At 38.4% G+C, this 144,179-nt stretch overlaps 1 protein-coding gene across 3 annotated transcripts; it reads right to left on the bottom strand.

The window, feature by feature from the left end:
- Positions 1-35,682: 35,682 nt before the first annotated feature.
- Positions 35,683-136,945, bottom strand: ST18 (ST18 C2H2C-type zinc finger transcription factor). Of its 3 annotated transcripts, none has more exons than XM_056333042.1 (22): positions 136,632-136,940; positions 111,222-111,328; positions 104,571-104,625; positions 102,632-102,662; positions 86,643-86,833; positions 81,436-82,233; positions 78,520-78,654; positions 76,642-76,732; positions 75,032-75,136; positions 73,473-73,678; positions 70,228-70,439; positions 61,512-61,757; positions 55,401-55,516; positions 52,448-52,510; positions 51,587-51,655; positions 46,613-46,675; positions 46,437-46,517; positions 45,179-45,400; positions 43,035-43,123; positions 41,401-41,504; positions 39,023-39,166; positions 35,683-38,225 (listed from the first exon to the last, which is right to left on the bottom strand). In XM_056333042.1, exons 3-22 carry the CDS (start codon positions 104,623-104,625, stop codon positions 38,085-38,087), a joined length of 3,162 nt encoding a protein of 1,053 aa, XP_056189017.1. In that variant the 5' UTR covers positions 111,222-111,328; positions 136,632-136,940; the 3' UTR covers positions 35,683-38,084. The 3 variants fall into 3 exon arrangements, 2 of the variants coding, with proteins under 2 accessions (XP_056189017.1, XP_056189018.1); XM_056333043.1 differs by lacking the exon at positions 136,632-136,940 and adding an exon at positions 131,652-131,773; XR_008820971.1 differs by lacking the exons at positions 35,683-38,225; positions 39,023-39,166 and having other exon boundaries at positions 41,490-41,504; positions 43,840-45,400; positions 136,632-136,945.
- Positions 136,946-144,179: the final 7,234 nt, after the last annotated feature.

The raw sequence follows: 144,179 nt of genomic DNA, 5'->3' as shown, positions 1-144,179 counted from the left end.
CTGGCAGCATTTTTCACCATGTGTGCAGGCTGGCTGATCAGTCTGGAAATTCCCTTTCAGTGCCTAAGTCCTGCACAAGCTGCCCCTGGCACCCCAGCAGTCCCAACAGTCCCGTCTTGCGTTGGCTTGGAAGTTGTGCTCTGTTACCCTTCTGCTCTGACTGCATCACAGGCAAGGCATCAGCAAGCACTGTTACTGAGGCCCTGACAAAAAGACAAAAAGCACACTGATAGTTTTTCACCCAGATCAGCACATCAGAGACATTAGCTTCATGACAAGACCACTAGATGGCAATTTAGCAGCCCTGTTTTTAATATATTCAATTTCTTTATTGCATTAGACACAAAGTTGATGAATGGAAAACTGAACAAAGTTCAGGAAAATATATTGAAGTGTTTCTGCTTATTGCACCCCTCCCATATGCTCATTAAATTCTGTGAGTGCCTCTGAACACCTCAGTGAACACTTCTGATCAGATGGCAGGACAGGGAATTATTGATTATTGTGGAACAATAAGAGTCCTTCTAACTCCTTAATGTATTCTTGGTGTTGCAGGCTGTGTAAGAGTTGTAGCTGTATGTGCTGTGAGGAGACTGACCCTGTCCACGGCCATAGCTGTATGATTATGAGATAGCTATTTGCATGCACTGAAGATGAATTCGTGTGGTCGCACACCAAAGGCAGCAGGGGAGCTACCGTGGCCTTTGCATCTGCCAAATGTGTCCGTGGTGACTCCACATCCCCCTCTCCCTGCTAACCAAAGAGCAGAAAGATAGTATGAATTATTTTCCTAGAAATTAAAAGCTGTTTTCCTTACAAACAACTATTGTGTAGTTGTTCAAGAGGACTGGATTGCTGCAGAAAGTATTTCAGGTCTGGAAGATCTAAGACTGGCATCTACACAGAGAGAGAGAGGAAGTCAGCAACTCACCTATATGTGTATGTGAATGTGTACAGTTATTTTTGTTACAAATACTGTATGATTGTGTGTGTGTGTGTGTGTGTGTAAGCATAAGCTATATAAAAAAACACATACAAAAGCTACAGACAAGAGCAATGTTTTGATTGCATACCCCTTCACCTTTGCGATAATGTTCATTTTTAGTCCCCTTCTTCAGTGTTGAGAGTTTTTGTGGATTTTACTTATCAGCGAAGTGGTGCTCAAATGACTGATCCCAGAACATTTGTGAAAAGTATTTATAGTAACACCCACAGTTTATGATTCAACAAGGAGACTTACAAAGTACTTTTTTTTTCCCCGGGTGATCTCAAGTGACACACACTAAAAGCAGTGAGCTTTTGATGTGCTGACATTTGTTTCGGGGGGGGGGGGGGGGGAGCAATAGCATATTGTAAAATTTCAGCCTTCAGATGCTAAAAATAGGAGGAAATGGAAGAAAAATTGCTTGAAGTCAGAAATCAACAAGACAATATGTAGTGCTTTGGCAGCTTCAAAGCAGGCTGACTCAGAAGCTAATGTTTTGGTAGAAAAGGTCAAGAAGAAAATGATTCTCAGTGATCTTTATGTTAAGTGACTCTTAGGTCTCCAATTGCAGAGCTGCTACTTGATGCAAAAAAATTCAACCAGTCTGTTAATAACAGAAAATATTGCAAGTGAATACAGCCTACTTGTGTAGTGTGGGGAGGGGGAAGAGAAGAAATAAAATGGATGAAAAGTAATGAAGGGTTTTGTGAAGAGTGCCTCAATCCAGAAAAAAATAAGCAAAGGGTGCTGCCACATAACACAGTAAGAGAAACCAGATCTGCCAATTGATGCCAAAATGGCACGGAGTAACTGCCCAGAGACGAATTTTGTCTTTAAGCAGCAAAGGTATTTATTTCGCGCAGCGTTGGGGAGCTAGCCGATTCGCACCGGACAAACTAGCTCCAAAGTTTTCAGTGAAAAGTTAGGTAATTTATATAGTTTTCGTGAGAGGTTACAACAACAATCTTCACATACATTTTCATTTGATTTTGACACCTAATCATTCTATTCATAATAGGTGGGATCTAGGTGGAGTAAACCTTTCAACTTTCTTTGTTCAACGATTCCTGCTCATCGTCTCCTTCAGGGACCTTATATTTTCTAATTATTCAGAGTACATTCCTTAACTTTAACATCGTCAGTGGTACATTCCTTTAACATCGTCAGTGGAACCTTTTCTTGTTATTCAGAGTACGTTCCTTTAACACAAACAGAGCATCACCCAGAGCATTGTACCAAACTCATCCTGACCTTGCTCTGTTTCACAGTAAGTAACTAAGAGTATCAGAGGCATTGATACTACCTTAGCATTTCTTTTTTCTGGGTTCCCTTTCAGACGTGCCTTTCATCTTTAAAGAAGCTGAGCGGGGATTCTCCCTTGAGGTAAGAGCAGCGAGGCGGCGAGGGGGGTTCGCTGCAGGGGCAGGGCGGGGAGGGGGAGGGGGCCGTGTCCGAAGAGCTGGGGGGAGGGACGGTCCCTGCCGCTGCCCTCTGCGATCGGCAATGAACGTGAGGGAATCAACAGGAGAAAACAGGGCTGACTAATAATAAGAGGGTTCGAATAGATCTAAAACTGAACAAGAGATGAAGCTCCCCGAGTTGCGGGTTTTTGTCGGGGCAGCTCAAGAGGTTGCAAGTAAGAGGAGGGCGCAGTCGCTTTTCACCCTCTGGCTGATGAACAGCTGCTGTTTTCACAGCTGCGTACAGCTGTTGAGCAGCGCTCCCTGTTAGAAATCCCAGTGCCATCCACAGGAGAAGTGAGTTTACGGAAAGGCACCAAAAGCCACCGTGTGCGGTTGTTCTAACGTGCCTTTTCTCAGCCCGCGGCAGCCAGGGGCCCCGCCCGCGCCGCCCCGTCCCAGCGCTGGGCGCAGCCGCGGGCCGGCGCAGCGCGCCCTCTGCTGGCCACAGAGGCCGCTGCAAGCGCCCGCGCTGCCGCTGCGGCCTCCCGGGGCTCTCCCGGGAAGCCGCTGCCCGCCCTCCTTTAAAAAACGGACTCTGGTTCTTTGTGCTTTGAAGCCTAGCGAACCCATGCAACTGTTCGATAGGATTAAAAGTGCCTCCTGCCGGCCGCGTGATGCTTTTAACATTTTAGGCAGGAAGAGTCGCGCAAGCTGCCGTCTCCCACGGTTTTGCTGAGCAACAGGTAGAGGGAAGATGAGCAGAAGCTGCGAAGCTCTCTGGCAAATGCTCTCTGGATTTGACACCGTTTCTTCATGTTAAGTAGTTGTTAATTACACCTGAAAAGGCTCGTATTTGAAATTTTTCTTAGGAAAACTCAATTACAAAGATTGAAAAGTGTTGTTGCGTGTTTATGTCCTGTGTGAAAACTGAGAAGCTTCATGTTCAGTCGATAACCAGTAACAGTAGGAACCTGCTTCCCATAAAAAAGTCTTAAAAAATTCTTTCATCCCAGAGAATATTCTAAAAATGAACATTTTCTTTACTCTGAGGAAACGGCATGGGGATTTTTGTTGTTGTTTTTATCAAATAAGTGGATTTTGATTCCTGGTAGATTTTTTTTTTCTTTAACAAAAATTCAGACAGCTTCATAACATTATCATTTTGGCAAAGCAGTAATTTTCCAAACACTCTTTTTTTCCCCTTTAATCCAAGACAAGTTAGTATATATGGGCATTTCAACACAGCTGGCTTTAAAACACCCAATTTAATTCCTTTTTTCCAGGAATTGCTCTTATTTGTTACCTATATTATTTCTTCTCTTTAAGACAAAAACAAATAACCAACCAATAACCTCTTCCATTCCATATCTGAAACTCATGAAAAAAAATAATCCCTCCAATGCACTGTTATCTAAATAACATACTTAAAACCTGAACAATGAATAGAAATTAAAAGCTATAGAGTAAATTTTCCTCCTCATTTTTGTGAATTATACCAGTTGTCTTCCTACTTTATAGCTGTCTTTTATCTTCCAGCAGTGACACCCACCATCTGACTTATGATCTCTCTACAGGAAGTCATTGAGTGACACAATAGAGTTAATGAATTGGTCTTTCACCTCCAAAAACCTGATCTAAATGCTAGCCTGAGATAATGAGCATGATGGAGTTCAGTAATGTCAGCAGAGTATTAACTTCTGTTTAAAGGAAGAATGAGCACTGGCAGGAAAATGGATTTTAAGAGAGATTTGGAGCAATTGCACCTGCATGCGTTATGGCAACTCTAGCCTTCCTTCATTAGAGTCATATTCACATTATCTCTTTGCCATTTGAATAGAATTTGGCAGAGGTTTATCTGCAGAGCATATCATTTATCAGGGATCTTTCTAGACATTTAAGTTCCCTACCACTCTAATATCTAAGCACCATGCCTTCAGTACCTGGCAGTTCAATGTCAGGGTACATCTATACAGAGAATCAGAAGGGAGCACTTAACTGGTCAAGAGTAATATTTCTTGTTGCAGATGTACATAATGGCAATATAATTCAGGAAAAAAAGTAGTAAGCACTGGGTTAACTGCAGAAGTCAGGAGGACTTCCCAGTGTTCCTCTTCCCAGCGCTGAAAGGCCAAGTACAGCTTATTTCGCGGAGGACATCTATCCCTGCTGAAGGTGGTTTATTGGGGTGCACTGGAGGCCTTTAGCACATACAGAGATAACTCCCTCATTCCTTTTTTGGAGGGACTAGTAAGAGGTCAGCAACACCTTTCCAAGCACTTCATCATTCACAGACATACTACAAACTGTCAAACCATCTGATCAAAGACAAAAAAGTATCCTCAAGATTGCTGACATATTTTCACCACCTTTCCAGCTCTCCTTCACTTTTTTTTTTTTTTTTTTTTACAGATCCTGGCTGGACTCTCATGGGTTGCCTGATCCAGTGATGTCATTACTTATCTTAAGGCTTCTTGAAAAAGCACAGTATCTGACATAAAAAGATCCATGTGCCCATACCAAGTGCCTCCACCCACTTCCAAGTTTTCACAGGTTCTCCAAAACAATGGGGATGGTCTAGGTGTCTTGTCAGTTAAGCCAGTATTTCCTCTGAAAAGCAGTAGCACAATGGTATGTTACAGTGTCAGTCGGTTTTTCTCACTCTGCACTTTTTATTTCACTTTGAGATACAGCACTGGAAAGAGCAGCTGATTGCCAGTGAGCAGTGGGGAAGGCTGCCAGTCCCTACTTGGACCTACAGCAAGCAGCCAAACAAAAGAAGTAAAACCCAAGCATTATACCCCAGAACTCATCACCAGCAGCAAAGTAAGTCCAAAACAAGTAAAAGTATAATGCAACAGCAACACCAGTCCCTTCCCCACTTTTATCCCCACTGAATTTCTTTCCCCATGAATGTCATGTGTCTTGAAGGAGAGATGGTGATCTTCCTTACTGCTCCATGAATCTATAAGGGAGAACCAGGTTGTCAGAGCTAAAGAACAACTGTGCTGTTGCCCTCACTCTGATTTATTTCCCTTACACAAAAAAATCCAAGATTTCACCTCAAAAAAATAAACCCAAATGAAAACAAAACAAAACAAAAAACGAAACCCACAGATCAAGTATTTAGAAACTAGCCACTGGAGCTCTTCAAGGCAATGAAACCCTGAATAACCAAAGGAAACCAGGATTTCAGTATAGTAAAATAGTTGGTACTGGCATGTGTGTACACAGCGATGTGTACATCGTTACCTCTTAGCTAACAAACTATTTTTTCTGAGTGGTAGCAGTATCTGAGTTACTTGTTCCCTGAACAGGCATTGGCACTTCACACTCTTAAACAGACTGATACTGTTTATACATTCACCGGTTTTGTGTCTCTCCGACTTTAGCCTTCCAATCCCAGCAAAATATATCTGTTGATCACAGCAGGCAGACTGTAAACAGTTTGCAGGCTGGTATTCTGTTGCCTTGACCATTATCATCTTTTTACTTTCTTCTTGGATTTTTGGTTGATTTGGGTTGTTTATGTTAGTTTTTTTTCCTTCACAGCTCTTGACTCATGCCTAACTACAGGCCATAAATAAACAGCTTTAGTACAGCTTTGTCCTCCTCTTGCCCTCTCATGCCCTCCGCCCCACAGCTTCCTGTAATTCCCACCAAAAGGCTGGTTCAGACCCTCACAATTCACATGTTCATACCCAAGACTATCTGAACACACTCCATGCCTTTCTCCAATCAAAAGTTAATTTTAAACTTAAACAGATGTTTGTCCCCAGCGTTTACAGAGTTGATATATTTAGAAGACTAATGTTCCCTTGGCCTTTTTTATTCTAGGTTAAACAAGCCAAATTCTCTTTGGGTGCGACCAACAGAGAGCAGGCGATGGTGCTCGTGCTTGGTCAGTGCCAGGGGCCAGCTGGACCAGAAGCCGGGCAGATATGTGTGTGTGGATACCTGCTCAGCACTGTGCTTGCGGTATTTAGTCCTGCCCCTCAGAGCCTGCTTACTCCAGCAAGGATCAGTCCAGGTCTACTTCTGCCCTGATGCAGGTATATGATTTTCAGTCCTGGGTGGCTTTGCTTTGGTCAGAATACAGGTAGAGAGAATGCACCTGGATGTTTGAAGTCGAACCTCGGTCTCTTCCCAGGCATGGTCTCCAACCCCACAGTTTACCGAGCAAACATAGCTGTTAAACAGATGAGCTCTCCTTTGTTCATGGAAGATTGTTAGCTCTTAAAACCTTAACCCTGGTAAAGCTGAGCTAGTTTCTGTTAGGTTTGAAGGTTTTATTTGTTTGTTTACCTGGGGCTGAGGCTCAGAGCTGTAGCACTCAGTGTAGGTGGCTTGCCCCAGCAGTATGGCCCAGGACTTTCTCACAGACTGCATGAAAAGAGCGCTCAGTTTGGTACTGACATGTCAAAATGCTGAGCAGACACCACTGAAATGCTGCATGTGGTATGCATCTCGATGCCTTTTGCACACGAGGCATGGTATCTTGCTTGGAACCTACAGAAATGCAAACTTTTAAAGACCTGCAGACCCTGACATGAGCACAGTCCAGGAAACACCCCTTTGGAGTGTGTATGTATGGTGGGCGGGGTGGGGGTGGGGAAACGGAGGGGTGTAACAATGCTTGGGGAAAGAGTTACCTTTTGCTTTTACTGTCTGCCTACTCACTCCATTGGTTCTGTGTGCCAGCAGAGAAGGAAACTCTAAGATGTACCAGCGTGCACTATAATGGCACATTTGCTCAGCTACATTAAGCTTTGGTGTATTTACGTCAGATGGGTCAGATGGTGTATTTATATGTCATAAGGCAGTCTTACTATTTTATTATTTAATTTTTATTTTAAAGGTGCATTATGATGAGATCTGGGGCATTTTTAGGGGTACGGGGAATGTGAATTTTGTTAATTCCTTTCAAAAGTATATGGCAGGTCAGCAGAAAGGAAATCTCCTTGCCTTATCCTAGCTGCAGCACACTGGGTACTTCTCTGGCTCCTGGAGATGCCACCTTCCCCAGAAACTCCTGGACATGGCCAGAGGAGGAAGATTCCTAAATGAAGGACAGAACAGACAGAAGGGAAAATGGAAGACACAGCAAGGAAACAGCACAGCAAACGTGGCTGGATGATTCCTGAAGAAAGCAACATCAAAAGCTCAGCCAATACAAGAGATGAGAAAAAAAATAATCAGCCTTTCCTAAGGTTTGAGACAGGGCAATGTGGGCACTCAGAAAGTCACCAAGTTACTAATTTGAAACCCAGACTGGATGTGGAGGCTGGCGCTGCTACAACATTCAGGATTGGGAAGATCCTCAAGTTCTTTTCTGTCTTCCCTTTCCATTTTCAGTTTTCTCAGATTTAAAAGAATGTTCTTCTAGTTTCTATTCAGAAAAAAACCCTGACTTACGAGTCTATAAAAGCCCTTTTAATCTGGGAATGATTTCTTCCAAGAAGGAGATTTATGCAGATCTACCTCAATTCTGTGGCTTATTCAGGATGAGCATCTAAACAGTTCCAAAATACATCTCCAGTGCTGCTTGGTGGTGGTCGCTGCATCATTTGACTGTGCTCCAGAAGGAAGGCACAGGTTCAGGCTCTGTGGCTTCATCCTTCTCATTCGCTGAAGTCAGTCGACTGCAGAAACGGAGATAACTACTTGAACTGTCATGTACTTGTTTATGCCTTCCTCCCAGCTGAGTATTTTGCATTTCAAAATGTTGCTATCCAGGGTGTCTCATGTCTGGATGTGCTCAGAGCAAAGTAAGAATTGGCAGAGCCGCATTTTACATGGTGCTGTGGTCAGGTTAATAAACCTTGCAAGCTAGTATGTTGCTGTGCAGGGCTTGCCACCTCAAGCACAATGTCATCTTAAATATTGTTGTGCAGCTTCCGCATCTTTGAAGAATTTCATCCAGCCAGCTGAAAGCACAGGGTGACCAGGCTCATTTTCATCTGCAGAATACCAAGTAATGTATCATAAAAATTTTTTTACTTGTGCCAAAAACATGTACACAGAAATGGTAGCTATATTTCCAAGCTTTAGGTTTGGTTTTAAGCAAGCTAATAAAAATGGCTTTATTTTAAAATCAGCAACCATGTCTATATAAACGTATGATACAACAGAAACACATTGAAATAGCCTTCAGTGAATGCACAGTATGCTTCCAGTGATAATACTAACAATGTGTATCATGTACATAATCTTATTTGCATGAAGGACTAGCAGGGTTCTGCTTTTTGTGACCATATACATGGTGGAAAATTGGCCAGATTAATGTTCACTTGACAGCTGAGATCTCAGGTATACTGATACGTGTTTTAATGACCATTGTAAACAAAACCTATTTTTTTTTAGCTGGCAGTGAGATGACTCTGAACCTGTAAAACAGGAATGAAATATAGCCTGCATTTGTAGGATGTTGAGGGTAGGAATTAAAGAAGTTCAAGCAACATTTACAAAGCATTGCTAGAGTGTTTCCTATACCCAAAGTTAACCACAAACCCCAGGAATATGTATTTTTAGACTTTCTTAAGTAGTGCAACACACCCTGTTTCTTAGGGGAAGAAATCTGCCTTAGCAGCTTTGTGCTGTGGCAATTAGGCTGCTGCCAGCCAGCATGCAACCTTTTCAACCACCCAGCGGTTAACCAAGAGGCTGCAATACAGGTATAGCCTGGCTATGCTTCCTGCAGTAGGGAACTCTTGTTTCTTCACATTTTTCAGATTTCAGGCAGAAATCTACCCAGAACTTTTCTTCTCCAGGAGAAATTCCCGTTCTTGGAAATCCCCATAATTCAGGTGGAGAAACAGAAGCTAGCTGTGAGGAGTTGAGAGATTTCAGTTAAACACCGTTCATGTGGAAATTACTTGGAATTCCTGGGAAGTGCAGAACAGTTCATTTGCCAATTTTTGGACCTAAACAAACTGAAGAGACCTCAAGGAGCTCACCCCAGTCATAGACTCACAGGATTTAGCTAATAGTGCCAGTGATGATTTTTGAGCAACCCTTCCTAGCTCAAAATAGGTGTCTTCATGTTTTCAGGATCTGAGAAACAGGTTGCAGACATGTCAGGGTAAGAACACGAATTTTCTCCCATCAAGAACAGGAAAATCTGCACTGATTTCCAGAATGAAAAATGAGAGAAGAACCTCCTGAGCTGCTGGCAGGAGCAAACAGAAGCTTCTGCCTCTTCAGTTGACTGTATTTGAGACATGGAGATGGGTTGGTTTTGTCCTTACCTAATATTGGTATTGCCATACTGCAACATGCATGCACTTTGGAGTTTCCAGTATTTTAAGAAGACATTCAGCATCCAGACTCCCAAAAGTCCGAGACTACTATTTAATATATCTTTTTAAAAGGAAGAAAATGCAACAGCCTGGTCAATATTAAATTTCTTTCTGTTGTGTGCAGAAATGGAAAGTCAAAGGAATTATATTTTATACAGTATGATTATTTTTCCTGAAAAGAAATCCATTTTCAGATGATAAAGACCTTGAGAAAGGTGAATGAAAGATTTACTATATTAAGTTTTCTAGACATTCTAGTGGCAGTGCTGATTTCAATGGAGAAGAAGGAAGTTTTCGGTTCTTTCTAAATTTGGGAAGACAACAGATCTAAAAGAAAGACTGTTAGTAATTCTATGGTCTAGATTTTGACCTTTACAGTCATACAGTTTGCTATTTTTAATTTACATTCAAGTAATTTGGATTCCATTTTGAGCACAGAAAACAGATCAAAAATACACAGTGTGGTTTCAAAAACTTCTTTGGAGTGAAATTTGACTCATGCGGTTGCTGCTACTGGTTTTGTTGCTTGAACTGTCTGAAGAGTTTCCTAAGAAAATTTATTGAAAATAATTTCTTAAAACCCAGTCCTTCCTATAACACCTATAAAAACAAACCAGAGGAAATAAATATTAAGAGGAAAAAGCCCCTAAAGAATCTGTGTACACCTACTAAGATAGGGAAGTGTGGAAACCTTCTTAATGGTGTCTGTTCCAGTTGTTTAGAATGGAGAGATCATTGTAACCAAGTAAATCTGGTTACTGCATCCGGATTTATGGCTATTGTTAAGGGGGGGTGGGGGGGTGGTGTGTGTGTGGGGGGAAATTGAGGTTTTAAGAATTTGGAGAAAAAGATACATCTTATTCCTGAAAATAAACCAAAGCTACTGTCTGCATTGTGTATGGTAGGAAAATAGCATGCTGCAGGAAATTTAGTGAAAAATAACAGTGTGCCATGATGCTCGTATGTCGTGGTGATGCTGCTCCCTTCACTGAAAGCTCATGGCCCAGTGGTACTGCCACCAAGGAAGGGACAGTGCCATTCATTGCAAAATAAATGACTCTGGTAAAATTCCATTTGGTGGGATTGTTGAATTCTGACTCAGATACGTGAAAGGGAAACACAGACACACACATATATAAAATGTATATATATGCATTTTAACTTAAGTATTCAACTTCTTCCTCACTTCCTTCACATGGGAAAACATATTACCCTGCTGCCCCGTGAATCAATTTTGTCACCACATTTTTTTCATTACTGGAAAAAGGAGATCAAAGGGCCTGCCTAAATTTAAAACTTCCTTGCCTCCACTACAGGCTCTCAATATGAAGAAAATCTTGGCCTCCATGTATATTTTACCCACAAGTAAAAAATTCCAGTAGGATGTTTTTAATCTGAATTTAGGAACCATGTTTGGATGGTTTCCTGCCTTACAACAGTTGGTAAACATAAGGGCTAAGCTAAGCCTGGAGAGCTTGTGTGGCTTTTGCAAACCACAAAGACAGCTTGCTTCTCCATGCTGCGCAGAGAGAAAGCAAAAGCCTTTATGTGAAAGGGGAAGAAAATAGGCAGGAAATAGCAGACAAACCCAAACAAGAGAAACAGGGCAGCAGAAAGCCAAACAGGTGTCGGGGAGCCCTCTGTCCTGCATGTATGATCTAGATTCTTCCTCAGAGAGCTGGCACAGCCTGCCCTGTCCCTGCTGCCTGGGATGGTGCTTCCAGAGAGCTGGGAGGAGAGGAGCAGCTCCGGCCAAGGCCGGAGCAGCCAGTGGCACTGCTGCCATGCTGCAGAGCAGCGGTGCTGGGTCTGTCCCCTGGCTCCTTCCACCAGAAGCTGCTGAGGGACCATGGGCCCCACCTGTGTGGGTACGTCACCTTCCCCTCTGGGCTGGAGGGAGAATGGGGCACATCTCCCCTCTCCCCTTGGTGAGCTCCAGGCAGTGCCAGTTTCTGGGGAAGTGTGGGAGAGGAGGATGGAGAATGTCTGATCTGCCAGGAGATAAGAGAACTACTGGGTATTGAGGAGGAAAGTAAGAAAGTTAAACATGGTTATCTAGTAGCAAAAAGGTGTCTGCATGCTTGTAGTGATATACAGCCATGTAACTGCATGAAGGGTTCCTGCCCTGAGCCTGGTGGTACACACAGCTGGAATTTGTATCCGGGCTCAGAGGTATAAATAGGAGCTTCTCTGTACAATAGTGTCTCTGGTTGCACCACAACCAGAGTCCATGCCTTCATATGCCACAGGGAAGGTCCTCTTGGAGCTTTGTATTGTTACACTTAGGAATGGTCTTTGACTTTGAGAGCTTAGGAATGAGAATTTCAGGAGCAGAGAAGACTTTCCACGTGGAGGTGAAGCATGCGTTTGTTTCTCTGCATTTTCCCCCCATCAGACTATCCCAAAGTACATGCCAAGAACTTGGCTGTGTTGAGGAATGCGACAAGGTGGTCGAGTGAATGTCACACATGGGAAGAAATGAGAGAGGGGACAGAAATTAAGAGCAAGTTCAGGAAGTGTTTTGTTCCAAGGCCATTTATACGTGTGGCAAAATGCTTGATCATGTAGCTCAGAGGCAAGAAGGGGAAATACCGCAGTGGGCAGGGACTCTGCCTTCACAGGCAGCACTAACAACGAGCAGAATTGCCGTGACCTAGGAAAATCCCTGAAAATGAAGGTGAATATTTGTATAGATCCTTACACACGTTCCATTTACCCTTTTTTTATTTTATTATTATTTTACGTGCATGCCATATGGGCATTGGAGTGCTTCCTGCTAATGGTATATATACGCTGACTGTGATCATTACCCTGGAACAGGAAAATTGGAACTTAGAAAGGCTTTTGTTAATAAGCCTTTTCTAAATGACACTTTTACAGTCCACCTCTCAAAGGAGTACAGTGCCAACTTTGTTGTGAGGCAGATGGTAGTGAAAAAGGTGGATGTGACTCTGATCATTTAGCAGGGAAATTAATTTATGTGATACTAACCAGCCTCCAAATTGGGTTTATTGGCTCATTACAGTTTCTCCAAAACGCCAAAGCTTTATGTTTTAAAGAAGCTGAAGGTTATTTTCAGGATATTAGAGAGAGAGAGAGAGAGAGAGAGAGAGGGGAAAACTGACTGAATGACTGAGGATCTGTATTAAAGGTAAGATGACAACTTCTACATAACTTTGGATGAAGGACTTTGCAGATCAGCCAAGGAATGTTGAGGAAATTCTCCTGTCTGGTAGTAAAATTCTTCTTTATCGATCCTTGGCTGCTCCAGTATGAATGAGCTTATCTTATTAACATTGTACTTCTGACATCTGTATGTATGCATACACCTTCATTGAACAAAGTGAATGAGATGCACCACCGTGGCCTAGCATTACAGCATATAGATATTATACAATTTCTTTTTATAAACAAAAATATTGAGCCCCTTACAGCAGAATGGCTCTGTATCTGTTTGCTAAAGAGGAGATTCAGGATGAAAGCTGGATAGCAAACTAAAGATCATTCTTTACATTTGAGTGGTTTGTGTCAGATTATTAATCCTTATATGGCACCTTAAAAGTTCATTCCTCTCTGTGAGGAATGTTACAAAAAGCACAGAAGGTAACTTAATGGGCATAATGTATAGCTTTAATTGTACTAATTTCTGTATGTAAGTAATGAATCAATGTGTATTCCCATTTCATCATATTTTTCATCCCACATTGGTGTGTTAACTTTTTTACCACCAGGTACTACCTTATAGCTCATCAACATAAAATTGCATATTTTATCACTACTTGTTGCAGTCTCTGGTACACTGTTATCCTAAGGATGATTAGGAGCCTTCAGTACCAGCCTGCCTGAGGAAACAATAGTGTTCCTAGATCTGGTGCTTTAAACTTAATTACTTCACTTCCTGCAAAGTAATTATTTATGCTTGTAAATGATCTAAGCTGAAGAGGATTTTATGTAATGCATTACAATATTCACTTTGATGAGATTTGTGAAGATTCCTTAAAATTTAGTCCTAAAGTTTTATTAGGCTGCTGTAGTCAACTGTTATCTTTAATAATTTTTTGACGTTTCATGGAATATGCAACAACCACAAGACTAATCAAACACTTGTCTGTGATTTGGTTTTAGATCTCTTTCCTTAGTTTGTGTTTACCTTAGTATAAAATTAATTTCCAATAGTTTTTTTTCAAAAACAAGTGGTATTTTAGTCTTTCTATTTTAATCACAATCTTTTTTTTTTTTCCTAAATTCGTGGAGTGGAGACTTTAAAAATGCTAGCAGTGTGTATCCAGGCACACCTGCACAGAAGCACCAGTCGTGATGTGGGTAATACTCTCAAATTAGGCTAACTCCTTCATACACATTGTATAAGCTTTTTATAGATCCTATGCTGCAACCTGAAATTTGCAGGATGCACATGATTGCTCTTGCTGCTGGGAACAGGAGCACTCTCATGGTTGCCTTGTTTTCAATTTGTGAGCTGATATTTATTAGCAGAAAAAGAATAACAGAAAATTCTAAAAAGGGACAAGATGCTTAGAGCCAGATCTGGGAGAGTGAACATCCAAAGAAGACAGGCAGAGCGAGGTGGGTTCCTTGCTAATGGTGTAGGGACCCCTGTGCAGGCACATTATAGCAGCTCTCCGTAGAGCCAGCCTATGTCTGCCATCACTGGTGATGTGCTAGAGCTAGTACGATGAGGTGCATCAAACTACCGAATTCCCATTGGATCAAACCCAGTTCCTGAAGAGCCTTTGGTTTGCCTTCGCACTACAACCCATCATGGCACATGTTCTGGGAGGATTGCTCACTTCAGGGCAGCACATGATCTGAACTTGCTCCTTGTCTAGGTGCTGTGCTTCAGCAGCACCTGTCAGTCTACCCCCTCGCTGAAGTGTCGGCTGCTGTGGGAGCCACACACCAAAGTGGCTCTGCAGAACCCCACTGGTGTCCTGGAGTGCTGACAGTGAGCCAGCACCAAAAAGGCCAGCTAACACTTCACCAGTGTTTTTCCAGAAATTCTTGGGCATCTCTACTCTTCCTGGTATTCTGCTGTTCTTCTGTTACAATACTGTACTACAGGTCTGTGATCCCTTGTGCTTTTTGCAATATCCATATCAGCTCTGTCCCCCCCATTATTCCTTGTGCCCTAGTCCAAAAAAAAAATACGAGCTGGCAACAGTGCCTTTAAAGTTAATTTCGCTTCTTTAACCCCAATAAAGAATATTAACTGTTTTTTTTTTCATTGTCAGGGATATATACTGTGAAAGTTCAGAAACCTGAATATTTATTTATTGGTATATAGGTTTGACTGTTTGCTGTCATTAAGAAAGACATGGGAGTCTGTTAGTGAATTTTTTTCCTACACATCCTGGCTTCGTTAAATGGGCTAAAGCCAACTAAATTCTTGACTGTCAATCACCCATTGTTTTGGCTCATTACACAACCCATTTCTTAAGGCTCACCATAACAGGAATTGTTTTCATTTTTGTTCTGCTAATGGAACCTGACTTGGAAAAACTCAATGGAAGTCATTTAAGGTGCCTTGGCTTCAAATGAAAAATATGAAACAATTTATTTCCTAGTGGGGAAAACATGTGGGTTGGAGAAAGAAAAAGGCAGCAAAAGAAAGAAATACAGATAGATATAGAATCACAACTCAGTCCAGAGTGTGGGAGCCCAAAACACTGCAGGAGTAATCCATGTAATAAACCAACAGTCTGAGAAACCCACAGGGAGTTTCCAAAACATTTTCCCTTTGGAGAAGATAAAAATAATTTCCATAAGAATGATATTCAGGGGCTTATAACCAACACAAATATAGTGTACTGTGTTTTTAGCCAACTGTTTCTTCACTGTGGCTGAATAAAAGTTGGTAAAGGTCTGCTCCTGCTATCAAATAATGGACTTTGTTCTGCAGCTCACACAGCAGAAATATCCTTGTTTCAAGTCCTGTTGTCACCTCGCTATAAAGGGTTGCTACCTGTCTACCTAGATATCTTGACACACATGCATGTATCCAGGTGACAATACCGCTACAATGTTGGGTTTTTTTCTGAGTTGAGATTGACAAATAATTCATGACACTTTTAAAATTTTTTAATTCATTCTATTCCCTCTAAATAAATTTCCTACAAATATTTCTGTGGCTTTTTTTGCATATTCAGTTTTTTAAAAATATTCCTTTATTATATATGTTACAGCAGAAGCAGAATGTTCACTCTCTAACTCTGTAACCAGCTTTTGCTTTCACGTTCATAGATACTCAGCCTTGTAGTATTGAAATACCTCGTATCAACAAATTTTTGCTTTCAAGGATTAATTCTTAGAAAAAAAAAGTCAGGAAAACTTCACAGTTCTAAGGATTATAAAATTCTGGCTAAATGGTTGCATTATTACTAGTGCAAAGAGAGTACAGCATTCACTGTGAGTAAATTGTCAAGTGTTTAACCCATGATTGTTGTGAATTCTGTGAATTACTGTTGTGTTTTTTTTTTAATTGTGGAAGCACTGAAAATAGCATGTAATGTAGCCAGAACTTAAAAACTAAACAAGCAGGTCAGCCAAAGCCAGTGTTAAAAGCAAAGCACGTGCACTGAAATATTCAAATCCTTCTCTTAAGGTGGTGGTTGGAAACCATGAGGAAAAGAGTTTACAAAAAGCTCAAACCAGACCCTCTGCACTGCTCTCTGGTCAATCTGTTAAAGCCCAAGCATTTTTTCTGTTGCCAGCTCTTCAATTTTGGACTAGGGCACAAGCAATAATGGGGTGGGGACAGAGCTGATATGGATATTGCAAAATTTTTCCAGGTTCAAAGATAGGAATTTCCCCATGTCCAGCTCTACCAGTGGACTGACAAATCTGACACTGAAATTCCACTTCCTTGGTGAGGGCCCTTTTGCAGCTTTTCATACTGGGCAAAGTCCTTCAGCATGCCTTTGGACTATAACACCACCACAAAACCAACTGTCAAGTTTCTCCATTCAGCAAAATCCAGATGGACTCACAAGTCAAGGATATGAGATAATTAACCTTGAAATCTGTTTCCATCCTCTTACTTTGAAGTCCTGTATTTCCCAACTGTCAGAAAGTACGGGTAGAAGTACTGCTTAAAACACGAGCAAATACTGCCTATGCTTAGTGCAACAAAGGTCGTTCACTCTCGAGTTCCTGCTGTAGCTGTGGAAGGATATGTTGCCTAAGGGTTTGAACTGAAGGAGAAAGAGTTTGCAAAACTCAGTTATATTGGTATTAATAGAATACAGACAGATGGTGCGGTCATCAATAATCTAAAAATATCCCTGGTGCATAGTCAAAAGCAAAGTAGCATGAAAATTAAAGTAAAAAAATTGCGCTTACCAATAATGTCCTAAAACCCTTTAATGGCACCTCACCCTATGTTTGCTGAAAGGTCAATGCGTAGAGACAGTGAAAGCCTTTTGCAAGGAGATTTATTCAGAAATGCAGCATTTTGATATAAGTCATTGAAAGAGAATATTACCGTTACCTGTCTGATTTTAAAGTTGTGCTCTTATGCAACTGAGTTAGAATAAATACTTTAAACGGTGGCTTTAAATTACACCAAATTTTTATTAGCAAATTGTGCTTATCCTTCTGTATACCTGGCCCACTAGTGACTCAAAATCCCTCTCACAAGCCCAATTAATCATTCTTTTCAGATTTTGATTTTGTTTATACACCCTCGTGCAGAATGGGCAAGAATTAACCATTCTGATCTGGCACTATTCGTGCAACTGTCGACAACTGTCTAAAGGTTCAGTCAAAATAATATTAATCAAAATAAAAATATATTTTTATATTTATTTATAAAACTATGAAAGTAATTTAAGTAATATACATATGAAATCTGCTCAACCAATATATACATATATGTTCACAGATATATACACCTATTTGTAAGCAGGAATCTATCCTTGCCATGGGCATAGAAATAGTTCTAGTCTTCAGCTGCTACATTTTTACGTTACTGTGAACCTCTCCATCTAAGACTATGGTTGATAGCAGAATGAAAGAAGGTAAAATAAGCACCATAGCAAACATTTACTTCAATGTTTATTTAAATGCTAATATTTTTAATATTTTATAGACATTTATGAGCAAGTAGTCCACAAATAAGACAGCAATTAGTTAATGGAAGCTTTAAATTTCACAATATTAACTAGAAATAAAAATATTTACACATTTATACAATTTTTAAAACCCTTACATGGGCATAATCTGGAGGTTTGGTTTTCTCTGGAGCCAGGGAACAAAACATCACCCAAAAAAATCATTTTTCTCTGCTAATCCCCAAAGAAAAAAGCTGATACAGCACATTTTGATTTTGTGCACATAAGCTATTTCTCACTAACTCCATTTTTTATAGTACATGTCAAAATGCAAGTAGGATGGGTTTTGTTGGGGCTTTTTTCCCCCACAGGTATTCCTTAACAATGAATTTGGGAGCCTTTGTTCTTTGCAAAGTCAGAGATCTACATGCACAGGCTTTGTAAAAGAAAGAGTATACAGAATTTCTCAGGGCATGTCAGCTTTTATGGGACTGAGCATCTCTTCAGTAACAAGAGAAGGAAATGGAAGAAGACATGGCAGGAGATTATAGTTGTCAAGGGCGGGAAACAGCATGACTGACTGCCACAAAGCCACCTCAGCCCCACAACTGCCTGCGTGGCTCGAGAGACAGCAAGTTGGACCAATAGTACTTGAAGTGGTGATGTACAGGAAAGGCTCAATAAATTTCAGAGCAGAAGATCTAAGAAAAAAATTCCTTGTTTTTTTGTCTTGGCTCACATTGATCCCCTGCTGTGTACTACCAACCTTCTCACAGATTTCCCTTCTCAGAGGCAGCTCTGGGTTGGGTTGCTGAGAGCCATGTGGGCTGCAGGAAAGAACAGAGCACATAACTTTGGCAGTGGTGGCTTTCTAAAGTATCAAAGATCTTCTTAGGGGAAATAGACTCCATGAAAATGGGAAGTGGGGTGGAGGTTGGGATGTAGAGTTTGGGGCACGCTGGAGATGACAATACATGTAGGACATTCGCATATGTGACCATAAAGGGGACCAAATTTATAAAGGAAAAAGCTCAGTTTTAAAATGTTTGAGAGCTGCTGAGAAGAAAAGCATTTGAATGAAATTAGTAGATTTGCAAAGCCTGCTTTTGCTCAAGAGAGCAGACAACTAAGCAGTACTAAGGAAAGGTGTTCTGCTTAGCCCACCACAGGGCCATATTATGCAAATGCAGCAACATCACAAGCATGTATAAAAATGAGACTTGTGCTGATTTTTCAGTGATGTAACCAAGACCTGAATCTATCCCACGTTTATCCAGTTCTGTTAAGGATCTTCAACAGCTGCTTCTGCAAAAGATACTTTTTTCCTGGAAACTATTCACTCCTTGATCCTCTTCAGGGTAGGAAGGAGCACCCTTAAATCACATAATTGAAAACAAAAGACTAACACCAACTGAAAAGAAGGTAAAACATGTAAATTTTATAAACCTTTATTATTTTTTCATACAGAAATAAGACTTGGGCTGTTGGGAGTGAGCGTTCCTACAGTAAAATACTTCAGTTATAAAACACCTGAGACTTGTTTTTGGCACTGTCCAAAAAACTAATTCAAGGTACCAAGATATCCTCATTACCAGGATCCTTTAATCAAATGCCCAGACCACCCATCAGAAATACTTAGAGAACATGTTGGGTTTATATGTTAAAAAATATTAGAAGGAACACATTATGTTTTTTATAAAGCCAATGAAAACCTATTCATTTTAAAGTTTCATTGGAAAAGCTCAAACACCAATATGGTTTTGAGCCTGTTTTATGCTTCCTTTTTATTTAGACAGATGGTGATATCCTTATTTCTGTGAGTAATTTTTATTCATGCACACTTCAGGAATAATTTCACAAAGTTAATGGTGATACTTGAGAAGTAAATCACTTTCCAGCATTCCCCTTTTAAAGGTAAATTTTTCAAAGGCACGTAAGTGCCTTAGGATCCTACATTATTTTTAAAAGTGTTTTAAGCTCCCTTAGCCTAGTTTCCTCATAGCCAGCAAGATTTAGGATTTGAAGGGATTTATTTAGATGGTTTTCAGCATTGTTTGGCAGAGGAGCACAACACAATTCCTCGGCTACTCGCAGCTTGGAATTTCAGCACCAACTTGAGTGCCTGTTTGCAGCTTGGGATCCCTATGCGGGAATTGTTAAGCTTGTAAGAAAGGGATTTTCAGCTTTTTAAGGCAAACAGTTGAGCAGGGAGCTGCCTAAATTAGCCAATAGTGCAAGACTGAAGAATGGAGCTTATGTGTCTAAGCAACTGATGTGATGCCAGTTTAGAGGTGGCTCCCCTCGCTCAGGATCCTTGGCTGCGAACTCTTTGCTGGACTCAGGCACCACAGCCAAGTCGACTGCATAAGCAGCCTGTGCCCTAGTTGTCAGAACTTCTGCCTGTCTTGAAGGCCATCTCTGCTGAGCTTATTCTATTATTCTGATTATCCTTCAGCCGTCACGTAGGCTGGAGTTGGTCTTTCCTTCCATCTAGAGGTGGCCTGTGTTTATTTTTCTGCTGTGGTCCTGGCAGACAGCATGCCTCAGGCATGCTGAGGACACTGATGGATGGGTAAGCCACTAATGAAAGGATTGTTTCGGTATCCAGGGTAAACCCCTGGTGTCAGGACTTGCAGAGCCTCCGTTGGAGGCAGGGCTCAGAGGAGTTCATTACTGTCATACTGAAGTTGTGATTGGGCTGATTTGAATGCGTTGGACAGCAGCAGGTGGGAAGGTGTTATTACTGATTTGCACTGATGGTTTCACTGTGATCTGGTTTTAAAACTCTCAGTGAAGCCTTTTCAGGTACATAATTTGGTCTTATGATCTGGTGCAAAGGAAATGAATTGGTTTTGAAAATGGGATTTATTATCATAACTTATTTATGCTGGGATCCCTAAAGGTGATCAGTATCATGTGAGCTTAAGTAACTAAATATTTAGCTATCTGAAGTACTTCTGCAAATCTGAATCTTATATGCTTTAAATATTATGGGTACCTATCAGCATCCTCTAATACCTAAATTCCCTTACAAATTTAGTCCATAACTCCCCTGATTTTATTTTTTTTTTAATTGGAAGAATTTTTTTTGTGAGTATTTGAACTGCAAGGGTTCACAGACTGAACATTGAGTAGTTATATTCAAAAAACTCTAAAAAGAACTTCTTCTGAGTTAACTGTTAAGCTATTAACTACTGAGACAGCTGCACTTTCTATTTTAAGCTTTGTTATAATGGAACATGGCTTTATTATTTCACAGTTTGCTTTGAAGTCCTGCCACCTGTTGGTTTATCAGGGCAATGATCAGACTGGCTGGATTTCTCTCTGAAACCACAAAGGAAAATGTATCTTACATCATAAAACCCCTAAGCAGTAAGAAATCTAATAAGTGATCAGAAGTAATTTAGCCCCTTTGCAATTGCCAGACAATTATCTAGTGATATATTAGAATCATAGAACCATAGAATCATTTAGGTTGGAAAAGACCTTTGAGATCATCGAGTCCAACTGTTAACCCAGGACTGCCAAGTCCACCACTAAACCATGTCCCTAAGTGCCACATCTACACATTTTTTAAACACCTCCAGGGATGGTGATTCTACCACCTCCCTGGGCAGCCTGTTCCAATGCTTGACCACCCTTTCAGTGAAGAATTTTTTTCTGATATCCAATCTAAACCTCCCCTCGTGCAACTGGAGACTTTTCCACTTGTCCTGCTGCTTGTTATCTGGGAGAAGAGACCAACACCCACCTTGCTACAACCTCCTTTCAGGTAGCTGTAGAGAGCAGTAAGATCCTCCCTGAGCATCCTTTCCAGACTGAAAAAACCCAGTTCTCTCAGCTGCTACTCATAAGATTTGTGCTAGAGACTCTTCACCAGTTTCACTGCCCATCTCTGGACATGCTCCAGCACTTCTATGTCCCTCTTGCAGTGAGAGGCCCAAATCTGAACACAGTGTTCGAGGTGCGGCCTCACCAGTGTGCAGTGCAGGGGGACGGTCACTGCTCCGGTCCTGCTGGCCACACTGGTTCTGACACAAGCCAGGATGCTTGTTGGTCTTCTTGGCCACCTGGGCACCACAGAACTGCTGGCTCATGTTCAGCCAGCCATCAACCAGCACCCTCAGGTCCTTTTCTGCCAGGCAGCTTCCCAGCCACCCTTCTCCAAGCCTGTAGCATTGTGTGGGGTTGTTGTGACTCAGGTGCTGGACCTGACACTTCTCCTTGTTGAACCTCAAACTGGCCTTGGCTTATTAGTCCAGCCTGCCCAGATCCCTCTGTAAAGTTTTCCTACCTTCAAGCAGATCAGCACTCCTCCCACCCCCCACCCCCACCTCTGACTTGGTGTCATCTGAAAACCTACTGGGGGTGCACTCAATCCCCTTGTCCAGATCATTGATAAAGATATTAAACAGAACTGGCCCCAGTACTGAGCCCTGGGAAGCACCACTTGTGACCAACCACCAGCTGGATGTAACTCCCTTCACCACCACCCTTTGGGCTCAGCCAGCCAGCCAGCTTTTCACCCAGCATAAAGTACACCTGTCCAAGCCATGAGCAGCCAGTCCCTCCAGAAGAATGCTGTGGGAGATGATGTCAAAGGCTTTACTAAGGTCCAGGCAGACAGCATCCACAGCTTTTCCCTCAGCCACTAGGTGGGTCATCTTGTAGAAGATCAGGTTAGTCAAGCAGGACCTGCCTTTCATAACCCTATGCTGACTGGGCCTGATCCCCCAGTTCTCCTGCATGTGCCACGTGAAGGCATCCAGGATGACCTGCTCCATGATGTTCCCTGACACTGAGGTCAGGCTGGCAGATCTGTAGTTCCCTGGATCCTCCTTCCTGCCCTTGTAGATGGGTGTCACCTTGGCTAACTTCCAGTCTTTTGGGACCTCCCCAGTTTGCCAAGACTGTTGGTAAATGATAGAAAGCAGCTTAGCAAGCTCTTCAGCCATCTCCTTTAGTACCCTTGTGTGGATCCCATCTGCCCCATAGACTTGTGCATGTCTAAGTAGAGCAGCAGGTCACTAACTGTTTCCTCCTCACCTATGGGGATTTCATTCTGCTGCTCCTCATCCCTGTCTTCCAGCTTAAGGGGCTGAGTACCCAGAGGGAAGCTGGTCTTACTACTAAAGACTCAGGTAAAGAAAACATTAAGTACCTCAGCCATTTCCTCCTCCTTTGTGACAATGATCCCAGCCACATCCAATACAGGAGGAAGATTATCCTTGGTCCTTCTTTTGTTTCTAATGTATTTGTAAACACATTTTTTGTTATCTTTTACAGCATTTGCCACCATTTGCCAGCCTGAGTTCTAGCTGAGCTTTTGCTTCTCTGATCTTTGCCCCGTATAACCCCATGACATCCTTATAGTCTTCCAGAGTTGCTTGCCTCTTCTTCCAAAGGTGGTAAACTCTCCTTTTTCCCCCGAGTTCCAGACAAAGCTCTCTGTTCAGCCAGGCTGATCTTCTTCCCCACTGGCTCATCTTTCAGCACATGGGGATGACCAGCTTCTACACCTTTAAGACTACCTTCCTGAAGAATGTCCAGGCTTCCTGGACCCCTTGGCCCTTTCAGAACTATCTCCCATGGGACTCCATCTACCAGTCTCCTAAACAGTCCCTCTAGAAGTCCAAGGTAGTGATTCTGTTGACACCCCCCCCCTCCTTACTTCTCTGGGAATCAAAAACTCTTATCATCTCATGATCGCTATGCCCCAGATGTCCTCCAACCACCACATCACCCACCAGTCCTTCCCTGTTTGTAAAGAGCAGGTTCAGCAGGGCATCTCCCCTGACTGGCTCACTGACGAGCTGTGCCAGGTGCTTCTCTTCCACATACTCCAGGAACCTCCTAGACTGTTTCCTCTCCACTGTATTGTATTTCCAGTGGACATCCAGTAGATTGAAGCTCCACATGAGAACAAGGGTTAGCAATCTTGAGACTTCTCCTGGTTGCTTGTAGAATTTTCATCTGCCTCTTCATCCTGGTTGGGTGGTCCATAACAGACTCCCACCGGGATATACACCTTGTTGGCCCTCCTGATTCTTACCCATAAACACTCAGCCCTGTTGTCACTGTCATTAAGCTCTAGGCAGTCAAAATACTCCCTGACATACAGACTTACATAATAATATATAATGCATAGGTTAGCACCCCATATGGAGAAGGCAATTGTTAAACTTTAGTTTCTATCCTTCTGAATTTGGGGGGGGGGGGGGGGGGGGGGCGGAAATCCTCTTTAACAATCAAAACACTGAAGCCCTGCAATCTTATTCAAAGGATTCGCAGACTACACTAGAAAAATGTACATATGTTTATTGATGCAAAATAGATTTAAATATACCGATATGCATGCACTACATTTACTTGTTTCGAGCCAAGTTGCACATAAATAACTTATTTCATAGCTGCAAACAGATCAATCACACTGTCTTCATTTGCAAATGCATTCTTATACACCATCAACACACTGCACTGTGAAAATGGTTTAGAATTCTCTTTTAGCTTATGTTATCCTGGTAACACATTACTTTCAAGGTCCTTACTACACACTCAAAAAGTGTTTATAATGTCGAGCATTTGGGGAATGACAGCAGAGCACAGACAGAAGCTGGGAGGTACATGAGCAGTGCAGGACAAAAGTCTAGGGGTAAGCACCAACTGTATGGAAACAGAGGTAAAAACTGGGTGAAAAACTTTACTTCTAGATTTTCTGGTATTGAGATTTTGAGATTTTTGTTAGGAAAGGGAGAATTTTGCAAGGCATAGCTGAACCTGCTTTTAACCCTAACTTTTCTTAAGCTTTGCTTAAGAGATGCTTCACGCTTGGATAGTGACCTTGGTCACCCCCAGTACCTGATTTTTGCCTGGTGTTCTCTGGGGCAAAAAAAAACAACCACTGGAGAAGAACAGCTTTGCAGCTAATGAGGGCTAGCCAGGCAGCCCTCTGCTTTCCCTGCTACTACCAAAGCAACGCAGGCAAGGAAGACTGTGCAGAGGAGGCAACGATCAACGTGTTGCAGCTGCAACACAGGCTGCATAAAATGAGGTGTCATTGTCAACATAGCTTACCCTGAAAACTCAAGCAAGTTGTGTTGTGATTATTCATGCAAAAAGGGTCTGGATGGAGAAGACAAAATATTTTAAGAAAAGGGCTTGAAAAATATATCACCAACAAGAAATTTCCAATCTGTTAACAGTTCTTTAAATATTTGGGACATGAAACTGCTTAATTCACAAGCCTCGCTGTCTTCTGTTCATTATTTTGTGTACCCAAAAGAATTCACTAAAGTGCACTCCACCGATGACAGTGTGACAAGGGCCAATTTGTGAATAACTTGTCAACAGCTTGAATGAAACTCTAGAAATCCATAACAGGTGCTCGATAGCTGTAATCGAGTGACAGATGGATTAGATACATGAAACCACAACAAACTGACTGAATGGGAGAGGGAGAGAGAATGAGGGTGAGAGTGGGGGAGGTTCATTAACTATAGAAGAGAGAAAAAATACATGAATTATTAAAGAAGCAGCATGAGCCAATTTGTGTGGATGCTTCCTGCTCATCTTCAGCAAGCCTGGGAAGAGGAGCTGCAATGCCAGCTACTACACACAGCAGCAATGGTCTAATATCTTGCCTCTAGGCAGGGATGTACCAGAGCTTGGCGCCGGCCTTGATTGCAGAAATCACTGTTACATTTTAGTATACACAAAAGAGCTGATTCAGCAACATACTTCAGTGCACACCTTACTGTAAGTGTGTGAATAGCGCCATTAAGGTCAGCAGAACAACTGTGTTCAACTCACACTAACATGTTGAAGCATCTTGCCAAATTTTTGTTCTCTGTTGTTGGATTTAAGATACATGGGGATGAATTCCACTTAGTGTAAACTGTTATAGCACCCTGGAGCCCTGGGGACTGCTGCTGTAAGAAAGTCTTGAGTGCCACTCAGGGACACATCCTTGTGTGTGGGCTATGATGGACAAACGCTTCTCTGCAGGCTTTAAGCAAGGGGGTTGCCATCGGGACCAAACCTGGGCACTGCAGGTCTGTCCCCACGCCAGCAAACCCAGCCTGCTTCTCCCGGGAGGCAGAGGCTGCCTGTACCCACCCCATAGGCTTTTCCCAGCAGGGGGCCCGCAACACCATCAATGTCTGGATATCCTGTGCTTTAAGCACATAGAGTCATCGGTAGGTGCCTCGTTCCCACGCAGCTTTGTGCCAGGTATGTCAGAAAATTATATTTAGGCTCAGCAAGGATCATTCTCCATAGTCCATGCTCAGCCCGCATCTTCAACCTGGCCCTGAATGCAGGCAGGAGCAGGGTTCCCATTACCACCCTTCATCTCACTCCCTCTCCCTCTCCAATGGGTTTTCCTTTAAATTAATTTTTTTTACTTTAAATTAAACCTTCCATTTCGTTATTTTCCTGCTGTGCACATAGCATAACGCCACAATCCCAGATTTGCAATTATTCTATCCAAACAATGCTTTTCCACAGCTACCTATTAAGGGAACAAGCAAAACCTTGACAGCTGGTTTGCTTTTACACAGTGACCTATCATTTTTTTCCCCTCACAAATCTTGCTGTGCCTGGTATCTTCCCTCAGAGAAAAATTTGTGAAATTTTGGAACCTGTTTAGATAATGAATAAGATACAGCTACTGAATATTTCAAGTGCAAAAACAAGACTTGCTGCTGGTAAAAAATCATTAATAACTTGATTCCTATTCTCTTCACCACAAATGTCATGTAAACACATGAACCAAACTACTACTTAGAAAAGGAATTTGCTGTGTATTCATTACTGTACTAGAAACCCCTGTGATCATAAAGTAGAGCCATTTTATAAGATGTTACAGGACTGAACTCCTGACATAGTTTAATGTTCTTGTACTTTGGCATAATTCTTATGTTTGATGATATACTCACTTCTGTGATAGTCCAGGCTGCTCTGTTTACCTGGGGTGAGACTGTTCTCTCTGGGTGCATGGGCAGGGATCCCCAGAATGTCACACTAGCATACTCATATTCACATGTGAACCCTGAAACAACAAATCCAAAGTGTCAGAATTAACCCAAGGAATGCACTGTTTCATACTTGAATGCCTTTCATCTCCTAGCAATGAAAAAGAAAGTTGAGCTCATAGATCCAGAATGTAGGGAAAAGGCAGTCCTGTACAAGCACACAAGGCTTATGCATGAGTTAAATCCTATTCTGTCTCATTTGAGCTCTACTTCATAGGCTTTCTGTGCTGCCTAGCTGCTTGCCTTGGGTGAAAGAAAGATTTCATTGTAAGCTTTTTTTTTTTTTTTTTTCCCCTGGCTGCAGTAGTGTTCATATAAAGATGTAACCAAGAGGCTGAAAGAGCATAAAATAAGAGATTAAAAGATCACCAGCTCTGATAAGGATACTCAGCTGTCACCACTAACCTGGTGGTAAGTAATGATAATATAATGGCTAATGCCACTGCCTAAGATAGAACAGGCAGGCATGTGTAGCGAGCAATAAAAGCCTATTAAAGCAAATTGCAAATCCGTAGAGAAGCAATCGTATTTCAGTCTCTGGAAGAGTTTGGGTGCCTGGGGTAGTTCTTTATCACTGCTTCTATGGAAGCAAAACTAAGAGTGGAAAAAAGTTTCCTGCTTAGTAAGTGAATTTCCTAATCTTGTGCAGATCTGACTACATGTTGCTCTATTTTGGCTGAGAAACCTATTTTATATATATTAGCCTTGGATCTAGCAGTGTTGCTCTGTTCCAAAGTTTAAAAAACCCGAACTGATTGCATGCTCTTATGAATATGCCTCCTTTGTAATGCACACTGTAATTATCGCCATGTAGAGAATTTTGCCTGTCTACTCCACAGCTGCTTGTGGGTGAAACAGCAACTCTACGTGAGCGAGTACACAGATGTTCAGCTATTGAATCACTTCTTTGCAATCCAGACCTGACAATAATTTGGATGTCAGTGATCTTCAAGCATCTGATCATGTTGACTTTCTTATTCTGAGAAATCAAATGAAACTTTGGCCTTGCGGATTTTAAAGAACTGAAGCAAAAAAGCTAACCTCTGTGACAATTGTGTAGACTGGGAGAGACTGTCAGTTGCACCCTGGAGCTTCAAGGAGATGCTTGTTTTGAACTTCCCTGTTTTGCCTAACCTTTTTGAGTAGCATCAGTAACACAAAGTAGGCAATGGGCTGCTTTCACTGGAGGGAGCGTTTATTGAACAAACACTGGACAATGGTTTGGGGTTTTCTTTTGTAGCTGGTAACCCAGGTGCAAAAGCTCTGTCTGAACTCCCCAAGACTTTGTGAATGGCTCTATCACTGAGTTACACTTAGGATTTTGAGAGCATCCTAGAGACCACTGCAGACCTTGCTCAAGTCTACTGGTAACAGCAAGATGAAAGAAACATTAGTAGCACCCCCATTTCCCAGGTGGAAGGTGAGACAGAAGCACCAGCTTCTTCACAGTTGCAGATTCGTGCACTTGTGTAACCAAATGGCAGACAAATGCCTGCACACCTTTCACTTCTCCGTGAATAGTAGTGTGAATTTGCACACACACCATTTGCACATAGTAAACTGTTTGAAGTGTAAATGGTGTTTAAACCATGCAGGTTTGTTTTTTCAGACTCATCCTGTTAAAAGACTTCCCCAGCATCTGTAGCTTGTAAGTATTAGAGCTAGGAACAGCTGCAAGGAGAGTACCTTTTTCCTGGCATTGTGAGAGCAGCTGTTGAAAGAGAAGGTGTTCTCTTGATTGGATGCTATAAACAGAATCTAAAGGCAATCTGAAATGCTTCACTTTACAACTTTTGCAAAATCCAGTCGTATGGATGATTAACCTAATAGTAGCCCATATGAACAACTGAAGGACTTTGGAAAACCACTACTTTAGCTTAAATAACATTCCTTTAGCTGATCTGACCCCAGGACATCAATTTCTCCACAGTTTGGTTTGGGTTGCTGCTTTCAGCTTGAGCCAGTGGGGAAAAGGAATAGAAATGTCACTCAAAAAGTTTTCCCACATAATTCTCCATATTTCCAGCCAATTCACGTTGTACAATTCTATGTCAAAATAAAGGAAGCATGAGAGCACAATTTTTACCCAAGCACATTTCCTACAGAGGTTATATCTTCTGGCTGGCCTGAAAAAAACAAAAGCAATATAAAACCTGCCATTGAAACACTTGGTCTTTATTATTAGCATGTGTCATTGATGTAGGGTGAATCCCTAAGTAAGGTCTGAATCTAGGTTCTGAATTAACAAAAGTTGTTTTAAGAGACCACGAAGTCAAGCACAATAAGCATGGCCAGACCTCCTTATATTTAAACCAGAAGTTAAAAGTTGCCCTTAAGCAAAAATCCATCTGCAAGTTGTAATTTCTAGGTCAATTTAAGACCTGGAATAGCAATACTTTGCTGGATCCTACACTTCAGTGTTAGAGCAATTCCTGTGTTACTGAGGTGCAATGCCAAGAGGTGCATGAGGGTGCATTAGGAGAGGTGATGCACAAACTTCATGTTAATATTCAGCTCTTCTGCATCTTTCTGGAGTACAATAACTTACTGACTGGGTTTGATATCACATATCACCCTGAAGCGGACAAGAAATCTAAAGGATGAAAGACCTAAATCAGATTTCGAAGGTAAGTATTCATACCATAGGGGAAAGAGAGAGACAGTATTAAAATTTTGGAGGCTGAACACTTGTGCCCCCAGGCCAATGCTGTACGTTCAGCAGCAGGCTGTCACACCCTAATTGCTAGTACCCCTTTGTGAATCAACATCTCTGAGAAGCCAATTCTCCATGATGCTTCTTTAATATACATCTTCTCATTTGCCCCACGTATATTTCAGTTTGCCATCTGATAATTGGAATTGTGTGGGTAGCAGCCGGTACCATCTGGCTTGTTAATAAGTAGAGGATAAAAATGTCTAATGCCTTGCTCTACATAAATACAAGAATTACCCTACAAATAAACAGCTCCCTAAAACCTCAACTGATGAGAACAAAAGAAAAATAGTGCAGTCTTAGCTCATTAAAAAACACTGAAGAGAGAATGAGAGAGCAGTGGAAAAGCCCCATCACTTCCCATCTGAAGTTTTAGTGTAACTAAAACATATGGGGGAAAAAAATGCAAAATTAAACGTGATAATGCACTTTTCACACCAAAACATATTGAGCCACTATACAAATGATGCAATTAAAACTGCTGCCTTCAGGACACAAAACCTAAGCTGAATAAATACAGTACAATTAAAGTTTTTGATTTAAAACCAGTGAAAGATTTATCATAATGAACCTCAGAACTGAGATAATATGACTTGGGGGCATCAGAGCTAAGCTATAGAAAGCCACATGTCCTACAACGTGGAGTTAGATTTGGAAGACTGACATCAGCAGATTTTAGGGCACAGAAAGGCTTACAAGTTCATTTGCACGTGAATGGCCAAGACCATGCAAAATCTTGCATGTAAACAGTGTGGTATTGTAATCAATACTTTAATTAACAGGAAGGCAGTGCAAAGCTGTCTGCATTGGGGAAATAAACTCTGATCCTGTAGGCTGGATGCGAAAGCTGTGCTGTTGTATTTGGAACCTGCTGGAACTTGTACAGCGCCTTATCTGAAAGGCCTCATACGCATCGTGACAATGTCCTCTAATCTGGTAATAAGAAGGGCATCACGAACGGTGGCAGCCAGGCCAGCCAGCAATGGCTGCAGTCACACTATGCTCCCAAGATGGTGAAAGATTTAAGCCTCTAGCAGACAGAAAAAAACCCACCACCCAAGGGTTGCCTCCAGCCTGGCCTGGGTAGGGGGCATGGAAAAGGGAGGAAACGCAGCTGGGCAGCTGCTACCTGGCTGGGGGCTGCAGCCCCTAGGGATATGCTAGCAGGCGGAGGAGAAAAGGCATGCAAGCACCTTGGTTCCTCTCCCACCAGCAGCCACCCCCAGGAAATCTCAGCCTGTGAAAGCAGATGTGCTGGCGGTTGGGGTTTTGCATTCCTGGGGACTTTCCCCAGCAAGGCTTTGCCCGCCCAGCAGATGCTGTGAAATACCTTAATTCTTCTAGACATAAACCCATCTCAGCGTGAGTCAGAGCTGAGAGGTAGCGTGTGTTTCCCCAAGAAGCAGTGTTAGTAACGCTACTTGTCATGATACTGCAACAAGCTGGAGAGGATGTTTAGTTTAACAAAACAGGAAAAGACCCATGTTTGGAAAACAGACCAGTTCTGCACTGGGTTGAGCTGATGTAGCCTGGCATCTGACGGATTCCTGTGGACTTCTGCCCTGTGCCCCTGACCCCATCACTGTCACTATAAACACAGGAGCTATAGTCACTGCTTGCCTGCCTGCTTTCTTGCTCAAATATTTATACTCACACATAAAATTTGTACCGTTTACATGCTTTGATGCCACACCATGCACAAGAGTGCAGTTCTCTGGCCAGCTTTGCACTAACTCTTGCTGCTGGTCCAGGTTGTACATCGTGCCGATCAGGAGTCGGCCCTTGCCAAACAGAATCTGTAACAGCTGAGCCTCCCTCCTCGTCCCTCTTACAGTGAATCATAATTTTGCTCTCACAGCAATCAGCTGATTTTTCACAAAATCTGTAGGAGCTCCATTATCTCAATAAAAAATGATTTTGCTTTTATAACTTTCACTTCTGTTGTTTTGGAATTTAACTTCTGCATTTTGAAAATTTAGCTTCAGACTGACCATCAGCACTAACTGGAGGATCTATATCTTCAAGAGAAACAATGCAAGAGGCACAGGAATAAAATGTGGACTGTAGTAATGCCTTAGGAGGGAAGAAAAAGAGCTAAACCTACATGATGGGCTGTGCGCAAGAGCTGATAGTGTTTGAAAGAGGAAATGTGGGGATTTCTAGAAAACCTGTGTGTCGTGTACAGAGCAGAGCCGGTTCTGGCAAACAGAGGATCCACATCAGCGGCAGATCTGACTGCCTTGGCTGGTACCATGCAGCGCCTCTAAAATGCAGGGGATGAAGTGATCGCACCAGGGTTATGACTGCTGTCAAGGCATTGAATATGTAGGGCAGTATTGCAGCTCTCTCCCATCAAACACAGCAATTACCATTGTGAAATTGATAGTGCCAGTCACACAATAATAGCTACTGTATGCTGTTACACATATGCTCAGGCTCTTTTTCCCTCACTGTATATACACGCAGGTAAGGCATGCCCCTCTGTAAGGCTGGTGTTGCTCATTCCTAATACACTTCAGAGTCTTCTTGTTTCACAGATGGGAAAACAGAGCTAGAGTTACCCGGCGGGCTGAGTAGGGCCTAGAGCTAGGTTTCTTGAGGTGCCATTTTGTCTCCCACCAGCTGGGAAACACAAGACATCCCCTCGCAGCCTTCAGCACTGGTGCCTGATGCGCAGTGCCTCTGCCACATGTGTCTCCTCAAAGAGCTCAGCTCTTCAGTCTGTGGAGATGGCATTGCATTTTTCTCCGAAGGAATCCAATTCATACACGTTTTCCCAACAGGTTTTTATGAGCTTTTTAAAACCTTCATTCCTTCCCTAAAATCTTTTGGACCAGACATCAGGATTAAAGAAGCTGACTCTGCCTCCCAGTTCTAGGCAATTCCCTCCCAAGGGAACTAAGCTCATCCTGTTTCTAAAGGATCAAATGAATTTGATCCCAGTAAATTTGAAATCAGTATAGAACCTGGCTCCTAATCCAGATTTTGCTTATTGTGTCAGAAGTAAGCAGGGGGTGCACATGAAATGCTGCATAGAACTGTAATTAAGGAAGATTGCAGGCCAGATACTTTAAGCCCCAGCTCCAGCTTCAGCAGCAGTGACAGGGAACGCTTTGGACAGATGATCTCTTCAACTGAATAAAGAATGAGGTTCAGCCCTTTGTTTTTTTTATTCTTGTTTGGTTTTCTGTCAGAACCTGAAAAAAAGTGTGCACAGGCAGTAGAAAAGGAGTTTGGTAAGGGTCAGAATTCGGCTCGGGGTCACATCGATGACGTTTTGTTTTTCAGTACCTGCGGTGGGTACAAATACCCACCTGGAATTCTATGGTGCACTGTACATGCAAATAGGTGTTAACAAGATATATATAACAATCCTATGAAATAACAGTATGAAAACTTAGTAGCTATTCATTTGAATTGGCCAGAAAAGGGAATTTTGAAAAGGCCTGCTTGGCAAAAAAAAAGCTGTGAATTTAGCTTCTAAAAATTAGGCCCCTTCAAGGGATGTGAAGCTGGGCACCAAAATCTGGTGCTGGGCACCAAAAGCTTGTTTGGAAAAATCTTGTGCAGTAACAGTTTTAGGAGCAGATAGCAGCAACCTAAATCATCGTTTTTATCACAAAACTGAAAAGTCCTGAGATTTACTTGGACAATGTCCCTGGGAACATTTGTTAAGAATGAAATGCGGTTGAAGCAATTTGTACCATGAAGTCAGACAGGAAATCAGACTAATCCTTGATGAAATTATGTGTAAGCTTGGCTGTCTAAGACTTACTAGAGCAAAAGAGACAGAAGAAAACAAGCCAGAATGAGATATTGAAAGGTGCTGAAACTAGGTCACTGTCCTACATTACACAAAAGCTAAATGGAGCTCTATCATCCCACAGTATCCTGAACGGGATGAACAAAGAACTTTGTCTGATACAAATCTAGCAGCATCCAAGTTATACAGCTGAATAAATCATAAAGGAACTTGAAGCACAGCAGAAATGCCAAGACAGGTAGAATGTATAGCACTGAAGAAACACAGGAGGAAATTAAGGGGATAGCTTCTGTCACAACTCTGTGCCATTGCATAGTAACAAATTTCCATCGAGAAATCCTGCGACTTTTTTTTTTTTTAAAAAAAAGAGTACAATATGGAGTAAGGATGAAGGGGCACTGACTTGAAAAGTCATGACATGACATAATTATATAGATATACTAAGCCAGCAGGAGAGAAGAGGTGCTTAATTAGTAAATAGAAATTAAATTGCAGTAGAAAACAGAACCCGTTTTCTACACTGTAGACTCAAAAACCTTTGTCATGATTAGTTAAGAGACAGGATAGACTTCTTGAGCCGATAGGACAGCAAATGCTGACTGTTCATGCTCCCTTCCTTTTCTTTGATATTTAAAGCTTCAATTCTATTCAAGTTAATTCACTCAATGGAATTCATATATTTTTACTGAATTAAGCACTTTCCCCCTTCTATAGGCATAGATAGAGAACAATTACTGAAAATGGAAACTTCAGAAGATGGAAATAGTTTGAAAGGTTATTTCAAGTACAACATTTTTGGTTGTTTTGGTCGTTGTTCCCCACCCCCACCCTGGCTTATGTTAGTTTAGTAATGAACATGGCTTAACTGTTTACATAATTCTTTTTTAATGGAGGAAGACCATAATTTCAACATTAAGATAAACACTATCAGAGCAATTTGTTTAAAGATGAATGCAGGAACAGTCTTTAGATAATAAGAAGTTAACCAATTAACTGTGGATATCATATTTCTTATCAAAAAACACTTGGGAAAATGTTTATTTGCTCACAGTCCCTGTCTCAGATTGCTGGAAATATTGGAGAATACAGCATTGTTTTCTTAGGTGTACATAGAGCCTAATATCCTCATACCTCCCCCAACCTTATAAACAGCAGTTAGTCAGAGTTAATATAGATGTTTAAAAAAATGACCCGTGGGGTGCTGCCTATCTGACAATAAGGCCTTCTAAATTTGTAATTTGAGCTTAGTCACTCAGAAAAAATCAAAATGCTGGCCTCGGTCTTTATCTGCGTTAAGGGACATTGCAAAAAGAGACCTGTTTCTGCTTGATCTGTGATGTGAGAGAAGAGGCTATCCCATTAGTGACTGCTGACCTGATGGCCTACAGTTAAAGTTAAACTGTATTTAAAGGACCCTGAAAAAATAGTATGTTTATGTTCTTTAAGACATATTAAGAAATACTATTCAAGTTGCTATTAATTACTTGAGAACCAGTTAATCCTGTCCTTGGATAAGTGTCCTAGAGCTAAGAGAACTCTGAACCGCAGTGGAGCAGAGCTTCCCAGACAGGTCTGTCTCCCTTTGCTGACTCCACAGCACCAAACTCGGCAAGATTTGTGAGTATCCAGGATTCATGTCATGATCCAAATTTTGAACCTCTGCTACACTGAAATGCAGAACATGTCAGTTTTTCTGGTCTTATAATCCATTTTTGTTTATCTGACTATGTCTATTCAAATAAATAATTACCAGCTACTTTATGGGCTTCAAAATTACCTTATTTTCTAAATGAAAACTATTCTCAGTCTGTCCATAGGAAGTTGGAATCTGAGACAAGAAATGCTCCTGAAGCCATTAGCATGCATCCTAAATAAAACTGGCCTGTTTTCGCTACAATGAGCAGTGAAAAAAGAAAGTCCATTAGGTACTGGAAATACTGTCTTTCTAAAACCAGCAGATTTTTATTTGTGCAATGTCTAAGCACTGCAAATCTCAGCAGAAAATTGCGCTGGAACAGTGGGCGGTTCCAAATTGCTGGAAACTTTACAATGGCTTTTATGTTTAAACATCATTTAGCAGCTGTTAAAGGTCAGCACAAATCCTGTACTTTATCAGTGTAAATGAAGTCTAAAACTGCCAAGAAGATAACGCATTAAATAATGCAGTGATTACTATCTTGGGTTTTTTTTTCCCTTCAGAAGTGAAAAGGAGCTCTTAAGCAGTGCCATTTTTCTCCTCCTTATTTCAAACTGAAAAAGTAAAACACTTATTAAATTATTTATACCAGAAATGTACTTACGGGGATGACACATTTTATACACAAAACAAGTAAAACATCTGACACATTGTATAGTGCCAGGTGCAGTTAAGAAAGGGTAATACAAGTCGGCATCTAGAGACTAAAAAACCCAAGAAACTTGCTGCAATGTTTCATTATCAATTTTATTTCCTACCATACACCAAATGTACAGCACAGAACACAATTTTGTTGTTTTGATGTAAGAAATATTAATTGTATGAAGAAACAGTATACAAACTACTCCAAATTAAAAAATGCATACATCATTGCTCTTTACAAAAGGTCTAATTTACATTATAGCTCATCAATGCATTTAAACACAAAAAAAATAGAAAAAACAAAAAGAAAAAAAAATCAGTGCACGTTACAAAACACATCAAGTACAAGGGAGTCAAATAAATACAAACATACTTCACAGAACATCCTGAGCAAACAACCAAACACAGATAAATTAACCTGAAGCCATAGTAAATCATAATAATAAATACATAGGTCAGTAAGAGATATTTTTACTTAAATAAAATATATAACAAATTTGTTAAAATATTTAGTAAATTAAATTCTAGTCTTTGTAATGAGTGAACTCATTTTGTATGCATTTAACAAGTATAACAAATGTTCGGGTTTTGTTTTTTTAGCAAGAACAATAACTTTAATAGCAAATTTTTGTTTGGTGTCCTCCTATTTATATTTGACAGCACATATGGTAGCTTTTGAAAAATCGATTTAAAAATAAACACAGCTCCTAAGAACATACATTTTCCCCTGTCTAAACTAAGATAGGAGAGTTGAATCAACCCTCAAACAAAAAGCAAGCCCCACCTAATGCAGAACAGTGACCACAGTGCATGAGAGTTGAATCACTTTTGAATAGTACTTTTGTGCAGGAACAGTAATAATATAATTGTATATGTCAAGCCTGTGAATGCCATCATATTCAATCTAAATATAAATGCGGCTAATAAAAATAAACACTTTCATTATAGCACGGAAAAATTAAACACACGCTAGATCCATGTATACATTTACACTGAGGCACATATGCACATGAGGTGTGTGTGCATACAAAAAAGGCAGTTTAGCTGGTTGTTTATACCTTTTTCTTAAAAAAAATAAATATAAAAAAAACTTTTGAAACAATGCTTAATTACTTACAATCCCTGAAATAGACATTGCCTCTGTTATAGCAACCACTACTTTCTGACGGATTCAGAAGTTCCACACCCAGGCTAACCAGATACTGAGGCGCACGCCAGCACCTCCGTGCAAGTGCTCGTCTGTCCACACCTCCGTCTGCCTGTACACCCTGTAGCACTTGGTACCCGACCAAAAGACTGGTAACAAATTCAGTATCAGCCTAGTCTTAGTGAAGAAGGATGGGATAAACCGGTCACGGTGTTGCTACCGTTTGTTCAAAAAGAAAAGCAGCTGCCGTTGCGCTGGAGTGGTATTATTCCTCTCCAGACTGCTGCCTTCTCAGCTGCCGTTAAGTTCAACCCAGTATTAAATGCCATTTCAGGGGAGATGTGTTCGGTTCATTATGTACAAAGCCTTCAGCTTGGGATGTGTTTGCGTTTTTCAAATCCAAATCCATAGCAATATTGGTCACTTAGTTAAAACCTCAACGTCTCGTACTAAAAGAGTACCGGTCCTATCAAATTATCCTTCTTGTTTAGAGATAATTGTGATTTCCCTCCATGAGCTAACTCTGAAAAAAAAACTGCAGCGGTAAAATAAATCTGAAGTTCTCTTGAAACATTTTAAATAATCATTCGCATAGGCTAAATCACACAGCCAAGTCAAGTGCTTTGCTGATTGCTATATTTCATTATTGCTAACGTATTCTTTAACACACTGTTTTCCAGCATACTGTGCTTTTAAGAGCCCAAGTTGCCCACTAGTGGGCACCATTTATCTTCTCATTCCATGCATCTTCACATCTCGTGTTAACTGCAAACCCATTTCTGATACAAAGCCATTATAAAAAAGCAGGATGTGAGGAAAATAAAACTAGAACCACGGTTCAGTCATTTGTTACTTTCATAGGTTTTTTTTTCTTCCTGTACAAACCCAGCAAGTTATTTAATTTACAGTATAACTTTCAGTCTATTTAAAATCCCATTGGAAAATAAATTAATAAACACATTTGTAAAAATATGGCAGGCCGCAAAAATGCTGTTAAAGGATAAAAAAACCAACTCTTTGATTAGAAATAAATAAAAAATATAAAAAATAGTCGCACACACTTTTTACATTCACTTTACAAAAACTGAGTGCAAAAGAAGAAAAAAAAAGGAATCGTACTGAAATAAATACAATATACTAACAGAGTGCATTGCTGTTAATACAAATAGTCTGTTGTGTTTTTATTCTTTTTTTTATGTCAGCTGGGAAAAAATTAGTGCAATGTTGCAATTGTAAATGCAGCATGGCAACCTACACCCCTTAGCAGTACATGAACTCCTAACAGATCCATCTGGAGTTTACTGCTGTTAAGTAATTTCTGTTGCCCAGCAGCTTTCACATCCTACACATGGATGCCCTTCACTGCCTGTTTGATACTTTCCAGCAGAGCTTTGCATTCGGGGGAATAGTCCCGTTCCAGATTGCTGTACATGTCTGTGAGTGTATTTACATATGCTTCAAAATTCTGCTCACTGATTGGCCCCTAAATGAAGACAAAACAGATTATAATTGCAGGAGAAAATTAAGGCCAAAAAAACCCAAACACCCAACCCCAAAGCATGGAGAAGCAGCAGTATGGCAACTGGGGAGAAGTCATAAACAGGGCAGCCATCCAAATTAATGGAAGGGTTGCAGAAAGGAAGGGGAAGTGCTGGGGGAACCACACACTCTCCAAGCAAGAAAAGGGGTTGGAGACATCATTGTCAGGGTAACTTGTTTTTTTATTATGGCCTGTTTGGCTCTGGGACTGTGGCTGACATCCCTGTAGCTGTCCTCACCTAATCTCCCAGCAGCACTCTTGAGACTGGGAAAGGGGACTGTATCTCTGGACACCCAAGTACCCTGGTGGATTTGGCCTGCATTTGCAAGACATCAAGGACCTGGAGTTTTTGAGAAGGTACAGTTTTGTTGGCTCCTGAAAAATCACCTGCATGAAACAGGTTAAAGTTTTGATCTAGGAGCAGAGTAAGTAAGGATTCACGGCGTGAGATTTTCACTCTTTGTGCAGGGTGGACATTAAGATAGGGATGGATGAGGGAAAAACCTGTCCTGCACAGTGCAGCAGAGGGCAGAGATACCAGGGCTGGCTCAGTCCTGGAAGCAACTGCACCTGCTGTCACACATTTCATGATCCAGCATCTCTGCTAAGTAAGTTAGGCTAAAAGAGCTCTCTGCTAATGCAGCTCCAGTGCTCCTCCTGGTCCCTGGGCTTGCTTATCTGCTTCAAGGGCTGGCAAAACAGTCTCAAAGAAGGTGCGAAGCTGCTGGCTGTGGTCTTACCATCTGTGGGAGCTGAATGTCAGCGAGGCTGGAGATGAGGGCTTGGCTTAAGCCAGCTAACTCCTTCAACAGGCTCTCGTTGTTCTGCTCTATGAGTTTGTTCTCTTCTTCTATTGTTTTCAAATTGCTCTCCATAGATGTGATCTAGAAGATACAGGCAGGCACAAACACACAAAGAGACAGACCCTTGGGAGTGTCACAACTGCAGTTTGAACCCAAAATGGCAGTCATGTGATTATGAGAGGGGCCACGATGGATCTGAAACCCAGGTATCATTGTTTTAGGACAGACATAACTTGTGAACAGAATATTCAGAGGAAGGAAGAGGTTGTATTCATGCTGAATCAATGGACTTTGCTGCTGGTTCACGAAAAAGCCTTGTGGCAGTGAGGCACTGGAGGGTGCCCCATGGTGGGAGGAGGGAATTGAGCTCAGAGGGGATGGTCAGGTTGGATCTGGGATGGAAAGTGTGGCCGCAGGGCTGGCAGAGGGCAGGAGAAAGGAGGCTGATGTGTACATTGCTGTCCTGCTCATACAGCATCCCTGCTGATTTACCACAATAGCAAGGGCACGGGTATTAGCTGTTGTGCTACTTTTCTGCCCCGCTCCTGGGTGAAGGGTAGAGCTGTGGGCTGGCTGGGAACAGCAACAGGGCTGGTGCTGGAAACAATAAGAGAAAAATAGAGTGGAAAGGGAATGGAGAGGTTGAACACAGAATGATCATCGCAAAGATGATCTCTGACCAACAGAATGGAAATCAGGGTTTTGGAAAGGGCAGGAAAAAGCATCCAAGGTAGCAAAATGGTATCTTTTTAGTGTAAGAGCATTGGGAATATACTCAGCTCTGAAGGCTTATATGTCAACAGCAGTGCTGAAAAACCAAAGGCAGCAATGGCGGGGCCTCGTTCCCCACTGCCAGCTCCTCGCCCTGCAGCAGAGCAGCAGGAGTCGAGCAGGACAGAACCAAGGGCTGCCACCCCAGTGCACAGAGTGATGGAGTCACGTCCACGTCTCCTCATTAGGATGCATGTCTCTGCACTACTAAAATGTGGGTTGCTGTGGCCACTTCCCTTTCTCACACACCGTCACACAACAAACCTGTCCTCTTTGTGCCTGCCTGTGATCTGCTACAGCCTCTCCTCTGGACAGTGCTCACAGCAGCCTAAAACCTGGCTGGCCTAAATTAAAAGGAGGTAGAACAAGCCATGTAGGGGACATGTTGCTTCAGCTGTAGTTCAGTTCAGGCTTTGCTGGTCAGACTACATTCACCAGGGAGCAAGTCTGAGGAGAGGAAATTTGGCTGCATACATTGGGCAATCTCTGTGCAAACAGCACAGTGCTCACCACAGAGAACTGAGACACTGAACACGCACACCTCCACACACCCCACAGTGTATTTTGGGATGGATATCCCTACAACCTTTGCAGTGTGAAGCCAGGTCATTTAGATCCAGCATAGGTGGCATAAATGTCACCTTTATTTAGACCATACACTCAGTAGTTATTACAAAAACAGCATGAATCAACACTACATCCAAGTGTGGTACAAATACAGAGGGGTATGGTTACACTCAGTTTGTTTTAGATCAGTTTAGACTTTTATTCAGTTCCCAGGTCTCATTTAGGAACTTTTTTCTTAAACTCTTATTCCTGAAATGTTGAGGAAGCTTCTGCTCTTGCTTTTACCCCGACTGCCCAGTTGAACTCCCAGGTGCACATAGTAGTCTCTGTAGGCATGAATGTATTCAGTTCACTCCATAGAACCACTATCAGCTTCTTAAAGCCAATTTAATCTCTCCAATATACAAAAGAGTGAAAGAGAATGGCTCTGTTCCATAGCTCTGGTCAAACTGGTCTGCTACACAAACTAGCAAAAGGAATTTATTCTTTCCCAGGTGTTGCCTGGTGTTTGAATAACTGACAGTGGGTGAACTGAACTAGGGAGATTTTCTTAGGTACACATAAGAACAAAATCAACTGGCATTAGGAGCTGGAGTGTGCTGGTAAGAGGTAATATCCCCCTAAAAACTGCAGTCATGGGATTCTGCAGAGGTTGGTCAACAAAGGAAAATGAACATTTTGTTTAGTAAATATGGTTTTTCTGCTTGCCAAGCTCCAAACTGCCCTGAATTTGTCATTCACCACATCTTTAAGACAATATCCAGAAATCTGCTGCTCATTTACAGAAATCAAACAAAAACCTGACAAAAAAGCATGTAGGATTCTTTTTGCTACTTTTAAGTGGCGCAGAGTGATGGGAAAACAAATGCACAGGAGACTAACTGTGTTTAAAACATAGCATTTACATAGCACTTAAATTATTTATTGTGCTTAAACATAGCATAACAAAAGGTAAAACTTTCATGTTGATGTCATACCTGGGTTTGAAGTTTCATCATGTCAGCTTCAATTTTAAGATTGGATTCATTCAGTTCTTTTATTTCCTCATCCAGGTGTCTGATTTCTTCATCGCTCTCTATTCCTGTAAATAGTTGAAAATACTAATATCAGATTTAAAGTATCCACATGTAAATGGATAGATGAGTAACAAGCTGTGTTAACTGTTACTGGACAAGAGGAAAATAAGATTTTGATAAAATTATTGATCCTTAAATTAATTGCCTTTTATTTGCTTTTACTGTCAAAATTGTTTCCCAACTATGAAACATCTGTGTGAGCTGAAACATAGAAGGGACTTTCTGAGTCTTTGTGTTTCAGAATTCTTTTTTCCAGTGCAACATGCAACTACAGGCTGGAGGGCACAGAAAAGAAAAATTGCCCAGAAAGAGCAAAGTTTTTCATAAAACATGAGGGAGTATTTACCATAGTTTTGGTTTGGTTTGTTTGTTGGGTGTGATTTTTTGTTTTTTGGGTTTTTTTTTTCATTTTAAGAGAAATGTAGCAGCAACCCTTCTGCAGGGAACTCCCCAGGGTAACATCCCCACTAGTATAATTATTTGCTTTAGTAAGCTCATCTGTACCTGCTTCTGATCTTGCATGAAGTTCTGTGGGGGCAAATCTGTGCAGAGTAACTTCAAGAAGCACAGACTTAGTTACATGTGACAAATAGTGACATTTAAATAGCAGCAGAAGGGAAAGTGTCCGGAAGCTAACAAGTATTAGAGAAAAAAAAAAAGTAAGAGAGACTTTCACACCCCCCATAAGTGAGATAGCAAAGAAAAAACTACAAAAAAGACTTCAGTTCTTTAATGAGAGCCTTGTCCTGAAAAAATCTGAGCAGCTATAGCTGCTGGCAATACATGTCCCTCTTTCTGCTTAGTATCACTCTGAGACTAACTCAGCCTAGAGATTTGTGCCGCTGTTTTTTGTTACTGCTGTAAAACCTAGAGCGCTGAACAGAGTCTACTGGGGAGCCAGCTTAGAAAATCTTTAAGCAGCAGTCGCTGCCTCAGTGAGAACATGGACACATGGAAGCAAACTCATTTGCCCAAAGTAACACAACCGTTCTGCTCAGCAGTTGGAGGCATAACGACCAAGTTTCCTGAATCTTGGCTCAATGCCCAACTTTCTAAAGCATGCTGAACAAGAGATGCCTACCTAACTATTTGGGAATTGTTCCTTTACACTTGAGCTAACAAAATTGTCCAGGTACTGCACAGATACTAAACCACATAGTATTCACGTTAGGGAGAAGAATCAATTTGTGCACACAATATTCTTCCCTTTTAATGTAGTTATCAGATAGCTAAGTTCTCCTGATCTGTAACTAATAATTTATTAGTAATAACAATATTGAAAGCACCTCCAAATAAAAAAATAATGCCCTGAGACAAGATGAGAACATGCCTTCAATGTTGAGTTATCAGGATGTAAATGAAAACAATTTCATAATGTCTCATGCAAAGATTTTTGTTGGTCAAGATTTGTTATTGCTAGAGACAAGTGAAAGGAGTGAATAATAATGCCACAATGGCATAAAGGGGCATAAGTATAAATGAGTCAGGGCTCTTCTATCTAAATAAATGTCAGCATATTTTACAAATCTCCTTACCACCACTTGCTTTAAGCTTGATAGTCATTAATTCTTCTGAAATTTTGCCCTTTTTTATGGCTTGTGCATTCAAAGGACAACCAGACAGGCTGAAACAGATAGGAAAAAAAAAACATTAGCACCCACTTGAAAATGGCAACAATCCTTTCAGGCAATATTATCATGCACTTGGACAGACCTCTGTACCTAAGGTCACATAAGTATCTCCATTATAGCATAGCTTCGGGGAATGACATAACTCATAAAGAGCCATTTAACTGTATGTTCCAGCTTGAAAATTGGCACAGAAATCTCAGCCTGAAAGTAAACATCTCTTAAGCATATTTCAGAATAATCAAAATAGTAGTGGCAGCTACCATTAAGTTATGTGAAGATGCATTTACAAATTCTTGAAGTTCCAACACATAAATAAAAACTCTATTGTTTTTATTGAGGGCTTGTGCTCCAGGTGAGAGGGGCAGTATGGTCCTTTATAATGGTAAGTTTGCTATCTTAAAGAAAAATTAGTTAATGGGATGATTTCCACAGTGCACAACTATTGTATCATTTTGTTGATACACAATAATGATCAATACAATAATAACTCTGGATATATCCTATAGACTGTAATAGCTTTTTTGAATGGTTCTATTATATACTCAGTTTGCTTTTTAACCACTGTTCACATTAAATTAAATTTTGCTATTTCAAAGCTTACAATTTCATCAGCTGGTAATTATCTGAGGCAATTTTTATAGCCCACTAAAGGGCTAAGATGCATTGCACTGACTTAATACTATCTTTATAAATAACAAAGAAGAAATACCCATATGCTGAAGAACTGGCAGAAGGATTTGTATTCAGAGGTTGCCAAGTAAGGAGTGAACGAAAATTTTGTTCCACAGGAAAATGCTGGTTTTTCTGTGCGTGTAAAAATTAGAAACAAAAATCCTAATAGACATGGTGTTTCCACATTGGGGGGGAAAAAAGCTTTTGTGGGTTGAAGTTAGCTTCACACTGGCTTAGCTAAAAGCTATACAGGGAAAGATGCTAGTTCTCCAGTTCTAAAATGCTGCTTAGTATCTCTGTCCGGAGCAGATAACTAAACTCAAGAATGTCTCAAAGCCATGGGTTACTTCTTATATTTCAAATGTCCTAGTGAAGGATATCGTATCACAAAGCTATATTTACTGCCTCATTCTGACTAACATGATCTTGAGTGTGATCCAGCCTTATGTAGCACAGAAGTCATCTGTAGTATGAGTTGCAACCGGCTAACACACTATGTATGTTATTTACTAAATTAGCCCCAATTTACAGTAGTATCCTAATGTAAAAACTTCAACAAGGGATGTAGATCATAAAGTTAAGATAACACTGGACTCGGGCTGGATTTGTTCAAGTCACCTTGGACATTCTGGTATTGGAGATGTTGGTTCAGCGTGTTAGGAAGCAGAGGTGGTATAGAATATAGACTTAATTCCTATTACAGACAGAAGACCAAACTTTGCCAGGTATTAATTCAGACTCTACAGCCAGATTCTTTGAGTAATATTGAGTGAATGTGGTCAAATTATGCTAATGTTTTCACAGTGATATATAAAATCATGGTGTTTACTGTTACTGGTATATGTGTGATTCCTGTTTTGGAAGGATAATTTTCTTTGCAAGATTGTTATAGCTTCAAATTAATGTAATCCATATGAGTTCTACATGTTTACTTTTTTTGTGGTTCTAGCTATTTAAATACAAAGTTTATGAAAACAGCTTTTCCACTGGTAGAAAGATGAAATTAATTCAGCCATTGCTCTTGCTAAATCTTTTCTGGTAACATTTCAATGATATTTGCACTTTCCATAAAAGATATACACATACAACACATTTGCCTGGAAAGAACTCTGTTTAATTTTAAACCACATAGACACTGTTCTAATCTGAAGAAAAGACCTTGGAAAGTCACACTGCAATGGGAACATAGAAAAAGACATAAAAGTTGATTTCAGCTCTCTGAAAGTTATTCTGATTTGTATTACTTCAGCTGCAATGTAAACTAAGTTGTTACTCAAAAGACTTCAGCACAATTTATTAAGACTGTAACCTCACATGTTGTGAATTCAATAGTGGAATGTTAAGGAAAAATGAAAAGAGAAAACACAAAGTTATACCTTCTGTGGGTGACAAAAACATTATTTACATGACCCAGCCCGTTGCAGCCTGGCAAAGGACAGTGTGGCAGCTCTTGTTTGTTCAGTTTCCAGGATAGTGAAGACCCATTGACGGGACTCTCCTTCTGTCTCTTGGCAGCCAAAGGACAACCAGAAGCAGTGCGATGAGAAGTGTATTTACCTGATATGTGACCTTGGCCATCACAGCCTATCACTGGACATCTACAGAAACACAGCAAAAGAACCCCCATTTTCACTGGAGAGAGCAGGTGAAGACAGTCTCAAGAAATTCTGAGAAAATAATTTCAGCTGCCTGTGCCACTTTGCATGAACGGATTAAGACTCAGCCCCTGGAGGCACAGTGTACCTGAGCATCCAGTTCATGTCGAGCTGAGTTAGGTGGGTTCAGCTGATTTTAGGATTAGGCAATTTAAAATACAGTTGTACAGCCTAAGAAACTAAACCATTCATTCAGATAGTATTTTACCAGAAAGGAAAATTGAAATTCTATCACAGGCAATAAATCTGACTTATAGAAGTGTATGGGAAATCGGCATTCTCTCCTCTCTATCTAGGTTTCTGGTATGAAGCAGAGGGTGGGCTTCTGTACCCGAAAACTTGTATCATCTCATGCAAACATTTGCAAAGAAAGATTTGGGATTTTTTGTGCTGCTCTGTCAGTGTTATGCAGCTTCTCACATATTATTAGCAAGTATTAATAACAACATTCTATGCGTCTAAATCTTCATATCTATATTCTGGCAGTTATCTTTTACTGATTTGAATAGAATGTGTGGACAAGTCAGGAATGTAATTAATCTCAATGGATTTTCCAGTTTTTACTTTATGACAAATTTCAATTCCTGCATAGAGAAAATACATAAGACATGTATTTAAGTTCTCTGGGACATATTTTGAAGGTGTCACGCTGATTTAATTAGCTGACATGTTTCACTACAGGCAGAAATAATTTGTTTTCCCTCATTTTGCCAAATTTTTCAACCAAGTGGCACTTTCATAGCACTGTCTGAAATAATTGGACCAATGCAAGCAAATATAGCAATCCTGCCTCACTGTTCAAGCTCCAAGGTGATGGAGCTTTGCTAGAAGCAGAAATATTTGGTTCGGCTCCAGCTCTAGGCCCTATTCTTATGCAGCTCAGATTAACTTGGGCATCTCCTATGATCCCTCAAGTCCTGAGCTTTTGTGGGGCTTTCCCCTTCCTTCACCGATGGTAGAGCACTGCTTTTGTACTCACTTAAGTTCAGGGTCTTCTTTTTCTTCCTTGGTAGGAGTCACTTTAATACCTCCTTTCCTGGCACGAGGACAACCAGATAAGCTGAAAGAAGCACACAGAATAAAAGCCACCTCTTTCTGCTGCTGCTTGCCAAGAACCCTGGGTGCTGCAGCCCCATGCAATGGGACTGTTTTTACCTTCTGTGGGATGCGTAGTTCCCCGTCACGTGGCCAGAGCCATCACAGCCAGGTGTCGGGCACCTATGGAATAACACAGAGAGCTTACAAAATATGGCTTCAAAGGTACACAGTAAATGATATTTTGTCTAGGGTGGAAGAAAGAACTGTAGAGCTTTTGTTGAATAATTAAAACCAGTTCTTGCTAATTTCTTTTTTTTTTTTAAATAAGCAGACTTTTTCATTTTTTTTTTCTTTCTTTCATAACAGAGTTTTAGTAAGGAATGTGAAATATATTGTGTACGATGTGTAGATTTAATCAGTGCAAACACTGTTTGCACCAAACATTTTTCCTTGTACAGGATCAACATTACAAAAAAAAACACCAAAAAAAAAAAACCCACCAGCTTGATACAGATCTATTTGTAAATTTACTGTTATGTGTTTGTTTGTTATTCTTCTGATGTTTTCAGGTACTGGTACAAATAAGCAATTTGTCAGTATTTACAGAAGGGGAAATGGAAGCAGAAAAGCAGTTTTACTTTTGGGCATCAGCAGGTGATAGACAGAATTTGAATTTAATAATTTGTATGTTCTAGAACTGTAAGCATACAACAGAACCGTATCTTTCTAGCACTAGATTCAATTGGGTATTCAGCTTGGCAGTGGGATTATGCTTATGTCTCGTAGTTAAGGGGTTTCTGTGTGTGCATGTGTGTGCAGCAAACAAGCCTTTTCAAGTATGAATGTTTAATACTAAAACATCTATACAATGAAAAGAAACAAACCTGCCCATTACTGTATTTTTGCCAGTGGTCTGGGAGGGTAGGCTTCTTGCTTGCTGGTCCTACATGAACAATGTGCTCCAAAAGCCTACTGGAGTCAATAGGTCTTTGCACTGACTTCTGTGGGTTTGGAGCAGTGGGGCTTTATTGGTAGCACCTTCCATCTCAGAAATTCAGATATATAGAGATATATAGACAGATTTTTTAATATTGTTTCTGTTTAAGGCTATTGTATTTCATGTGTGGGTTTTTGTTTTGTTTTATTTAAAGAGAAGAGAAACACACCTCAGCACACAAAGTAGCACAAAAGAAATATTTACCTTTAGAAGTCATGCCAGCCATTTCTATGTTTCTGTATTATACAGTACAAAGTTCTTACACTAAGCATCCCTACGGGCCTTTTGAATGCTATGATTTTTACAGAGTATCCGAATTACAAAAAGACTTGAGCCAAATAATCTTGTACTGAACCATTAAGGAAACTTGCATTGTTCAATACTTTCTTAAGGGTCTCAGTTGTTACTGAATCTTTCCTGAGGTGAGGAGATTGGTCATTTAATCTAGTCATTGGTAGGCTGTCATGTAAAGCAACTACAAATATAGTTGTAATAGCACACCTGAGTGTGCAGGTGTATCTCTTCACAGAATATTTAAAACTGGTTTTCTGCGAACAATTAATTTGTCAAAAATGTGATTACTTTTGGACATGACCAAATTTATTCACTGATTCAAGTAGAATTCAGCAAATATTTCAACTGAAGAAAAGGGAGATTTAATTTTTTTTAAAGATAGTGTCAAAACATTTCATGATGATATTTTCAGAACAAAATATTTTGGCAGAATGACGTGTTTCACACTGACAATGAAGGTAAAGGTGTGGGTTGCAGAGTGCCAGATATGCTGGACTGTGTAGAGCTAAGCGTTGACCTGTCTGAGTGTGGGACAAAGACTGGGCACAATGTCATGTGCAGCAGGCAGCAAGGGCAGATGTCTGGAGAGTGTGAATGCTCACAAGTAAATCCAGAACACCTGCCAAATACTATGCGTATTAATTTTGGCTACTTGTTTTATCAGATGATCACAGATGGAAAAGCTGTCCGCATAGACTGGACATGGACTTTAATTCTGTAAGAGCTCTTTGTGGGAGACATTCAGAACTGAGATCCTGAGAGTTATGGAGTTAAAAAAGACACTGAACTAGATTTAAATCTCCCCATCTGTATTTACCACTTACAGCAGCAGATAGATTTCACAACCAAATCAGAGTCCAATGTATTCTTGAGGTCATTAAAGATTTGAGGCTGAGATATTATCAATACTGGTGAAATTATAAGATTATATAGGTGGACTACTGACAAATTAGTAAGAAGCTTCACTAGCAAGACTCCTAAACTTGGCCACTGGGTTGGGTTTTCCAAATATTGGTTGTATCTTTGTATGGACTGTGAAATTCCACAATAGAAGGTACAGCAACAATGCATTGCCTTACAGTCAGTAATACTGTGGATCTTCATCAGTTTTTAACTGGCTGATGAGTTTGAACTAGTGCAGGGGTCCTCAAACTTTTTAACCAGGGGGCTGGCGCGTAGATGAAGTGGCAGGCAGTCATCTGCGGCTGCTTGGTTTCCCCCCCAACCCCTGGAGGGGGGGAAGGGGGGGGGGGGAGGGGGGAGGGGGGGGTCTGTAAATACCGGGGGCCGGATTGAGGACCATGGGGGGCCGTATCCGGCCCACAGGCCGTAGTTTGAGGACCCCTGAACTAGTGTCTCAGCTTAGGGAGTCATCCTCTGCTATGGATTCCTGTGCAGAGCCAAGATAATCAGATTTACACTGGAGGGCCAAAGGCCTCAGGAGCTCAAGCTAAAAGATGTCAACTCTCAAGTCTATGTAGGTTACAGATTCTTTTACAATTCGTTTGTTTTGCAAGAACAAATCTCTCAATGACTTCACACAGAAATTCTTAGAAGTGCTCATTGAGTACCTGCTGGTTTGTTCCCTTCTCTGAGAGGGTTGCTTTATCTTTAGGTAGACAACTACAATTGCTCAAAAACTCATAGTTTTAAAATTTGAGTCATCATTGACTTTAGTATGTTTTAATCTAACCACCTTAGATTGCTCTGTGCAGCAAGAATCCTCAGATAAAAGAGTTCTTGAAACTGACTCAAAGGTTCACTTTCTGAACAGATCTTCCTTATTTCCAAACTGTAGATCACATGGAGGCCTGGCTTAGAGTTTCATAATTAAAGCCAAAATCATATCTTGATTCTGGCAAATTAAACATGAATAACATTTGGAAAAACACAGCTTTTTCATATTCATGCCTAAGTACATGAGGGTACTTTCACGGCCTGATTCTATGAGCTTTTATGCCCTCTGCTCACACAGCAATAGTAAAATTAACTATTGATATCACTATACTGCACCAGTGCAAGCACAACTGCAGTTTTTGACATGAGATTTCATTTAGCCGATGCTTATCAAAAGCAGAGTTTTATTTAACATTTCACCTGAATTACATTTACAGGAAGCTCAAATAAGGTGATAGATTCGTGGAAAATGATTTTATTTAGCCCTTTTTCCTTTTGCAAATTGTCTGTGAACAGATTTTGATTTTTGCTCTTTTTCTAGTTAATTGAAATTAAATGCTAAGTGCGTTATGCAACATATTTCTGTCTGTGAAATGTCCATGAACTTTGACTTTGTCTTTCACAACTCACATATTATACATGTCGTACAGTGTGCAGTTTGTCATTTAAGTCATATGCTGTTGCTCCTCTTTCCTTATGGCATGACCAAAACTCTAGAAGCTTTAGTGGAAAAATAACCATATTGGTATGCAAATTTCCTTATTCACACATGAATATGGGGCGGGGGGCAGGGGGGGAGCGGTGCTGCATGAGCACAAACTATTCAAAATATTTGTGTGAGTGTCTATGCATGGCAGAAAGCCAACAAAATCAGGGACAAATATATATGACTCAGCAAATGATTTCAAATTTGTCAGCATTTTCACAAGTTGGTTCCTCGCTTCTTGTGCTGTTCTTTTTAAAACAAACTAAATGTAAATTTTGTACCTTTGAGAATCAGTGATGGAAAAATTGAAGTACTGAGCCAGTCTGTCAGTCTACCTACTGGTTTTGGGAACTGTTTTGAACAGTTGCCCATATAAATAGCTTTTCTTTGCCATTTTGCTGCATCTCCAGTAGGTTCAACTCCATACCTGACATCAGTTCATCATTTTGTTTATAATTCCAGTTGTCAGATTAGGGTTTAAGACCAGTAACATTTGAACTGGGGAAACTAAACACTGGTTCAAGCCTAAATGTAGTCAGTCTTACTATTAATACTGTTAGAACAACATAATAGTGCCATGATCAGACTTCATTTTCTTCTATCTGGACTAGGATTGAACCTAAAGGACAGAAAGGACGGTCACGGGGTTCTCTCTTTTTTACATGCATTCATGAGTTTTTCCAAGCCATCTATTATGGGATCCAATTTACAAGTTGCAGAGGGAAAGCTATGAAAGAACTCTAATTATCCTTTCCTCTTCCCCACATCCTTATTGACAAAGCCAATTCAATAACTAGATGACTGGTTGCCAGTGCCTCTCTTGACTACAGATTTTTGAAATATTCATATGTCCCTATACATCTGTCTATATAGCAGAGCCTGCACAGTCCTTTTGTAAGTGACATTTCATGGTGAGAATTATGCCAGAACAGAATCATATGACTTGATGTCTGCTTCAGTGACATTAAACTCATAGTATACAGTAGTGAACGGTAAAAAATTGTTTGTGGGAGTTCTGGTCTCATTTTTAGATTTCTTCTAACTAGATTTATTTCTAATTAAATAATTCTAATTTATTCTAATTGGATCAGGCTGAGTTATTTGCCGTACAAGTCTTTCATGTTAGATATTTTCTATTTCTCTCTGACTAAATACTGTGAGAGCAGCATCTCTCCTAGAGTTTACAATTTTTTCCGCCAGCTCCTGGTTGATTCATGAAAATGAAGGGGTACAAAAATGAAGAAAAGCAAATGGAGAAAAGTAAACTCTATTTCATTCAAAAGCTTTCAAACCAATTCACTTCAAGTTTCAAACAAAGGTTTGATGTAGCTCAGAGCAATTCAAATGAACAACTGCGTTAACATAGGGAAAATGTTGATTGAAGATAAATAACATTTGTGCTATTATCAATACTTACTTAAGCTCCTGAGAGTTAGCAGCCATAAGGGATTTTAATGTCTTGTCAGCTAATGGGCACCCAGAAACACTGAAAAAAACCCAATGTGAATGTTTTACCAGAACAGAACTTTTTTTTTTTCTCTAAAACAGCAACCTCCAGACAATCTATGACTTATAATAGGGAAAAAAAAAAATATCCTCAAATATTTGCTTTTGGCAAAGGAGAAGTAGTCAATATCAGGCTGTGGTTCTTAAATTACTGGAAAGGTATACAGTTAAGACCAAAGGTTTCTAAGCCCCTGTAAAGCTTTGCGTGGGGAGGCAGTGGTACACAGTGTCCTTCCTTTATCTTGCCTGCATGAAGGGCAGGTAAAGCATCTGGTCCATGTGGCTGGGAAAAAGCAGAAACTCTTCCATCCTGCTCCCAAAGGGAAAGGCAGGAAATAATTGTTTCAACCCCTAGGTTGGCAATTCTGAGGAAAATACTTAGCATACTCAGATTATGTTAGCAGATCTATGAACTTCAAAGTCATACATAGAAATATCTGAAGAAACCTCATTTAAATCTCATGCACCAGCATCTGTACAGAGAGTGCTTGTACACTAAGGGAAATGCAGACTTTACTAAATTACTTATCTACAGGTCTCAGCCAAGAAATGCAGCTACAGGAATAAGACTATGTTGCTTAACTCCATCAGTCTATCGAGTCCAGACCTTCACAAAATACAACAAACTAGAAAAAACAGTCACATTTCTGCATGGATTATTTTCTGCAAATTACTTTTGAATGGTTATCCATGGTTAGTATAAAATTATTCAAAGATGACAACAGCTAAAAGTAGCTCTATTTCCTGCTTTAGGATTCCTGTTGTTCCTCACCTCCGGTGTGAGGCATAGTTTCCTGTTACGTGGCCGCTGCCATCACATCCTGGAGTTGGACAGCTATGCAAAGGAAATGCAATGAGAAATTAGAATATGTATAACATGCTACATAGATCACCCTTTGCTGCAGTGAATTACATAATGATCCTTAAAGCAATCACATTCATCATTGCACATCTTAAAACTGTCATGACACTGCAGAAAGCTAGCAAAACTTACACAACACTTCTAGTTTTCAATTATTACTTGAAGCATAGAAGAAACAATGTTTTCCTATTTCCACCATGCAAATAAGTAAATTTTTTTTTTTTTTTTTTAATCTATGCAATGTGAAACCACCATGCTTTGCATCAGTTTTTTTGGTTATGAGTTGCATTCTTAAAAGACAGTTTCATTATCGGTACCAAATTTTGACAGCTGTTCATAAATATTAGGGCTGAAGTTTCTGATCTGACCTCTTGTATAACACAGACAAGAGAACAATAATTTCCAAAATAATTCCCTCAACTTCTGACTAAAGTAAGGCACCTTTTTTAGAAACACATCCGATCTTTATTTGCTGACATAAGTGAGAAATTAGTTGTTATGGTTGCTTGCAGAAAAAAAAGCACATCAAGCTCACACAGCTGAAGTTCAGGATGAGCACAAAAGTTTCCCAAAATGTTTCTCAGCTGAACTGAGAAGTGATACAAAGGTGTCATACATTTAGCAGAACAGGTATGTTCATTTATGCATAGAGATGGAGGTATGTTTGACCTGCAGAAGATGTTATAGCTTCTGTTTTTCCTCAGTCCTTCTGCAGTCATGGCACTGAGCTCATTTATCAAACTGGGATACAGTCCTCTACAAGAGGGCAAAGATATCAAGAAATGCAGTCTGTGCATGGAGGGGTAGGAGTAGGTGAATAACATATTTTTCTACAGTATTTTAAAACTCTAACACCAACCTTATTAGAGTCACCTTATAAAGAGCTGTGCTCCTTTCACTGGGTCCATGGATAAGAAGGGCAAGCAGAAGCTGTACAAAACAGCTGTACAAAAACTTTAGCTAGTGCTCCATACTAATGAAAAAGGGGTACCTGAGATCCTCACCTGGCTATTTTCTCTGAGCTGGTAGAGTGCTAGGAACGTTTTCAAATCTGTAAAAAAGCCTTAGGAAGACATCAGCCTCATTTTCACAGCCCATATCAGCCTGGTCAATGCAGTTACAGGCAAAAGAATTAACGTGGCAAAACAGAAAGCAAATGCTAGGAGGTGGTATTCTTAAAATTGTTTGCTGCAACTGAGCTAACCATGTCAGAAATTTTTTCTCTGCAAGTGCTTATGTCATTTTAAAAACTTCCTCATGATGGAGCCAACTGTATTGAATTGTTCTGTGCAAGTTCTAAGCTCAACGGAGTCATAGAAATGCAGTCTGATCCTTACATTATCTATAGAGTTCTGATAAATTAAAACTATTTCTTATTTAATTTTTTGCACAGCTACATTTTAGATAACCATTTCTACTCACTGTTTGAAAATAACACAATAAAACCACTGTAGGCTGATCATTGCCCTACTAAATACTCTGGGTATTATTATTTAGGAGAGTAGAAAAGTATTTTACAGGCATCTCAAAACAGGTCAATATCACAAAGGAATAAATATTACAGAAGAAAAGCCATTAGTCTTCAGCAAATAAACTCTCAGTGATTTTTGTACGCATTTGTTTTAGAAGAGACAAACTAAACCTGACCTGTAGCAATTTAGGTCATGAACTACAACTGCAGATATAATGTGGTGAGTAGACAATATGCAGACTGCACGACATCGGGGGGGGGGGGAAGAATCGTTCTTCACAGCAGCATGCCCCAGGGAAATGTAAATTCTAGAGGCAGAGGCGAATCTAACTGCTTCGGTGCCACCGAGTCTGGTGAGCAGGACACAAGGTGAAGGGATACCATTCATTTATTTATGGTCGAGCCTGCACTGATACATTATGGGCTATCATCACCAAGTGATATGGAGCACACTTGTCTAGAGACCTACTCTGGTTTGGGACAAAAAGAAAAGTGCTATAAATGATCACTAAGTCCTAGTTGACTATTAAGGTGAAAAGACTATTGATATCAAAATGGTGTTGGTGTGAATCCAAAGGGGTTTTATGAAGAGCCTAGATGAGGTTTTAAAAAGCAACTAGTGTTAAGGGCTGATCAAGTAAAATGGGACAATTTTACTGATTTTTTCTAAACTGAAACAAGCTGTTATTTAACAGAATTTCTTTGCGGTCTAGACAGTAAAGTTTTGGAACTTAGGACATAGCAAGTATGTCTCTGTACTTGGGAAAAGAGGGTATTAGCTTATTCTCCAAGAGTGCGAGCTTGTGCACCCACTGGATTGTCAGCAGGACAGAGTAACTAACTCTGCTTTGAAGGAAGCAGATGAAGGATTTACGCATAGAATGTGTACAGGTTGGAAAACCCTGGGGCAGTTCCTGTCTTGTGTTTTATCTTTTTATGAACTTTACATGGCTCCTATCTGAGAAATCCCAAGCACTTCTACACAAGCTCTCAACAGTGGATCTATGATGATGATTGTCCAAATAAGGTTTATTTAATAATACATTAACATTAGCACAGACAGTCTGTAGGATCCTATGAAACTGTGTGTTTTGTAGAAGGAGCTATTACCCATTTCTTAGCTACCTGTCTGAGGAGTAAGGAGGAGTGATGCCCAGCATAACATTAGTCATGAATCTCTCCAGACCCCCAGGCCTATCCTGGCTTGTCTCAGCTCCAAACTTCATGTCTGCCCGTTGTATACCCACACCAGGGAACTAGCTACCTGCAGTGGACTGCCATGCAAGTCTCCCTGCTTAGCTCCTGCAAATCTACTCCAAACCAGCGCTCAGAACAACAATGTAGTCAGTCTTTACCAAGGCAGAGGAAAACATGGCGGTTTTTGTGACTCACGTGATGAGCTCCTTTTTGAGATCTCTTGAATGGACCTTGGGTTTAGGGCTTGGTATGGAGACATCTCCTGGATATTTCTTTTCCTCTACATTTTCCGGAGAGCTCACTGGATCTTTCTGAAATATTAGATGAGAAAGTGACAAAAATTTTCTCTTTTCAAGGCCTCCCATATATTCAACAAAGAACTTGCTGTGGCAAGAAGAAAATCTCTTGGAAGATATGTGTCTTAAGAAATGATGGAGAGAGATGTATAAAGTTTAGTACATCCTAGTTTCAGGTTCTCATAGCTAGATTTAAAAAAAATGTTATGTAAGTATTTCTGAAGGCAGATGCTGGTTTAAGCCATACATGAGGAAAACTGAGTTTTGCTTTATAAAGTGGTGATAAAAGCCAAAGAAAAGTACACAGAGAAAATAAAAATAGCTGTTGAATATATAGAGCCAAACAAGACCTTGGCAAGTATGTTCTTGTTTTTTCTGTACATCACTGAGTCTTGTATACAGTTGAGGTGAGTACCATTTTACTGTGAATTACAAAATTACAATAATAAATGAAAAACCCCTCTTTTACATAAGCATATGTAAATGCAAAGCTTTTTAGGTCTGTAGGATGGGGTTACTTGTTATCTTATCCAAAGAGCAGATTCTTAAAATAAAAAGCATAAGAACAAAACCACTTTCAAATTTTCTTAGCAGCAGGCTGCTAAGGGTATTTCTTGTTTTCTAATATTTGTAGATTAAAATCATCACTGCCACAGTGCTGCTTGATGGTTGGTATGGACCATGAGCATTCACTGCCTTGGGAAGACATTTTGGAAATTTGGAGTCCTGAAAGGAAATTACATATTTGTGTTCTGAAAAAAATCTGTGATCACTTCAAAATAGCTTGGTTTATAGTTTTGAGAATTAATGTCTTCAATTAATATTATTTTTATGAAAGAGAAGTATTTCATTTCCAGAGGGATGCTCTGTGGATATTGTATAATTCAAGAATTCTCCAAAGCCCATAGCATCAATTATTGAATCTCCATTAATCCCTTCTGGGCTTCATGTTAGTTTTGTGAGTCTGTTCTAATATCAGGTAGTAATCACCCAGAGATTACTGTCTGTAGGAGTAGGAACTCTGCCTGTGGTTGAGAGGAGAAGCTCCCAGCTCCTGCTAAACTCATGGGGCTGGTGCCATAGATGCTTTGGGCTTGTGCAGCTGATGAATGTGCCAGGACAGAGGGGCAGGGATGTCTGCAGTGCTGTTAAGGCAGAGCAGAGGGCTGAGGAGAATCTGGCCTGAAAATGGAGATTCTGCCTAACGGGACTTGTAAGCTCTGCAGGGGTGTTTCTTCTGAAAAAGCTTCCATATGGTCCTCAATTCTGGCAGCTCGTCTTTGACTGTTTGGAGACTGGATCCTCAATATGACTTCCTTCTGCTTTCTGGTACTGGCTACCTACTGCCTACTGAAACTCACACTACACATACATATAGAAACCATGCCACATTATTGCTATATCAATTACTACTGACTTTTGCAACCACATTTGTGGTGTTAGTTTGTTTAGGAATAATCTAATCTGCTATGAATACAGAAAGCAAAAATACTTACATTCAGCTTTACTAAACAGTCTTTCATAGTAATTATCAAGTAATTCAATTTTTCTTTTTTTTTAAAAAAAACACCATGATATATTTCAGGCTTTTAGAATTTTATTTCTAAAGGAAAACTTTGGATAAGGAGTAATAGGGAAAATTAAAAGCAATGAAAGGTATTGGTAAAATGTTAGTACAGAAATAATAAATAGTTGAAGATCCTCCAAACAAAAATGCTAAAAAAAAAAAAAAAAAGGTGGAAAAATAGGTGTCATTTTTGTTCAAGATTCAAGAAACATCAAAGACAGTTGTCCAAGATTGAGTTAAATCCTGTTTAAGGCAAATGGGCGTGCTTTTGCCATTGCGGTCTACAGAATGGGGATTTGAGTTTTTGACTCTATCTGTTCACAACTCTAGACCTGCCTTTCTCATATAGACATAAATGCAAGCTCCTACAGGGAACTGTCACAGTGTAAGTCATTGTAAAATCCAAAGCTCCCCAAATTAACAACAAGATAGTAACCCTCTGTTGACAGCTAGAAGGGATCAGATGTCAAAACAACTTCAAAAAACAGAGGTAAAATGATTTCCATTTAATGTAATAGAGGTTGAAGAAGGTTGGTTTATCATTTTTTCTCTAACCACCAGCTCCAATAGGCTGCATCTCTGTCACTGAACTGAGGACCAATACTGTGTTTCTAAAAGTTTAGTGTATGCCTGGGCTGGATCCAATGTATCAGGACGGGAACACATCAGCCCCTTCCACTTCTTGTCAAAGGTATAGCTGAGAGGAGCCTGGAATCAAGAGTGGTGGAAAGACCACTCTGGCACTCCACTGGGATCCTGAGGTAGGTGATGTGCCTCAGGATGCACATGCAGCAAACAAAAGTAACCATAACTGTTCATGCTGCGGGGTGTTTTAAGATTTTCATATATATAGCTTGTGTTCTTTATCTCAAAGGAAAGATATCTCTTAGTCTTTTGCTGGTGATGGACCAGAAACTTGTGTGTGTGTTTTCATCATCATGTCACTGCCTGATATCTGCTGCACAGAAAAGATTGATCAGGAATTATGTGTAGCAAGGCTTGACAAAATACTACAGTATTGCAGTTCACAGCTTCATTTAATGACATTTTACTGAACTATTTAACAAAAATAAGATTGAAAGATGAAGATTAACATCTACAGCCACCGGTATAGCTGATACTAGAGGGTTTAAAACTGCAATATTTTAATTTTCTATCTTTGAAATATTTTTTTTTCCCAAATTTTAATTGTGAATTTCCTGAATTATTAAGATTTGTATTATTTTTAAACCAATAGCTATACACACACCCACACCCCCCCTTACAATTCCATAGTAACTGCACTTTTGAAAAAGAAAAAAAATCTAATAAGGACCAAAGTGGTAATACAGTTTCTTTCCTAGTTACCATTCCTTAGTATATTTCCCAGGAATGAGGCAGACATATAGACATTTAAACCAGTGATTTCTTCAGCATTGTCCTAGTGCCTTGTGGAACACTTGGTGTTATTCAGGCAGCATGAAATCTTCAGATGTGTACAACGTGCAAAAGGAAGACAGTGCAAAGGGAGTGTAGGCAAAGGAATACCTTTCTAGGACCTTACATCCGTACATGTGGTCCAAAAGGAGTTGCTCTGTCTGAAATGAGTAGGTCAGACCTAAAGACCAAATATTTTTTGGTCCTCTGCACTTAGGACTGAGTGTAAAGCATCATGCCTTGGCTTGTATGCTTCTTAAGCTATTCATCTTTAGAGGGAGAGATAATCCTTTGGGAAACACCTTTAGCACTTCCCACTTTTTGGTCTGTTAGGTGATGATTGTCACAGCTAGTCAAGTCCAACCACATGTATGGTTTTTCCTTTCCTATTTGAAAGCATTTATAATTAAATGTTATTAAAATTCTGAAGAATTCGAGTAAAAGAAAAATCAGAATGACACCAATCGGTCCAAATACTACTATTTTCTGCAAAGAGCGTGTGTGTATTCATGCATGCACACTACAGAAAGAAAGAAAGCAATGAAACTCCATTAATGTACAGATGGAAGTTTATATTGATTTCAGCAAAGACCAGAACATAATGGTAACATGAATAACAGATAATAGCATCTGGCACTTTTAACATTTTTAAGCCCTGAAATCTTTGGAGAACTGACAGTTGAACTAACTGACAGCTCTAGTTATTTCTCAGCGCTTTCCTTTTGGAGAGATTTTGAGCTTTTTCCAAATTCAGATTTTTTTTTTTTAAGGGGGCATCTGGACAGGCTATTTTGCTGAGAGAGAGAGAGACAATATTTTCTGGAAATTACCACCAAAATTAAGCAACTGTTGTGCATATGAACCAGATAACAATGAATTAGAAATAGATATAATCAGTCATTTTCTTTGCATGAGGATAACTGCCAGTCTTCGATTTTGAAAACAGAGCCTCTGGCCCTGAGATCACTGGACATGTCAACACTCCCTGGGATGGCAAAATCTCACAGCAGAGGTCTGGGGCCAGATCCTCAATTAGGGACAAACTGCACAGTGTCAAAGCACCAAATGCAAGGAGCAAGAGTGCCTGAGCACAGATCTTTATGTCCTGTTGGGTAGTCCTCCTATACCTCCCACTCCCAGTGCCCATAAGGGACAGGGAAACAGCCAGCCACCAGTCACGGCCTTCCGAAGGTCAAGCAGGGACTGGGGGGATGTGGAGGTGCTCCTGCCACGGCTCTTCCATGGAGTTGCGGTGGCAGCAGGGAGGAGGAGCAGCAGGACAGGCCCCCTGCCAAGTCTGCGACACCGATTGATCCCCTGCAGCAAGGCAGTTCTCTCAAAGCTGGATGAGTTTGTTCATTATGCGGCATGAATGGGGAAGAGCCTGAGCCCTCAGCCTACCGCCTCGTGTCAAACCCATTCCGAAACCCTGATACAGGGATGCTGTTGTCATTCCTCTGATAAGGAGCATCATCAGCCCCACAGAGATGACAGCAAAGGGCTTTTCAAGACAACCCAGCCTTCAAGAAATGCTCCTCCGTGGTGCAAGCTGTTTCAGCGGTCACACTGCAACAGACTACCTAGTGATGACAGGTTTTTTTTTCTTTACACAACTTAATTAACTTTTATTTCCAGGTATTTTTGGAATTGGAAACCTGGATGCCCTTACTTCAGTCCTAAATAAATTTACCCCTGTCTATGTCTTCTTGAAGTGCCAATTTGGAATTTCGAACAAGATATTTTTGTAAGAAATATAATGTTCAAATGCTATTGCTTGATATATAAAACCAAACAGAGAGGAAAAGTATTTGAAGCTGAATAAAACATCCATATTGGGAGATCTTTTAGTCTGTTTGAGAAAGATATCACTGAGGCTTGTCTATGTTAATTACCAAGATTTTATCTGATTAGCCTTTATGGTGCTGGTGGTCCCTTCCTGATTTAAGAAAAATGCAAGCAATCCATATTCTGACAGCTAGGCTCAAGAGAAAAAATAAAACCAAACTCACCAGCAAAACAAGAATAAGAAAGAAAGACCGTAGGAGCCTATGCTGCCTTGTTGCCAAGATAGAATAAACAGACATGAAAGAGCAAAACTGAAAGAAAATCACAATCAAGACAATTGTCAAGTTCAAAGTGGCAGTCTAGAAGACTAGCCATGAAAGCTGGAAAGTTACTAAATAAAATTATTCTCTGAAATTTTAGTTGTTCATTTTTGTTCCTGCAACTCCATTTTCAAGTTAGGGCTTTTTCATTTCCCAGGACAGGATGAAAAGGGAATATAACCTTGATATACTCATCTAGTTTTTCCATTCTGTTTCCTTATCAGATAAAAAATATCACAATTGGTGGAAATTATGTACATATTCTCTTGTGTTACTTGTACTCAAAACCTTCAGGAATTCCTAACAACTTTTATTTCTGAATTTGTGCTCTCAGACTGTTTTCTGGACCACTGGACTCACTAGTGAGCTCTAAGACTCACTGGCAGAGATTTCTTGAATTATGTTAAATGAAAAATAAAAAGTTTTCCACTGAAAGAATATTGTAGTCAAGGTTCTAAGCATGTATTTAAATGCTTAGACAATTAATTATCTAGAATTATAAAGAGTTTGTGTAGAAAAATTACTTTTTGTTTCAGCATGAAAAAAGCTGCCTTGGTTTGATATTTTGGTGGTGTTTATTTTTTTTTCTCCTGAGTGATCCGTAGGCCATTTGGGTGTATACGCTACAGGACTGAGTCATTAAGAATAAAATTCAAACAACAGTCCCTAATGGTGGATATCTTTGATTTCCTTATCTTATAGACTTATAGACATTCACATGTAAGCTCTGAGAGCAAGATCTTTCAATGTAAGTATTGATTTTTATGCCACATCTGAGAGGCCATTAAAGCTAGCTCAATGTTCACAAACCCTTACCTGTGGAAACTTGATTCTCTTTAAATTGTACTAGGTTGGTCATCCCAAAGACCATCATATGGCCACTCTCCCAAGGGAAAAAGTCACTCAGAAACTGAAAAAATACCTCTTTTTCTTCTTCTTTCCTGCCATGGGTCTTGCTGTAGTTGATGGGTGCATCCCAGCCTTCCTGTTCACAAAGAGCCTGATAGAAGGCTGCATTTACCAGGATACTGCTTGTTTTGAAAGGAGAAGAGGAAGGAGTGGGAAGTGCTGTGCTGGAAGAAGTGAGAGGCATAACTTTGTCTTGGCTTCGGTTCTTTTTCATGCTCAAATCCAGAGTGCCATTTTCATCCACTTCTATCTCAGCTCCCTGACATGCAACAGGAAACAGAGACATGCTTAGATATGGACGTGGTGAGGCTGCAACATAACCATGTGGTGCTTTTAAAGGATAAATATAAATGCATGCTTTTATTTAAATTTATCTGAATCTAAAACCAGCTTTTCGATTTATATCAGTTAATGTCCAACTCTTAGGCAGACTTAAGAGTAGCTTCAGTAATGGTATCCCTGCATCTCAGCTTAAACATAGTAAGTAGAATTTAAATAAGATGACTGTAAACCATAACCTATACACCCTGAATCTAGTTTTATTTAAAAAAGTTTAGCTTTAAATCTTCTTGATCTTTTCACTCTTACAGAGAACTATGACCCCAATTCACAGTTAAAAGCATTAATGCATTGTTTAGGTCATCAACAGCATTATTAATACATATCCTCCCTTCCCCCCACACCCCGGAAACATTACATCTGTATTATGGGGGAGAGAAGGAGGGGGAAAGAAATATGCCTAAAAGTAGCACAGTATGAGAAATTTTCACTAGGGTTTTGTACATCACTCAAAATAACATATTTTCTTAATCATAGTTTGACTAGATCGCTAAGGCACAGGTCTGCACCGAGACCATTGGACTGGCAGCCACAGCAGGATCTTTAGGAGGTTCTTCCTGATGGAGACCTTCAGCATGAGTTAACAAAGCCTTTGCTACCTGGGAAGTACAGCAACAAGCAGCCTCTGATTGCAGGGAGGTGTGCAGTCTGGGGAAAGACCCAAATCTCTTTCCAGGCTGGGAGAAGCAATCAGAGTTGCTCCTGCTCACAAGAAGGGGCAAGTGCTGCTCAGCTGTACAAGAATAAAGGAAGGAAAGCTCACTGTTCTGCCCTGACCACACACACAAAAAAAAAAAAAAAAAAAAAAAGAGTACAAACTCATCTTCTTGGAATGATTAAAAGCTCCAGAAAGTGCAGCTTCCTAATGGAAGCAACAAAAAAATTCCCCTCATGCTCAATATGCAACAGCGCATATTGACATACTATTTATATAAGGATGAGGATAAGACTAGTCCTTTTATTGCCAACAATTACTAAAGTCAAGTAGGGGAAGAGGTGTAAGAGGTGGCTTCTGAAGGAACACTTGGTAGTCTAGTTCTGTTTGTTGCCTTGAATAAGGTGGAAAACATTCCAAGACTGTAGAGATAAATAACAACATCACAGATCAACACAGATAGAATGCTGTAATTAACATCACTCTGTGTCTTTGTCATTACTGTTTTTTATTTGCATCACCACAAAGCTCAGATACCACTTGGAAATTTTGGGCCAGATGTCAGATGCTGTATAACTGTGGGAGAGTCATATAAACCCAGATTGAGACTTCCTACCTTGAGTAATATAAAATTAAACCTATGGCACAAGTGAATCACCTAGAAGCTCTTGTAAATAGAAAAGAGACAAGAAAACTTGTCCAGGGGGCAAGTTTTTCCACCTTTCTTAGACCTCTTTCTTAGGAAGAGATGAGACGCTGGCAGGGTTAGTCAACCGTTTAATGGTTGGAGATAGGGCAGTGAAACTGATCCTTACTCAAGGATCTTAAAAACAGTCGTGGTGAACCAGGGAACTCTTCCCCTGTGCTGACAGTGTGACATGACTGCCCTGGCCGCACTGAAGGCACAAGCTTCCTTCAGGCAGCCTTGTCTTCTACCACTGCCAGTGGGAACTCATTTAAAGGTAAAATGTATCTGATTAAATCTTTTTAATCAGGAGGAAAACATTGGTAGAAGATGAAAATTTATGTCCCAACAATCCTCCTCACTCAGGCAGTCTACCTCCATTTTGTATCCTTGGGCCTAAGTGGGATGCCCACCGAGACCAACGCACTGCCAAGCCATCGGCTTGCTCCCGGCTCAGAAGCTCAGGCTCCTCTTACATTTGCTTCTCCTGCAAATGTGGTGAACATAGCAAAGTTCACATTTTCAATCATACAGCTTAAAGAGAGAGATGTTTTATTATATTTATGGGAAGTAAATACACTTCTAATATGGTCATACTAAGACGCTTTGGTTATATCTTTCTGGCCCTTTTTAGTAAATAGTTTAATCTCCTGTGATAGTTTTAAGCCCTGAATTTGACAGTGCAGCTTATCCTGGATAATAACTTCGTAACCACAACATCTTATGCCATCTGTATAATATCAAATACATTTTCATACCAGCATTAATAACCCTTAGTTACAAAAATCCAAGATATTAACTATATCAGTGCCAAGCGCACACTCCAGGATCTGACAATATAGCTCTGCCATGATCGCCCCAGTGTTTTTTGGCTTCATAGCTGATATGTAACTATAGCAATGAAACAGAGCTACAGTAATCAAGTTTAATGACCAATGTAAAGTAAAATGCTAAATATTGTAGTTGCTGACATTTTTCATAATAAAAAAACTTGGGTTAAGTCTGCACAACCAACATTCACATAAAATTCCAGACCTCTGTGACAGATGGCTTAGGAAAGGAAGCCATGTGACTGGGCTGCAGTAGTTTTATAGTGCAAAACCCATAAATAGTGCAGATTCTCTGTCACTGACAAATAACAACTACTCAGAAGGCAACAGCAACAACAAAAAGGACCAAAACCAATCAAGGTCCTCTCCTCAGTGAAACTGGACATAGAAAAATAGCAGGAAATTTATTGTCTCTGAGAAACAGAGACCATCAGCTACAAGAAGGAGCTCTGTTTGACAAGAAGAGCATTTACTAATGTGTATATTTAAGGCTTCCTCAGCACTTTCCTGAAATTCACGAAGTTGGGTTGTCCAACATGTCCCTGATTCTGATCAGGGAATGCTGGGTTGTGTGTTTGTGAAGTAGCGTACAGATGGGGTTTAAGTGAGCTCACAGATGCACACAACAATTAAATATAGTCATGGAAAAAAAATCCCTTTTTGCCTGTTGCAGGATGGATCACACGTTTACAACGTGGCTTTTTATTCAGAATGGTATAAAAGAGCTATCACTTTGCTGCCTTCATAGCAAACTCCAAATGGCAGAGCACAAAGAATAGTCAGAGATACTGCTCCATTTTTCCTTCCTACTCTGATCCCACCCTCCTCTCAATATGTCTCCTTTGCTTGTTTTACCATGTTTATTTTTAAATTAATTTTAAAATGGAACTAAAACCACAAAAATGGCAAATGACAAAACATACTAGAGCAGTGCTATGACATGTTGACAGAAAATGGCACTTACTATGCTTCGCTCAGACTTGTAAAGGCTGTGTTCTCCTCAATGGAGGCAAGATCTTATTACTGTCAACTCTAGTGCATGTGTGAACAGGTCTATATTTATCAATTTATCATGACATATTTAAAATATAGTTACCAAAATAATGTAAACTGTTCTGATTCTTCTTTAAAATGTGAGCAAAATAAAGATGTAAATGTATCTTATTATTTCCTAACCTATATTAGTTTGCAGCTGTGTAAATCTTTGGGGCCTGATTTTGATCTTATTTACATTTACACTGGTGTAAACCAGGAAAAAATCCACTGAAACAATAAAGAAAAATCAATGAGAGTGAGAGGATATGGTAATTAAATTTGGGTCACTCCTTATCTACTCCCACATCAGTGACGATGTAATTATCCCCACAGATTTTATAAGCTGCTGGAAAAAGGAGTCCACAATAAAAAGTGAGAGAAAAATATTTTCTTTATCCAGGATCTATTTGGTGAAAAGATAAGGTACAAGTAGTACTCTACTATGAATATCTATCTAAAATGAAGACTAATTTAAATATGTAAACAAAAAAAAATGGTGTCTAGCCTCTTCAAGTGCTTTGTACATTAAAGTCAAGCTTTTTCAGCCTCCTTTGTTTTATGACATAAATATCATAGAGTATTTTCTAGTACATTATTAAGTCTTGTCTAAAACTGAACTACATCAGCTAGGACAATAAAGGATGGGGTTTTTTTGTGACAAATTACTCCTGCATTTTTTCATATGCTTTTGGTCCATCTGATCACTCACAATATTTAATACTCTGTAGTGTGTCTTCAGTAATGATTGCAAGTTAAGCTTTATCTCATAGCTGGTTCAGAAAGAGTGAATTATTGTGTCTGCATGAATCTTATTTCAAACCTGTGACCTTAAGGTGATTGTATCATTATGTATAAGGGGTTTTATGTATTCTTTGGTAGGCATCAGCCATACAATTTAATACTAAGTCCAAGGAAACAAAATTATCAATGATTTTGCATTCCCACTAGCAGTTCAGTCTAGTTTGGAAAGCTCAAAAAAGCTCCTCAGTTCTGGTATTGGGAGTAACTCTGAAACTGATATCTTGCCATGTGTATGAATACTATTCTTAATTCAACTTCATCCAAAAGAGTAAAATCTTTTCTACTCCCAGCCAATAAAAATACGTGCATCTGGTCCTCAGTTCTTCAGACTTTAATTTAAGCAAATGATTTATTCTGCAGCAAATTAAAATACTAATTTGGGTCAAAATAAGAAAACTTGTAACTGCCCAGCAACATCTGAGACAAGAATGAAGTCACGATTTCAGCCCAGAGCAATTCACAAATTAAAAAAAGCTAGCCAAGAATGTACTCAAGGAGCAATATGCACAGCAGTATAACAGGATGGTACCTACTGATATTCTTGGCTGGTTTTTCATCCTGTATTTAGGCTTTACACTATTTGGAATAAAGGACTGCCTGAAAAACGTGCTGGTTACTAACTACATTGTTGAAATAATTGATGTAATTATCACCATCATCAATATCCAAGAATGGAGAGATGACATAATTTTGTTCAAAAACAGAATTTGAACTTTAAACGTTTTTAGCAAGTGTCATTTTTTGTTTTCTTTCAAGGCATAATGTGCATATGCCATTTTGTCTAAACAGGTGGGAAAAACACCAAAACAGTCAACAAAATGTTTGGCAAGCAGTAGTGATAAGGATACAGATAAACTGTACTGCTTGCAGCTACCTCTGTGATACATAAATGTGGTGAGGGCTGTAAAGAGGGAAGATCCCTGGATGCTATGATGATGTAGACTAGCACTGTGCTAGAAACTGTAGGCTAAGCCTTCTAGGGGAGTCCTTCTGTTGACTTCAAAGAGAGCTGAATGAAGCTAGGTGAACTGCAAGTCAAATGCCACCACAAGACAGCATGAGTATTGGCTGATCGGGACCATATTCAGGGAAACAGTTTACTATAGTCCCAGGTGGAGGTTGGATGGCTCAGATAATGTAACATAAATGTGGTATGAAGTATTTTGGAAAAAGGTATCATCAAGGTATCTGATGATCTTAGTAATTTGTATGCAGCTGATAGATAATTCATGGAGAAAACTTAGGATCCATTTTATTTCTCATTTCAGAATAAATTTATTCTTGAAATTGCTTAATTTATAAATTCATATTTTTGATCTTGATATTTCGTAAATTACCTTTTTACATCAGATGTCTTTTGTAGGTTTTCTTACCAATGGTACTGTTAATGTGTAATCTGTTTTCTCTACCTTTGCTACCCTCCCCTTTCTTTTTTTTGGCTTAGACTCTCTGTTTTGATCTGATATGTAGAAAAGGTGAGATATGCATTTGAAAAATCCATTAAATTAATGAAATTTGGAACTATGTTGTATAGAACACTTTTTCATTTAAGTGTTCTATATGTACAGAAAAGTGGTGAATATACAAGGTAAAACATTCAGCTCTTACTAAAAGATGGACAGTACTCCGAAGATCAAGCAATAAAACTTGAGAGACAAATTAAAAAATATTTTGGGAATAAACTTCTGCTGAAAAATATTTTGATATTCTCCCCACTTGTTTGAGCAAGGTGACATATGCATGCCTTGAGTGAATATGAGAAAATGACACTAGCTCAAAATGTTTGAAGTTCAGATTCTGCTTTTAAAACTTAAAAGCACATCTTTACAGCTCTGACAAATATGTAACTTGGAAAGTATTTCCAGCAAGTCCAGGAAATCCTCTGCCATCCCACTGTCCTTGCTCTACCACTACACTGCCTCCCATCTGCAAAGCGTCACTACTTGGGTTGCTGGGAGGCTGCCCGATGCTCACACAAGAGCAAACACCTTTTCAAACCAGAACCTTTGATCTGCTAAAGTATGGAGGATTTTAATCAGGTTTTCTCAGGCAAAGGAACAAAGAAATGTGGTGAGGGGCAGGGCTAAGAAGTCTGGGACTCTGGTGCTCTGAACACAGCCACCCCACACAGGTATTTTCAGACCTGGTGAATGCACGTGCTACCAAGAATAGAAAAAGGAAATCACTAACTCTGTAGTCATCTGTCAATGCTGCATCATCTGTGTCCAAACACTGATAAAGTCCCAAGAAATGTTTTGTATCATCTTAAAAATTGTGAGGTATTCTAGCAGTTAAACATTTACCTTTGTGGTCAATACCAGCCACAAAACAATTCAAAAACTTTGATAAATAGAGAGTAATCTCTTTAAAAATATACTTTTTTTTTTTCTTCATATTTAAAAATAAGAAAGCATCTTCATTGAAGAGAATCTGGTGATTTAATTCCACAATTTTTCGTTTGAATCCTGTATGATAAAAGTCATAAATAGCCAAAAACCAAATAAAAATGGGTTTTGTGTGGTTTTGGCCACCAAATTGGTTTGGGGTTTACTTGCCTGTGTTCTGGCCAGAAGCTCATTCTGATTCTTCTGTCAGATGTTTTGTAGCAGTATGCCCTCCAGAAAGTCTGGCAAAAGTGGAGGCAGGCAGATAGCAAGGTATGCAGGTGATTTTCTTTTAGGCTGGAATCCTGGCTGTGAAAAAGGAGTAAGCTATGTGCCCCAAGTGCCCTTCCATATCATTACTGTTATGTTCACTTCCATTCAAACCTTCCCCATGATTTGGCAACTGCAAAGCAGGTACAGAGGAGAAAATCTTTGGGTTATGCCTGGTCCCTTTACTGCTCTTCTCTGGCAAGAAAGGTCTATTGCCGAGGTCAGCCAAAGGCTGCGGCAGCAATTTAATCCAGCCATTGGCATTAGTTTCCATTCCCCTGCTAGAAGAAGTCTCTGTTGAAGACTGTTGGAAGGAGCTTTTTGCAGCAGATATCAGGGATGGATCTGTCACCTGGGAAAGGTTCTGTGAGCAGTCTTTGGGGCAGATAATGACTGAGTCATATATATATATATAAAATAAAGGGGATGTATGTGGACACACTTTAAGAAGCTTACCCCGTGCCATCTCTCAACATTGATTTCAAGATCCAAGATTTCACAAGTAGAAATCAAAGGCAGCAAAGGGATACCACTCTGCAAAGGCGCAAGGCTTGGAATACCTAACAAGGTGTTGTGCTGGTGGTAAAATTAATGATTCCACTCAAAGAATAATAGCTAATCTCTTAGTGATGGTGAATGAAATTGTAGACCAACAGCTGTGGAAGCCACCTCTAGCCAGAATGAGCCTGGTGCTAAAATAGATAAGGTAAGAGTGACCCTGACTTGCAGAGAAATAGGTCATCTGTCTTTTGGAGCATACATCATGACTCAGAGTCCTACAGCAGAAACACACATAGCTACTCTGTGTTTTGATAAATACACCTCTTTTCACTTCCCAGTGATTTCTTCTCAAGTTCTTGTAATGGCACTCTCATCTACACAGAGCTCTCAAAAGTTTCATTGCAGTGGAGCATGTGTGACTTTAATACAAACAATAAACAACCTTGCTCCCGCAAACATGGTCATCAGAAGAAAATCTCGTCTATTTTCATCAGCAATATAATACTATGTAATGGCACAGAAAATAAGGCTCATAGCTCACACAGTATCATTTGTAAATCATAAAGATCTGTGAGGAAACGCAGAGCAGAAACCAAAACATGAAATCCACACAAACATCTACGATATTAGGCAGCTTTCCATTATGACAGACTTGCCCAAATTATCTATCTCCAAACGCTGTGGGCCTGACTCTCCTCTTTTGCCAGCAGAAAGGAGAACGTTACCAAAGTCAGTTGTTATTTCCCTCCCTACACCTCGTCAAACTGTCGTGAGCTCCAAACACAACAGACTCAATAGGTGTAGTCCTGTTCCATTGCTAGCAAAATATTACTTTGATTAATCACATTATTTTTTTTTTTTAAATCAGGCTCCAAAATGATCACTTATGACAGGTTTCAGAGGGAGGAAAATTCCCTCTTTAAACAGATCTAACTCATTATCCACCACAGATTGTTGCTAGATTTGTAAATAACCTCTTTTGCTCCCACAAAACTCCCCCCTTGTATTTAAGGTTCAATTATTAAGAGAGTTAACAACAAATTTCCTGCTATTTATTTATTTTTATCAGAACTGGTCACTGCATTACTGATTTTTTTCTGTCTCTCTTCAAAAGAGCATGCAAACAGAAGCCTCCTTTTTGGGGATTTAATGCAGTCACTAACATGAAAGACAGTTTATTCGCACAGTTCAGTAGCTAGCACACCCTCCAGGTTCTTGGACTACCCTACCTTGGCAGACAGACTCTGTGGTTTGTTGGAGAGGATCTCTGCTGCTTCCCTGCAGCGGGTGGAAAGGTTCAGGATAGCAGCAGCTGCTGCTATGTGGGTGTCTTCACTACATTGACCGTAGCTATAAGAGTTGGCATGGCAAGGGCTCTGTGTGTGGGCGCTAGCACTAGGCAGTCGATTAGAAAATTTCACTGGATTTGAAAAATGCTTTGCTGTTGAAGAGAGATTTGATTAGCAATTGCATGTATGAGATTTTTCCCATTAAATAGTTTTGTTTTGCAGACTACTATTTTATACATTAAAATATTAAAAGAATACATTTAAAACAATCCATTTCTTACTGGCAGTAAAGGTTTGCTGTAAAAATGTCTTCAGAAACACAATAATTTAATTTTTTACCTAACAAATACACATTTTTCAACAAAGCATCTGAGACTTCTACTTAGATTTCACTCGTTCTTTACTCAGGCATTAAAAGCAACGATGTCCAAGGAAAGACTGGACAAGCATTAGTGTGTTATCCGTCGTGACCTGACAACACTGGTGGGCAAATGCAGTTGTAAATGTATCCTTTTAAAGGCTTCCTCTTGGAGCTCTATTGTGTAAAAAACCAACAGTGACTTGTCCAGTCTTAGCTAAAACAACAGTGCTTACCCTACTTAAATGCATGTCTGTTATTTAAATAGCTTTGCTTATGTGAGTAAGGAGAGCAAGACCAGGCCTTGAATGAACCAAAGCGATCAGATAAGAACATTACCTGTTAGGATTATTCAGTCCAGATTTTGTGGAAATGTTTAGGAATTTAAATCTACCCTTTAATCAATTAAAAAAAATAATGAATAATGAAAAATGAACAGGTGAACAGAAAAGCACTTTCACAGACAGAAGTGGTGTGTGTAGCTCATTGTCTGGTCCATCAGCACCACTTATTCTAAAACAGGTAGAAAGAACTCTGCTCTGTGCTTTGCATTTTGGAGCTTGAGATGTCATTAACTCTTTCAAGGAAAATACAGTGCCGTGATTTCAGCTTTTAGGAAGCAATAATCACTTCTTTTGTCTGTAGCTGTCAGTGTCCTACAAAGATAAACTAAGCAAATTCCAATTTCTCAGCCTACACCTAGATACACCAAGAACATTTCCGTGTATGGCCATCTGCTCACTCCATAAAGATCTGAGCCCCAAGGCTCTGGATCTCTTTGGATGTAGAGCTTTGGCTGAGTGCATTTTAATGCTAAGACCTACACAAGCCGTCGAAGGACTCATCTTTCCTCAAACTTGGGATGCTCTAAGAGAAACACTTTGTGTGCAATGACTGTAGCTGAATGCTGTATTCAGTTTTTCTAAGCACTGGAGGCAACTCAGTAGAGAAATACATAAGACCCACATGATTCAGTTCTCCCTTTCTCCAGTGCAAATGGAAAAGGATTTATCTACCGTGCTGTAAAACTGTAGCATAAGCAAAAGGGTCTACATTTTTAGCAGTTACTACAGCTAACTTCAAATTATATTTAAAAACCAAAAAAAATGCAAAAAAAATACTGACCCCAGAAGATTAAAAAAAAAAAAAAAAAAAAGCCAGGCTAGGAAGGGTGCATGGTTTGTTAACAAATCAAGTTTATAAGTGCTGAATCCACAGAGGGCTAATGATGGTCTTTTGGCTAGCTACATATTTACATAGGATGCGGAACCAATCACTACATCATCAGCTTCTTATTGCCAACTTTTGTATATCTGCATAGTTAAAGCACTCACCTGCCCACTTACTTTCACCTTTCCATTAAAATAATAGCTGCACACTGCAATCTTTGCAAGAACAACAGGCTGCAAACTTCAGCCCTGATATACATTATACATAAATTGCATATGTATGTATTTTCATTTGTATAAAAACATTTCAATCATTTTTTCCTTGAAATGAACCTGTGAAATAGACATACATCTGTGCAAAGAGACAGCTAATAGGGAAAATTCAATTTTACAAACAAAATTGAAAAATCTGCCACCCAAGAAGCTGGCAATGCACATATTTGCTTTCATTTGAACAAGCCTATTTTCCAGGCCAGATAAATATCTACTTTTCATTTGCAATTTTAAATGGGGCATTTATACATATACACAAACACATAGATACCTGCAATCATGTGTGTGTGTATGTACTCAGACACCCACACAGATAAATATATAAATACATAAATTTTATAAATATATAAACATATATAATATTCTATAGTATTAGAAGTATATTACAATTTATTATATATGTATCTATTCATATATAAAATTTTCTGCTTTTCTGTTCACCTTACCATGAATGTTCTCTTTTGTTGGGATAAATGGGAGGCATTTTGTTTTCTTTTACTAAATTTTTTGCCATGAACAAAATTAAAACCACCTAAAGAGTCTTTTGTAACATTGTTTTGGATTAATTTTCTTTCTGAACCCAAATATGGTGCAATGACACCCTTTTTTTCCAGTTCCCTCATGGCAACAGGTTTTTTTTTTTCTTTGAAATATGAGTATTTTATAATGGTCAATGGCAGAATCTTGCTGAAGTTTCCCATGCAGATTGTGAAGGGCATCTGCAATAATGATGTGTTTGCACTGTGGTATCTCATTTGTACAGAGGAGTACCTCAGCAAACCTGTAAGTGATGCAAGCAGAAGAACCTTGATAACAATTTGATGCATTGGATATTTCCGCACTACAAATATGATGTAGTACAGAAATATGAGATATTAAAGCAAATTCAATCCAGGCCTAGAAGTAATGCAGCTGAGGCACATGGTCATCTAGGAGGAATAATATAATACCTGTATGAATGCATCTAAAAGGTATCTGAAATGCCTTTAAAAACTAACTTGGATTTCTTTATGTTATATTTCATTACATCTTATGCAGACACATTACATAGGACTTCTCATGGCAGCATCCCATCACATAAAGATGTCACAATTCAGTCAAGGAAGAAGGTAACAGATAAGACATAACCCTTTCCTTTTTACTCATCTTTTCCCCTGATAATTGCTCTTACAAAATTATTAAGCATTTTAGCAATCTATATTTACTATATATAATCTATAGTAATTATATTTAGCATTCTGTCCCCATGTGATTAAAGATGCTTCCTACAGAGAGTTATTGAATTCTAGAAGTTTGAAAGCAGAACAAGCAAAAAAAAAAGGTAAAAAAAAAAAGTCATTGACATTTTGCTTATTTTACAAGAGACAATGGAATGTCAAGCTTACCTTCAAGGAACTGGGGTGTTTTTCGTCCTTGTGCCACAGGTGCTGTTGTGCGTTTGCCAAAGACTTGTGCATCAAAGCTGGCATAATCAAATGGTACTTTTCCAAACTTCTCCTGTTCTTTCACCAGTGTGGCTCTCGAGGAAGTGACTGGCTGTGAAGCTCTGTAATTGTATTGAGATACCTCAGGCTGCTTTGCTAAATTTGTCCTGCAGAGAGGAGGAAAAAAGTGAATGAGAAATATAAGGATATCTTTAAATTAACTTTTCTTGAAAAATAGGATGCAGTTCTATCTCAGTATCAGAAAGGGTACTATTCTTGTAAAACTTACTGGTAGGTATATACGAGAAATAAATGACATAAATATGGTGGCTGACCTAGCAGTCAAAGAGTACTTTGACTTCATTCAAGTTCTCAAGCTGAGGACATAAAAAAACTTTAATATTCCTTAGTAACAGTGAAGGTTATTTACAAGAAAGATACTGACTTCGTCTAGATTACCACTGTAGCATGGTGCTTCCTTTATTTCTAAAAATTGTCTGGATTTTTGCTAGTCAGAGGACTTACAGTTTTATGGATCGCTATTGTCCTCACTTTACTGTGAATGAGTATTGTATAAATATAATATGAGATGGTCCAAAATAATTGCTTCTGTTATTTGGGAGGAACGAATGATTTATATTGTATTATTCCATTTAGTTACTGTTCAGTAACTACTTGTCTTTAGTAATTTCCTAAGGACTTTTCATATGTAGAGTTAAGGCACGTGCAGTTGGCAGACACATGGACATAATATTCTGTAATGGCTCTGAAGGAACCATTAGAGCTGATCATGTCAATAATCCACAAATTAAAGTGTCCCCAAATAGACCTGAATATAATAGGTTGTAATGGTCGTGGTGCCAATGATGTGCAAATTATGCATGTCTGTAGGGTCCATATAACTCTCAAACAAAATACAATTGCAATAAAAGATGTTTCCCCTTTTTGATGCCATTGTAAGAAAAATAAATTAAACTAATTAAGCCAATAATCTTAGAATAAAGAAACTCAAAATATGAATTACTCGGTGGTGGAGAAACAGAATGAGCAGACTTCTCAACCCTTTCAGATAGCATGCTACTTACTGGATCACTGCAAGATTCTGAAAAGAATCTGAAAAGAATCACAAAATAAATAGGGACTGAGCTGCTAAAAGTGAAATAATGTCAAAGAAAATTGTTTAAAACATTTCAGAAAGATAGGAGATTTGGTTTACGGGAGAAGGACATTTGAGAACCGTCGATTAGGCTATTTGTGTTGAAATAAGATTTAGTAGAACATATCTGACTGCCTTTCAAAAGATGCGTCTGTTGTCTTAAATGTCAGCCACATGCACAAGAACCAGCAGAAAGACACTCGCTAATTTTGAGATACAGTCAAATTATTTAGCTTTTCAGAGGTTCATCTTGGAAAACCAAGTTACCTCTGTAGCTGAAATCTGAAATGGGGGAAAGACCTGAGGGTTGATTGACCGAGTTTGTGCAGAAATTCTTCAGAGACTAGTTTGTGAAAGCTCCTACCTGTGAGTCTGATCATGGCATTGCCCAGCTTTTGGAGACTCGAGCTGGTTCTTTTCCTGGGACATTGCCAACTTTTCAGCTGCAGCAATTGGACAACCAGAAAGGCTGTTTAAAATCAGGGTGAAGAAAAGAAACAAGAAGAAAAAAAAACAAAAAACATTAAAATGAAATCTCAGGTAAAGGGAGTGTGTGCTGTGGAACCCACTGACCTCAGACACCTCTGGTGCCCTGTGCATCTATGGGAAGTGCTGCTGTTGTAGCTCAGATTCACCTGTTTTTCAATCCTTAATGTAAAACTGTGAAACCTGTGTATATGAGGTGATATATTTGGAAAGTGAATCATGTAGGAGTTTTCCACAGTTTGGCTTTAATGCTTTGTGGCTGGCAAGTCACTAGTAAATTTTTTGACAAATGACATTTACTTTATCAGCTAAACCATGCATATAGACCTCCTGCTGATTAAAAGGAAAGTGAATTGGGGAAAAAGAAAACAGGGGTGTGTGAGTGACTGTTACCAAAGAACACATTTTGTCATTTCAAGTTGTGCTTTCTTTTTTTTTTTTTTTTTCCTATTTGCTTTATTAGATTAGAACATGTTCTCTTATCCTATTCAAGGGTTTTTTTATGATACAGCTGATGTGCTGCAAAGATGACTGGTTCCTTGTACATTCCTGTAGATGAACTTGTAGTTTCTCTGGTTAAAGGCTAATTTTTTAATTAAAGATAGTAACATAGCATGATAATCCTTGATTTTAGTGTGCTCCTGCAATAACCAATCAATCAATCAGCAGCAGAAAGAAAAAAATCCGACAAAATCTCAGCTCAACAAAAAAAAATGGTTTTGAAATGTTTATGTCCCAAGTCTGATTGTAATATTGGCATTCTATTTTTCCAGAAGCACTATAATGGAATATTTTGGCTTGCTGGCTTCCAGCAGAAAGCAGTACTGACAAGAGCCACGCCGAGAGCCGTGGCTTGCTGGAGACGGAGCGCATCAGCTCTCTGCCTCACCTGCAGCCCAGCTGTGATACCCCAGCTGCCTGTCTGGAAGGCTTTTCTCAATTTTACTTTCTCTCTGCAGGCAGCAAGTTAAACAGACAGGAGTGTTCCAAGCAGGAAGATGATATTCCTGAGGGTAATAAATGAAGTTAGTTTTTACACAGATTCTAAAATATTCCACTTACAATTTTCTGGTTTGCTAAAAGGGAATGTGCCTTGATGGACATTCCTGCCAAGGACTACCATGTAAGTGGTGCAAAGCAAAGATGCTGTGGTTTCCCGCTGGGTTTTCCAGTTGTAGCAATAATAATGCATTTGTTCATTTCTATGCCTTGCACATGATGATGTTTCACAGTGAGGTCTGTGATGAAACTGTAGTTGAAAATCTCATCTGTGAAAAATACTAGTGGAATTTGCCGTCCTCAGTGCTGCAGCCATTTTTTATATAATGAAATTAAACACAATGATTTGGTTATAAATAATACAGGCTACCCTTGCAGTTCATAGGCATTCTGCAGTGTAATATATAACAGCTAATTCCAAGATGTGACCATCAGTTTACTGCTGAGTACATGTTAGATTTTAAGTGGACAGGAACTTTTCTGATCTACCTTCTGTGTGTGTTGCGATTGCTGTTGACGTGTCCTCTTCCAGTGCATCCCGGGGTGGGGCATTTCAAAACATTTTCATGCATGGCAAGAACTAAAGAGGAATAAGAAAAAAAAAAAAAGGTGACAATAACATGCATTGATTAAAAATACATTTATTAAGGAACATGAATATTTCTTCTTCAGACTCAGATTCTCAATTCTGTCACATTTTGACCACAAAAGAAAAGGAGAAGCAAAGGACCTACAACACAGCAAGACACTGGTGCCTCTGGCACATACCAGTTTATCCCTGTATTGCTGTAGTGTGGCTTCCCACATGCACTTCGTTGTTCCTAGGGACTTTAAAAAGAACAAAGATGGAAGTAGCAAGGATGTTACTACATCATGAAGCCCTTTGCCCTCCAATTCATACACCACTAACACAGGTGACTAGAAAAGGGGGGTGATAAAGGACCCGGGCCACAGTTGTGCTACGTATAGCAGCAGTTGCTCTCTGCCTCAAGGAGGGCAAGCTCTGAGGTACAGGGAGTCCTTTTATACCTTGCACCTGTGTCAGATGATCTGATCTGAGTACGTCCCTTTTGAACCTTGATACCTTCTGATCATCTGAGCTGTGCTGAAACTACTTTAGACCAATTTGTCATGCTCCTAAACAGTGGCTTATACTCTCAGCAGTGGTTACAGCTTCTTGCATGTACATTCTTATGCCCTTTGATGTGGATCATCTTTAGTAAGACTGAGATGCATGTGTGTGTAAAACAGAATATGTCTTTGTACATCTGCCTTCATAACTACAGTACAGCATTACCCCTTTGAGGGTACCGTGCTTCTAAAAAGCTGACTGTTCAGTCAACTGGTTTGTTCTGTCAGGAACCAAATTATATTTTTTCAATTTCTTTTTTACCAGCAGAATAGAACACATCTGATTAGAAGTGTGATAGTTAACATGGACTTGTTAATTTTAACTTTCTAGAAAGTTAATGTTGCTAAGGTCTTCCAAATGCAGCAGCCTGTTTAACCCAGCAGATGTTTCCACAATTAAAATTTAGTCCTAGATTTAAAAAAGGGGAGAGCTACACTTAGGAACAGGACGTTGGTAAAGTGCAAATATCTTTTTCATTTGTTGTTATGCATGCCACCACAAAAAACAATCTAACTAGGTTGTTTAAACAAATAGTTTCACATTAGATTTTGGCTTATTATGCAGCATTTCATTGCATCACATTGCAGGATTACACACACACACACACACACACACAAACCAATGTAATCGGATAAGCACAGCTAGAAATAAGCAGGGAAATTCAGGCTGGACTGGGCATAAAAGAGTTAGCACGATACAGTCATATGAGAAGGATGTGCTATGCACCAACACTGGGATGTACCGATGGAAGTAACATTTTTGAGCTCAGTGGTGAGAAGGACACTGGAAACATCTCTGAATAAGCATGCCCAGGCCTCTCGGTTATTGGCAATGAAAACCAGCAGCCTCGGTGTGTGATTATGGCAAATCAGGTCACAGCTCTGAAAGAAGCAGGTGATTTGTGTAGCAAAGGCGTGGGCAAGCAAGATCTTGAAGATTCATCAGACTACAGCATGCAGGTTTGCTGGCAGGGTGGGGATGGTTTGGCTCTGATCCTGAGGAGCCTACTGCTGTTTGTAGCAGTACTGCTAAGGGGTACTTGAGCTTCACATGTGTGGAAGTAGGACTTGTGACCAAGAGCTGGAGGGCAAAGAAGGTGTGACAGCTCCCCTCTCAGCCTCATTCTGTCATCTCACCCACAAAAAGTGGGTTCCTTCTCCAGCATGAGCACACACTACCCAAAATACCGGGCCAGATCCAGTTGTTATTCTGGACTGCAGAGTGATGATACTCACTTTCTAGTGGCACTCTAACTTTATGTGGACAGCCTGAGAGACTGCGGTGGTGAGGGTACAGCCCAGTCACATGCCCTGTGCCATCACATCCTGGGATGGGACATTTGGTTTCTCTCTTTTCAGGCCTGGGTGAATCTGCAGAGAAATCAGATAAGGATTTTGTTTGGTTTTAGCCCCTGTCTGCACTCAGCTGAGTGATCCTAGCAGTGTGATGCTCTCTGTTTTGTACTTCAGATATAATTCTTACACAAAGTTTTAACAGAATCGTATGTAATTTAAGCATCAGTTTAGGTTTTCACACTGTGTCCTTTAGACAATGGCTCCCCCCTCCCAATACGCCATTTGTGTGCTAAATTATATAGCTTTAGGATTGCAGTGTCATTTACTCCATTCAGAGCCTCAAACAGGACAGAAGCCACAATCCAGTAAGCCAGAAAACTGGCAGCATCAGCCAACAGCAAGATCTATAAAGGAATAAATAAAAAAGCAGAAACAATCTTTTACTCTGTTAATGTCAGACTCCAGGAAGCTGGGACAACCAAATAAAAGCTGAGGTGTGAAACAAACAAACAAACAAACAAAAAGCATTTCAACCAGAAGCTATTCCTTAAATATCGCAGATCTCTAGGCTGTAGGTTCTTTGTTAGGAAACTGAATACATGCCACTTTACATTTGAGAGGCAAGGCAAGCAGCTCCCTCTGGTACACATGGCAATGCCGCTTTGTGGAGCAGCCCACAATGACAGTGAAAACATGGAGCAGCCGATACCCTTTCAAAGGCAAGGTCTCAGCCCAGCCCCACAGTTACCACTCTGTAACAGCTGCAGCGCATTCCCAGTTTTTGTATCAAGCACCTAGAATCGTGCAAGAAGCACTGGTCAGAAAGCCTTTATTTGATTTCCAATGCAGGATCAAAAGTCTGGGCAAGCAAGGAACGAATTCTGGTCCAGAAATTCTCTTGTGAGAAATCTGGAGGAAGTGGCCGCATAAATTGCTGAGGATGGTTTTAGCTCCATCTGTGATTGGCTGCCAACAGCATTCGGTGCTGGGGGAGAAAACAGCTGCAGCCAGCACAGGGAGAAGCCTCCTTCAAGCTCCATTTGTTGAACCGAGAGGTAGGACATTCTTAGGGACACCATTGCCAGAGACAGCTGAGGGTTAAACTTCCTGGCACACTTTTAGGTAAAAAAAAAAAAAAAAAAAAAAAAGAAAAAAAAAAAAGAAAAGAAATAGGGAGAAAAGAAAATAGACTGAGCATCAACAGGAGGCCATATGCTTTTTAGAATCACTGCAAATGGAAAGTGCTGCAATAGTGGACAGGAAATAGAGGGACCCTGAAATATGATTTTATTTCCCCCCCCACTAACTGGAAAGGTTTATCATTAAAAAGATGGAAAAATATAAATTTAAGCCATGTTTTTTCTGACGTAGCATCCAAGAAAGAAAATTAAGAGCTGATGGATTCAATGGTGGATTTTTTAGAAATAAACCCCAGCTAATTACGTAAATTGAAAAGATTATGTGCCTGATACCACACTGACTAGAATCATATGTTGTTTATACAACCTGAACAAAGCCTAGTTTGTTCCTCCATGAGTGTTGGATCCAAACTCACCTGCGAACTACAACTGATAATATGAGGCAAACCAGGAAGGGCCAGATTCTGCCATGCTTGCCAGCACTGCTCCTTTCTACATGTGCTGTGGGACAGTCACATTGACACCAATGTGAACCTGCTGAACACGGCTGGTCTCAGGATAAGAAAAGGTATCTGTGAAATTCCTGCATATACCATAGTCATCTGAGCAAATCAAGGTTCATGTAGTTTAGCAAGGAGGTAGACTAATACTGTGCATGTACAGCTTCAGACATGCTAATGAAAAGACTGCTTGAGTCAGAAAAATGCATGCATATTCTTAACTACTACAGGAAATATTTTATAGACGCAACTCCTAAAAAAACTTGTCAGTTACCTCATACACTAAAATTTTAGATAACTAAACTACTATAATGTTTGCAATGTCCTCAGGGACTGCTCTAAAGTAACACTGTACATTTAGTTTACCAAAAGCAGAAATTGCAGCAGTGCTGGGTGACCTCAGTATATTTGGAAGTCCAAAAGGAAAAGTCAAAGGACAGATTAATGTATTGTTACTTACTACAGCAGGGAGTGTGTTTTATAAAATGACATCCCTTGATGTTCTGTAATTATTGTCAATTGAGGAGTTTCATGTGAGACAGCCCAGTTCACAAATCAAACCCAAATCTTTTAAATCTCTAGTTCTGGAAGCCTGATTAAGTACTGAAAATGGAGCAATGTTCCTACAGTTTTGTAGGATGCCACAAACCATCAGAAACAATAAAGATTTTGGAACTTACTGGTAATTCTGCTGATGGAGAATGAGGCAGAAGAGCATGGCTTGTGCTTTCCTGGCTCAGAAGTGCCGGCTGTAGCAAAATGTAATGTTGATACGTGAAGTAGACTGAACTCAGAAAACACATGGCTTAGGAATTAGGTAGTATGTTTGGAATTGGCCAACTTTTCACCCTAACCTTTCCTTAAGCACCGTTTTAATGCCTTCTCTTTTGGCCGCTGAAATTTAGGAGGTTTGTATTAGCACCCTATGGTGGAGGAGGCAGAGGAGGAGGAAAAGGAAGAGAAGGAGTGTCCGTGCCAGGTACACAGCCCTTTTAGTACCCATTACTGATCATTTTGCATGGTGGTTTGACAGGAAGCCAAGTACCTAGCATTTAACCTGGTTAGACGTAAGGCACTAGTGTGAAGGTACATAATTAACAAAATTACCAGCTAAATTCCAGATTCTTTAGTGTTGCTATAAAACCCAGCTCAGAATCCTCTATCAGTCACAGGATACATGCTTAAGCCAATAAGAACAGCCAAAAATACTTCCTTACGTTTGTTACTAAATATCTGTCTCCCACCGATGTCAATAACTTTGGTTTGTCTCCTTTCCCCTGCTAGATGCTCCAGAAGAAACCTATCCAGTTCCTTGTAGGTGCTGTGAAACACATGCCCTTGCTCTGCCTGCAGAGCGATTGCTTGTTCTAGCAAACTCAAGTTCCCTTTTGTTTTGTCCAGCTCAATTGAGACTTCTGTGGTTTCTGACAGGCACTCATTGTCATCGTCTTCACTTTCAGGGAAGGGATTCTGAATTCTCTTCTCGAAAGGATCTGGGTGAGACTCCTGGGGTGCTCTTTGCTCTGTTTCTGAGTCACAAAGTGTTTCACAAGGGCCAAATTCTACCTCTTCCTTCTTAATTTCTGGAACTTCCAGGATGCTAGGTTGATTACACTCCACAATATACTTCTGAGTTACATGGGGCTTTACACTAGTTTCTTCTGAGAAATTTGAGGAGCTGTCCCACTCATTGTCCATAATTTCAGAGTTACTTTCATTTTCCTCAGATGAACAGTATTTTGGGTCAGAAATAACAGTTTTTTCCTTTCCTTCAGCTGAGTTAATCATATAACATTCATCAGTGTCATCGCTTTCTGTTTTTAAGGATTGAATGCCATTATCATTCAGATTTTCTGCCACTGTTTGACTGGGTGCATCTTTTGCCAGTTTTCCCATGTTCATCAAAGTTTTGGCCACAACATCTTGATAGCTGGAGTAGTTATCTTTTCTTTGACTGGAATTTTCTTGCCCACCTGAATGAGGAGTTTCCTCAGATGATTTTGCACTACTTTCCTCTGCATGAGAAAAACAGCAATAGAAAATTATGTAAGAATAACTGCTTTTTGTATCTTGTAGAAACGATATGAAGATATTTACTTACCAATCACCGTTTCTTTACTCAAAGGTACTCTGAAATGACTGAATTCATTCCAAGACTGTGTTTGAAACGACTGCTTGTAGCATCAGGAAAAGCCCTTCTAAGATTTTATCTACTTTATATTATAGCTCCAAAGTGATATAAGAAATAAATATGTTGCCATTTTTCACTGCTGGTGAAGGCATACATTATCTTAGAACACATACAAATTCATATCTATTCATATAAATATAATGTGCCATATATAGATAGGTACTATACATATATACACACACGAAATCTCTATAATATATGCATATGTATCTATGTATATATATACACAAGCACACACACAGACACACATTTTAAAATTTCTCTGATCTATTTTCACTTTTCTTCCATTTAAGAGTCCCAAATATTTTCTCCAAATGAGCCCTAATTGCTTTCCCAGTCACCCCACATCCCATGAAAAACTGTGAGGGAAAAAAACTCAGTACTTCACAAAGGGCAAGCTCCTGGTCACCACTGCAATTGTCACATTAAGTGATAGATCAGGTCATGCACAAGCAAACAGAAATGGTTGTTATGTACAGACTTATAAAGGACTTGTTAAAGACACCACTGAAGTGCATCTTGTCTTTATAAACATCTTTCTTCAGAAGAAAAGCAGCAGCCAGCAGGTAACAGAGGCTGCATGCAGGAGAGGTTGTCAGTGTGGAAGACAATACGCCTTTTGTATCTCATTTAATTTTTTATAAACATTTCCTCTGACAAGGACACTCAAAAATACATCTCCATCATCTTCCTTTCTGGTAATTATCTCTCTAAAATCAACACTGGTTTGCCAGGATCAAGTAAATATTGCCATAGTAACTAAAAGCATTTTTGGATGAAGGGAAGAATTTAGTCACAACACTAGCCCCTTCAATAATGCTGATTATAGGGTACATTCTTTTGTTGGGATCTATTCAACATAAACTGAAAAATTTAACATTTTACTTCCTAGAAAGGAGGATGAATAAACAAGCACAGACTATTTCATAAGATGTGCCTGTCCTCTCCTGAATCAGAAGAACTCCAGGTTTAAATAATAAATTAAGCATAGTCTAAAATGCAAATGAAGTTTCTCTCAATAACACAGCGAGCTATTAAGAGAAAGTGTAAAGGGTTATGATAATTTTAAAGTATTATGAACTACAGAAAACAAATAAAAAGCATTTTCAGTGAATACGTCCAATTCATTGAACTATTCTCTCAATCCACTTAACTACCCACATGTGTACAATAATGATTTATAGACATTATACCTAATTATGCATATTTGGGCTGTGTTAGAGTGCCTAACAAAAGCTCTAGAAAGCAACAATTACCTCTGTTGCTTAGCTACATAGTTTAAAATATTCCTATTAAGTGCAGATTATTGTGGAGGGGAAAAGGGGGACAAAAATGCACATGTGCACCACAATGCATTTCACTTTACTGCTGCCAAACTGTTAGCATTTTGGGTCATTTCCAGTTTACATAATTGTTTGGTTCAACTGTTTGTTATATGTTAAAAGAAAATATTGATTAATTCTTATTCTTCTTCATAAAATTGGACTCATGCAGGGAGAGGTGGCCTTGTGCTCTCTGTGCATAAAGTTGTGTTATTAAAAAATGTCTGTAAACCTTAGTGTAACTTTTTAGCAGCTGGTCTAGTACCACACACATTGCAGCATTCTGAATAAAAAAGTCTGCTGTCTTTTCACATCTCAGATAGTAAGAATGATGATTTGGCTCTATATATAACTTTAGCTAAACGGATTTTTGTTATTTGCTCTTCTGCCAATTGGAAAAAAACAGAATCCCATCAGTGGGTCATTTCAAAAACTAAAAAGTTCTACTTTTAAAAGAAATCTCCCACCCTTCAAAAGAAAACCAAACCAAACAAAACTTGATAATAGTTATAACAGGTCTTTTCCATTATTAATCTGTGCGAAAGACAAAAAATAATGTAAAGGTATGATACCAGATTTTTGCTGCTTAAATAATAATTAAAAATGCCATGTTTAAAAATTTGTTGTTGAACCAGCCTTAATGGTTCAGCTGTTCCAGCTTTGCTTTTCACTTGTACAGGCTGTAAATTTATTTTAAAAGTAATCAAAACTCAGCTTAGTTTACAGTTGCATCAATCCATGAACTGAAGCATTAACTGATTAACAGACAAGAATCATGAGGTCATAATGAAATGAGCAATATTACACTAAGAAATCACAAATAGACCTACATACCCAGACCAGCTGTATGCTTTAGCTGAACTTTGTTTTGTAGCTGGCAAAATTAATGCAAGATAGATAGATTGTGTTATTGACACAAGCAAGTTGGGAGAAATGTCACTGGTATCAAATCTTTTGGAAAGTGGGGTTTTTTATTTTGACTGAAGGGCTAGGCATAAATAGGGCTCCCCTACATTTACGTCAATGGACCTAGCCCAACACTTGCCCCTTTTTTAAAAAAAGAATCACTTAAATATTTTATATTCATACGTATATGGAAAAAGTTCTACTTTTACACCCATCATATTACTTCCTCTTCAGCAAGTTCTGCAAGCTGTGCAAAGGACAGACACAAGTGAAAGAAAAACACATTACTGAGGGCAGTTCTAGATGGCCAGGAACCAGGCTGAGGCCACTCAAGAAGAAAGTAGCTAATACCTATATATCTAAAAAAACCCCAACCAAACCACCAAAAAAACCCCAAACCCACCAAAAAACAACAACAAAAAAACCCAATAAACAAAACAAACAAACAAAAAAACCCCAAAACAACAGAACCCCATCCCATACTGGAACTCTTACTCAAACAGCTCCCCTTCTGCTTTCAGGAAACAGAAATCTTCCTCGCAGGCTGGATAGGCACTGGGAGCCATAGAGCTTTTTTCACGATGAGTTTAGCTTAGTAATGTCATCCAAAAGAGAGAGACATTTGGTATCATGTTAATTAATGGTCTGTTTGAAGAGGGAGCTCCCTTCTAGCCTTTCACATTGATGGGATGCAGACCTCTGGAAAAGACTTTTCCTCTAGAAGGCTTACAATTCACAACTGGCTGAAATCTTTGCTGTATAGAAAAGACACAAAGACCTCCCCTGAATTTGGCAGAAACAGGATCTGACTCTTTAATTTGAAAGACAGCCTTCTTCTTCTTCTTCTTCTTCTTCTATGTGTTTTATATTATTCATATGTATAAAATTTGTGGGGTTTATTTTGCTTTTTTTTTGAAGCAAATTCTTTTTAGAGTGGATAAAGATATAAATTCCTAATCTCAGTTCATCATAGAATCACAGAACAGCCCAGGCTAGGGGGGGCCTCAATAGATCATCTGGTCCAACATTTTATGGGAAAGGGAGCCTAGATGAGATTATCTAGCACCCTATCTTTCCAAAATATTTGATAAGAAGAAACTGAGTGGAAAATAAAATACCTTTAAACTCCAGTATAAGCCAGCATCTAAGTGGAATATAAGTTCATTCTCTGTTCATATTATCTATGATCACTAATTTCCCAGTGCCAGATCACATCGTTTTTATCTTGGCATTTGCTATCTACTGATGACTCCTCCCTTTAAAAAAAATGCAGAATGTATTCCACTGATTTCTTCTCACTTGCCTGATTTATGATTTGTGCAGGACTTCTTAAACAAATATCTGACAGTCAATTTAGTTTGATTTTTTTTGTTCATCTTGAATGTTTATAAACATGTATTAGAAAGAAAGAGCAATAAAGATGTACTGTAGCTATATCTGTCTCCCCATCTTCTTTCATATTTTCCAGCATACAGGTTGTAGAAGTTTCTATAAATTGTTGTATATGTTTGGCTTAGCAGAGTTGGAATAGCAAGTATGAAAGTGCTGAGTCTAATAATCGTGTTAAACAGAACACACATAGCAGACACACATGTGAAATTGCTTTGCTAAATGTTAAAGTCAACAATGTTTTGCTAAGTGGGTTGGGTTTTTTTCTTCCTGAGAGGTCTATGTATTCCAGTGAAAATCTGCTCTTCATAAATGTGTTTTTCTCAGTGGTAGGCTTAACCTTGTTTGTTCACAGAGCTAGTGGAGAAACAGATGCTGCTCCATATCTGACCTGCTGCAGTACTTGTGTCTGTACAAATCCTACAAAGCATTTACTATACCCCAGGAGGAGTGATTGTACAAAATAATTGGAAGTATGATGGTTAAACCTATACAGAAACACGCCATTCCTACTCTGTTAGAAGTCAAACACATTCTGCGTCCTTTTTGAAAATACTGTTTCGTATCTCCCTTCCCTTGGAATTCAGGTTCAAGCACAGCCACACTGCACAAATACCTGAAGTTGAGCTGCTTTCAAGGACACTGATCTCTTCCTGTAAATCTGTCCTGTCTTCGTTTTCTTCTTTGCATTCCAAGCTGGGGCTGTAGTGGCGGGGTTTCATTAACAGGGACTTCCTTTTGTTGACGGGAACACCTGATACCTGTTCTTCAGCTTTTCTCTTCTTAGCCATGGAGCATTTGTAGGCACTGCAATGATCAAATGCCAATGATAGAGAAAAAAGTGGGAGAAGTGAGGGGTAAGTTTTTTAAAATATAGCACCGTCCTCTAGTTTAATTCTAAGTATAAAAGTGGGGATTGACAAATTACTAATTCATTTGCAGTTTCATCAAGTTGTGTGTAGTGGATATTTAATTTTAGCTCATGTACTCGAAGTTCATGGCACAGGCAAGTCCCATTTCTTTTCGCTGCTGCCAAAATCTGGGGGAAGGGGAATACAGAGGAGGGCAAACCCAAAAAAACCATAACCCAACATCTTTAATTCTAAATAAACATGCTAATCTAAGTTCTGCTCTACAGTAAAACAAATACACCAAGGAAAGAATGAAAAACATTTTAGTCTGGGTTCATAATCCAGAGAAACAGTTAAGGGGAAAAATATAAAACTAGTTATATTTCAAGATCTGGAGCCTTTGCCTTCATTACCTTTACATTAGTATGGATACCCAAGCACATACTTCGAGTTCAACAGCACAGAACCTGTGTGAAACACGTTGCACCTTCAGAACATTTTGCAATACAGGTCCCTCTTTCAGTATCAGTCCAGAATTGGTTTCATTTCATTAACTCCAGCCACAAATATTTACTTTAAGCTTTTCCCAGGCCTTTATATAGACTCTGGAAAAAGGCTCCTCCACAGGGTAGTTCAGCCCACTTAAAAACTAGATCTGGTAAACAGGGTGAGACACTCCACGAGAAAGGCCTTACCCAGTCTAGATGCCTAACTTTCAGATGATCGACATGAGAAGAGAGGGCAAGAAGAAGCTTTTCAGCAGATTTGATATAATTCTTTGAGCTCCTATAGGATCCACATATTGGTCTGTGTATTAATTATCTTCTACAGATACTTAGCAAAACCTTTGCCACCATGCCTCTGATCTGTATGGCACATACATGTTCCATCATATGACACCTCACTAAAGAGGCCTGACCCTTCAACCTTCTTTTTAAAATAACTTTTTGTGTGACTGATTTGGCATGATTTCATTGTTCTTTCACACACTGTATTCCAAGAAATTTATGTACTAACAATACTAGGGCTCATATTATATCTGTCATAGATGAAAAAAATACATATATGAATCTGTGTAATCCACTCAATGTTTTCTCGACCTTAGGCACACTGAGGGTGCATTACAAATCTACATGATGCCCTTAGGTGTTGGATTTTGCATTTGGCTCACTGATGCAGCTGCAAGATTTGCAAAAAATCCATGTATGCAGAGAACTCCTATTGATTACACATATTACAAGCTCGACAGCATAAATTAATCCTTCCAAGGTATTTTATTTGCACTAAATTGGCTCAGGTTCCAATTGTCTTGGATGAAAGCATATGACTAACTTGAGCTTTTTGTTAAAAAAAAAAAAAAACAACCCTTTTTGGCTAAGCACCTTTTTGGCAATCCATCATTGCAAACATGAAGGACATGGAAATATGAAGATCTGTGTTTTAGGGGGAATGTTAAAATTCTACCATATGCATCCTAAACACAGTGGATATTCTTGATCTTCTGAAAGCTAAAATGCTATGGGCATCAGGAATACTGGATGCTAAGCACCTGCTGTAGCTGAATATGTTATGGCTTTTCTGTTATATGTTATTTCTCTGTTTATAAATAGAGGATAAGGTGAATATCACATTAAAGGTCAGAATCACAATGGTATAAGCATCCCCTTGGAAATGATGCCCATATAACAGACATTAGGGATGGATGTAGTGTGGACAAATATGCATAATTTATTTCTAAGACAATACAATCAAGAGTTTCTTAATTCATATTTGTGAACATCAGTTCATACCATTCATGCTGTTTCATGAAAATTGAATAAATGACAAATGTTTGAAAACCCTTCACACACAATTGTTTGTATAAACCAAAACCTTCACTAGGTTTGCTTTTGATCTTTCTTATTTATTTGTCAAGCTTCAAGTTTGCCTCCAGTAGTTACTGTGAGAGTGTTTAGGGCAGGATGAATTTCCAGTTTAATTCCACTTTGACGAAGATACAGCTGCTTCTTACACAAGCATAATTAATAGATTTTTAAAACAGAAGATCCAATTAGATCATCTAGTATGCCCTCCTGTGCAACACAGGTCACAGAACTTCATCTAGCTCTTCAGCTTTTGTAATTTGTCTGACTATTGTGCATCTTCCAGTCAAGTAAGGAAAAACATGGCAAGCCAGTAAGTTGATTGCTATATTCTTGCTCACTAAGTACAATCTTTCTCTAGTAACATAATGTTATAAGACCATCACTGTTGGCTGGCATAACAACTATCAAACACATTGGGTTTTCACCACAACTCTGAAAGACAGTCAAACTCAGATGTTACCAGACCACAGTCAAGACCAGTGTGGGAGTACTGCTGCCACCTGCCACCTGCAGATCTGCTCTGGGAAGTGGGAGCACAAGAATCCCACTCTACTGCAACCACCAGAGTCTACAGCAGTAAGTCAAAAGCTGCTGGATCAATGTCTGGACAGGAGGCCCACCGTTCTGCCTGGAAGCATGGTGCTCATGTTAGAGAATTTATCCCCTATGAAAGACTGAAGCATTTGCTCGTCCTTATCATGTCTTTTTCCGTACACAAGTGGCCACTGACCCAGATTTCCTCTATGTTCCTATCATTTTAAAGTAAGTGAATACATGACATTCAATTTTAAGTAAAATAATTCCTGACATTACCACTCCGATTACAGGAAAAGGACAAAATACAGTTGTTGCGTTTTTCCTAGGAAGTGCAAATTGCTCTCCAAAGGCCCAGAAGAGATTTTTCAGCTCCAGCAGAATATACTCTTGCTTTTGCTGGCAACTTTTTAAGCTGCTGGTTTTGAATTTTAACTGGAATTTATTAGTTTGCAAGGGTCAGTTTAAAGATTGTACCAGCAATTCCCCTTCTTTTCTACCTTACAGTGCTTAAAATTAAAAATGAAAATTAAACCAGAAAAACAGCTTCACAAGTGGTAGTTTTTTCAAGTACTTACAGATGATTTGTTAAGTATTTGATAACAGACATTAGGAATTTAACTGCTATGAAAAAAAAATATTTATGTCTTTGTAACATTCATGGCATGTCGGTTTCACCTTTGTCTTTAAAAGTTTCTATTTCTCTCTTTTGTACATTCACACATACACACACATGTAGGTTAGCACAGATTTGTCAAGCTGTAGTCTGTCAAATGGTAAACCTATAATTTATCTTCTCTATTACTCATCTCTTAAATTCAACATCTAATAGTTTTGTTGCTATTTATCAATGGCCTGCTTGTTGTCATGGAACACTGATTCAGCTGTCAAGGTTATTTGGTAATCTGAGGCTCATAAAACAGGAGAAAATGTTATTATTATGAGCCCAAAGCCAATACATGTTTTGGGTTTTTTTCCCCCAATTTAACTGTACTTAAATTTTATTATTAATAAATTATTTTAGTACTATCTATAAGGAGCAGATTTTTTATTATTCTTTTTTTTTAGTTAATGACTCAGTAACCAAAACCAGTCTTGTGTCAGTTATCATAGTGTGAGCCAAGACATTAAAATCCAAGACATGTAAGACTTTGTTGCATGTGCTAAAAAAACCCTAACCATGGTAAATCTTTCATCTGTATTTAGTACCTAAATTATTTTGTGGGGAATTTACTGGGTCTTTCCTTTATATCTGCTCAGAATATATCTTGCAGACACTGGTAGTATACAGGCAGAACAGTGCATTGACTCCTCACCATAAAGCAATGCCTCACAAGAGAGGTTTTTAAGCAGTCCTAACAACATACAGTTTTCCTACTGCTAAAAATTGTCATGCTCATCTTTTTTTGTAATTGATTCATTTAAGTAATGTGTTTGTCAAGCCTTTAACCCAACCTTTAACCACTTTGTAGCCAGCAAGGTTGTTTTGTTGTTTATCTGCTGGCAAGAATTCCAGATCTCTGGGGACTTTTTTATTCTTATTCACAGCAGCCTGCAGTTTGGTAAAGCATGACAACGGAGTAAAGAATTGCCATAGTGGGCAAAACCAGGGGTATGTTCAGCCTGACGACTGATGTTTACTGCCTGTAACGGATGCCATGCAAAATTATGAGAGCACACTGCATCTCATGTACACTCCTTAGCTTCAAGAGAGAAAATGAATGTCTGTCTTTGAATATCAAAGCACTTACATTTATTGCCTAACACTATTTAAGGAGCCCACTCCTCACGTGGGTTTGTGCAAGAACAATTAGTGCAACATTTCAGTTGTTCTGAAAGTTCTTAGCCTGAATTGACTTTTGACTGTACTACAAAAGTATTAGATTATTGAATTACAGTTAAAGGGGACATCATCTGATCTACAGAACCATTTAACTTCAGATCAGTAGTTGCAAGGAGAAGGTTAGCCTAACTACTCCTTAAATCATATGCTTTAGGCCTTGATCAGGTTTTGTTGACAAACTTGCAGTTGCCCTACAACACTGTGGAAGTCAAATACTACTTTTTCCTTACAGGAGGGAAAAGCTGGCATTTGAAAATTCAGGGACACTTGCCACTCACAGGTGAATCAGTAGCTTACAAATGTCTGTCATGATTGGGCTTTCTTCTAAGAATTTTAAGACCATACTGAATCAGAGGTACCTAAAAGGAACAGAAATTCTGAATGATTCCCCATCTTAGTCCTCTTCTATGTCAGCTTGTTCTCTAAGAAACAGATGAGCTGGATTCTGTTTAACCATCTAGCACAATGGCTTCTAAAGGTTTAGGCTATAGCTGAAAGTATCTGATACCCCAAAATCACACAAAAATCCTGAGCTCCTCATAAGCTGATGATGAACAGGAGAAATTACTAGCACTGGATTAAAAAAGGGGATGATCTGCTCCTAGTATGGATCACATGTCAGAAATGACATTGATGTTATTATTTACATCAGCCATGAATGCTGGAGGTTCATGAAAGGAGCTGGAATGCCAGAGTCCAAAGAAAGTAAGTTGGTAAGTCTGATCACTGCAGTTGAAAACCCAAATGAGTGCTATTAATTACAGCCACTTCAGACGGACAAAAGTGGTTGGAGAGGAAGGGGGAGAGTAACTATGAACTCAATTGTTTGTCTTCAGGTTAAGACAGATTTATGTTCCATTTCCTTACCTAACCCTCTTTGTTTGCAAAGACCGTATGTAAATTTTATAGTAGAAGTAGGAGTGATAGAGTTCTCAACTCAGGTTTCTCTGAAAGTGAGGACAGAAAGCTGGTAGTAACACGCTGTCTTTTCATAGCCAGAACTTGAAGTCTCCACAGAAAGACTGAAAATCCACATTCAGTCAGGTCTGTGAAGAACTGCTCAGCATCCAAGGATTAAGGTGGTGTTTCCAATGCAGTGAATTTACTTACTGAATATGAAAGAATTCACATATTCTAACTACATACAAAGACAAATCCTAGATTCAGAAAACTAAATAGAAGCTGTTTTTAAGAGACGGATATTGTTCACAGAGACAGAAGAATGTTTTCTAAAAGGAAGAAGGTAAATTGCATCACTTCAGATCATGGATACTGGAATATAGACTACAAGCATTATGCCTTTGGAAAAATGACAACTAAGCAGTAATTCTGTTTACTGTATTCTGTTCTAAAGTCTGTATATGTACTAGATGCAAAACTAAGTCAAAAGACATAAAATGACATGTATATTAAATAATCTATTCTTTTTTTTTAAGGAAGGTACTTGATGAGATGCTTTTCATCAGTGAGAATGGCAGTTCAAGACAAGGTTCTAATGACTTCCCCCCTATTCTGTACCCTTCAACTTAACAATACCTTCTATCTTGTCTGCTGTATGGACTACATACATTCTTATGATTTCTACAGCACTGCATTCTGATGCTCCATCCTGCAAGGTACTTCCCATTTCCAGACTTTCTACTCAGTGGGATATGAAAGTATGCCTACAGATGTTTTTTAAGTCCATGAATTTCTCCCTGAAGAGTGGAACATGCTGGAGTATGAGTAAAATGAAATGACAATTATACCTGCCTAAAAAAAGTAAAAGTGAGAAAGATCTGTGAATTGTCAAGTTTGGGAAAATTGCACATGTTCAGAAATAACTGCTTGCTTTACAAGTTATAGGTGGCAACACACTGACTAGCCGAAGAACTCCAAGGAGTAAGACACTGCGACTGAGAAAATTGTAACCAAGAGCTGAGCTACAGTTCATTGGCAGTTGAAGATTAAGTTACACCAGGAAAAAAAAAGTTTTATTTCTAATTCTTTTAAATAATTCTTAACATTATTAAAATATATTTAAAATTATGTCAATTAAAACTTATGGCTTTATGTGAAAATATTTTAAAAGACATTTATTAACAGAACCCTGATGTGAGTTTTTGCAGCTGAAATTTTGGAGGCTAGTCTTGGGAGTCCTCACCACTGACAAGAAGGTAAACATGTATTTGCCGTGATTGCTAATCTGGAGTCAGAGTTATTGACAGTAATGTGTTATTGTATTTTATAAAGTAAACTGGGCCACAGTTACTTTTAGAAAATCTATAACATTTGGACTCCATGACTGAATGTGTTGTATTTCACCGATTCAGCCTGGGTGATGAAAAATAATCTGGAAAAGAGTACCACCTGGGAATTCCTGAAAAAGTATTTGGGAGAGAATTCATAAGGTAAAAGTAATTTCCTTCAATCAACATTTGTAAACATTAAAATTATAAGAACTTCAAACAATGAAATGTATTGAAAAAAATTGCTCATCATTTAAACCTGGTGAATTGGCTGTAATAGAAGCTCAGAACTAGCATGACTAACTCCAACGATAATTAAAGAAAATCTGACTGTTTCTCATTTTTATAGTCACACACAAGACAAAAAATACATTTCACCCCTTCCTAACAAACTTGTACACTTGGCTTACAAGTTGTATCTGTGAAAGTGACAGAGGCTTTTCCTGTGCACCATAACAACCATGCCAGGGTTAAAGGGACTTCTACAGATAGGAAACTTCACCGCCACACACAGGCAAAGCTCTTTTTCCAAAATGCCATAGTTGTGAGAAGTTCAGTCCAAGGCTGAACCAAGATGAAAGGAATGCACATGAGGTATAGATGGAAAGGAAGATAAAAGGGAAATTCATATTTATGAACACTAATATAGAGCAAAATGAACTCAGTAACTTGGGGGTATTACAGTGTCTGTCTGTGTACACAAATGAAAGGTTTAGCTAGGAGAAAAGGAACCGTACGGGACAGACAATAATGCGGAGATAATACAGTATCATAACTGAAAGGTGGCTGGGGCATGATATTAAAAGATATATTTTATTTTAAAAGGACAGAAGAAAAGCAAAGGAGCTGCCATCGCCTTGCTGGTGGAAGAGGATTTATTAGCCCCCATAAGAAGAGGCTGGGGAGAAATGGGTAATGGTGTTGAGTCATTATGTACTGAGCCTGGAGATGTTTCAGACAGTAAACTAAATGTTATAGGCCACCTGACCAAAAAGAACAACTGGACTGTGAAATGATTGAGCAAATAAAAAGAAGCACGTAAAAAGAGTGGAGCAATGGTAAGTCAGCAATAACATAGGAAAAAGCATGCAGTTATGGTGAAATTTACCCATGCCTCAAGCTCACTATGTTGCCTGAGGCTAAAGGACAATGATTTTAAGCCGCAATAGGCTCATGATATAGCATTTTTTAAAATCTCTTTTTCTTTTTTTTGATTTTTGTCTTTTTTTTTTTTTTTTTTTTAGCTCTAGTTTGCTATTTTAGCAGGGTTCTCCCCACAGGTACGACAAAGCAGAGAAGGAAAGCAGAGATTTAAAAACTCTTCTCTGGTTTTCTTGTTTTTAGTTTACAAGCTTGTAGGATCATCAGGATATTTAGATCATATAAAAAACAAGGCACAGAAACCCTCTAATTGAAATACTATGTTAATGAAATGGATGACTTCATGATGTCATTCTGTAGCTCATAGATCAAGAACTGTATATGGCTAGAATTGTATATTTGAACCCTTTTCTAACAGGTAAGATTTTATTGTGTGGACTTCAAGGAGTTCTTAAACTCAGTGATATGAATGAACAGCCAAGATCTGGGCCAAACCCAGCCTCCCTAGCCTCTTTTTCATTTACACAATCTGTCCAGGTTCAGTAGGTCAGTAAATTCCAGTGGGACAGAAGCCAAGAATTTGGCTTAGAATGGATTAAGTTTCTAGGCAAATCCACATATCATCCACACAACCTTTGCATTGAGAAAGCCTTGCATGTGTGTGGTCAGCCTGCTAACGCCAGTAGATGTTTAAATAAGAAGCATACTGGTAAACTACAGTCTGGTTTGAGATGTAAAGAAGATAAGGTTTTGTTTGGGGTTTTTTTTGTTGTTGGGGTTTGGGTTTTTTTTTTTGACAACGTAGCAGGAGGTCCCATGGCTGCATTCTTTTCCTTTCCTTGCTATCTTCAGGCTGTCCACAGTCTGTTTCAGCTTGCTTTTGCTTGGCTGAATCCACCCTTGACATCAGTCAGACAGAGCAATTCAGCCAGCCATAATATTTAACTCATGATTGATATACATGAGGCAGAAGTCACCGGTTGGCATAATGCTTGTGGTCATCTACAGAGAAAAGATCTGCCATAACAGGAAACAACCATTTGGAGCTATAATGTTCGAACACATTCTGTCACACAGCAGAAGGCATTAAGGCACATGCAACTCAAAATTCCTGTGTAGGTCTGGGAGGATAACATTTACTGTGTGCTGATGAACACAGAAGTTGTGAGGGGGAAGACAACAAGTCTTGTAATATATTAAATAATGTACAAGTTTTAGTTCAAGGCAAGGAGCATTCTAACATGCAACAAGCTCTCAGGTAGAAAAAACCTGCAAATAACTATCTGCCAGTCTAGCAGCCACATTTAAAGTGATGTGTATTTGACATATATTATAAAAATAAATATTACAGAAAAGAATACTTTGAAACTAATTAATCATTGCTTTTTAAAATATATTAAATGGAGTCTCTAATTGGAAAAATTGTAAAATCACAATAAAATAAAATAACAAAGAGAAAAGAGACACTGAGACTGCAGATGTTGGCTAGAAATGAACATAGTAGATGTTGAGAGGCCTGTAATATGCTAGAAATTTATCTAATGCATTTGTTATTGAAGAAAGCTATAAAAGTCACCTATAAAGCAAATGCACATAAAGTATCAACTAAGCAAGCTACAATGGAAATCTGAACATTAAATACTACTGCTAAATGTTCTAAATAAATCCAGGAGGAAAAGGCAAAGGTCACAGTGCATAGATTAAAAGGTCTTAATGTCTACAGGAATTAGGCAAATGATTCATTGTAATTAACAACTCCAACCACAAGTGTCTCAAAAGGATCATGAGATACAGTTCCTATTTCAACCATCTTAGTCGTTATTCAGAACAATTCACTAAATAGTTAAGCCAAATAAGTGTCAACCTCAGGGTTATCTGCAAAACGTTAGTCATTACTTGTGGTCATCCAGAACTAGATGGTATTATTTCTCTTCACAGAAGCAATGACAATGTTTTAAGAGTGGAGGTTCTTATTTCCTTTTATAATCTCCTTCAAAGAATGAGATTTTAATGGAAAAAAAAATGTTTTATTTTTTGTTCTCCATATGCAAGTTCCAAACTCTTCATGCAGGCCTTAACCCACTCAGATGAATGTTCAAAAATGGAAAACTTGAGGTGGAAAAGGTTTGAACTTCTTCCTGTGTTTGTTTCTTGTTTACTGTTTTAACAGTACTGAAAGAACAACCGATTTCTGAGGTATGAAAGCATATGGGAGTACAAAAAAGGTAAAAAGCCTAAGGTCCATCAATTCATCAGAGCTCTAGGAAAGGGAAAGATGAGTTGAGGTGAGGCAAGGCGAGGCGAGGCGAGGCGAGGCGAGGGAGAGGAGAGGAGAGGAGAGGAGAGGAGAGGAGAGGAGAGGAGAGGAGAGGAGAGGAGAGGAGAGGAGAGGAGAGGAGAGGAGAGGAGAGGAGAGGAGAGGAGAGGAGAGGAGAGGAGAGGAGAGGAGAGGCAGAGCAAAAGGAGAGAAAGAATGGCAGCACTGCAGGTTTCACAGTTTGATGGCTAACTAGAGGGAGACTGGAAGATGAAGGAGGAAATAAGGGAGGAACTTAGACATGACAGACCTATAAATTTGATTGCCATTACAATTTACATTTATGCTTGGTTTATTAGCTATTATGAGAATGGTTGACATACAGGATGTAATAATAAGGATAGGTGAATTCCAGCACTATTATTTTATTAATTCTGTGACCAGCATACACCTTTGCCTCACAGTAAACTGCACCACGTACTGGTTGTTCAGTGTTTGTTTATGCTTGACTATTCAATGTTTTCTATCAAACTTCAATTAGAAAATAATTTTTCCTTAGCATAAAACAGTTTTCCACAGATTCTTTGAGGAGAGTACTGACTAGCATGACAGCCTAAATTCCTTAAGAACCTAATAGTGTTGTCAGAAAAGAAAAATAAATTAACAAGATTTATTGGGAATTTAAAAAATATGATTGGTGACAACATGACAGACTTGATTATACCAGAAATCATGGAGTATGAGGCAGAGGTTAATATTTCCAAAGCCCCATAATCATTTCAATTTCTACAATGGCTAGGGAAGGGAGAAAGTTCTTTTTTGAAGCTAAAGAGCAAACAGTAGATCCTCTTAAGTGATCATTCTGCTACCAGACCTTAGGAATAGGTACTCTCAAAATTAATGTCCATTGTTTAATTGAAGATCAGTTATCAATAGAAACAGCATGATACAGATCTTTGTCCCAGGTGAAATGCCTAATCTAGACATATCTCGGAGAAAGACTTAAAGGTGGCACAACTCTGTCCTAGCCAGTTACCATCATAGGGAACTCTGGGGAGGAGAGCTGGGGACGTATGCTGTCAACACCTAATCTTCAATTGTAAAAAAAGACTTTTTGTCAAGGCCAGACACATCTGCAAAAAATCAGGATAAATTTCTTTGCAGTAGATATAACTATTGACCATCTTCATTTAGCACTTACTACTAAGTCTATTGGGACTCAGGGACACACTTTGTTGTCAGCAAACCACATGGAGCACTGCAAGGGTTCCACACTCTGCCAGTGGCAGACAGATGAGTCACCAGGCAATGAAGGAGTCCCCCTCAGTTCTATCCCAAATGTGCTTATTCAGGATTATGACAAATGTGCTTTTTCCCAGTGTCGTGGTTAAACCCTGGCTGGTAATTAAGTACCCAGCAGTTTCCAGAAGATCGGAGTCTATGACCATCTCCTGGTCATAGAAAACAGAAGCCAAGCCCAAAGGACAAACCTGAGAGTTTTTTTGATGCAGGCTAGGAACAAACAGCTTTCGCAGTCTCTGTCTCACTTTTAAGCAGTGCTGTGGGAAAGAGTGCTGTGAAGGTGATAGCTACACAAATCAATCATAATCTCAATTCTTACTGAGGAACACCTTTGAGCCTTTTTGTGTGACTTTATTTCATATGCCCACTTTTTCCATCATCTAAGTACTGCTTTTACCTCTTTCCTTGGTCATCTGCCAGGCTACTGCTTTCTTTTCATACAAGTATTTCTTTAAAAGCCTGGTGGTTTTATGAAGCTCAGAAAGAAAGTTACCAATGAACTATTCCTTTCTAAATGCAGCTAGGCATGCACAGCCCTCTTCTTAAATGCCATGAACTTTTTCTGAGTGTCCATATCATCTTCTATCTACCAAACTCTCTACCTTCATTCCATTACTGTCTGAAACTAGTATTCAGATATAATTGGATACGTACCATATACTAGAACTTAGAAGAAATGAGCAAAACATTCAGCACTGTAGAATAAGTATTTACTACTTCAATTAGCAAAATGCCTTTTAGTATGCTGTCAATACTGTTACTTATATTGACATACCTCTTAAACATTTTGGTTAAAGATAAGAGATATATTTCAGTAACATAAACCTTCTGAAATACTTTGATACCATTGATTGTAGGGTTGCTTTGCTGGTTTCTCACCCTCCTAATCAAGAGAAAGCAGCAGGGTGAAGTGACCCGTTGCTCCTTCTGTCAGAAAGACATCCAGACAGCTATGTTTTATTACTTTTCTCTCTCTCTGCTAAAATATTCAAGATTTCATTAATTCAATATTTCAACTCAATAATTCAAACTGAACAGTTGAACTTATCGGCATATCTAAAATGTCACAACATCCGGAATGAGTTTCAGATAAAAAGTAACTCTCTTTACTTTTGGAGAAATTTTCCTTTTGAGGAAGTCATCCAATGCTACAGAGAGTAAGGGGAAGTGTAACTGTTCCCACCAAAGAACAGGACTGTTCTCCATGACTTGAAAGACCAGTTCCTTGTGGAATCTTCATTAATCATTAGTGACAGAGCCGAAAAGACTTGGTTTCACCTGTATCTAACCCAGAAAAGGTACTCTTTCTATTCAGATATGTGCTTAGCCAAACTGATCTATGCTTTTGTAATCCCATGCTTGGATCGATCCAATTTGCTCTTCCTTGGTCTGACCCAGCTGCCACTCTATAACCTACAGATGGTTTACCGTACTGTATCCCATCTGTTAAATAGAACACAGTAATGAGAATACATCACACCAATATTCCTCACTTCCCTTTGGTTTTCATTCTAATCCTGAACACAGCTGAAGGTCCTGGTCCTTTCAGTGGGCCATGACTAAATCATCCAAGAGAAGACCTCTTCTTTCTGCTTCTTGCAGAAGATGGATACAACAGAGTTGTTATGCCCAAAAGGTGTCAGATTCAAACTTGAATGTATGGGACAGAGATCTCCTGGCTTCAGCACTCGGTTCTACCACATATTCTGTTTTGCTATGTTTAGGTTTTGATAAACTATTCATCTCTTCCTGTGGATAGTTTAGCTACCAATGAAATTACCACAGCATTACATTCTTAAATGTAAAATTAAACCATGTTGTTCAGAAGTAAATGATTAAGACTGGAAGGAGAAACAGTTCTGTTCTGAAGGGCTTACTAAGTTTAATATATTATCCTTCAATATTACAGCATATACCATAGATACAGAAAAAAAAGTCTTATTGATCTGAATAACAGAGAAGTATTAATAATATTCATGTATAAAGAAAACTATTGACTTAATATTGAAATCTGGGGTGCCTTAAGGCACATAAATACATGAAAACAGTGACAGTTTGACATTTAAATAGGAGTTGTGTATAGGTGGTCAGTAGTGGGAAGAAAAGTACTGCCCTCTGAAAACTCAGGGAAGTTTTAGTTATCTTACTAATCAGAAAAAAATTCAAACCCAGATTGGCCCTTAAAGTAATGCTTTTCTGAAAATTTTTGAATGCAAAAAGGTGGTCCTATTTCTTAGGAAAAAATGGATGATAACAAAACCATTAGCCAAATTTCTGGGTGAAATCTTTGCTTTCCTGAAATCAATAGATTTTTGGCATTGAATTCCATTAAGCAATAATGCAACCCCTGAAATTTAGAAGAGTGAAATTTTCATGCATTATAGAATCTAATTGGTGATTGCAACTCTTTGTTTTTCTTTTCATCTATTTCATTCTCTACTTTTGTGAAACACAACTTGCAGAATACGAAAAGGCTAACAAATGCTCTAGAACCAATCAATGTTATGAAACTAATAATAATACAATATAAGCATGTAAGCTTATGTAGTGCCTTTCATGTAGGAGTATCCCAAGGCACTTTGTAACAGAAACTCAATAAGGAGTGCAAAAGTGCTTTGTCAGATAGGATAAGCCAGGGGAAAAGGGGAAATTAATTAAGCATGGATTTAAATTTCTCAGCCAACACAGCATTTAGAACCTTGGTCAGAAAAGACAGTGGTTCCAATATCTGTATCCAGGGAACACAACAGACTGTTTCAGTCTTTAATTCTTGAGGAATGTTCAATAGTTTTTCCACAATGGTATGGGTATGAGTAATGAGAACGCAGTTCACAGGCTACATTTCCAAAAGGCAGCCCCTGCCTCTCTTCCTCTATTTTTTTATAAACAAATCGATTCATAAAAGTCCATCACCTGACTTGCATGCCAGTAAAGCCACTTTACTGCAAAGATACCCAATATGGAAATTGGTACGGTAGACATTACAAATATCAAGTTAAGGACTGGGCAAAGGCTTTATTGGCTGTTTAGCTCACTGTTTTCAACCAATGTATATTTCCTTATGGAGGTAGTCCACACCTCTGACAGAGACAGTAATCCGTTACACAACAGTTCCTCAGATAGTGTGTATTTCACATAGAAAAGCAAAATTCCTTGGGAAAAGCTATAGTAATTGATAATGCATAAATGACAGCTTCCCTGATGTTACAGAAACTTACATATCCTCTATTTTTCAAACATTTTCTCTTAGGAACACATGGACCATCCTCATTTTTGGATGACTGCCTCTTCGGATTAATGCATCCTTCTGGTGCATAAATTAGGGATGCACAGAGGAAAAAGGAGAAGCACCAAATCTCAGGAATCTGAAGCCATACAGAAAAGTGAGATTCACAGTAGAGCTGAATGAGTGAATCATCATGAATAATTTATCTGAAAAGTTAGCCTCCACTGCTGTTCATGGAATATCTATAAGAAGCTTGTGATTTCCTCAGGTTTATTATAAAGCAAAACCTTAAAATATTGTATGTCTTCGCTGAAAATAACTTCCTGTAAATATTTCATGTCCTATCTTAAAAGAGAGTGGCATTTTGATTGATAAAATAAATCACATGATGTTTCTGTTCCCTAGATGGATGAACACACAAGCACATACTTCAGATGCCTGCTGAAGTTAAGAAAGCAGCTCAAGTAGCATGTGATGAAGAGCACAGAAAAAATAAGTTAATGTAAGAAAAACTCTTTAGAGCTTTTGCAAACGTGTTTTCAGTATTTATATTGCAGCTGTAACCCATTGTAATTTTGATTAATAACTCTGGGAATCTGCAGCTACCTGTAAATATTTCTCTTGGGGGACATGAAGAGTGAACTTGTCCCAGAGAAAACTTGAATCTATGGTACATGTCCTTTTTTGAACATTTGGTACTGAACAATATTCTGGTCTTCCCAGAGTTTGTTCTAAGCTCTTGGACTAGTTATTAGAAGCTGGTACACAAATTAGTAAGATTAAAGTAGTAATGTTAACATTTTGTTAGATTATTAGTGATCTGAAATGTTCTTGTACAGTCTATGGTTTTGAATGGACTGCCATGCTTAATGCAAATTTGAAAAGTACTCTCTGCTTCTTCAATAAAATATGAAATTTTTAGCAAGTACTTGAGGTAGAATGAGCCATTAGTGCATTTAGAATTTACAGTAGTTTACAGAGACTATCAGTTTCATAAAAGCCATCTAACAAAAACTTACAAATGTTAATAACTCTTAGAATGTTCAGATGTTGAAATACTATACTTACTACAGAAAAAAGAAGACTGAAGGCTGATCAGAAACTATACTCTTTTGTTGCGTGCCCTGACACAGGCTGAAGATAAAGACAGCGTACCAGAATCCTGCCTACTTTGCATTACTTTTGATTATGCTTGCATAATTATTGCTAACATTTTGCTTTTATTTTTGGTATATTTAAAAAGTGAATCTGCATCAAGTACCCTTTGTCAGATCTATGCTAAATGTCTACATAATGCATCATTTGCTGGATTCTCTATTTTGTAGCAGTACCATTGGTATGAATTTATCAATATAATGAGAATATAAAACTGGAAAAATAAACAACATGAGTTCTTACCTGAGCTCTTGAGCTATAGAGTCCACTTGAACTGTTAACAAAAGCAGGAAAGATTTGATTAATTTACACTTCCAGACTTGTTCTTTCGGCAATCTTGCACCTGCCTATCTGTGATGACAGAGGAGTGGCTATCAAAACACAGGCAATTATTTTCATGCTAAACTAGTGGCAAATGTTAACTGAACATACAATTCCCACAGTTATTATGCATAAAGCCTGAAGTATGGTTTCATAAGGAAAAATAATAAGTAAAAACAAGAGTAAAAGAGAAGGCATTTGTTTTTATTGAAAATAGAATGACAGATCTCTGCTTTTTCTGAATTTTAATTCAGTTTGGGAATGCTGAAGGCTGGTGTTTACAAATACCTAATCACACAAGGGTATACAGCATACTGACAAATCCAACAGGTGGTTATAAGGATTACTCATATTGCACTGGCAACTTTTTTTGTTTCCACTTCTACGAAAAAGTTCCTGATAGATTTATTCCTGTAGATGTGTGTGCATGTGTATATAAAAATATGAAGTACATCCATTAGTTTTAAAAGTGTGTTACTAGTTTTTTGAGTGAAAAGGGTATGAATCCCTCATTAAATACAATTAAAGTCTGCAAAGCCAGCCAGACTGCTTTAATTCACAGTCCTGACCAACAGAGAAGACATGCTTTAATGCTGAGAATGACTTTAATAATTTGTTATTTAATTAAACATTTTAAAATCTAAATGAATTTAATGATGAGAGTAACTTCCCTATTCAATAACTTTGTTTAAGCCCTCTGTTCTGGTACTTTTGAAATATATATGAATTTTACATTAATTTCAGAGAACATTACTGAAGGATGCATCAAAATTTTGATATGAAAATTCTTACATTTTTTAGAACAGCTTGTCTGTATTTATCCCCTTGTCTGCAGGTAGTTTGTGGTACTTCCACCCCCTTCCTCTGGCTTTTCCTAACTGAAGTCTAGTACTTTTCACCACTTTCGTAATTTTAAACTAGATAACTAATCCAAACTACACTTTAATTCTGACCACAGCTTGAAGCTGAAGGCATGATATTAACAATCCAAAACTACTGAGTTGTGACAGTGAATAAAATTAGTCTTTTTTACACAATCCTGAGAGTGCATGATTCACATTAAAATCAGAGGAAGAGAAGGGTGCTTTCACCTCTGAAAATAGTCAAGCAAAATTGTTCACCAAGGCAGGCAAAACTTTGACATTTATTTCTAAGTATCTTCATCTTTCACTCATTATCAAAAGTCACAAAAAGTGTTATGAATTAAAATAAAAAGTTATTTTCCTGGAAGGGCTGTATTGCTAGTCAATCGTGTTTCCAGATGTTGAGATCATTAAGGGCCTGTTTATCTCTCAGTACTGCATTTCCATCTGTTCCTTACAAAAAGAGAGGAATAGCTGGTAAATACAACTATATCATAACTTTGCAAAATGAAACTCAAGCACCAGTACTTAGCACAGGATTCTCCTCTGCCACATACACCTGCAGCTTTTGATCAAAGTAAATTTACTTCTGGACCATTTACACAACTGATTTACAGATAATTAATGGCAATAGACAAAAACATTCAGTTGGCTGAGACAAAGTTTTGTGCATTATTTTGAAAGCATCCATTCATTATTATCTATCTATACTCTCTATGGAAAATCTTTGTTTGCATAATAAAAAGCATAACCTTGATTTTCTTTGAGAAATAGCTCAAAGAAAATAGCATACAGTAGATTTTTTTCTGTTTTTCTTTAAACCATAGCTAATAATATCTTGCCTTTTAATGCCAACAGTCTGTGTCCTGCCTTGATTAAAAAAGCAGCCCTAAGGAAGCTGCACACTCTCTTACTGCACATTAAAGGACTGTGCACAGGAACTATCATATTTCATGGTGTGCTAGGCACAGGGTCGTGGAACGTGCTTGCTAACTCACCCTTGGTTCCTTTTGAGCGTGTGCGCAGCTTTTTATTTTCCCCATCTGCGTCCATCTGTAATATTAACACAAAGTCTTTAATTCATTCCTTTTGCCATTGAGGAAAAAAAAAGTCTCCAATGCTTTTTTTTTCACATTTCCAAAGCCTAGACAGTAATAGAAAGAAGAATAATCATGCCTTATTAATCTTGTCAAAGAGATAAAAAGCCATCTGTGAATATCTAGTAAATACCTAGGAGATACCTTTAATGATACAGATTTGTTTAATAAAGTGATGGTTATGACTGACTCTGTAAGGTTTAATGACAAGGTCTACAGGTGTTAGCTGAAAGTGTAAGGTTAGAACCAGCAATGCTGTATGAGTGTTGCTTTCAGCATCCACCTCCTGGAAGAAAAAAGTCCCAGAAAGCTACGTTGCCTACAGGCAACCTGCATTATTGTTGTAAGTGAAGCATATCTTAATAGCTGCATTGGAACCTGCATTTCTGAAGACTTCATCCTTAAAACCTGAAACCCTCTTGCTTGAATAGATGTATAGCTTTGAAACATTTCACCACTTAATTACTTCTTGCAGAAGTTTTGGCCAAAGAGACAGATTTGTATGAGTGTTTGGGAGAATGTAGTGTCCAGGATTGCATTTCACATTAAAAAAAGCCCAACCAAATAGCCAAAAAATCCGAGCCCCAAAAACCTCAGCTGTTGCAATAAGATTTCTAACTGAAATATGAGAAACCTTTCAAGATCAGCTGTTTTCATGACACTTTTGGCTACATCTAAACCAGCGCTGGAAATATGCACCTTCTGGTCTTGGATCTGGCCCAGACCCATAATTGTAGGGGCAGGTTTTCAATCCATGGATTTTATTACAAACCCCTGAAATTCAAAGGAATTAAGATTTCATGTTCTCGTGTGGAGAGCTGCAGTGACACACAGCAGATTGTGCAACAGCGTAATTTTGACCGTGTCCAGAAAGGCAAACTCCTTTTCTTTCTAAAAGTAACTCAATTTTTACATAAGGAAGATTTCCTTATGGGGAATTTTTGTCTAGGCAAGATATCAGGAACTCTGGAATTCTTCTTCAGTCTTTAGTAGTATCTTACTATCTATCTTTGCTTTGAATCTCCATTTCCCTGTTTGTAAAATGGTGATGGTCAAACATACTGTAGATGAAGCAACTCTGATGTGCTTCTGCAGATCAATATGCAGGAACAAATGTAGACACCAGCACCTGATTTATATAACTGTGTTGGGCAATAGGTAGATGCATTCTGTGGATACCAGAAGTTGCCTATGCCTGGCATCTTTCCCTGCAAAAGGTCGCAAGATAGAAAACAATGTCAACCAAAGATCCTGTCTATTATTTCACTCTTCCTTTCTGAGCATCAGCAGAACTGATTTGCCCTACCGAGGGAAGATGCAAGAAGCTCTGTTTGTGCCTTTTTCCATTATAGAGTTTGAAGATCTGAGGATGCTTTATTTTTAGCTGTATATGACTCAGATAACTCAGATGTTTTGAAGGTCTTATCTGAAAGAACATTGCAGAATATGACAAAATTGACCTGAGAAACAAAAAGAGTAAAGTCAGCCTTTCTAGGGCAGAAAAAACATTTTTCTAATTTCCTGTGGGTTGGGTTTTTTTTTTTCTGTTTGTTATTATATATGGTTACACTTTGTATACAACTACTGGAATCAAAATACCTATTTGCAGGAAAGAACTCAAGCATTTGAAAAGGGTATTTGTGTACTTGAAGAAGTCTAATTCTAGAACCCAGGTTAGTGATATCTGAAATGAAAATATAAATTGATCGAAATGCACCTCAAAGCCAGACAGTGTATCTTTTCTCCGTTTAAATTTACATCTGATGTTGATTATTAACAGGAAAGGAACATAAGTGGCTTGTGTTTACGTAGTGGGGCTGATGGCAGCCTTTACTTGTTACTATCCTTAAAACCTGGAGAATGAGCTTTTGCAATGTGACTGCAATGGTAATGGGAAACATGGCTCTGTTCTCTGATGCTGAGTTGTGATTGAAGGCGCTGACCTGCCATAGACTTATAATAGGGGAGCAGGTGTGGCAATGATGGACTTTAATTTCCTTTAATAAACCTTTTATGTGCCACACTTTTACTGCCATTCTATGCTCTCCAAGGTCCTGCACATAATAGGTTCATTACTTTTGATTACTATAGTCTATTGAGACAAACAACTCCAGAACACACTATATATTATGTTCAGTTAAACCAATATAGACTATTTATCCACTGTGCATTATTTCACCTGCAACTCCACAGACAAAATTAACAACATCTCCTGTAAGCTAAAACTATTAAAACCACTGGTACTCCTTTGTCATCATTTCATAATAAATACCACACCAATCACAGTGCTGCTTTTTTAATTATGAAACAAAAAGTGTCCACTGCTTCTACTGAACAGCAGTTACTTTGGTGTAAATAGCACATTGCATTGTGATGAGTATTTCAAAACTGCACAATGAGTGAAAACCAACAATAAAATCAATTCAGGTGATTTTTCTATTGATTTTCTTTCCTTGTAATAATTTGAAACTATGAGAGATGTTTCATCAACTAAACCCTAAAATTTATAGGACTATTTAGCCTGGTGCTTACAACATATTAAAATACTGATCAAGTCTGTGTTGCATAGAAAACACCTTAACTTACAAAATGTCCCATGCAGTAACTTGAAGATTATACAAAAGTAACTGAAAAAAACTGTGAAATCTTTTAAGTGTGTCAGCAAAAAGACATGTTTTGCTCAAAATTGAAATGTAATATCTTCGGGGTTTGATAGTCCTTTCAGAGGCAGACTGATGCTGAAAAAAAAGTGAACAAAGTTTCTGCCTTCTGATTTTAATCTAGTGATTGTTTTACATGAAATTACAGTCACAGATGATCAACAAGGAGTATTCAAACTTTTAAATCACCAGTGGAACAACAAAAACATTAAACTGTAAGTGAGAAATTCCATCCAAAGTTTTTATAGAGAATTGTTTTCAGGGTTTCAATTTGAGAGACATATCTTTTTACTGCTGTATACTGTAAAGACTGGATGGATTCTGGAAGGTGCTTCATGATCTCAAAGCTGGGGATGGTCAGCCCTCTCTCCCAGTACATACGTCATCTTGAGACAAGAAGCCACAAGGGATAAAGAGAATGGTTATATCTGCACAAAATCCTCACACTACTGATGTTTTTAGTCATCAGGACCATTAGGATAATATCTAAATGCTTGCCAGGAAAATATTACTGGGAGTTATAGTCCCATATTTTTTAAGGGCAAGCTTCACAAAACCCCCCAAGTAAATAGTGCAATTAATTCAGCTTTATTATTGTGTCTTATACCTAGATTATGTGATTTGATGGGTTTAGAACCCATCTAAACATTTCCCTTTCTAAATTAGTTGAAAATAGCTAATGGACTCAAAAGGAATTAATGGAAGATACACAGTTGGAAACACAGTGACAGAGAGGTAGCATCTATGCAATCCCAAATCATTGGGCAAGCAGGCTAAGAAATAAAAGTTTGCTTTAGAATTGCTTCAGATATGCCCTGTTTCTGTGATTTGGAAATCTGAGAATGTCAATGTTGAATAATTTTTTGAAAGCATGTTCCAACAAATCTCCCTAAGTTTATGAATTCTTTCTCTCTGACTTTGTGAATTTCAGTTTGATCTTCCCTGCACCTTTCCTTCAGTCTTGGTTGAGACTTAAGGGTAAGTCAATAACTAGATCCCAGAAAACTGACTGGAGTCACCAGCTCTACCACAAATCCTGCTTGGCAGAAACAGGAGTAACTTTCTCTGTGACTGCTTCAGAGTATTCATGTAGCTCCAGATGAATTTATTGGTGGAATAGCAGCAATCATACTTTCTGAGCAAACTATTTCATAGTTCCTAGCTGCAGAAATCAAATGTTATTTCTTCTGTTTGTACCATCCCACTGCAGTCAGCAGACTCAAGAGCAGCACCTGGAAATACTTCCCTGAGTGAGAGAATCAGGATTTGGCTCTGAGTTTGGGTTTTTGTGTGCCTGGAGTCTATCTGTGCACATGTGCATGTACTGATATTATAATGGGATCCAAGAATATGACGAACAGCTGAAAATAGGGCATGTGCACTAAGTGATAATAATAACAATAATAATAATAGCAACCATTTCAGTTTACTTGCACATTTTAAATTCTGGATTTCAGAAACAAAATTGATACTGCTATCTTGGTAAGATAGTTTTACAGCATATTACTGTCAAATAAACTATGACTTGGGGAAGCTAGTGCTGCTGACATAGGTAGAAGTGAAATACACCTCCTAGAAAGAGCTATTGTAAGAGCTATGCACTTTCTAATTTCTATTGTAATCTTTGTACAAGCAAGACTTTCCTTGAGTGGGTTTCACACTGCTGGAGCAGCACTCGGTTTCCTTTTGTGTAACTAGTTAGAGGAAAAGAAACAATTGGTTTATCCAGAGGTAAGGACTATAAAAGTTGATATTTGTGATTTTCCAACTAAAAGTTACACCTGATTTTCAAAATGAAATTTGGCAAACAATTTCTTCAGGACAAACCTTAAGTGATCCTGAGAGTTCTGAAAAAAAAGAATCACTTTTTTCTACTATTTTTAATTTGAAAACTACTTAGATTTGTATAGAGGCAATAGCCACATCTGTCACTAGCCTAATGAACTTAGCCAGAAAAAAACTACAACAACACAAATCCACCCTCAAGTCTTAAACACAAGTCACAAACTTGAAAGTTGAAGTCAGAAACCACTAAGCACTGCAAACCTGTCTGTGCTGTGCTGTGCCCCAAGGTGATACGACACTACGTGTGCCTCTCCCTACAACAAAAAATACCCTCAGAGCAAGCTTTTCAGTGCTTTGGTACTCATATTTTAATGTTTCTTTTCAATAACTTGTATAAGAATCTAACAAATAAGAAGAGAATAATCATGAAGAAAAAGACACTTTAAAGCAAGATTTCCTGTAGCCTGGCCAGAAGCATGGAGCACTGTTTGGCTCTCTCTGTGTATATGTGTGCTGACTGCATCTTTCTGTCAATCCACGACAGCTTTTTTTAATACGAAGCATTAATGGCAGACTGACGGTGAGAAGTATGGTGCAAGAAGGAAATCCAAAGTACACATACAGCAACTTCTAGATAAAGCTTATATATTCTGATTACTGACAGTAAAAAAGTTCAAACTCTAAAGTCAAAATTTTTAGGAACATTGCTTGTACTGTGGTTAAAGTTTCTTGCTCTTTTTTTTTTTTTAATAACATGTTAATTGTCAGAAAGGAGAATAAATATTTACAAAATAGATGTTTTTAAAGATTTTTAATAAAAATATGCGTTCTTTTGTGATTTTTATTATTGTTAACCAAGGAGTCATCTTTATTTTTGAAACTTTTGCTTTAGTTTACACAATGTTATTCCTGATTTCTCTAGGAGAAACTTGAATAACATGGAGATCATTGGTTCAGATGTATTAATTTCTCATGAACTAAAATAAGTAAGTACATTTATTGAATACAAACTTTAAAGCATGTTTATAACACGTATAAATCATCAACAATTTTGCATTTTATAGTGTGGTCAAATGGCATACATATTTTTGAGAAATGTATTTTTTTTACATTGAGGTCACTACTTGAAAATATGCAGCGACAAAATAAACCTTAAATCAGAGGCAGGCTTGAATAGCTTTGTAATGAGGATGATTTATTTTGATTCTCACTTCTGATTTCTGAGTTGTCACTGCTGTTGTACACTTCATCCATGCAACTTTGCACAACTGGCAGTGCTGAATATAAACCAAAGCCATATGTTTATTTCCTTTTGCCAAACGACTACAGCAAATAGTTCTATTATTCCCTTAGGTAACCAACATGTGCCAAGTATTTCTATTAGTCTTCTTTACCAAGGCTTTAGAGGGCAGAGTCACAGCTTTATGAAATTAAGGGGCAACTGCTAGCTTTTTAAATTTAGAGAAAAATTATATAGTCTACCACACTGAAATGCAGCTCAACACAAGCTGATGTGTAATTCTACTTTCTTGAGGCTTTTTTTCCTGGATTTCTATTTTTGATGTTCAGTGTCTTATCACTATTTTCTGGGCTATGATGTACTAAATATAATTTTTTAGAAAAAAGAAAGTGTCAATATTCAAAAAGAAAAAAATTATTTGACACCTTGATATCTTTTACAAATACACAAAAATTTTAATCCCACTGATACATAGTTTAAAAAATCTCAATAGGTATTAAAAAAAAATCACAAGTAAGATATCCTTCACAGGTTAAATTTAAGCAGCTCATTATGAAATACATTCTCACTCCTGGAGTCATATAGATTTAAAAATAATTGTGTTCCTGTCTGTATGTAATGCTAACAGAGTGGAGCTCTAAAATTTAAAAACGAAAATTTCTAGGTATTTACAAAGATTTATATATTTTTCAATTGTTCGGTATTGTTATACCTGATTGTTGAAGACTGCTGTTCTTAAAACAGCAGATGCTATGAGAGGAAAAGTCTTTGCGCACGAGACACTACACATGAAACCACATAGTATTCTAGTACTAATAGATAGATATATTTTGACTCAAATTCATTTTTGTAAAGAAATTATCCCACCTTTGTGTGTTTCCAGGTGAAAATATGTGCAGATTCCAAAGGACCAAATTCGTCACTCAGCCCAGGATGCCTTGCCTGATTTAACAGATAATCCTGAAATTCATTCTCTGGAAAAAAATAAACAAAAACAAAAAAACAAAACAACAAAAGAAAAAAAAGCAACAGCTATACTAAATAAAGCATAGATGAAACAGGACATTCTTTAAATCAAATGGGCAAATAATCCAGGTGTGTTGTTTTCTTGTGCGGTTTTTCAAAGATGTGGTATAAAGGTATCAATGATGCTTCTTAAAGGCAGAAAGAATAGCAGTTTTTCTTTTGTTGTTGTACTTCCTTTATATTGTTAACACCCTTTCTGATGACTTATAAAATAGACCTACTCTAAGAAAAGTTTTTCTTCTTGCACAGACAAAAATCCATAGTTTCTCTATGTAGAAATCCTTAGCCAAATGTTTTTTAGTGCATCAGAACCCCTTTGACTGAATAGGATGGTTCAGTACAAGATGTGAAATAAATGAGAAGCATTCTAAAATATTTTAATAATAGCAGAAAATCGCATCGTTTTATTTTTTTCTGATTTTGAATATCAGAGTTTAAAGTTTGGCAAACTGATAATGTTCTCACCATAAGCAAACTGAAGGACATCCTTGACATTTCTCCATGCTCAATTTTTCTTCCTTTCTGTGAGGAAACTCCTGCTGAATCAATAGTAACAGCAATGGAAGAGCTGCAGAAGTTTAGATCTGAGTGTACAATACTAAGGGACATGTATTCAGAAATAATGAATACCCAAACCCTTCGGACATTTAAAGCTGTAGGCACTTGCAACTGGGGAAATCTGGCCATAAGCAGTTATTATGGGCAGGCTTTATTTCAGCATCACTCCTGCCACTAGTGACCTAAATATAAAAATTTTACAATCACTTGCAATTTCAGAGGTCCTTTTCAAATAGTATCCAGTGTATTTAGTAAAATAGATCAATTCATTCCATATATTCTGATTATAAAAAAGTTTTCAGACAAACTTTTGGAACTTGAAGGTGAAGCTTTAAGTGTTCATTTAATGATATCTGATGAAGTTTTGTCAGGAAAATGTGTAATGTTACATTTCAGCAACTGGAAAGGCTCATTCTAAACAGATTCTCCGGAAAGCTTGAGTTTATTGAGTGACTAATTTCTGCTTCCGTCCCAATAGAGAGAATATTAGTTGCATCCCATCAATAACTTTTAATTAAAATAAATACACTTTTATCAAACAGCAAAACAGACAACAGATGCAAGATGATGAAGAAGGGAGAAAACCCAGAACAAAACAGTCCGATATTGAAAAGATTTTTAAAGTTGTTTTCTAGCCAATATGTTGCTGGAAAAAGATTTTGTTTATCCTCAAAGGCCTCTTTCCCCATTATTCTATTTCAATATCCATGAAAAAAACCCAAAAGGAGTCTTAAAGCTTTCTACCTGTCTCTTCCTCTTTGTTCAAAAATACTAATCTAAAACAAAAGATCTCTAAGAATAGCTACAATAGTGAACAAAGCTCTTTTTAAAGCCTAAAACTTAGCAGCTTTTTGTCTAAAATCCTATCATGTTATGTATTTATTAGCAATATATTTTTCATTTATTTTCTCAAAGCTTGCCAATAAAGAACTGAATCACATAAGGGAGTAGCTGTAAACCCTTTCAGTTCCCTAATGTCAAACTCATTAGCATCCGAATAACCACACAGCAGCACATCATCTGCACAATTGCAATTTTTTACTACTTTTAATAGCGTTTCTCAAAGGGCTCATTTTCAACTTTCTTCAGTGGTTAGTTGGTTCTCTGGGGAAAAGGAGCTTCCTGACGCTCACAGCTTCCACTCAACAACCAGGCCGTTTGCTGTCAGAAGCATCAGCCCTCTGCCCTAACCCCATCTGCTGTCTCTCTCATCCTAAGGGACCGAGAGTTAAGACAGCACAGCTGAGATCCACTTGGAAAAGTGCACAAAGGACAGGAAAATATACAAAACTTTTCACATTTAACTTTACATAATAAGCTAATACATTGAAAATCCTTCTTTTAAGAGAAGGAGTCTGGGCTGGGTAGGGGCTGAGGGGCAGGTTTTAAAATTGTGCTGGAAAACTACATGCAACAGTGTATTTGCTATTTTACTCCCATCTGCCTTGCACGTGACATCATCAGATAGCTTTGTAAAGCAGACAGTGCTATAGCAGGACAAAAGCAAGACTTCATATAAAGCACAAAATATGAACCCCTCTTCTGTGAGTAACGGCAACAGAAGTTACTAGTTAGTAGGTTTAAATGTGCTGTTTTCTATTTTTTCACTTAACAGGTTGCTGGCTGCCGTACAACTGATTCGTGGGTGAGTACCCACATTTGAAGATACGTGTTTCATAAAAAGTCTAATACAATGTCATGCATCTGTCATGCTATAAACAGGGTGTGTAGTGTGTGTAGGATTATGCTGTGTCATGGGATGTGGCATACCCCTAATGGAATATAAATTATGTGTCACCCCCTGTCCACACTCCAAGCAACAACATACATTTCAAATATAAGTGCTGGGATCTGATACTTCAAGAAGCAAACAAGAGTTAGTGCTGATTTCACAGTAACATCAAGATCTTACACAATAAGTTACTGAGAAACACTTTATTTTAGTATATTTTATGAATTATAAATTCATATAATTTTATGAATTATAAATTCAATGCCAGATTTTGAGGCATTGTTAGAAGTGCAGATAGAAGTCTGCAGTGCCAACTGCAAAAATTAAAATCTCAGCCTCAAGAGCCCATAAGAACATCTATGTTATTGATGGCTTTGATGATAAGGTTTTTGTTGATTGTAATCAGGTAGAACTAATTCACTTATTTGTCAACAAAGGTTCTTTGATGGTATCACTCTTGTTAAGTCCACATCTGTCTTCATTTGGCCCCATGTATTCAAAACTTGCATTAACTTATTTGTCTGTTTATTGAAGAGTTCAAAAGGATTTACAGACAGCAAAATATGCATGCACTTCAACTCCCCACATGTCTGAACAGATTTTTTTTTAATCCTGAAGGTGAAATTTGCCTGCCTGCAAAGAAAAACTTCCCCAGCACCTTAATTCAACCAGAATAATAAACTTTACAAACCCACAAAGATGGAATAAATGAGTTGCCTGATTTGTCAGTGTAATGGTTCAGTGAAGTCACCTGGAACCTTTGCAATCCATCCTTTGGTTTATAGCCATTTCCAGTGCAACATGATTTTCTACTGACTCTGAAGTGCCATCCTACTGAGATCCATGAGTCATACCAGGATCCTGATGTGAATCACTATTTGGGCCCTGATCCTCAACATCAGATGTGTGTGACAATCCCCTTCAAGCAACTGTTCTTGTTGACCCATTGTCTATGGGTAGAAGTCCACTCATTCAGGTCAAATTACTAGAGAGTTCCTGAGGATTTAATAAGCAGAAAAGACATATTGTACAGTCAGGAATTATCTCACCAGACATCTGAGGTTGTTTTCTCAGTCAGAATTGCAGTACACAAATCTGTACTACATCTGTAAAAGATTCTAACCCCTTTTTTGAGCATAATGGATAGAATTTCCAACAGATGAATTCTATTTTCTCTCATTTAGCACATCACTAGTTGATATACTGCAAATATGAAAATGAAAAATCACAGCAGTTTGTGATTTGTTAACTCAAAATGGAAGTAATAGCTAAGGAAACAAAATCCAATGTGGTCACCATTATGATCCCTGAATATTTTTCATGTTTCTACAGTGAAAGTGATTTCTCTTTTTCAAGATAAAATAATGCAACATATTTTGTATTTGAGGAAAAAATAATATGTGAAAGCAAAAGATGCCATTATAAACAAATGAAGATATATTGAGCTCTTGACTGCAGTCAGATCTTTAACCTGCACAGGCTGAAGTATGTAACTTTACGCACTGTTCTGCACAAACTTAGGTGTCACCTCAGTGAGATCCTTAACCACATGTGTAATTTCAGTACATGACTGAACAAATTAATTTCATTTGTTCTTATGCTTCACTTTAACACCCTCAGTGCAGTACACATGGGTAGTCTTGGAAATCTGAAGGAGTCTACTTGGAAACACCATTTTTATATAATTTGAGCTTCAGAAAGGAATTTCCCTTGGGCAGAGTACTCCTCTTCACACTTATTACTATTAAGTGCAGAGTACACACGAAAGAGAATTATTGCTGTTCCAACTACTGTATTTTGTTTCCCAGCTATTAAACTAAACTTTACCTCACCTAGTTCTACCCTGAAATGAACAGGAGGTCACGTTACTAGTGCAAGACAGTCTGGTAGCACAGGTAGTAGTCCTTCCAGTACCTGTAAAAACACATCCCTTGCACTCGTCCTCTGTTTTAAACAGGGCAGTAATACCAATGCCATGTGCAAGATCATATTTCTCCCAGCAGAAGGGTTTAACTTTCACCTGATTTAAGCAACAAACTATCCCTCAAAGATGCCTGAGGCTTTGCTGTAATTAACATAACTGCATTTAGATGCTATTCATGACCAATAATTCCAACACCTTGTAGAAAAAAAAAAAAAAAAAAAAAAAAAAAAAGGTTGCATGCTGTAAACATTATAAACATATTCAAATAAGCTTAACACAATCTGCCATGCTTATTTCTGCCTAGATCATGGACCAGCGAAATGGTTAATGCAAATGGATTTATAATTTGCTTTGGGGGGCTAGTTTCTTCTCCTTATTTATTAGCCCAGCTGATGGGGCAGATTTGATGAGGCACTTCTGGAATAATTGAGTCATCACACAAAGAAGGCTGCTAGCATTCAGAGTGGTTTTATCAGCAGCAAGCAGGCCTGATTACTGACAATTACACTCTGATCCGGTGATGGAGGAGAAAGAGCCAACGAGTGGGAAATGTCCGTGTTTCTATCCAGGAATAATTTCTACATTCATTTTACATGCTAAGTGTTTCCTATCTCTGCATAATAAACTGTAAACAGGAATAGATGGCACAATGTCCCTTAATATTTCCTGGTAATGAAGACACAAATGTACAGTGAGTGCTGATAAATATAGATGAAACATAAGCTATTCTCTGAGTCTGTATTGTTACCTTTAAAATAAATGCATTTTGGTGGTAAAAGCATAATCATAGCTAATGCAAAAAAATGACAGAAGATTGAAGCTGTCCTTGTAACTACACAGAAACTTTGTAAAAGTCCTGTTAATCACTGCTGCTCTAGAGGCTCATAAGCTGAAGGTGATACACTGGAAAGAACATCATTTTGTTTCTCAATAGTCAACTATGTAGGAACTCCTTTGCTTTGACACAGTAAAGGAGAGCAACGGCAGTGACCTCCATTAACACTTCAGGAATAGAGCACATCTCAATGCTAAACTGAAAAACAACAAAGCTGGTCTTAGAAGACATCTTCACTATGACAAATTCTCATTTCCCTCTCATCAGCCTTAAGATAGTGTTTATAATGAGTAATAGAGCTAGACCGTAGATTTCATGAGTTGTGTTTAGCAATGTATTATTGCCTTTAGGGCATTATTTTTTTGGCAACCAAGGTGCTGTAAAATGTCAGTTATTAGCAAAATGCTGAAAGCAGAACTTTGGAAAAATCTGTTTCTTCAGGAAAGAAAAAAGACAGGAAAAAACATGGAAACAAACATACTGAGGAGTTGAAATGTAATTTTGTTTGTTGATAGGCAATTACAGATTTCAGCTGGAAAATGTTAATGCCTTAGTCTAGGGAGAGTTTTTCTTTTTTAGAGTTGGTCAGGCATGAAACACTGAATAATAAACTTCTGCATGCTTGTTTATTCCTTTTCCTTTTTTAAACTAATTCATAGCTTCAAAAGGCCTAAAAGTTATTCTCTGTTCTTCTGCTGTAACTATGGTAACTATGTTTCATTAAAGTAGCCACTTAACTTCAAGGCTTGTGTTACAATGATATGCATTATTTTGAGTAAAACCACACCATAACAACCTTATGATTTCAGAGCAATTTTAAAAGAAAAGTTCAAAGAGCATGCATCATTGACTCTGGAACACAGGGTTTGTTTTCTTTTAAAACATGTTTACTCTTTTTTTCAGCCTGGATGACTTTTCCTGCATGGAGCCATCTCTGTTGTCAGGTTCTGGGGGGTGGCGAAGGGATTGCTACTGGCTTCAGCAAAAGATGACCATGTTACGCTCATCGAAGAGGTGCTTAGTAGTTGCAGGACTGAGGCCAGTGGGAGACGTCTGAGCACAGAATAAGTAAGAGCAGCAAAACCGTGTCATTTTAAGTACTCTGTTACAACTTTTTTCAGCATCAGGAAGGTTCTGGTCTGGCTCTGTTATTGCTACACACCTGCTGTTTATCCACCAGTGTTACAGTCCTTGTACCATACATGGTTTCCAGCAAGCTAGTCAGGAGCCAAGGGGTTTGAAGGGCAGTTTTATGGGGGTGCTGTTATGGTTGCATGGGACGCCTACAGAAGTGCTGGAGCTGATTAGGTTCAGTAAAAGTGGTCACTTCTCCAATACTTACAGGCTTTACTAAATTCCTTCCCTGTGATTTTTGACTGTTCCAGCCAAATTTTTTGGGACTGATTTAATAGCCCAATTAGGACATCACAATTCTTATGCTGGACCAAACCCATGGCTAATTAGGTCATTGAACATTCTCAGACATGGAGTCAAAAGGAACAACGAACCTAAAAATATAAACTATTTTTATAAAAAGAAATACAACTACTATTCTGCTATCCTGTGCATTCACCCTCCCCTTTCTGAACAGCAAGCTGTCTTCATTAAGCATGACAGACATGTCCCAAGAAAGGGAAAGTCACACAAAGGGAAGTGTGCCTTCCCTCAACATGCAAATCACATATGTTCATTAACTTCAAGAGTGCCATGTGAAGTACAGTCTGCCACCATCTAAAAGACTTGTAATGACCCTAACTGCTAAAGATAATGGGGCTTGCTTGCACTACACTGCCCTGAAGATCCTGAAGATGCTGAAGAGCACAGGAAAACCAAACCAAGAACAAAAATACCACCTGCAAATCAAAGTAGTAAAGAATATGCAAAAAAAAAAAGGCTAATGATTGTCAGATACCAAAATGTGCATGTTAAATGTTCACTGGGACAGACTTCTTATCTGAAAACATTTCTCATTTCTCTCAGCAAATGTTTGTCAGGTGTGAGGAGCAAGGGAAAGATTCTTCAGTCTGTTCAAAGTACATTAAGAGGCCAGTGGCATCAGGGATGGTGGTTTAAATTCTCTTTTCAGAGCTTTTTATGATTCCAGAGTGGGGCAAAGGTTATTTCCTAAAATGATACCTGTCTTCTGTGGTAGACACAAACAGAAGGCACTGTGATTGAGCTAATAATTCGGAAAAAAGGGATTCTGGAACTCTCTTCCTGCCTCTGCCACTGATCTATTCTGTGACCTTCAGCAAGTCTCTTCACCTTTCAGCTAAATGCAGACAACGATGTAGAGTGCTGTGAAGTGCTTTTGTGCATTTCTAACCATGCTTTAAGGTAATGAATATTATTTTCACCCTCATGTGTTCAATTTAATAGCCTGCTCATGCTTTCACTTCCTCTGAAACTCAACCTGATACCTCAAGCGTATGCTGTTACTTGGGATTTCCAAGAAAAAGTTTTCTCTTTCTTTTCAAGCTTTTTTACTTAAAAAAAACCAACAAAAACAAAACAAACAAAAGAACAAATAAAAAAGGACAATTCTGAGAAAAATGGGGACTAACTAATGCATGGTGAATGGCAAAATAATTTTAAATACATTTCTCATCTCTCCTAACATTAGGCAATCCAGAGATATCTGTCCTCTTGCAATGTCAAGTCTTTATTTAAAAATCTGTTTCACTTGTTTTCCTATAAAGAGAATCATTCTCCTAGGAAAGATCTTTAACCATTTTGCTTTGAATGTTTTTGTTCTCAATGTTACTGAGTTAAAAATAACACTACAGAAACATATCTTTGTAATATTACTTTATATTGGTAAAATAATACTAATACATTATTCATCCTATTGCAGCAAATTTGACTTGAGCAAGATGAAAAATGTGATCCTATGGAGAGATGGCTTACAAACTTTATAACTTTAAACACAGTTACCCTTCAGAGTCCCTAGTGTAAGCCTGGATCCTTTGAAAATAACCAGAACGCTGTCATGGACTTTAATAATGCATGTTATTTGCATGTGAAAGCACTCACATGCACATTATATTAAGCACACAGGTATATAAAGATACAGTCCTGGCCAGAAGATCTTACAAAGTAAGATGACTAACTATTTTGGATATGACAGTTGTAAATAATAAACAACAGTTTAGAAATTAAAGTAGCATAGTAATGAAATTATACTATTTTAGTTGATCGTTATGTCACTCTTGATAAGTAGGCCTGTATCAGGTGTCTGGTTATATATGTAATAGGCTGGCTTGTTGTTTGGATGTCAGATTAAATCATGGGTTATGCCTCTTCTGTTGGCACCTCAAATACCAAGATGCGTGCAGGGAAAGGGGTGGGCTAGGGGGCAGCTTTCATGCTCAGGGTGTAATCCTTTCTTTCATATGCTGTGTCAACCTACCCCAGGAGACAGATTTTTGTTTTCTTTTGAAGAGGTCTATGTCGTGTTGCATCAGAACTATGTCCTGGTACAAGAAGTAGTAGCTGTGACTTTTAAATAATCAGCCTCACTAAAGGTGCCGTTATGGCAACCAACAAAGTTCTACCTTAAATCATTTTGACAATGCATTCTCTGCACTGCCCATGGACTTGGAGGGTGTCCTCAAAACATTCAAAGCTGGGACAATATTCATGGTTAACAAAAGTCCAGAAGCAGCCAAACAGGTGTGTACTTCCCTCAGAAAAGACCTTTTTAAATAGAAGACCTTTTGTACACTAGTTCTATCCTAGGCCCCTTTTAGGGGCCACACCTGAGAGAGAAAGTGAATTATCAATGACATTTTTTTAAAGAATCAGTGGTTTAACACTAATTTCTAATCAGATCCTACAGAAAGGAACAGCTCGCATGGCAGCTGTACTTTTCCCAGGGTTAATTACCTTTCACTGCTCTCTACTAATGAGTCAGCTGTTCCTGTCATCACACAACTACACTGTGTTCATCTGTAGCTCTTGCTGTGGACAAACACAGTAGCTAGAGCCCTGTTTACAGATTGGCGAGGTTTGTTGTGCAAAGAATTTGCAAAGCAGTTTAAAAAAAGAATACATAAAACTCCTTCCATTTCCATGCCTCTTTTCATGGAAACAATTGTATTTTTCAGGTAAACACCATGTTCTCAAGGTTAATAAATTAGTGGACAAGACTAGAAAACTAAGGACATGAAAAGTAATAAAAATTCATTTTTTTTGTAATATTGCATAATGGTTTATATGAGGAAGATTAGATCTGTGTAGCTATCTAGCTTGTCTTACACAATTGTTGGGTGAGGATGTTTATGTCTTGCTGGTCTGTGAACTAGAAAACTTTATAAAATACTGTTTTAAGCAACAGGATAGATAATAGTGCAAAAAATAATGCACTTAAGGAAAGAGTTTTTATTATTTTTATGACAAAATCTAATGAGACAATGATATAAGGCTTTCAGTAACCCGCTAATGTTTTTACATAATTCTAGAAGGTGATTCAACAGCAAGCAAATAGAACACATCATTTTCTAGCTGAGGTGAACAGGATGTATTCTTTATAGCCATATAAGATCTAGTGATCCTCATGCATCACTTTAATGTGTCCTCCTTAAGGAATGTATAAAACTTGGGGGATATTTAGAAAGGCTAACTTTAATAACAGGGAGGGGAATCATACCTAGCTTCCTTTTATTGGGAAGAAAATTAGGGCATGGGTTCTGCTATGGCAGCAGTGGGCACCTACAATTAGTCACTAGTGGTTACTCCAGCTTTCTCATGGGAGGCTACAAAGACTCTGGCTAAAGATGGGCATTGTGACAGAGCTTCCAAAGGTCAAGTCCTGTTTGGGTCAGCAATCAGGAAATGTTTGTTTTTCATATAACCAAGGCAGAACTCTAAGCTGGCACTCTCTTCAAAACACGATTCTATGCTAAAACTGATGATATGGAGGTTGCCCTGATTTTAGCAGATTTCCTTGGGATAAGATCCACAGGTGTTAGCAGGGAAAGTAAATTTTCACCATACACCAAAGCGACACCACACAGTACACGCTATGTGAGATTGAGCTCAACTACTTACAGCTGTGTCTGCAACTGGCCCATTCATGAAGATACTATTTGAGGCTGAATGTCTTGCTGGGTGTTACATGAGATAATGGTTAATTGACAAATCTAAAGCAGGAATATAGTCATCTGAATATAATGACGGAAGAAGAAACTTAAGCTTTCCAGGTCCAGGTTAATCTTGTAGGACTGGCAGCTCAAATTATGATAAATTTGTTTTTGAAGATGCCAAGGCAGAAGTACCATGGGATTCCAAGGGATTACTTGAATAGTCATTTGAGAAATGAGTAGTATACTTTCCTTTGAACATTGCTGTAACGCACCACCTCTTTCTCATAGGGGCCTTAAGTTCTGTAAACTGTATTGACAACGTGGGACACTCTAAGCAATGAGAAAACGCAACCAGTGTGGTTATGGTCTTTTAGAAGGCAGATATGTATTTATTGCTCTGTTAGAATCGATTCTCCTGCTTGGTTTTGGAATTTTGTGTGATAGTTAATTTCCTAAAGGTGCATTAACTGAGCTTAATCATTCACATAAACCTCTGATCACTCAGGTCAGGCCAGGGAAAACTTAGTATGTAATGCCCATTTTGCCTCAGATTCTCCCTCTGCTCAAGAGATTATGCATTCTTCCAATGCAGTATCTCATTCAAATTTAATCTTATTTTAGGGATAACAGAGCCATTCTCCATCTCCTCAGAGGTCTTCACATGTTACTGGCTTGCCTTTTCTTGAGTTCTCAAAAGGAACATTACACCTTCTTCATCCACAGGCAGAAAAACCAGGAACAGGTCCTCTCCATTTGGTGAATACAAAAACCTAACCCTTGGGACTGAGTCTCACCCTTTCCTGAGATGCAGTCTGATTAACTTGAATTCTGTCAGTAGCAAGGCTTACTAGCTCTCTGTTAGAAGTAGACTTCATGCTGCATGCTGAAGCAACTGGTATACTACAAGACAGCTTCTCCAAAGAGCCTATTGGGTTGATGATAGTTCTACTGTGGGGATCCCTCTTGGAGGTTCAGGAGGGAGGAGGCATACCAGAAAGTATCTCTGAAAAATTTAGGGCCCAAAATCATATCTTCTATACTGTCCCTACTTAAAAACTTGACTTCTTTACTTTTAAAATATCATCAAAATTGCCCTGCAACTTTTAAATTTAAAAGACGGGGATAATCATGCAGCTAACAAATAAATACCCAAATCCCACAAATAAATAGGGAAGCAAGCTGTATGACCTGAAGGGTGTTCACAATGCTGAACTTGCTGTTTGAAGACTGGCAATCACTGATTGAAAGCAACTTGCACTTCTTCAATATTACAGTGTTATTTCCTATGATCACAAAATAGTAGCACATTATATACATTAATAACAATAAAAATGAGTGGTATTACTAATGTTGCTATATTAATAATGGGCCCAAAGCATTCGGGGCTAAAGCTATTTATTGTCGCACACTATCCAAAGTGAGTTAGGGATATTTGAGAAGACACTGTTTAATAATAGCCACTAAAATGTTGATTGTGGGGAAGAAAACTCTGAGAATGTTGTATGTGAGCAGGTTAGGCTTTTAAGGATAAATGTTAAATTAGTCTAAAGGGTTATGTTTATTGAACTGGTGTCAATTTATTCCATAATTAACTTTGCATGCCCACAATTTAGGCATGATTTTCATTGACTTTAAGTCTGATGTGTGCAACTGCTACTGGGGACACATAGTTACTAACCCTTTGTAAAACTCATTGTTATAAAATTAGATCAAGCTGAGCATAATCTTAAGAGTTTACTCCTGTGACTGTCCTCCCTCTAGGGAAAGAGTATAAAAAGGTAAAGGACTGTCAGAGACCTAGCTGTGGCTCCCTGCTTCCAAGGCCAGCCTGTGCCTCCCATGGTACAGATTAAGGTATATGCTATTCCATATGGACCATCCACTACATAAGGGTTAGCATAGCTTAGCTGAGCTCCATCCAGCTCTGATCCCTGAAGGAATTCTGGGTTGCCTGCTTAGAACTACAATTTAAGCACTTTGACTCAGTCTTGAGGATCTTTGAGAACCTGTCCCTAGAGATATAAAGGATGAAGTTTTTTTTAAAAACCCCTGCACACTTATATGCTAAAGCTATTGGTATGATAAATAATTTCTAAAAAGAAAAATTTGTGGCATTGAATCTCTTCAAACATGGAAAAAAAGTTTGATGTCTATACAAAGTATGTACAGCAACTGAAATTTTGAACAGAAAGCTTGCTTGTAGTTTTTATGATAGCATGAAGAACATCAAATCACTATAATCACCCACAGAAAAAGTGCAAAACGATCACCTAATCTATCCTTCTATTACCTCACAGCTTGAAAAACAGAGTCCTGGAAGCCTGAAGAGAGAGAGAAATCACAGAGGCACCCCTAAAACTGTCTACAAAGTCCAAGTAGTGACCAACAGGAGAATGTGGAGCTGAATCTGGAAAAGCTTCTATCAGCAGTGTTTAAAAAATCCAGCGGGCTTAATGTAGAAATCCTTACTGAATTTTGAAATGAATGGTATTGTTAATCTTTACAGCTTATTTCTTCTTATTTTTTTAAGAATTAGCTTTAAGAAAAAAAATCCTTTCCTGAAAGGAAATATGAGTCCTAAGAACCAAGCAGGGAATTGCCCCCTTCCCTTTGTAAATATCGCGTTTCAGGGGTAAATTTGGTCCTCTGAGCTGCACAGCAATATTCAGTTTTGCTGTTCTGCTCTCCATTAATATCTGAGCACACACTGAATTTCATCAATGCCCTGTATCTACAAGAGGAAACTTCTGGTCTAAGGTATACCACATTATTCATATCCCCATCCTGTATGAAATTGTGAGAAATAGTAAGTTTATGTGGAGACAAAATATAAGAAGAAATCAAGTCCAGTTTGTAGGCTGGACAGGAAGGACACAATTCACCTCCCTAACTTTATGTGCCTGAAATGCAGATACATATTTCTGAGGTAGTAACCGCTGGCTTCCCATAGTCTCTGGGCAGTCTGTAGGCAACCTGCAGGCATTTCTGCCACTGTGTAGATGTGTGATACATCTTATTTTTTTGGTACATCTACTTCAGGGTGAGATCAATGGCATCCAAGAAATGTCTCTTTATTTCCACTGACTCTAAAGGGAATCTGGATGACTGGCTCAGGACTAGACACTTCCACTGTGCACACTGACGTTTCACCAGAGGATTCCTAACAAATGAACCTATGGCAATCACTGAGCAGCATCTTACATCTTAAATAACACGTACACTATGTGGCTCTGAGCTATATTTTAAAATAGGGATGAAAAAGCAAGAGAAATAGAGTAGGGAGCCATCCTCCAGGAATGAAGGCAGTGCCAGTCCTTGTAGGAAAGAACTGGCAAACAAAATGAAGCTGATGAACAAATAAAAGGGAGCATCAGCGGATGGTAAAAATTAAAGAAAAGGAGAGTTCACCACAGCTTTGATATGAGCAGTGTGGCTTTGGAGACACAGGAGAATCCAGGGTCAAGAGGCAGAGAAAGAAAAAGGTCAGCATGGTAGGGTCAGTATTTCTTTATTTAGGTATAGAAGAATGAAGACAATAAAGTTCTAAGCACAACAGAGGGAAACTGAACTCTAGGAACTGGTATGGACTGAAATACCATCTTCTTAACATTTGAATTGAACAAAATTTTATGAAGGAATAAAAGTTTTCCTAGTAAATAAATGCATCACATGGATTAGTGTTGGATAAATGGGAAGTGTCTCTCAGCTTGAACAATTATCTGATACTGCATACGGTACTTTTCTTAAGTCTAAGTTTGCTACTTAAGCTTATCTGTGTTTCTTACTTGGTCTACTATGAACTATTGTCTACTTGAGAAACCTGATGACACCAGTGACAGTGGCTCTGCATTTAATTATTTTTTTGTTTGTTTGTTTTAACCATACATAATGCCACATGCCCTATTCATTTTGGTGTCTTCTGTTCTGTCCCAAATTTTCAATCATAACATTAAAGAAATTAAAATTCAATTTCCCTCTAGTAAATTTTGCTGGCCTTTGGGATCCAACAAGTGCCAGATTCTTAAAAAGAAAACGTTATTGTGCCTACATTGCCCGTCACAAACATGGCCTTTTTTCAGCATGTAAGGAGAGTGTTTAAGCAAAGAACTGTTGACACAATTATTTACTTGATTTGTGAGTGTCAGATAGGGCTTTTTACATGCACTCAGTGAAACCTAGTTGGTTGTTTTTTTAATAAAAAACACCTTTATGTTTTATTTTTTTCATATTGTATATTTACTCCAAAGAAAAAAAGTCTTATGAGTCAAATTCATCATATCCAAACAAAAGACTGGCAGCTTAAGTTAGTATATGAACAGGGGGAAGGGAGACTTATTTCCTGAGTTTCAACAGATGTCATACTTAATTGGTTGTGAAATAAACCAGAGCTACTCTCGGCCTGTTTCCCTAGTTTCAGCTGTGAAGACACTTTCAAACATGTGCATTTCCCTCCTGCTTGTTATAATGAGGGTGTGGGGTGAGAATCAAACTTCCAAAAGAAGTAAAGCAGCATGCATGTTGCATACAGGCCTTCAGATACACTAATTAAATAGGAGAGAGAGTCGCATCTTTTGTTCCTGCAAGATACATGTCAATACAGCATTAAGCAAGACAGTTCTGTTGAGGGTTGATTGTCTTTGGCTTCTGCTAATATCAGGAAGTCACTGGACTACCCAATTCTTCACCAAGGTTTTCCACCTTCACATATTTTCCCTCTAAAACACCCTTTGTCCTAACCCAGAGCACTGACAATATCCTACAACTCAGTGAAACGCGATCATTTTTGTATTATGACAGAGAGAGCATCTCCTAATTTTTTTTCCCCTTGTGGATGTTTTCTGCTAGAAGTAGCCGAGTAACACCACATGTAATATAACAAAAGAGACTAAAAACAGAGAAAGAATTGTCAAGTAGAAAAGAGTTTGGCTAAGCATGATGAAGGACACAAGAAATTGGAGAACAAGACTTCTCATAAGCTAAAAGCCCAAAGATTTGTAATTGTGGTTAATCACCAGCAATGGTAGGCTAATATAAATAAAGTCACGCATTTCTAATGACTAGGGCAAAGAAAGTTAGCCACTCATTTTATGTCTTTTTGTACATAGCCCTCTAAATAAATGCTCTTTTGAGCTTCATGGGAAAAAGCTAAATTTGTGATAGGTGTCTCCCTGTGAAACTCAGTATGACCAAGTTAAAAAAAAATATTTAAAAAAGGAGAATTGTGTTTGTTAAACATTTCAAATAGAAATGTAATGGGAATTGTGTAAAAAGAAAAATTGAGGCCAAGGTCAAATATGTTTAATTCACCTGTGACAACCAGACTGAACAATATTTGTTCTTTTAGTTTAGACTTGGAACCCAGATCCCAGGAGTGCTAGGAGAGAGCTTTAATCCCCAGAAAAAATTCAAATTCCCAAAGTGTGTGATGGAAACCAGTATAATCTTTCCTGAAGTCAGAAATAAAATCAAAAATACTTTCTTTATTATTAAAACAAGAGCAGTCATCATGATCTTTATTCTTTTAATGTTTTACAGGTCTGACTTTCGGCAGATGACCTCTCTTGTTTGTCCCTACATGTTTTCCAAAATATAAAAGTGAAATAGAGTCCCAAGGGCACTGTACTTGAAAGGTTATGAGAGTTAGAGAATTTTAACCATGCCTGCCAAATCAGCAGATGGCTTGTGATTATAATTATATGCATCAATAAAACGAATAATCTTTACAAAATTTGAATTTCTACTAAAGTAAGGGATTTAGTAAGCAGATGCAACAGAATGCATTTTCTTTAACCCTTTTTGTAGACAGCACTGTTTCTCACAAAAATGGGAAGGCTTTCCATAAAGTAGCTTGAACATACACTTGAGCCTTAAATATATGTTTCTTATGACCAAGTGTCAATGTTATTCAGAGTGATTTATGTGTTCAGTTGCACTTTGTTCACTAAATGTCGAATGCTTATATATAGGATGATTCCCATCAGACCCATACTTCAAAATGGTGTTTAATTTTATAAAATGTTAGAGATACAATGAAAATGTCATGTGTACTCAGTCTCTTCATTTGTACTGCAATGGTCATTCTTTCTGTTCAGGTTTTGGTGACTTTCCATACCTTGTATGGAGGCTGAGTTAACCACATTGTTAGGGAAGAAAATGTATTTTTCCCAAAATGTGGGAAGTTAATCAAATGTTTGTGGTTTGTTTGGGGTTGTTCTAATCACAAGAAATTGAATTACATAAAAGTAAATAGATTGATACAAAAATCACAGCCTTGGATTTCTGTGACCACTATCCTTACTTTCAAACTTACTTCTGTAACAAGATCTAGATTGTGTGTGTTAGATTCTGCCAAACTTCTGCCCAAAGTAGGAGAAAATCACACAGTAGAAAAATTAAACAAAATTAAAAATAGGCCCTCTAAGCCATCATAAAAATCACTGGACTGCATCATAAAAATGTTATTTGAAGACAGGATGGAAACATCTTATACTCTTCTGATATAACAAGGAAGAAAAGATCTGAGAACAGTAGTAAGTAAATTTTAAAAAAAGTCTCCATTTTGGATACTGTAGCTCCTACTACAGTATTTTAACATTTATTTTATTCAAACATTTAAATGTGAATTTTTATTTGAAAAAGGTATGTGTGTCAGTTTTCTTAACTACCCTAATATCTCTGATGTGGAGTGCAAACCAGTATTTTGATGCTCATTAAAAAGTGGACTTTTACTCTGTATCACGTATATCCTCCTATGCTTAAGGATTATTGACCTGACAGTCCATAGCGGTGCCTTTGGAGCCATTACTAATTTGCTGTGCCAATCCAGCTGCTGTACAAGTGCTCTAACTTGGGGGGTGGAGGGGCACTGAAGGTGTCAAATTTTCTGCTAAGATTTAGGGACCCGATCTAGTGACTCTTACTATCACCTGAAGAAACACCGTTAAGAAGAAATTGAGAACTCTGATCCTGACATTAAATGATATTTTGGAAAAGTTCTAAAGCATTTTTTTTAATCTAATGCCTCATGGAGCAGAGTTCAAATACATGTCTTTAAATTAAAAGCTAGGTCCTTTTAACCAAAGTTCCTTAATGGAGGGAAAAGTTCACATATGAAGCCAAACCTGAAAAATGAGCTAGCAAATGTTACCCGAATCTATTAAGAAAATCAATAAACCCCTCATCTTCAAAACACTTACACACCTGCTTTACTGCATTGAAGTGAGCCATCGACCTCACCTCAGTGTAATCACTCATGTGTGCAAACGCTGTTGTCAGTGTTCACCTACCCAAGAAGGTAAGCCCCGTTTTCATTATCAAGTAACTTTTTCTTTTAACTTATCACTTTTATTTTTTTTTTTAAACTAGAAATCTGTCATTTTTATTTAGAAGCCTTCCATGAGGGTAAATGAGAGCAATTCCCCTCCAAAAAGATTTTATGTAAGTACCAAAAAAAGTTGAAGGAGACAATCTTTTTTATCACTAATTAAACAATATCTTTAGTCTGAAGTGATTCAAGATAATTAAAATTCAGAAGCACTTATTCTGCTTATGCAGTTTTTCAGAATCCAAAACTATGCGCACAGAAACTACAAGAGGTCATCGTTATATATGCATATTTCCAAAATTAATCATTTAAGTAACACAGATTTCAGTCTAGATGCTCCATATAGATATGGATGTAGTAGATTATAAAGTTTACTCTGTATGTTACTTGCTGTATTTTTTATTTTGGAGCATAGAGCCAGGCCTTTGGGAACATTGTTTGTGACTGACCTTGAAAATACTTGTTTATCAGGAATATTAGATATTACTGGCTTGAAAATCTACAAGCATGTAAAAAACGGAATTAAAATTATTCAAACCAGCTGTGTAATGCCATAAAGTTTTTTGGATCCACACACAAAACTCACACTGTTGTACCCTGGAACCATGCACAAAGATATGTACAAAGGCCTCACATTGGACTCCAAGGTCCAAAAAGTCCATTAAAAAGTGGTTTCTAAAAATCTGGTATGTTACATAGTTTATCAGGGAGATCAGATGAGCATTAATTACCAGAAATCAAGTTTTCTCTGCCTTTTCTCTTACATGCAGCAAGGAAATGACAGATGAGAAAAAATAATGAAGCTATAAAAAACTACTGAAACTTACTGGGTTTCAACCTGTCAGATTACAGTAACAGTACAAATTTTGTAGCACTTCTGCTCGTGCATTACCGGTATGAAATCATTCTCTACTTTTAATAGGATAAAGGACAGCTGAACTTATTCATTAATGTGGTGAATGCTGAAATATCTGATACCCTTTATTCTTATTCGCTTAGGTGTGTAAAAAGCGTGGTGATGGTGTGATATACATGTGCTCTTTTTTAAACACTGTGGTGATGCACCTGAACATAAAATATCCTCAAATTGTACTTGTTAAAATGAACTGAAAACTTAATATCAATTAGCAAAACTGTGCTGTAGCACTTTAGTTTACTAAATCTCTGCTGATCTAGCAACTAGTTATGAATTATAGGGCTCAGCTGAAAAAGCAAGCTTTTTTCTGATGCTTTCATATCTTATACTTTTCGAGGTAACATAAGGAAAATATGTTGCTGAGATGCACACACCTTAAACATATGGAAAATAAAATTAAATAAAAAATTTTACTTGAGTTTGTTTACTTCATCATGAAATTTCCTGAGTTGGAATCATTGGGAAATGCAAAAGCAGACATAACTGTTAATATTTACTGAGTTTCAGTGAACTGATATATTATATAGGTGAACACAGATTTGGCATATGTACACTTTTTATATAAATATACACATGTGGATTTGTACATATGCATACACACATCTCTTTGCAAAAATCATCACACGCATATCTTAAAATATCCCATTTAATCTTAGTTTTTATAAGCTATGATGATACTTCTATTGTCCATGCAGTAAAAAGGATGTCATGTCCCTGGGTAAGCGACATATCATAATGAACTGACTTCTGTGACCTATGAAGAGTTTTAATTAAGTGAACAGGTTATCCTGACACGTCTAAATATACATCTATTGACAAGTGTTTTCTGAAATTAAATAACTCTTCCAAAACAAAACAAAACAAAACAAAACAACAAAAAACCAACTGTAATGCAGGCTGATATCTAAACCCCACTTTTTTAACTGTCTGTGTTTGAGAAAGCATTCTTAAAACATATGGTTCCCAGTGGTCTGGGAGCGGGCAGAAGCATTACTTAATTCACACAGGCATCTTGCAATAATATCATGTCATTTTGAACCTAACATCCCCTGATCCTCCAAAGTGCAAAGCAGACAGAAACATTTTAGCAATGCAAACAAGACTTTCTGGCAACTTCCTGTTGCCATTTTTCAGCAAAATAAAGGATCCTGAGATACTAAACTGAAACACTGCTAGAATAGATTTTATCATTGGTTACACAGGCAGGCACCTGCTACTCTAAGATATCAACTGAATATTTTGCTGCTGTGCAAAGAAAATAAGTAATGACTGTGTAACTGTTTAACAACAATCTTCAACTCTTTAATTTCAGCTCACGTAAAAGACAACACTGAGAGAGACACCATATAAAAATCTGCTTTCAAAACCACCCCAAAATTATAGTAACAATTCCATTTATATCTGCATAGTTGTAAAAACTGTGCCAGGTATTTAGGGGTGTAAGTGGCTAGTGGATTGAAATGTGTATTCATACATATAACACATTTTCAGCAGATTTTTACAGAGAAGTAGAAAGAAACTTTCTGTCTGTAAAGTTCATCAGATGTTCATGTACATCTGAGGCAGTGCTTACTGTGTGGCAGTTCTTACAAAGAATATTTATTTCATTACACTATCATTGCAATATCCAGTTCACAAAACATACTGTTTCATGTTACTTTTGGAATTCCAGAAACTTTCGTAAGCTGGCAAATCAGACAGAGAGAAAAGGAAACAAACAAACAAGAAACAAACCCAACCTTGATTCCAGAGACATTTTTCTCCCCTTCGTAAAGTGACAGGGGGGAAAAAAATCCCTTCATTATGACCTACTTGTCTAGAAACGGACTTTCAACCCCATGGTTAGGCTAAGATTTGCTCTACTTTCTCCCTAGGGCATAATTGTCAGACTGACTTACCGTGTGCCTTTTAGCCTTTGTTCTGCCTCTCACGCTGACATCAGGGAAGCAGTGATGTAGAATAAAGCAGGGGTGGGCTAGGTTAGTCCACTGTTTGTGTCGTTGTGTGGTGTGCAGGGACACTCTGTGATACTCTAGTGAGCTGCTAAGCTTTTTTTGTAGGCTTTGTGTCATTTACTTAACGACCAATCTCATTAGCTGCCAGGGTACAATGGGCTGATGCATTTTCTATGTACATACTCTACACAGTGACCCTCAAGGTTGCCGAAGGTCTATTTAATCAGTCAAAATGCTGAATATATTTGCAGTAAATCACTAAAAAAAAAACATACGGGACCACAAAGGTATCTCGTGAGGGTTTACTCTTTCCTGGGAGTTATTTGCAGGTAATAAAGTAGTAGGAGATGTAGGCAAAAGCAAGGGCAAAGAAGGGAAAAGGGAACTCACTGGGTTTGCACTGGTCACCTTTAATTTAGGGAACCTTGGGGGCCCTGTATATCGCTGTGTCTCTGCTTGTTAATTTCTCCATGCAGTTCATGCTTCAGTGTAATCATGTTATCACAATTAAACCCCTTTAAATAAGAAGAGCAGCACTAACAAAATACACAGCCTTCTGCACATTGGGGAGGGGATACGTGTGTGTTTGTGTGTCGGGGGTGGTGGTGATATTTATTTATTAACTTCCTTACTACAGGCAACCTCTGGGCTGGCATCTTTGCATTTCTAACCTCTCGTCAGTTACAAGGTAAAACCCTTTTAACTCTTACGAAAAATGAAATGCTGAAAAGCCCTATGAATCACGACAGCTGTCCATAAGTAACAGGGAGAGTTCTATTGTCCAACTTGTCCCTAGATAAAATGAATACTTTACAGCAGAGGCTGTTCAGCTTGGCTAAAGAGTATGGGGAGAAGGGGAGGAGGTCACTGGAGATTTCGCACACTAATTTAATCTGGGAAAAGGACAGGCACTGCATCTCACTTGAACAGACTGGCGGCAATCTGGGCTCCCACAGAACTATCTCCTTTTGCCTGTGCTCTATTTATTCCTTATCTCTGTTTACCAACCGCTAGGTCCCTTTCATTCACACCACGAGGCCGTTCTCCTACTATCAGTCAGCAGCTGACACTGTGGAAGAGCCTCAAAGGGAAAAAAAAAAAAAAGGGATCAAAACTAAACCAAAGCTGTATAAACAATGCAACAGTAGAAGTAAATGCATAAATCCTAATTCTTAACCCAACCCACAGGGTGCGAACAGAACCTTTATAGTAAATCCAACAAACCCACCACAGTGAGCTATGGGCTACAGAGGAAATGGGGAAAGCCAAATATCATTCATGAAATCACCATCTCAAGCAGAAACATTGAAAATAGGCATTGGCAGATATTTAACTGGTTTCAGGATAACAGGTTCATCAGTCCTGTGTATCCTTCAGCAAGTAATGAGGAGTGCGTTTACCTGTGTGCCTGGTATAAGGTGAACAGCCTTTGCCACTTGACCATCTCGCAGTTTGAAAGCCTTAGATAACTTTGCACTCACTGCTTGTGATTTAGATTAAAAAAGTAGAGGCAACCACTTTAAAAAAATCTGTATCTGGAGGCTGTGATAATTTGGATAGCTTTACAGCTACAAGTTAAACGTCAAGTTCTTATAGAAGCATTTGTCCAATTATTTTTTCCTTTAAAACTCTGGATATTTCAATATTGCCTTTCCTCAGTCTTTAACTTATATTTTCCCCTCTTCCTCTAAGTTTTTGTAACTTATTATGAAAAGAAAATGGTTGAAGACAGGAAAGAAAAGATGAAGCTTGTGACTAATAGAAAAGTAAAGAAAAGTAATAAATTCTTTACATTTGACATTGTGGTTTTGGATTATTGAAGGGACTAAACTGTGAATAAGTTTATTTTCTAATTTTAGTGGTATCTGGTTTTGTTTCCTTAAACTGATTTAACAGGAAAGAAGTTACAAATATTCATATAAAGACAGCATATAAAGACAGTGAAACATTTCAGCTTTTTTAAAACTACATAATCTGCAACTCCCAAAAGTTAGGCATGTTCCTCCCAGAAGAGGAGCGATGCTTTTGGAACTATTCTCAACTTTTTGAGACATAAAAATATCAGTTAGCACCATATAGTCAATATACTGTCAACTGCCTGATCAGGACCATTGTAACAATGACAAAGAAAATGTTCCTCATTATCAGAGATGATCAACAGGACCTAATTTCAGTTTTGATTTCCACCTATGTGCATTATGAGCAATGAAGTCTTTACTACTTGGATCCTTTTTTCCAAATGAATTAATGAATTAAATTTATCCTTTCACCAGCTGCTAGGCAGCAGATGGAACCATTTCTGAAGCCTTGTTGAATTCAATCCATAAAACTAATTTCCTAGGATTAGCAGTCCAAAGTTTCTTTTAATGTTTATATACCACTTGGGATTTTGAATTTCATGATGTTAAACTTTCAATTTAACTATTTTTTTTCATTTCATATCAAACAAATATGATCGTTTGGATTTCTATAGCTTTGTAACCACACATTTCAGGTCACATAAGGACAAGAATTCATTTCAAAAGCAATCAAGTAATGCAAGATTGGGATCTGGGGTTTTCTTGTTTGTTTGTTTTGTTTACATTACGACACTACCATAGAAACCATTTGTGTTACACTCAAAGATTAGTTTAGATGGGAAAAGTTTTATTGCCTGCAACTTTGACAAAAATCTTTACATAAAAATTTAGTTTTAATAAGCAATTTGTGACAGTTACTGTGATCTAAGGGTGTATTTTCTATTCACAGAAATGTGACATGATTCTGAAATAAGTTTTTCATACACAGAAATTTTTTTTATAGTTAACTTCAATATAAGGTTTATCTAGTTTGGGGAGTGGGGGTGGGGAGGTAACAAATGGTGGCACTTTTGTGAACACTTCGGGCCAGATTTTTTTTCTGTACAGTGGGAGTAAATATTAATCTGCTGCAGTACCCTGGACAGCTCCTTTTCTTTCATTTTTGGTTTTCTTACCTCTGCTACACACCTTTGACACAATAACCAGAGATCAGGGGACTTCAACTGTCATTTCATTCACAAAGGTCCTTATTTACAGATCGTTGACTGACCTAAATTATAATTTAACCAAAGTTTCTACTTATTAGAAACCTTCAAAAGAATAAACAAACCCAAAATACACCCTCTCCTGCTCAGCTTTCAAAGGTATATTAAAAGTCTCAGGAATAAAACCTCATGTTGTCAAAGTCTTCCTGTTATTCAACAAAGTAAATAAAACTAAAAAAAAAAAAAAAAAAAAGTGATTCGTTGCTGTGTATAACAGTGATTTCCGCTAATTTGGCACAAGAAATCTATATTAATCTAATAATGCAGCAAGCCAAGAAGGCCACATAATAATAATTACCATTGAGTAATTGAATATTTAGAAGGAGGAGGAAAAAAAAGGAAGACTGGTAATCTTAGCCTGCAGGCATGAAAGTACTATAATACACAGATGATATTTACAAGTAAAAATAAAATGCTTCAAACTAGGAAGTTAAAGAGGCAAAGCCTATATTTAGAAATTCCTCATTCCGAATCTGGATTATCTGTTAACCATCTTATAGCAGAAATACATTATTGTCTCAGAGAAAGCTTTCATCACAAATGCTGTAATTTTCCCCAAGAATTACAGAACTATTGCACAGCCAAACGAAAGAAGACACATCTATACAATTAACTTAACTAATTTAATCAACAAAAGCGATAATAAATTGTCATTTTGAATTCTAAAAACATCTTTAACTAACAAAGTTCACCCCATACAGTTTAAGGATAAAATCTGGGATTTGTGCTTTTATAATCTGTTAAATGAAAAATTCACAGCACCTTGCAGAAGATTGTCTTGCTATTTACATATGAAGGAAGACAAACATCTGAACTAAGTGCTTTGTTAAAGACAAAAGAAAGTCAGAGAGAGAGAGAGAGGGAGAGCTACTGCTGATCAGAGTGTTAAACAGACTTTCTCTAGCATCAAATGCTGTTTCATAAAAATCATCCTCCTGCAAAATGTTGTCCCAGAAGGTCTATTTCATTCTTCAACCTTGCTTGATATTAGTGTCATTTAACTTTCTAAAGATTTTCCTGACACAGACATTCATTCTAAAGTACAGTATTAGCTTTTTAATCTGAAGCTCTCAATTCACTCTCTGAATCCCAAATAATTTAAAGGACTGAAATGTCACGCTTTGAAAGACTGTTTTTCACTTTAAAGCAATGCTATTAAATATATTGATCAACAATCTTCATTTCAAAAACATTACACATGATTTTAGAGCATTCTAAAACATCATGAGAAAGCTCTTTGGTGTGTAATACATAACTGTAAGTGAACCTGCATCTATCGAACAGTTCTTACAAATACACTGGTCCGACTCTCTCCCTCTCCCATCTTGTTTTTTTCCCCTCTCTTTTTTCCAATGGTAGTATTTAAGTTCAGTAACTTTTCAAAATGAGAGGAAGTGTCCTTGTGATCATTTCCTCAAATCAAATAGCTAAAGCTGCAAATTTGCACAATTGTAAAATGTATATGAACAAAGGCTTTACTGAGGCAGTATAAATGCAATTACACCATGACATTTTATTCAGAAAGCTTTCTCAAAGCAGTTACAAGTAGCTATTTTTTAATTGAGGCCCAAAATAATATTTAAGATAATGACCAAACATACATTGTGGAAGAAACAGCATTAGTGTCATTTAAATAACAACCAAAAAAAAAAAGTTTGCAGAGAGCATTTTAAACATGGATTTAAAACCCTTGAACTTAATACAAATCTCTCAAGCTTTCAACATTGATATATGGACAGGATTTTTTGCTTTTTGCAAAACAAGAGCACAAACAATAGAAAAGACAGAAAGTTACTAATAGTACAAGTTGCTTAAACATCAATGGGTTCAGAATAGTGTGAAAAAGTTGTTAAACTTACTTTATTTTTGTTTCCAAAACTTATATGTTTCTCCTCCCTTGTGTGCTGAACTGTGCACTAAAGCTGTGTCTTTGAAAGGTAGTTCCCATGATATGACATCCAGTGCCTTTGACTGCCTAGAGATAAGCACCTGCGTTTGTGTCCCCTCTTTACGTCACACCTCCCTATTCAAACCTTCTCAATATGATTCACATTTGCACATCAACAGCCTCATGCGCATACACAGATTTTTTTCGGCTCTGGGCCCAAAACTTTCACTTTAATTTTCATCACATGATTGCTGTGGCATATGTCCTTCCAAACCTCCCATATATCAGTCATCATGCAAATGAGATGGAATATCACTCCTCTGCAGCAGATGGCCAGGGATGATAACAATGGCTCAACAGAGGAGATTCAATGTCCCTGACTTTATCGCCACGGCAACAACAACCTAAAATATATGTAATGGAAGTGGTGCTTATTAATTTTGCAGGCTCGAGTGTTCTGATTTTGTGACTGAATGGGCTGAGTTAAAAAGGGGGCTGTGTCCTCCTGCCTCTAGAAGACTATCTATAAAAGCCAGGGACCTGGAAATTATTTTCAGTGACTAAGAAGGCAACAGCCTAGCAATTATTTGAGTAATTAGGTGTAATTCCTCCCTGTAGGCCTTGTACCCTCCTGTGCTTGTTTCACAGAAGCTTGCGAATTAGACAGGCACAGATACTGAAAAGAAAAGTGCCTCAAGATATAGCAGGATAGCTTGCAGGAACTAAGCTTCAGTGATATGACACTTGGCCTCCACCAGGCTTGGTAAACACAAGCCCCAAGCCATAAGTAAATAGAGGCCCCACTCCACAAACACAGACCAATTAAAATTACAAAGACAGCCACACTTCTGGGTGGGGACGGGGGAAGCTTTATTCTGCCATGTTCTCACTGTGAGTTGCACACACAATGGTCTCTTAGTTTGGAGCACCAAGTACTGTATTTCCATTGCTATCTGTCACTATCTAACCCAAGCACAAGGCTCTCTTCAGGCTGTGAATTTCTCCCTAGGGATTTATCATGTGCTTTTAAGGAAATGTTTCAAAGTGAATTTTCTGTGTGTCATCTTCTAAATGCAAACCGGAGAAAAGAAATAAATACAACAATTTGCTATTTATCTTCAACAGATTTAATGGGAAAGAGCAGGGATCATCATTTTACCTCTGAGCAAACAAAACATCTACAGCCTCTCTTCATCCTGTTCATGCCACAACTTTCATGTCCTTCAGTTTTTAACCATACAACTGCCTGATTCCTCAGAAATAAAGTTCATCTATGAACTGCATGTTAAACTAAGAAAATATACCTACAGATATGTACAGAAACTCTACCTCTTTTGCTCTTTTCTCCAGGGGAGACCTTAGAAAAGTAGAGAATCCTTTGTCTGCCTCAGCAGTAAAGGGGAGGATGTTTAAGTAAAAGTGACAAAACACTCTGGAAAGCGCTGGTTCCATCGTGTGCTGGAGATTTAGCACAGAACTGGACCAAGGAAGCTTGCTTCTTCTCACACAGGAGAGAATTCCTCAAAATTTATGAGATTGTTAAAAGTAATTTTCAATCCTCTCCCTGGAGCACAAGTGGTGTATAAATTTGTAGCCAGAGAGGAGACATCAAGTGGTGTTACACCCCCCTGGAGGAAAATCAGGATGGTGAGACACTTGAAGCAAGTGATAGGAAACTCCTGAGGTGGTGCTGGGCCTATGGATCCTCCCCCTGTTCTGGCAGGGCTCAAGGCTACCTTGGCATTGCTCATGTTCTATATTAGCATTTCCAGTCACCAATTTTTATGAATGTAAAGGTTCCATCTGAAAAAATGCAGGCCCATTTCTGTTGCGCACCAATAATGTAAACTTCCAGAAGTGCTATTTATTTATGGTATGCCTGTACAGCGCCCAGCACTCTCACCTTCTGACCTAGTAACGGGTGTTACCAGAATACGAATGTTCAGTACTGAATGATCTTCCCTTTTCCACTATGAAAAAAATCTGAATGTGAAAGTAATGTATGGCTGTTCTAACCCAGTAAAAAACAGCAGTGTTTCTTTTCTGTCTTTAGGATTCCCAACTACTTATTAGCTACCAACAGAAGTATTTAAAATACAAACAAGTGTAAAGTAAAGCTTACTATTCACCTTTATCTCACATTATGATGTGGAGTTTGCAGTTAAATTTTCAAAATATAATGTTACTGATGAGTTTTATTTACCTATTCAGAAAAGCTCAGCTCAAATGAAAACTTGGACTTTTTCTTCTGTTTGGTTTTTCTTTTTTTGTGTGTGTCTGTGCGTGCATGCGTGCGCGATAGGATTCCAGAATTGTATATGTCCATGTTCTTTACTTCTGTACACTTAATTCTCCAGCCTGTTAATTTAACTCATATTACCCATGAACAACTCATGAATGTGGCTGTTATGGTGAGCTGAAGACCTAAGTGTGGTCAAAGCTTATGCAAAACTGAAGCTCCTTGCACTGGATCTGTAGTTGGACAGAAAACCAATACACAGAGTACTATAGGAATGATGTTTTCCTGACAGCTTGTGTTATTTATGGGACTGGCCACTCTCTTCTGAACCAGATGGAGCTTTTTTCTTAGTCTTTTTTTTTTCTCCTCCTTTTTTTTTTTTTTTATTGTGCTATGCATGGCCCTAATTGATCATGGAGTGAGACTGGCATTTAGGTCACTGTCTTTATATTTTCTAGTGTTAAGTACAGTCCTGGGTTGTGAACTGTCTCATTTATCTTAAAGGCACAGCTCATTTAACACAGCTATACAGATCCTCTCACGTCATGAGAAGAACATGTGGTGAGGGAATGGGTGAAATTTGTAGAAACAGATTATCTTTTTTTGTCTTATTCTTATCTATATGGTTATCTATACTAAAAACTGCTTGCTGAAAAAAGTGTTTGGAAGGTATTTCTTACATTCCTCTGAGAACACATAAGAAGAAAAAAATTATTGTCACTAAATCAATCCTAAATAAGTTCAGATTAAACTCAACTTTGCTTTTTGCATGGTTTACCAACCAGTAAGTAATGACAGACTGGCAAATACTGGATTGGTTGTGTTGAGACTTCATTTAAAAACAAAATATGTGTAAGGTACAACTGTCATCCCATTTTGACCCTCTAAGCAGTAGGAAGTTCAAAGTTTACAAGCATAACAAACAAACAAACAAAAAAAGATAAAGAAAAGGTTAAATTATCCCTCAAACTGCTCACTTAGGAAACAATGAAATCTAGTAAGAGATCAGTGTCTTGTTGCAGAAACACAAATGAAATAAACGTGCACTGCAACACACAGTAGCTACCATTCAGGCTTGCAGTGGTAAGAAACTGTGCAGGTCTAATATGAATGCTCAGATGCAAGACTTTATAGTCAGATTCTATTGTTAAATAAAATAATCTTCAAGGACCACGAATAATACTGTAAATTAATGCTTGTAATACACCAGATTAGATCACAGCAAAGTCTGACAGAGAAAGCTTCCTTGTAGACTGTACAGCAGTTATTTGGCTGCTATTCAAGTTCATGAAAACTTTAAAAACAGAACAGAACTTTAAATTGCTACTATGATTATTGTATTAAATAGTACTAAAATTTTCAGTGTTTTCACCTGAATTTAGCTTATCTTCACAGCTAGGAAGAAGAGACTCTTACAGTAAAAAAAGAGAAAGTTTTCATTCCTCTGCAGAAATAAATGTACTCTCTGTATTCCTACATCTTGCCAAATGATATGCCAGATATATCTTAAAAATACAAAACTTGTTTATGATACAGCCTCCTGAACAAATAGAGATGTCTGAGACCTCATGAGAGAAATAATGAAGAGTGAAAATAATTATGAAGAAACTTCAACATAACAGATACATTTCTACTTCTAAGAACAGCTATTAGCTCAGCAGAATTGTAACTGAACATTCTGGAAGTGGAGAAATATCAAAGAAATCAAAACGATTACATGAGATGTATTGGATAACAAGCAGTATGGGAGATGAAGCTTGATTCTTCACAAAGAGATAAGGGAATGAAATTCTCCACTAGTGCCAGTGAATTCATTGCACATGTTGGCAGCGTCAAGCACCAAGTGCAGAGTCATTATAGACAAAGGCATTGCCAAAGTTGCCAAACCCATGTAGCACCTGGTTGAATAAAAATAATAAATCAGCCTGGAATGAGTTATGTTAGCAAGCTTGTGTTGAGTAAAACTGCTAGATATATAGATAGCAGAAAAACTACAAGTCATTAAGTGTTCAACTTTGAAATGACATTTCAAAATCATACCAGCCGTGTTTGTATAACATACTACTTCAAAAGTGTCAGTTTGGAGGAATAAAAAGGATGAAGAAGAAAAGATACCTTAACTAATATTAACAAGGGAATGATTATCCAAGTAAAATTATATATTGGCTCATGGGAACATTAAGGTTTTTGGCATGTTCTCTATGAAATATTCTATTCACTGAAATAACAGAAAGATTTCATCTTCTCTCTAACCACCTTCTTTCTTAAATGTACCTTCAAGAAAGCCCACAAATTTTGGAGTACTCCTTTCCTGCCAATAGATTCTACCAAAGAAAGCTGGAAACAGGCATTTCAGGTGAAGTTTCTCAAAGCCTTAGCGGAAACATGTACCCAGTTCTCCTAGGCTTTCTATAGAAATACTCAAGGGACTGTGGACAACTCTCCATTTAAAGGATGTATAAAAAAGTAATCCTTAATGAGTTTTGTTGTTGGGATTGTACTCCACTGAAAGGGGATATTGCTGTTTCGAGTTACAGTTTTATGAAATACAGGCTGATCTAAAACTGGGAAATGCAAATATTTTTCTCTTCACAGTCTTATTTATTTTAATATATAGCCTTAATAAGTAACTGAAAGCAGTTATTTAATAAGCAGTGAAAATTAGGTGTAGGTGATGTCAAATATGGATTAAGCCTTTCAAAAAAAATCCCATAATAAGGCTAAATATTAAGAGTAACAAATTTTCTCAGCTCTTGTTGCTAATTAAAAACAGCCCTCAAACACATCTTTCTCCTGATCATTGCATTATTGAATGCATAAATAAAAAACCAATAATCATACCACTGTTGTGGTAGGGAACTTTCTATCATGGATACTCCAGATTTTTATTTGCAATTCAGATAGCTGATCAGCTGCAAAAATATTTTTGAGTCATAATATCAGATTATGACATAATTAACTAGTTTTCAAGTTATTAGAAGTCTTGATTCTAAAAGCAAAATTACTCTGTTTAGGTCAACCTTACGTTAGAGAATTTTTTGACTTCTAAGTTATTGATGTGATTGCTGTCTGTTTTACGTATTTGTGTCTGTATGTGTCATTCTTACCTTTCACACACCATCGCAAAAGCTAGTACAGGTGACATCTGTAACACCTCCAGCGTTAGCTTCTGAAAACTTCATTGAGTATTTGTAGCATCAGACTAAATCTTGTGTGTATAAATCATGCTTTCCAACAAAGGAAATGAGCCCTGGAAATCTTAACAGAAAGCTCACTTATCTCATTGTCCACATAGTCCTGAAAATTACAAAACTCAACATAGCTGTATGAATATCCTGAGCTGTGACAACTGTGTCTTTCCCTCAGTTACCTTCATGTCTTTTCTTACAGCCTTTTCACTGAAGCCCGCCTATGACCCTCTAAGTAGAACCATACAGGTTCTCATCAGGAAATATCTCTGATTTGGACTTGTCTGCAGGCAAGCTCCTGCCTTTTTTCTATTGCTCACATACCACCATTTCCATTCCAGATTAGAGAAGTCAACAGCTAAACATCTGCTGAACACCTGCCTTTCAGCCTAGGTTCTTGTCCTCAGAGCTCCCTAGGCTTCCAGCTGTGGTTCTTCAAAGTTTTTTTTATTCTGATAGCCATGTCTTGGGAAAGTGCTTAGACAACCTCTTCTGCTGCTCTGTCAGCAGCATACACAAAACTCCAACAGCTATTGTCAGCGATGTCTTACCTGATCCCTGACATCTGCTTCTGTCAGGGAAATCCTGCGCATCATTTTCTCTTACCCTTTCTGCTTATGTACAGCACATACTTGTTATACAAAGAAAAGCCTAATGACATTGTAGAAACAGTGATCTTAGTGTTCCTGGGTTTTAAGAATTCTGAATGGCAAAGCAAAATTCAAATGGGTCTTAACATTAGTTATCACAATGAAAACAGCCAGCTAAAAAAAGCATTTTTAAAATTATCTTGTGTGGCTATAAAGAGGGAAAATATTGGCATCTTTTTCCTTTCACTCTGAAGTATTTTGACACAGGATTAATACTTTTCCTCCTGCTCTAAATTTTTAGGATTTATTTTATAGATATATCCTACTGAAAACAGTCTGATTTGTTCAGGAGAATCATTTCCCCAGTGCAGATTTTTCTGTTATATTTTTAAAACTTTGTTAGTTCTTATTGTTTCTTAAAATAGTCAGATTTATCCAAATTACATTATTTTTAATAATATTGCAATAGTCTTGCTAAACTTTGAATAACTTTACTATTGTATGTTCCAAAAGTCAGGTTGTACCATAAGACACACAGTGATCTCACATGGACACCTTACACATTGCATGGAAACAACCTGAAGTCACATTCATCTCTGCATGCAGCATTGTGGTTATATGATCACAATTCGATTTGAATTTACATTCTGATGCATCTTGTCAACATTTAAAAATACCATACTAATACACTAAATAATTACAATGCATAATATCAAAACATAGGGTACAACAAAATGTGGGCTGTCCAAACCCCTATAAATAGGTATATGCAAAATAATCTCCAGTTTCAAGTATCTATACACAAATATATATTTTATATAAATGCATAATCACATATGCAACTTTTTATACATAGAGGAATTAAGGTCTCAGGGAAAAAAAAAACTTTTTCTTTCTAACCTTGAAGAGATCATTTCAATAGAATGTAAATAGTACTATACACCTTTCCTAAGAAGTTTACACAAAAGTAAGGGAGAGCCATAAGTGGGGTTTTTTTAATATTTTTTTTCCTCAGTGAATCAGTGAGAGCTGCAAGGATGCCAGGTCTTTAATCGTAAAGAATTTAAAATGCTTAGATCCAGAACGGGATAACAACTATCTGAAAAAAGAGGGAAATATGTTTCCAGGGACTGTGCTTGCTTTCTTTTCTTACACAGTTTGTTGAACAGCCTACATGGCCAGGGGCTGTTCTGGACCTAATCCTAGGAAATGAGCCAAGCAGGGTAAGTAAGGCTGAATGCTGGGAGTGGCTAGTGTTCACCGCAGTCTCATTAGGCATAGACAATCTCTTGGTTGAAGTCACTTGCCCTCAGTAACTAAGTATATGTTTTCTTCTGGCCTTTCTAAAAGCAGTCATTTAGTTTAACAGTCATTCCCTCTGCGCTGGAAATTTCAGCAAAGAACATGTGGAGAGCTCTGGAAACTAAATACTTGCTCAAAAACTCCAAAAAGGTCAACATGTGCTTTACACTTCACTTTGGGTTACATAACACACTAAGAGA

The sequence above is a fragment of the Falco biarmicus genome, chromosome 3 (genome assembly GCF_023638135.1).
Source record: "Falco biarmicus isolate bFalBia1 chromosome 3, bFalBia1.pri, whole genome shotgun sequence".
Lineage (NCBI taxonomy): Eukaryota > Metazoa > Chordata > Aves > Falconiformes > Falconidae > Falco > Falco biarmicus.
The sequence above is the reverse complement of the archived record's forward strand: the minus strand, read 5'-3'. Positions and strand labels throughout refer to the sequence as shown.

Coding starts and splice junctions, on each gene's coding strand:
- ST18 (XM_056333042.1), bottom strand. CDS start 104,625: ATGGACGCAGATGGGGAAAATAAAAAGCTGCGCACACGCTCAAAAGGA. Junction 78,655..81,435: donor ACAGATATTTAGTAACAAAC/GTAAGGAAGTAT, acceptor ATTTCTCTGCAG/ATTCACCCAGGCCTGAAAAG. Junction 46,676..51,586: donor GCTAACTCTCAGGAGCTTAA/GTAAGTATTGAT, acceptor GTTATTCCATAG/GTGCCCGACACCTGGCTGTG.